The 144,179-nt window shown below is 39.8% G+C and overlaps 1 protein-coding gene across 3 annotated transcripts; it reads left to right on the top strand.

Annotated features, from left to right (window-relative positions):
• Positions 1 to 91,355: 91,355 nt before the first annotated feature.
• Positions 91,356 to 143,908, top strand: LOC149302937 (solute carrier family 12 member 2). Of its 3 annotated transcripts, none has more exons than XM_089481933.1 (27): positions 91,356 to 91,856; positions 114,858 to 114,977; positions 117,228 to 117,303; positions 118,764 to 118,859; positions 120,379 to 120,518; positions 121,678 to 121,788; positions 123,247 to 123,355; positions 123,790 to 123,917; positions 124,055 to 124,139; positions 124,343 to 124,494; positions 124,945 to 125,052; positions 126,463 to 126,586; positions 126,679 to 126,780; positions 127,073 to 127,228; positions 128,827 to 128,926; positions 129,233 to 129,344; positions 129,443 to 129,583; positions 129,730 to 129,836; positions 130,402 to 130,481; positions 134,932 to 135,063; positions 136,095 to 136,142; positions 138,089 to 138,211; positions 139,103 to 139,214; positions 140,335 to 140,421; positions 142,935 to 143,070; positions 143,506 to 143,573; positions 143,773 to 143,908. In XM_089481933.1, exons 3-27 carry the CDS (start codon positions 117,237 to 117,239, stop codon positions 143,906 to 143,908), a joined length of 2,760 nt encoding a protein of 919 aa, XP_089338059.1. In that variant the 5' UTR covers positions 91,356 to 91,856; positions 114,858 to 114,977; positions 117,228 to 117,236. The 3 variants fall into 3 exon arrangements, with proteins under 3 accessions (XP_089338059.1, XP_089338060.1, XP_089338061.1); XM_089481934.1 differs by having other exon boundaries at positions 91,383 to 91,856; positions 138,098 to 138,211; XM_089481935.1 differs by lacking the exon at positions 136,095 to 136,142 and having other exon boundaries at positions 91,383 to 91,856.
• The last annotated feature ends 271 nt before the right edge of the window (positions 143,909 to 144,179 follow it).

Genomic DNA, 144,179 nt, shown 5'->3' with positions numbered 1-144,179 from the left:
GTGAAATGGGCAGCCACAAGGAAACATTATCAATCAGTACGATAACAGGTCCCATTATGTGAAATGAAAGCAATCCACAGCTGTCTGCCAGACCCCATCTCAGTTTTCTGCCAGACCCAGTATTAGTCTCCTGCCAGACCCAATCTCCAATCTTGTGCCACCTGCCAGAATCCATTTCAGCCTCCTGTGATCTGCCACACTCAAACTCCATTTTGTGCCACCTGCCAGACCCTGCCTCAATCTCCCCTGGGTTCTAGAACCCATTTCAGTCTACCACCATCTTCAGATCCTGTATCAGTCTCCATTTTGTGCCATCTGCCAGATCCTCATCTCAGTCTCCTGTGTGTCCCCTGCCTAGCCTGCAGATAGCACCCCAAAAGAGTACAAAGGCTGTAGCAGATAGCTGTCTTTAATCAGGTGCTCCTGAATCTACTAGTCCCATGCAAGGACCTGACTGAGCACCTGTCCCTGCACAGACACTCCTGCCAGACCAGTGCCTGCAGTTGTGAACATATTAAACATTGCCTCACATTCCCAAACAGACATAAGCCCTACCAAATCCTACAATTTGAATGGGACCATGACCAAAACATTCATGGGCCCACCGAGCCAGTGAACTGCATGAGGATTTGTGTGTCCTAAATATTCTCTGAAGTGGGTAAACAATCCTTGGTATCATTGCTCATTTAATGTTTTTACTTACAAGCGTCATATAAGCAGTTAAAACTCAAAACATTTTTCCAAAAAATATTGACTGATTGAGATAAAAAACAAAGGTCAAAAGTATTTTTTTAATATTTTTTTCTAATATGTTTTTATAATTTAACTGAATTTCTACTACCCCTCAGGTTGTGTTTAATTTATCTTTTCTTAATATACCATCATCTATTTCTCTCTATATATATACATCTGGCTATGTTTATTGCAATTATGTGTGCAAATGGTAGATGGAAACAGAAAATCAATTTATGCACCTCTTTGAAACAAGTTGGCTTCTGTGATTGCTTATGGAAATAATTTTACAGAGTACAGTTTTGGCTCAAAACCACTACATTTTATGTATTTACTTTTCTTTTATTGTGTTTATTAAAAACAACACATTTCTTAAATTACATTGTGAAACAAAACACTTACCAATGCCATGTTGAGACACAGTACAAGTTGGTATTAGCAGGTTAGCACAGAACAACAGCAGGTCTTGCTGTGTTCCACCACTGGTCTTGTTTTGCTTCACAAGTGGATCCTACAGAACTTCAAAGGTTTTGGACTGGGAAATTATTTTTATTCTGTGCTGCACACACCAGTTCAGGAACAGGTTGAATTACAAAGCCCTATGCATGCACATCTTGTTCTTAGTAACTGCAAAAAAATTACATTTTGTTTGAGATCCTAGTATTACATGTATTGTTCAGTCTGATTAACCTAAGCTGATAAATGATTTGGAAATATATTTTTACAAGATGATTCTAATTTCATAGAAAAAAGATAATTTCTCGGCAAACATGTCAGACTCTAATACTTGCCTCTAAAAAAAACAACAAAAAAACAAACTAATATTACTTCATTTAAAAAAGGCTCTGCTAGAAGATGCAAAGACAATAGAAATTCAATGAACAGGATTTGTGCCACAAGTTTAAATTATTGGCAGAACCTAGCTAACATAACACTCAATCAATGTGAAATCCAGCATGCAGGCAGGGTTGGAGTAGCAATGGCGTGGTGGCCCTGGTACGCTACAGTTGGAAGCATGGCTTTGTCCAAAATGTCTTGGTTTGCTGAAGGAGACACTTACCAAGACATTTTGGTAAATAAAGTCATGGTTGGGTGGGTTTGGTGTGGAAAAACTTGACTGACCACATAGAGCCCTGACCTCAACCCCATCGAACATCTTTGGGATGAACTGGAACGCAGATTGCAAGCCAGGCCTTCTCGTCCAACATCAGTGCCTGACCTCACAAATGCTCTTCTGGATGAGCTAAAATTCCCACAGAAACACTCAAAAGTCTTGTGGAAAGCCTTTTCCAAAGAGTGGAAACTGTTATAGCTGCAAAGGGGGGATCAACTTCATATTAATCTCATAAAATTATGAGTCCCTGTTGGTGTAAGGTCAGGTGCCCCAATACTTTTGCCAATATGGCGTAAATTGTATTGATTTTTTAGTTGATGTTTTGTAATAGAGGGTCAGTGGTGTATTCTGGCCTAGGTTGACTACCCCTCAGGCAGCAGATTCTTTACCCATTACCTTGTGCATCCAGAAAAGTTGAGAGATCTCAGACCTACATGCACAGAATATATATAAAACGCAAAATAGATGCAGGAAAAGCATCCACTCATCGTGGAAATACTTTCTTACCCTTGGTGGCTATATGTACAATTGCTGTAATTAACTCTTCAGCTTCAGGTAGTAGCCCAACTGCCCCCTTCCAGCACAGCCAGTCAGCACTCAATATGGATAATGTGTGGCCATATGTGCGTATATAGTATCAGAAAAAAGCAAATCCTAAAACACCAATAAAGCAAAGATCCAATAAGTCAAAAAACTTCCTAGCCACAAGATGGCAGTCTAACTACTGCCTTGATCAACCTTCTTCATATGCCTAAGACATAATGTGTTTTTGGCCATTAATGGCGCCTACATTATTCTTAAAATATAGTTTAAAAATATTTTTTCCCCTGTAAACGGTTTCAAATGTTTTAATTAGTATGCTTAAATTATTTCCAGGAATTCAGCAAGGTTATTATATGTATCTGATTGATACCAGCTCGCAACCAACACCGATTTGATTTAGTTATACCAGAGAATGTCTGAAAATGATCTCTCTCCCCTTAAATCATCCATTACTAAACACTTTTGGGGAGTAACAGGGCAGATTTGGATTTTTCATTTTACTTAGATTTACTCTGAACTCACTGCAGTGAATAAACTCCAGTTCAGCATTCACATCATCCCTTATAGTAAATCTTTTTACAACCACAAGTTTTAGTAAGAAACTTTTGCTCTAATCTCTGTAGAAGCTGCTAGCTGTTTACACACTGTGTAATGGAAAACTGCATAATGAAATCTCTGTAATGACCTTGAATACAGTTAAACATAATAGTTATTTCACCGTCTTGAAATATTTATTCTAGAGAAAACAAACTTGCGTTGGAAGGTCCGTCACAAGTGTTTGTAATATGAAATAAATAAAAACGCATTGAAAAAAGACATATAACTATGGGTCTTTTTACATTTAAGAGCAAAGATACATAAAATCTTTTAAACCAAAGTTTTCTCATCTAATAAAAAGGCAACATAAATGTGCACATTTTAAGCCTTCACCCCTTTGGTAATATGGATCTATTAGATCAGTCAATGGTTGTTACACCTTAAATCTGGGTAAGATAGCATAGCTTCAGGACCTACTTCTGGCTCTGACCAGCTTGGCATGAGGGGAAGAGTGTGAATCAGAACAAACCCAGAAAAAAATTGCTCTGTTCTTGCAAATTCCCAATATATTTTCCAGTTGCAACAGGGTTCAGGATTTGAGCCTTTTGGCTCTAGTCCAGCACAATGACATAATTGCAGCAAGTAGGCTAATGACACTAAATAGTCAGGTCAAGGTCTATGTGATATATTCTACAGAGCAAGATGAGGCTTGGTGACCAATATCATTTATATTTATAGAATCATAAAAAAAAAAGACATTTTACTTTTATCACATAATCCTAAAATGTTAATGTAGTGAAGATATGTGTTACTCGTATTTGGGCTGCAGTGTGAAAGATTGCTTACAATTGTCAAATTAGACCATTAAAAGTTGACACCTATGGAGCGTTCATTCTGCATGGTGGTCTTTGACAAATGCAAGCCAATCATTAGACTTGGGCGCTGGCCAAAAAAACTTTTTTTCCACGAATAGTCCCCTTTTCTTGTGTTCTTTTCGGGCGAATATTCGTGTACGTTTTTGGTGTGCATTTTTCTCTTTGCTTCTGCCAGTTTTCTAGCAGGGTTATTATGAGGTTAACGCGCTAACAGTATGCAGCAGCTTTGGCACCAGAGTTTTAAAGGCCCGTAAGAGCGACTCTATTGATCTCCTGCAGGGGCCTCCTCTGGCATTAATCAATGAAGGGCAGCTGCTCTTCATTGGTTGATGTCAGACAAGTCCCCTGGCAGCAACCAATAGAGTCACTCTTTAACTCCTGACGCCGAAGCCAAGTTGCTCTGGCCAAGTTGCTCAGAGTGGTTTACTCAGACTCAGACAACCACTCTGAGCAACTTGGCTTAGGAAGAACGAGGATTTTCCAGGATTTGCCAGGGGGATTTTAGTTCCCCCTGGCAAAGAGCAGGGCAAGGTACACCTGTGAGCAACTTGGCCTGGGCAGACCCATGGCTTCGGCATCAGAATTTAAATTTTAAAGGTCCATAAGAGAGACCCTATTGGTCACCTGCAGAGGGCTCCTCTGGCATCAACCAATGAACGGCAGCTGCTTTGTTTGAACAATGAAAACACAACATTCGTGTTCGCTTTCATGTTCTCCCGAATACGAATGCACAAGTTTACTAAGCACCACGATAGAATAATGCCAGTGTAAGAATTCTATAGGGTAGGTTGCTTCAGTTCCCAAACACTGTCCAGCATCATGTAGAATAGCTAGGTTTTCACTTCTAAATAGCAGAGATTGGTAACTTTTTTTTTTACGAAAAATACTACCCAAAACGTTAACCGTTAGTGTTTTTTGTTACATATAATGACTTACATTTTATTTTAATTTTTCCATTAAACTCTGACCTTTTAGCCATACTGTGCTTCAGACTCAGAAGCACTCTGGCAATAAAAGCTTGTGTATGTTTGTCAAGGAAACATGATAATACCACTTAATTCTATGTTATGGGATTGCTGAATGTGTCTTAAAAAGCTTAATGTTTGATTAGTCTGTTTCATGTAATAATATTGCCCAGAGGGATCTTAAGTAAAGTGAAATCATTTGTTTATAATATAAATATATACAACTCAAAAGATAAAATGAACATGCCACTTGAATAATGTAATAGTACATTTGCAGAGCATAACAACTATCCTACCAAATTTAAATATAAATTAATTAATCAAAACACTTTCACCACTGTGTGCTGGGTGTCACAAAAAGAGTTATAATCTGAAAGTTCTGTTTTCCCTGTGTGATTTGCTTGCATGCGCTGTTACTACGGGTACATGCTTTTTTGTAACAAGTGGCTTGTGTAAGGATGTTTGACACCCTTTGCAGCATATTTACGCAATTATGGCGTGGCATGTGTGGCATGTGTAATGCTCCATTCTGTAAGAGGCTTCTAAGTCACTAGAGCTTAATTCACAAATAGCAAAAGTGTGGAAGGAAAATACTAATTATCGGCCATTTATTTTTTTAATTTGGTAGAACTACAAATTCTGCATTTCCTTTCATGTGAATTGAATCTGATTTTTTTGGGACACATCACCCGTTGTATATACCTCGGAACTTCTCAGGGTGGACCACCTGAAGCTCTTGGTCTTCTGGTGGAATGGTTTCAGACAGAGGAAGGGCTAGGCTTGTATGGCAAGGTTAGTCCAAGGCTGTCTTAGAAAGTAGGAGAGTAGTGTGAATAGCTGAATGTCACTCCCATGTCCAGAGAAAGGGGATAGTGAGAGTCAGGATATAACCCATGTATACCTATGTACATAAAAAGTAGACTTGAGCGTCGGCCAAGTCTTTGGGAAAAAAACACCTTTGTATTCCATGAATATTCACCCGTTCCCATGTTCTTTTCAGGTGAATATTCGTGTGCGTTCATAGTGTTCATTTTTCTCTTTGTTTTCTGCCAGTTTTCTAGCAGGGGTTAATACAGGGTTAGCGCGGTAACAGTAGCAGCGGCTATGGAGCCAGGATTTTTTGGAAAATCCATGGGTGGATTCTGCAGAATCCTTCCTTTCGCCACCCCAGCAGTGCCCTGCAGAGAAGCATTTGGCTGAATGCATCTCCCTGCATGTGATGTACTGGCCTCCAGTGTGCTCCAGCGCTGGCTCCGCTGCATGCAGCTTGCAGGAGTCTGTTTAGACACCAATAAAGTCTTCCGATTGATTTCATTCGGAACACTTTCCTGCCACTGCCGGCTTCTTAAACTGTGAATTAGCAACAGAAATACTCCTACTGATTTCATTGGAAGTACTTTACTACCACTGATTGACATCTTAAGCAGCCAATCAGTGACATGACATTAGCCTCAATCTTGTTTTATACCTCTACACATTTGCAAAAGCTCTGGAGATAAATATTCTTTTGAACTAGTAATGATTATTACAAGATATCCAAGATTTGTATGTACTTGTGTCAATAAATAGGATCTTAGTCCCCCTGAGTAATGTTTGTTTGGGTTCAACTAACTGCTGGAGTCTGCTCACTCAGGAAAGCTGTTCACCTTCAATCACAGTAGATGAAAACGGCATAAAACAATAGTTGGTTTTCTCAATGTGTTTTGGCCTGTTTAGTGTTAATTGATTGGTATGCTCTTATAAATGTCAAAGGTGTTTTTCTCCTCTTTTTACTTTCATTACAAAATACCTTTTTGAGAATGACAATGAAGTGCCTGGGAAAAAAATAATTTAACTTCTTGTTATACACCTGGGCTACTTTATTAAAATTGCACAGCCTGGAAAAAGGGACTAAGTTACAGTCCCTCTTGTGAATCCATACTAAGGTGGGCCATACATTCTACATATAAAGACATATAAAGTACTACACTGCAGTATGTGGAATATATGTTCAGAAAGGATTCAGCTGCTCAGTTTTTCATCCTATATATACCAGCCAACAGTCCCAAATTTCTCATTACCATCCCATTTTTTTGGTCCTGTCCCATCAAATTCAGGTCTGTCCCAGCATACAAATACTGCCTTTGTACAGTGCATTACACTGTGCACACGCAGCATTGTGTTTTAACTGTGTACATCTAATACGCACACAGCCTAAATGCTTCTAAATGAGCTCCAAACTACCTGGTTTCTGTACTGGTTAGCCTAGAGCTCAATGCTGCAGGGTCATGCAGAGTGCCTGGCCCACCCTCTTTAGACCCCATCCTGGGATCCAGGAAAAAAGAATGCCTAAATATTACAAATATCATTATTGCATAAAGAAGACCTGGAGTACACTAAAGCCAAGGAATTCAGATATGAGCCTCTAATATAGAAGGAATTTAAGCATGCATGGGAAAGGCATAAAGGTATCCTGAAGACATGACCAAGGACTGATTAGGGTCCGAGTCTTTATATCAGGAAAAATGTGCAAAACACTAGATGGGCGGAATGGTTATTTTCTAAAGCATAATCCTTTAATCCTATAATATATAAATGCATATAATCCTATATTGTGTCTAGTTCTTCTACAGATTTCGAAATCCTGGTGTTATGAGTTGACAGATTTGGCTTCACTTTCAGGTATACTGAGTGTTTATGTTTTGTGACATTGTAGTCACATATTTGAGTTGGCAGGGTATTTCATAAAACAATGGAATAATTTTATTTCTCTGAAATTCAGAGCCAAGGCTACCCACACCCACTTTTAATCTGACCTTCACAGTATCAGTTTTGTTGAAATGACAAAATATTGCAAATTACTGTTTTGTAGTAACTAACTTGGTGCTAATGAGCACAAGGAGAGATGTTCTTTGTATGCTCCTATGGTTAAATTCTATAGCGCTGGTTTTACTGGGGTGATCCAGAAGTATTTGATACTAATTAAGAGTCTATTCATGAAACTACAAGCTTACCTTACAGAGAGGGACCTTGGCATGTTTTCCCCAGTGGAGATGTCAAGTTGTCCATGTCTACTTGTTAATGAGTAGCCCAAGTGGAATATAGTCATTGATTGACTACCTGTCCATTTAGGTGGCTTCTTAAAGAAAACAAATCATAAAAATGTGTTTAAATAATAATAATACAATGGATTGATTTATTTAGAGCCATAATAATCCACAGGGCTGTAGAACTGGATTACAGTTTAACCCTTTAAGGGCCAGAGTTTACCAAAAGCAACCAGAGCTATTTTTATAAAAGATTATACATACCCAGTGCCAATGGAAAAACCAAAATGTATTTAAGTATTTCCATCTATTTTGGTAGTTTCATGGATTCAAGGAAAGGCTCCGGGTAGCCGGAGCCAAGAAGTTCCCAGGTATGCATATATATATATATATATATAAGTTGACAACCCAAAGAATTTTACCAGCATTTTAACAGTTTTTTGTAACCATTTCAGGGCCAATCCGTGCCAAAAAATTTGTTTTTCACTCATTACAGTATTCTAGTAGATTTCTTTCGAAGGATATGTACAAGTTCAAAAACAACCTGTGATTGGTATTAAGCACCACCCCCAGAGTTCAGCAATGGGTATGCCATGTTTTTTTAACGTTGTGGGATCAAAATTGGAACATTACAGTTTTTAAACTTGGGATTTTGAGAAATCGCTCTGATAAGTGATTAGTGAGTAATAATTATCTATTACCAAAAAAAAATGTTTTGTTTTTTTTATTCATCATTTGTTTTTTACCTTTGATGACCCCACTATGTCTCTAGGGCAGCTGTCACTGATAGGAGTGGTGCACCAGGGTGCCTAATAAATCCAACAGCCCCTGGTTTGTGGAGGGGGCTGCTGCCCTCCTGGACCTGCTGACCTCCTTCATATCAAGGAACTTCTCAGCGAAGGTGACCTGTAGCTCTCCATTCTTAGTGGGAATGGATTGATGAGAAGGCAGAGCTATCTATCTATAGAGCTGTAATGTAACTACAAGGGTCGAAACTGTGATAGGGCCCCAGGCGGCCCCTGTTCCTGTCTTTTCATGCCGGTTCAAAATTGTTCAGAAAAGGCCCTTTAAACCAGGGGTGTAAATAGAAATCACACTTTGGTCACACCTATTTCCACTTCTACTCCCTCTCCACTGAAGACTGGGGTTGGCCTTGGCACTATGTGTGACTAGCCCTGTCCCACACATGGCTAGCCCTTTCTCCATTGCAGGGATATAACTAGAAATCATGGAGCTCCATTGCAAAAATTGTCCACTTAGCAAACATTCAACACCAGGACTTTTTGTATTTTCTAAACAACACTTTTAAGAGTTAGGGCTATACTTTCATAATTTAACGTGTATTTAAAGAATGAGCAAATAACACAGTTTCATAGCTTCTTTAAAAAGTTACAGAAAATATTAATTTTACTGAATTTGTGTAGTGTTATAAAAAAGAATAAATTCTCTTCTCACCCCCATGGGTGGTATGTGTCTTCCTCATCCTCAGGCCTAGGAGTTTGTGGATTCCGCACAGTATCTTAGCAGTGTACTCATCTGCACTCATCTATTATCACCACCACTGTCTTCTGGTCCTTGTCTACCACCGCAATGTCAGGTTGATCTGGATTTGGTCCCACAGGATCTTAGCCTTGCTGTTCTCCACAACCTTCTGTGGAATCTCCCATTTGGACTTGGGAGGGTTCAGCCTGAACGTACACAAGCTTTCATGTAGATGTACCAGCTACTTAGTTGTGCCGTTCAGTGTGCACAGTTCCTGCAAGCACATTACACCCCTCCACTATGTGTTGGACTGTCTCAGAAGCCTCTCTAAATAGTCTGCACCATGGGTCCTGTCTGGTGCGGTAGATGCCTTTCTCTATGCATCTGGTGCTTAGTGCCTGCTTTTGTGCTGCCATTATAAGTACTGTCTTTGAGTCTAGCCCTGCCCAGCTACTGGTAGGGTTTCCCAATGCCACCACCTCGGCTATTTGTCGATGGTACATCCCATGCAGGGTCTTGGCTTGCCACGGTAGTCCCTCCACTAGCCCTTCCTTTCCATGTCTTGTGCTGGTTCAGGAATTTTCTCAGCCATCTTTGAGTGCCACCATACTGATGTACTCCCAGACTCTGCACACCTCCTTTCCGGCTGGTGTACAACCCAGAGACTGAGATATCCATATACCAAACTCACAACTCACCAAACTCACTCATCTACCTTTTCATTATGGTGAAAACCAACCCAACCAATGGTAATCATCATCTTGCTGACCTAAAACTGAGAACAAAAGGCAAAATGTACTTCAAAAAGAAGATACAAAACATAATGGTAAATTTAATGGTTTAATACGGTGCTATTTGCAAAATTAACACCGGTGAGGAAGTGAATATCCAGATGGTCTCGGGGTATGTCCTTCAAAATAATGCGAGATGCTTCCAGGTGATCTCATAAATCCACTTCCTAAAATGTAACCTATTGTGTTCTTCTCCAAATAAAAGGAAAAACCTTATGGTATTTTGGAATCGACTTATCTTATATTGTTTATTGTTGCCCCTGGGGAATTGATACCTTCTTTAGCCTAGTGACAAACATTAGCCTACCAACTGAACCTCTTGATACTAATTAAGCAGATGAATTCTGCAAGAAGGTGTCAGCACATGACCAGAATCTTCCCCTGTCTCATGGGGGTTATGAATTATATTTTCTTCATGTCTTCATATTACAGAAAAGTTAGGTAAGTAATTTAAAGGAAAAATTTTTTACAATCTTAAAGGATGCTGAATAGCTACACTGGTAGGCTTATATATTAAGGACAATTGTAGGGACGAAATAAAATTGACAAAATAAAAGGGATTTAAATTGGCATAATGGCAAGAAGACACTCTTACAAGCCATAGTGCCCCTTAACCGATTTGTCCAAGCAGTCACAGCATGTTGTATAAAAAATATACTGTTTATGTCTTTATTCACCTGCAAGAAACTGGATAACAAGCAGCTGTGCTAACAAATCTAATATTTGCAATACCAGCTTGACTGCAACCTTTACGGCATCAAAGTTCCCTTGAGAATAGGAATGGAATATATTATTCCTTTGTGTGTTGCAACATATTTTTATCTTCACTGAGAGTGTAGAAAAATGTGAACATTCACCTGGCTCCTATGAAGAATCAGGACTCCATTAATATAATTTGATTACATACAAAGCAGTGCATCAAGAGACATTCAGGTATATATTTAAATGTTATGAAACTTGATTCTTTAGTCATTTATTGCTGCAAGGAATTCTGTTTTTTTTTTGTTTTTTTTTAAAAAGCAGAGAGTGGCCGCTACCAGTTTATCCATTAAGTACACTAGGCACATGCCTATGGCTTTCCGAACTCTGACTCTAACCTAATTTGTCTTGTGTGCACATATGTATGTGTCAGCGTATGTGTGTAAGAGTGTACAGAGGGACCTAGGTTGGTCTTAACCTAGCTCTGAGAGCTGCCGAGAAACACACAAAAAAAATGTTAGCAACAAAAATACCTAATTTTAACACTTTTACTTCCAGCCTTTTGCTAAGCTATACAAATAAAAACACATACAAACGAACATGCACTTTTACAATGAATTTTAAGAGATTTTGTTTAAATTTGTTTTGTTCAACATACCTCTGCACAGATTTGCCATTTAAAAAAAAACAATTCATATGAATTGAAATGCATAAGTCTAGTGTATAGTGTTAGAGTATGTGAATGTGTATAGTGTTAGAGTATGTGAATGTGTATAGTGTTAGAGTATGTGAATGTGTATAGTGTATGTGTATGCTTGCATATGGTATTAGCATGTTTGAGCACATGGTGTTAGCAGGTGAGGACATGGTGGCAATGTGTGGTGTTAGCGTGTGTCAGTGTATGGTGTTAGGTGTGCTTAACAGAGTATGATGTTAAGGACGAATCTTAGGTTAGTGGCCCCTGCGAGAGAGTGTGTGTATGTGTTTTATTTACGGGGTTGGTGCACTGGAGAAAAACTGCAAATATGTGCCACTAACCCTGTACTCAACCTTGTTTTTGCCCCATGGCTTCACCATCACTACCCTTTAGAGAATACCATAGAGATTGAAAGGATTATTTTACACGTTGTGACAAGCAACAGGATATAAAATGTTTATATATATTGTATATACTCCTGCATACATCTCTTTTTATGTCAGCTTACTTATACTGTAAGAGTCATGATTTCTGCAAATTGTGAATTCTGAAACGGTGTGTTTTTTATTTGCTTGGTCATTTAGTTGTACTATTTGTTTTCTAAGAAATATGTCTCAATATTTGCCGTCTTGGAACTTGGCCTCATCTACCTTTGCTCCACTTAAAAACACGTTTCTAAAACCCTTGGTATTTGGGATAGCGGGTCTCCGTATGCTCCTGTGCAGTGATGGCCTTCGTAGCTGTCTTAAAACTATTAAAATATATATATTTTTTTATTACTCAAGGCATATTGCACTCTGTAAATGGCAATATCCAGGACAAACCAGAGTTAACTGAAAAATAGCTCTATTACACAAGAACTTGGCTTATCTTAATTGACACAAGATAGGTTTCCGACCTTGCATGTACAGTATCAAGCTTTCTGATGGAAGCAAAGCAAGGCACAAGTGTGAAGTTACAGTCTGCACATCATTAAGGCTGATAGGAAACAAGTAGTCAAAATACATGTTTTAATTAATGTTGTTCTGACCTTCCAACAACATTTAATCTGTGTAATCTTTATTCTGGAGAAGTAAAAAGCAAGCACCATATCAATACCAGCCAAGCATAAGTTGTTTACACTGGTTTAAATGTTAAACTCTCCCTTCCTTCTTGACTTGGAATTCAAGAATATGAAGTCTTAGAGTATGTTACTTACTGAGAGGTTAACAGAAAAGGCATTTTTAGTTATGTGGCTTGCATGAAATACATGCATTTTCTACTATGTTTTTCAAAGTTTTATTGGCATGGAAAAGTGTTGGAAGACATTCTCTCTGGGAGATTCACACTTAATCAGAAAACATACTGTATTCAGATAGGAACCACATCTACACTGATAATTCCCAGTGCTGGATTAATGACTGAACGGCACCTTTTGGGTGAAGGAGAATGAGAAATAAAACACTAAATTAAAACTGTGTCTTTTGTTGTGGCACTGGCTATTTATTAGCCTAGGGTACCCTAAACAGGGATTAAGGTAAATTTTCTTATGGAACCCTTCCTCTCTTACAGCAGAGAAGAAATGCTTACTTATGGGTAACATTTTAACGTGTGATCTTCAATTTATGGAAGCTTCTTTTTAGAACCGAGTCCCAAATGTCAAGTATTTTGTCATTTCTGTTTTTAGAGATGCAATTGTACCAGCAAGGTGCTGATTTATGGTATTTCTCACTCAGTTTCTAAATCTACTGCAGCCTTTTCATAACATACTGTTTTTTTCCAGCATACTGCTTAATACTAAGTTCATCAATCATTTCACACTGAAAAGAAAGCAAAAACTACATACCGACTGAAGCTGGGAATTTGATTTCAAATACAGTTAACTAAAACCAAAATCTGTATAAAGAGATAATTGGCCTAATTTTGGTACCCATGAAGTGGATACAATTCAGTACCAAAATATGTTAGTTTACAACCATGTTTTTTGCTGGTAAAGCTGTCATTTTAACTATTTTCACTGTTTAGTAAAAGAGTATAGCAAGTCACAAAGATCATTTGTCCAAAACATCATAAAACAGTATCATTAGTAACATAGTAACATAGTAACATAGTTCATAAGGTTGAAAAAAGACCAAAGTCCATCAAGTTCAACCTATATACATATTGTGTCCCTACTGTGTTGATCCAGAGGAAGGCAAAAAACCCTTATGAAGCAGATGCCAATTGCCCCATACCAGGGGGAAAATTCCTTCCCGACTCCAAATATGGCAATCAGAATAAATCCCTGGATCAACGTTCTGTCCCTATTAATCTAATATCCATAACTTGTAATATTATTGCTTTCAAGAAACACGTCCAGGCTCCTTTTGAACTCTTTTATTGAGTTTGCCATAACCACTTCCTCTGGCAGAGAGTTCCATAATCTCACCGCTCTTACTGTAAAGAACCCCCGTCTGTGCTGGTGTAGAAACCTTCTTTCCTCCAACCGTAGAGGATGTCCCCATTGTCCACATATACATGAGATACATCAGACACCGTGACCAGGTGCAGGTCATTTTGATTTACAGTATATAACCTCCCTTTTATTCATATTCCATCCATTACGCAATCAGAAAGGGCCAGTGTGAACCCCAATAGGAATATAAATTCTGGTCAGCTGGTCAGCTCTATTTGTTGCATTGTGGAAAAAGAAATTTTGTTCAGAACATGGAGGCAGATTTGTCAATAAACTAAAAATGTGTTATAGCATTAGGTTTAGTATTGATTAATATGGCCTTTAGTATCTATATGCTTAAGGGAATACATCTGAACATATACAGTGTGTGTATATATATATATATATATATATATATATATTTATTTATTTATTTGATACACCTTAGCATAATTTGTATAAATTCCAAAATTACAGCGTTGTCTGATCCCCCTATGGAAATCTTGCAGCATTCACTGAGCTCTTGTGTTTCTCAAATTGCTTGGTATATGAGATCACTCTTAATGAGCCAGTACTTAGCTTCACAATACAATAACCATGATTTAAGACTGGATCAGTCTGCATAACCTCTTCAGAATTGAACTGGAGTGTCAAGAAGCCATGGTTTGTAAATGTCATGTATATTGCCTTTTGAATATTGGCTCAGGGGTTGACAAACAAATCACACTGGAAATGAAAAAAATGTTGCTTTTTATGTTTTCATATACAGTGCTTTTGTGTTGATGGTTCACAAATTGGGACCATTTATTTAATTTGTAGGTGGCCATAAGGTTTAAGTGGCAATAACACCAAGTGCAGAGATTCCCAAAAATAATATGCTGATGCATTGTTGTCTTTTCATGACATCACTTCAAAGAGATCAAGTTTGTGGGGTTCCATTTTTGTTTCGAAAGAGTCAGGAAAACAAGGCTCCAGATGTTGCCGCTGCTATGTGTAGAAAATAAATAAATCCATGTGAAGTGTATTGTAGCATTTGGATGAGCAACAGTGTTTCTCGAGCAAGCAATATTATAATCCTCGGGACAACAGCTGAAGCACTATACCTGATTTTTAAAATGTAGCACCTTGCTTTTTTCAGTATTTTGTTATCTAACCAGATAACATTATTGATGAATAAGAGAAGCCGGAAAGGCACCTGTTTATCTATTGGTGGGTCAAGGGAACAGGGTGATCTTTCTGCTCAAACAGTAGACCACCAACATCTACAGTTCCTTGAGGATCAAAATGGAGTGGGGGAGGACTTATTTAAAATACTCAGGGGTCCAGGGTATAGATATTTCCCATTTTCTCAAATGACCCATGTGTCATTATGTATAAATACATATTGAAGGGCGGCTTTTAACTGAACTGCCTTTGGGTCCCATACGTTCTTATAGACTCTAATTTATTTTGGGCTAATACGGCTATAGCAATTGCACCTAACTTGGGGCCCCAGCATTAGTCACAAACTTTTCAATGCCAATACATATTTGGTACCATATTGCCCAGGGTGTCTGGGGTGTTGATATTTATTTTCTATAAAATAAATTATCCAATGATAAACTCTGAAAACGGTATACAAATTAATGGAAACTATTTTATTCAATTAGTAAACATCTACATAATATCTCATTATGTTATGCTTCATGACTATACATTAAATGTATTTTAATCAAATTATCGCACTCACTCTATGCAATTTCTAAACCATTTGGGCAAGTACATAAGTATGAGGAAGTATTGCCCCACTAAATTTATGAGGTAATTTATATGGAAGAAGTGACAGACGGTAAAATAACTATGCAAGTGTCACGCTACCGACAGGGAGATCCTCCGGTTCCCCCGGCCGGCAACGGCAGTCGCCTGCGGCCTAATTACTCCAATGACGGTGGGTCCTAACGCTAATCCCTGCTGACAGTGGTACGAAACAAACCAAACATGTAAACCAAACATGTAAACCAAACACATAGCACTGAGACATACCTTAGATTGCAGACTGAGACAAACAGAACACACAGGTGGGGCACACCTTATAAAGGAAACAGAGCTGAAGCAAAGAGCTGAAGCAGAAGCAAGGAATGGAAGATCAGAACAGAGCAAAAGGAACTCCAGGAATGGATCGAAGCAAAACAGGGAAACTGAAACAAGACAGATATGCAGCTCCGCAGCCTGGGCAGAACGTGACACAAGGTGGGATACATCATTTCTCTCCTTACGGATAAAGCCTTGGCATGGGCTTCACCGCTCTGGGAGAGAAACGCCTCTACGGTACGCTCCTATGCCGAATTTGTTTCCAGTCTACGTGCTGCTTTTGACACTCCGGGTAGGAGGACCACTGCTTCAACCTCCCTTTTTACCATCCGTCAGGGTTCCCGTCCACTCCTGGAGTATGCTATAGAGTTCCGGACCCTGATAGGGGAGGTGAACTGGACTAACTAGGCATTAGTGGCTGCCTTCCTAAATGGACTTTCCGAGACCCTCAAGGATGAGACTGCTGCCAGAGATTTACCCACGGACTTAGACTCGGTGATTTCTTATATTATATCCAAATTGATCTGCGTCTGCGTGAAAGACAAGCCCAGCGAGAGAGTTTGAAGTTACGTGACAGAGGTGGGAGACCTACTACACGTTTCATGCCACAGCTTTCTTCTGCTGCTACCTCCTATGAACCACCTGAGGAACCTATGCAGTTGGGAGCCACTTGGGTATCCGAACGAGAGAGGAACAGGCGGAGACGGGAGGGATTATGTTTCTATTGTGGACTCTCGGGTCACTTCATCGGACACTGTCCTAGCAGGCCGGGAAACGCCCGCACCTAGGTAGGCCAGGGGAACCTACCATAGGTGTAGTGAACTATTCCCCTAACGTGTTCACCACCCGCATGACTGTTCCGGTCCGTCTGGTCTGGGATTCTGGAATCGTTGACACTGAGGCTTTCCTGGATTCCGGCGCTGCCGGCAACTTTATTGATTCAGTTTTTTGTGAGCAGCAACTCATTCCCACCCTATCCCTGCCAGTACCGTTAGCTGTAGAGGCTATTGATGGCAGACCGCTTCGTCCTGATCAAATTTCTCTCTCTACAGCTCCACTCAACCTTGCCGTGGGGATTGTACACAATGAACGTTTGCAACTGCTCGTCATAATCCCGCTATTGATTGGACTACGACTCAGATCACAGCCTGGAGTGCATCCTGCAAGGCGCATTGCCTCATCCCCCCTAAAGCATGCCGTGGTTACAGCATCTTCTAATAAGACCTCTTCCCTGCCTGAACAGTACTAGGATTTCGCGGATGTGTTCGATAAGAAGGAGGCTGAGAAGCTACCACCACACAGGCCGTACGATTGCCCGATTGACCTGCTTCCTGGGACCATGCCACCCCGGGGGCGGGTTTACCCACTCTCCATTCCAGAGACCCAAGCTATGGAATCGTATATAGAGGAGAATCTTCGCCGAGGATTTATCCGCCGGTCTGTATCACCCACTGGTGCAGGCTTCTTCTTCGTGAAAAACAAGAACGGGGAGCTTCGTCCTTGCATCGACTATCGTGGTCTGAACAAGATTACCAGGCGCAACACTTACCCCATTCCACTAATTCCTGAACTTTTCGATAGACTACGTGGGGCCACTATTTACACCAAGCTGGATCTCTGGGGTGCGTACAATCTCGTCCGAATGCGCGCTGACGACGAATGGAAGACTGCCTTCAATACTCGTTCGGGACATTATGAATATACCGTTATGCCGTTTGGGCTGTGCAACGCACCGGCGGTCTTTCAAGAGTTCATTAATGACTGCCTCCGGGACTTTCTCCAACAGTTTGTAGTGGTGTACCTGGATGACATTTTGATATACTCTTCCGATTTGCAGTCTCACCGCACCCATGTTACTTGCGTTTTGTCCCAACTACGGCTCCATGGATTATATGCAAAACTCGAGAAATGTGCATTTGAGATCCAGAGGGTGATATTTCTAGGATACGTCATTACGCCCTCAGGCTTCGAGATGGACCCATCCAAGGTACAGGCCATTAAAGACTGGCCTCAACCACTGGGCCTGAAACCCCTGCAGCGTTTTTTGGGGTTTGCCAACTATTATAGACGTATCATCCGCGACTACTCTAAGGTCGCGGCTCCTCTAACGGCCCTTACTAAGAAAGGGGCTAACACCCTGGAATGGTCTCCTGAGGCCATTTCCGCTTTTTCCCGACTCAAGACCAAATTTACCACCGCTCCTGTGTTACGTCATCCTGACCCTCGGCTACCGTTTGTTCTGGAGGTCGAATCCGGAGTCGGGGCTGTCCTTTCGCAGAGGGCCTCCTACAGTGGTCCTCTCCATCCGTGCGGGTACTTCTCCAGGAGATTCTCCCCGGCAGAAAGGAACTATGATGTTGGGAACAAGGAACTTTTGGCTGTCATCCTTGCGCTGGAGGAGTGGCGTCATCTTCTGGAGGGTGTTCCGATTCCCACGCTGATTCTGACAGATCACAAGAATCTACAGTATATAGAGTCTGACAAGTGCCTGAACCCTCGACAGGCCAGATGAGCCTTGTTTCTCTCACGTTTCTCATTTGTATTGACTTATCGTCCGGGCTCCAAGAACGTCAAGGCGAACGCCCTCTCCCGAATGCATGTACTCCCCGAGGAGGAGGGTCGTGTGCCTGAGTCCGTTATACCTGCTGCCAAGGTCCTCGCTGCTCTACATACTCGTTGCCGAACTCCCTTACTTGACCGCATCTCTGGTTCACAAGCCCGAGCTCCAGCCTCCTTGCCGGCTGGGAAACTTTTTGTTCCTGCACACCTCCGTACCCGCGTGCTTCGCCTGTCCCATGGGTCCAGAACTGCAGGCCACCCAGGGCTAGCGCGCACCAAGGATCTTGTATCCAGGTCATTTTGGTGGCCACAATGGACTAAGGATACTTCCCTGTTCGTCCGCTCCTGTCTCAAGTGCGCTGCCAACAAGTCCTCCAGGAGGCACCCTGCTGGGCTGCTCCACCCATTGCCTCGTCCTTCAAGGCCCTGGACTCACATTGCCATGGACTTTATTGTGGACCTACCCAACTCCAAGGGGAATACCGTGATCCTGATGATCATTGATCGTTTTTCGAAGATGGCCCACATGATACCTTTGAGGAGACTTCCCACGGCATCGGTATTGCGGACATATTCTTGCGGGAGATCGTCCGCCTTCATGGAGTTCCCATCGTCTCCGACCGCGGTACCCAATTTATTGCAGGTTTTTGGTGCGAGTTCACGAGAGCATTGGGTGTCACATTAGCATTTTCATCAGCCTATCACCCACAGTCTAACGGTGCAGCAGAGAGGGCTAACCAACACCTTGAACAATATCTGCGCATCTTTATCAACCAACATCAGGAGGGTTGATTTGCTACCTTTGGCGGAGTTTGCTCGGAACAATGCGGTACAAGAGTCTACAGGAGAGTCCGCCTTCTATTGTGTTTACGGTCTTCATCCGCAACCCTTCCCTGGAGCCTTTCCGAATTCTCCTGATCCAGAGCTGGAAGAACGGCTGACTAATATCCAGTCCACCTGGGCTTCAGTGCAAAGGGCTCTGGAACTGGCTGGTAGACGACAGGAACTCCAAGCCAACAAGAGGTGTTCCGGTACTCCTGCATACTCTCCTGGGGATCGTGTCTGGTTGTCTACAAGATACCTGCGACTCCGAGTGCCCAGCATGAAGCTGGCGCCACGTTTCATCGGTCCCTTTTCGATTGTCCGTCGGGTGAATCCTGACGCCTATGAACTTTCTCTGCCAAGGACACTCCGTATTCCACGAGTCTTCCACGTCTCGCTATTGAAGCCACTGGTCTGCAACCATTTTTCTACTAGACCCTCTGCTTCGGAGACTTCGGGGCGTATCCCTCAAGCTGTCCTGGACTGTCGCAGACAACAAGGGAGTCTCCAATATCTTGTTCATTGGAGGGGACTCGGCCCAGAGGAGCGTTCCTGGGTTCCTGAAGCTCGTTTCCATGCCCCTCATCTCGTGCGTGCATTCCATGCTAGAGGGCTGCGTTATTCGGACATGGGTCGCCCTGAGGTCGCCCCTTTGAGGAGGGGTACTGTCACTCTACCGACAGGGAGATCCTCCGGTTCCCCCGGCCGGCAACGGCAGTCGCCGCGAGGTAGGGGGAGACCCCCCGCTTCAGCACGGCAACCACAGCCGCAGCCACCGCGCAGAAGGGGGAGACCCCCCGCTTCTGCACAGCAGACACAGCCGCCGTGGAGAAGGGGGAGACCCCCCGCTTCTGCACAGCAGACGCAGCCGCCGCGAGGAAGGGGGAGACCCCCCGCTTCTGCACAGCGGAGGCAGCCGCTGCAACCTGAAGGAGGACTTACCTCATCCACGCCGTGTTCCCAGCAGCTTCAGCCGGAGTACAGATCCGGCTCTGGTGTCCGGACACGTTCTTCTTTACGCCACCTAGTGGCGCCGGCAGAGACTACATCGACCTATATTGGGAGATTACGTGAACGCCACACACAAGATGGCCGCGCAGGAAGTGACGTATCGTGCCTAGACTAGTGCGTTCCTGTTGCTTCCTGTTATTTGACCTCGGCTTTTCCACGACTGTCTTGCTCTCCGGTATCCTGACCTTGGCTATTCCTACGACGATCCTGCTCTCCGGTATCCTGACCACGGCTCTCTGGACCATCCTTTGCCAGTCCTACCTGACTTCGGTGTCTCCTCTGTACGCTGTGCCGTGACAGCAAGAGGATGAGTTAAAATAAAGTAGTCCTTTAAAATAGCCTTAACCCCTTGATTTTGGTGTATGAATTCTTCTGATAATATTCAACATTAACATAATAACTGGATTTCATTGACAAATGTGTTTTGGCAGATTATAGGAAAATTAATAGGAAAATCTATAAGAAACTTGGCAAAGTGTGATTGGAATGAAATTCTTGCTTGTTGGCAAGAGTGTGGCATTTTATTAGCTGCACCCTTCTGGCTGAGAATTAGGGTAGATTTAATGATTCTTTTGGTCTAGCTACAGGGAGAAAAAAGTAAGCTTGGAAATATTTTGTCTATTGATCAAAAGTCTGACGTTGCACTTTGAAAATGAAGTCCGCCCTGTATATTGGATTTCTGAGCTCACCATGATTAAAAGGAATAAAATGAAATAAAAGATAAGCAAGAGAAGAGTACAGGCATAATGATATATGAGATAGTATCCACTAATGCACATAATAAGAATATTACAAGTCACTAAGCAGATTCATCATCAAATATTTATGAGTTCAAATGCTCTGTATTGATTTAGAATTATTCCTGGGAGAAAACATATTCCAAAGGAATACAAAAACAACTATCACTGAAAATGTTAGATTTTTATATCTTCTTTTTACTTTTACATTTTTGTATTTCTACATATAAACCAATCATTTGATGGGCATTCCATAATATGTTATTCTAGGCCAATAAGAATTTGAATGCATTTTACATGCAATAAGGCAGGTTTATGGGAGAATAAGTAACTAAAAGACTTTGATCTCACGCAATATAATTCTTAGAGCATCAGCAGTCTTTCTGTAGATTGCTACATAAATCTAGTTACTTCGAAATAATCCATAAGCAAATATTTGTTTTTACTTGTTTTATGTTTCTTTAAGACAAATATTTACTTTAATTCAGGGAGGTGTTGATAGTCCATTGACGTATTGCTGTCTTCAGTGATATCAACTGTAATTATATTTATATGTTTTGTATTGGAAGCTCCATTTCAATAATTTAGCAGTTTTCTGCCTATTCACTTTTTCAGAAGAGGAAATTTTAACAAAAAATGTGACCAAACTACATGACTCAATTATAGGATTTGATAGGTATAAAAAAAAACCCACAGGGAATTATTCACTAAGCTTTGAGTTGACATGAGATGAGCATTTCATCTTATCAGTTTAGCTGTGCATGATACATAACTAAAAGCCAGCGTGGACGTAAACCAGACTGTAGAGGGTCAAGCAGAGAGTTTGTGTAGAAAACCAAGTTAGTTGATTATAAGTTAGTCATTACAGCAGTTTGGATGCCAAGGGGAGAAGGGAAACTGGACGGAAGCTTGATGGAAATGTGAGATCAAGTGTAGGTTTCTTTAGGGATTAAAAATATTGGTTAGGGTTGTAGTAAAAACATAAGAAAAGGCTGGGGATGTGAGGGTACAGGGTCGAGGGGACAGGTGATGAGGTGGGAGGAGGAGAGGACCTCAGAAACTTCAGTGGGGGGCAACATTTTTCACTAGGGGCAGGATTGTTGGTTTTCATTTTGTCCCCATGCATAGATAAGTCAGTGAAGCAGTTAGACTCATCTAATGACCATTTAACGAGAAGCTAAAAACATTCACTGCTGTAAATTAGGGTGCAGATTTGGGAACATCCCAGAGTTGAGTGACCAGACCTCCCCCTCTTCAAGGGGGCACCAGTCGGCAGTGGGGCTATGTCGGGACAACCAGAGGTAGAGCCTAGGATGTAGATTGTAGAGAGGAACATTCACAGTGAAGCCAATGGTCTGTAACAGAGATTAAGATTAAACTGGTGCCTCAAATTGACACCATAGAGCCAAACAACTGGGTTTAAATGCAGTTCCCAAACTGCTGCCATTGCGTGGGTCATGAGCGCAGACATCTGTTGCATACTGCTATTGCAAATGTAAGGAAGAGCATAAAGCATGCTGTTTATAAACCAACCTGTCAAGTGGATGTAAGGTTTGGGTGATGATGACAGGCTAGTTGCACATATGAGTATAAGTGATTTTAATGTAACATTGCAGCATTACAATTTTTAAAAGGAGGACTGGTTAAAGCAACCATCTGGGCCTTATTGCAACCTAAATACTGATTCACTGTGCTCCCTCATGCCACAGCAACAGGAAAATAATTGCAAATGTATTACCTAATGTGTCTCAGGATTCACTACAATGCAAACACAAATGAGTTTACTAGGCAGGAGATCTCTTATTCATTGTATAGGTAAATACAATTCGTATACAACCTAGTGCAAATTAGGTTAATAGAAAGATAATTATTTCAGCACTTAAGAGGCAGTTAGAATAATCCCTGAATCAACCACATTTTAAATTAAAGCACACACCCATCCTTCAACCCTGCTTTCAACCAATTTGATCCGTCCTAATTTGACTCTAGTATTCAACTCCTCCACAGGCAGCGTGTTGCAGGTTTGCTGGCTTCACTGAAACTGCTTTACCTGAAATTCAAAAAATTGACATTTTGCTATGGACTCTCTGTCTAATGACTGGTGATCTCCCCTGATTTGGTCTCACCTTGACCTCAAATTATATGACTATATTAAGAACTGGTGATTACTTTTTTTTTAGCCATTTTTTATACACATTGTAATTTAAACACATAGTGAGAAATCACTCTGGATGATCTCCTGGCATGCAAGTCTGGTATTTTGACTATGAAGTTATACCCAATTCCACAACATGATAACATGTACATACATTGAATACATGGCCATTCTAATCTAATATTAATTTTTTTATTTTTTTTATTTATTATTTTATACCAAATCTTAGAATATTTATATAAATAAATACACACATATGTTCCTACATATTATAATTTCTATAATTTATTTGTATAGTGGACAGAAATTAGCAAATTAAGTGTGGCAAACACAAAATAAACAGATTCATACACGAAAAAGGTGCTGCAAGCAGATAATTGTAGCGATATACAGTAGTTAGATGCCCAAACTATATGTAAATGTATACATATTTACTCAGAATTGGAATAAAATAAATGTGTAGTAGTACAGTAGTTTAAAGGGACTCTATACTTATTTTGTTTAGTCATCATCACTAAGGTACAGACATCTTGGCAGAAGCTGTAATGGATTGTGATAGCATCTTGTAGTACACAATCTCTCATGAAACATAATAGGATTTAAAATACTGCAGGGAAAGCTGTACGAGCCAGAGATGTATTAAGATGAACATGCTCTTTTTATTTATTTTTTACTTGCTTTCTAGTTTCCTTGATGATATATTCACATTTTTAAATACTGAAATACAATATTGCTTTTAAAAAAAAATATTATTTTTGAACTGCTGTTCAGGGCATAAGGCCCCTGCCGGCGACCAATAGAGTTGCTTGTATGGACATTTAAAATCCTGGCACCAAAGCTGCTGCTGCGTAGTGCGTGCTGCATTAACCCTGTATTAACCCCTTCTACAAAAAAAACGACAAAAAAAAATGAACACGAACAATGTACCTTTTCTTGGGTTCATATTCAGGCAAATATTCGTGGAATACAAAGATCCCCCCACCCACAAAGACAAACACAAAGAGTTGGCCGACGCCCAAGTCTCCCAGTTACAAACATCTGTCATACATGTCCACTCCTATGAATGGTTGCTGTGAGGTTATAGATCTGCGTAGTAGTACTCCAGGGCTCCAGAGTTGACAAAGCTATACAAATCATTGGTTGGATGTGGGGGATATAACCAGTTTCAGCCATTCTACTTCATCTGCCTCTGCTCATGATCAGATCAAATTCTGGCCTGTTGGTAGACCTGAAGGCCTGATATTTTACACCCTTGTAATTAATGAAAAATACGTTATAAAAGATGGCCAATGTTTAATAGCTTTATTGTTTGCCTTTCAACGCCCCAATCCATTCTGAACACCTCTGCCAGACTAATATTCTTATCCCTTTCCTGTTCCATTTGCTGCATCACTGTGCCAGTCACACTACCTGCTCTCCATATCCTCCAGTATTGATTTAAAACTCTTGACCCTTTCCTACAGTGCCCTTTATAACACTTCACTCCACTATATCTCTGCTTTATCTCCAAATACTCTCATAATCATCCACCTTGCCAGCCTGTGACACATCTGCCCCTAAACAGCTCACCTGTGCCATCACTGCCCCTAAACAACCTGTCTGTGCCATCTTTGCCTCTAAACAGCCTGCCTGTTCACCTCTCCCCATTAAACAGCCTGCCTGAGGCACCTCTGCCCCTAAACAGCCTGTCTGTGCCACCTATGCCCCTTAAACAGTCTGCCTGTGACACATCTGCCCCTAAACAGCCTGCCTATGCCACCTCTGAACTCAGCAGGAACCTGGGCAGGAAAATAATTTCCTCCCATATTGTGCGAGCACCACAGTGGAATACTCACTTGAGCTTTAGCACTCATGGAAACCTCACCTCCTTAGAGAAGCATATAACCAATCCTCTTCATGCCCACAACTTGCATTTTACCAAATAAATCTTCTGTTTTCTCCTACTTTTAGACCTCTGGGCCACTGACTTCTCCATGAAATCATCATCATTGAAACAGTCCATCACCTCCTGTTTCACTTCCCATCAACCTCCTATCAGAATGTAAGTTCACAAGAACAAGGTGCTCTTCTCGTTTAGCACCAGTAAGTTTCTTGTCATTGTTGAATGTTGTTGTGAGTTTTAATGTTGGCACTGCAGAATCTGCTGCCACTCTATAAATAAACTATAATGACAATACTAAAATGTAACAATTAAAATATCAGGGGGAGTGAAAGAGCTCATTTTAAACTTACATTTTACATTCAATATAAAACTTTAGAGTGGAAGGCACTGAGAATTATTTGACTTCAGTAGCGCATTAAAATATGGACAATTTGTAAACTGCCCCAATGCCAGATGTTAAAATATTCAAAAAAAAATAAAAATACTTAAATCAGACTCACGCTACAAGAAAGTTTAAATTGCAGACATTTGCAGGAACACAGGAAACAAGTTGCTAAAACATCTTTAAAACACAAAGCCTATTGTTTAAGTGTCAGCTCTTGCTGTAGAATGAGGAGTCAGGAAGCAACTCCGTGAGGATGGGCCACAAATTATACAAAAATGTCATTTCCCCCATCAATCCATTGTAGTCTTGGGTGTGCAGAGAAGAAAAGGAGGAAAGGGACAAGCCCAAGTAAGCTGTCTCCTTTCTCTAGCATATGAACACATCCTGAGATGTACGATGATGAAAGACTAACACATAGTTTGGAATTAGATTCTTTTTTCTATTGTGCAGAAAATTGCGGCGCAGTCCGAATAGCTTATTATAAATCAGGTCATATTTGTAAAGTGCCTTCCTTTTACTGTGCCCAGGATTCCAATGCTGTTAACAGAAGCTGTGTTTACTGTGGAATTCCAGACCTAGACATTCACTATAAATATCACTGGCACTCAGCAGTTACTGAGCGAATGTAATCATTCTATCTAATGTCACTAAATAAACTGGGCCATTGTATCGTATCCGACACAAAGCTAGTTTTGCTATGGGCACAACGGGTACTTATTTAAAATTATTCTAAAATATGTTGCTGTATTTAGAGTCATAGAGCCTGGAGATCATATTGTACTAGTTTGGCATGGCATCCTAGCTTGAATATAGACACATCAAATAAACTTGAATTTTGTGCCATATGAACTGTTTGTGCCTCAATATCCAGGTTTGCAGTTGGATATTGCTGGATTCATAACACAGACCAAGCATATGCCATGGGCAGCATTACTTAAGAGTTATCACAGTGATTTTGGTTCTTCTAAAGTATGCGCCTCTATAAGCTCTCTTCCCTTCAGAGAGCTATATTAATACAATTTGATTACTTTGGTAATACACAATACCCACCATAACTTTTATTTCTCGTGCTCTCCCAAGCCTCAAGTATTCAGCCAGGATCACAACCTCATACTGACGAGTCCCATTAAGGACGAAACAGCTGCCCATGAGTGGTGATCTGGCTACGGCACCTCTTACCCAAGTTTTGTCTAAAGGCCGTCTTGTACAGCGGGCAATTACTTTCAAGGGTTCCATGTATAAAGTGGATATAGAGGCAAAAGGTGATCATTGTTGACCTTATTTGCATGCGCCTACCCAGAATCCCTTGTGGTTGGGGCAGCACCATGAGAGTTCTGAGGCAAAAACGAGTCTTTTGGTGCCTGTAGATGAGTGTTTAATACTTATTAATGCTTCTACTACCCCCTTAATTTTAAGTGGAAGGGTTTTCCATCACCTTTACTCACCATAACTTTTGTAGTAATACACAATCACACATACAAACTGATTTAACACTAAGCAGAAGGCACGCACGTACATAGAAAGGTGCAATGAAGCAAGAAAAGCAAGAATGTGCTTGTAAAAGCCTTTGTTGCATTGCAGTGTTCATGATGGCGCCTGTGACATAAAGAGCTCTGTTTGCATGTTACATGGTTAGAAGTCCATTGTCGTCACTAAAAGCACAGAGAAGGCATGACTCATCCTGGAATGCAGCCAACATGTTTCACAGAGAAGAGGCTTTCACATCCCTTGTGAAACCTCAAGATTCCTATGTTTTGTTTAAACTTAATGAATAAGAATTTCCATTTTTTATCTACATTTTGATAAAACTTTTGTTATCAAGAAACCTTATTTCAAATATTTTAGACAGGTACTTTAGAGAACTAATGGGGATAATTTATCTGTCCCGTCTCTGTTGGATGAAGTTTAAATGTATTTAAATGATTATGCAAATACTGATGGATTATGTAGATGCTCTCGGCAGTGATGTTGTAGTACTCTTGTAATCCATGAATCAAGCTCTGACCTTCCCATGCTTTCCCCCCTGCGTTTCCTCACAGAACCAAAGTTTAACCTACATCTAAAGGAGAAATGGATCTGGTCTCAACAACTCCCTTTTCATCTTTTTTATTCTTGATAACAAGATGTCTGTATGAAATTAAAAAAAGACAAGTACTGTCTTAAACCTCACCCCTGGATCTTAGATGGATCTTTGTATGTAGAAGATATGGGAATTTGTGATCTGTGCTCATGTTTGGTTATTGAATTTTATTGTTTTTCTTTCAGTGTTTTTCTTACTTGGTTATTGAATTTTATTGTTTTTCTTTCAGTGTTTTTCTTACTTTTATGTATTCATGTATATCCTGGAGTTGAGAATTATTACAGTGCTTAATTGTTACTCTGGAAACATCCTTTGATCGTATGTTAACTTAATTCTAAATGGTTATTACTGTTTTGACTGATTACCACAAATAAATAAAAACAGAAATCTAATTTTGTTGTCATCTCATCAATATGACGAATAGGGACAATACCTGAGTATCTCTAGATATTGTCATCAATAAGAGAATAAGTTAAATAATAGAAGAGAGCAAGATGGATGATTATTGCAGCTTTAGTCAATAAATATTACTTATATAAATGTTTATTAGATGACTGCAAAATAGGAATAGGGAAAGACCCCCCAAAAATAAGACTGTTTTTGTGTAATTTTCCCTTCACTAATAGCCATAATTCCTTTTTTTTTCAAATATATGAAGACAATGGACAATACAGAGCAAATATCCCTTACCAGTGGGTAGCTGAGCGAGGTCACACCAAAGCAACAGGTGTGGCACGTGCATCTGAAACATGACTCAGGCACTTCACTTGTAATTGGGGTGTATTCCATTGTCAACTTGCAAACATTGCACATTATAAAGATAGATGGGTTGTGAAATCTTATTTGAGCAATGTCTGCGATCAAACAAATACCCAAGTACGAGTAGTTGAGTCATATCTCTTCAGGTGGGCCTCAGGAGGTTCTAATCTTTAAATGGATGTTTTAGGTTTGAAATCATACGTACACCTCATTGGTAATTTTCTTTCGATTATTCCGTTTGTAGTAAATAGTAAAGTTATTTAATTCAACTTTTTTAGTGCCACTATACATTGATCAGCATTACATAAGTGTCAGCATTATATGGGAGTGGAAGGCTGTTGATATACTTCATTCAGAGTGGGAGGGAAGATCTGAGAAATTCTAAATTAAGAGATATACTGCCATAACATGTCTCCCTTGATTTTTTTAAAACAAGACAATCTAGTTTAGCTCTATTATTCCCGTCTTTTAATGCTCGATAGCTGTTTCAGAGTATGGATGCTTGCAATGACATTTCTGAAGTGGCGGACAAGCTTGGCTTAACTCATGCATGAGACAATGAACCAAACATGGGGTTAAGCTTGCACCAATTTTTTAATTCACCTGCAATTTTAACCCCTACAACCCACTCTAATGACCGAGCTCCACTAAACTTGATCAGTGAGAAAGAGTTCCATTAGAATGTTGTCTGATCTTCCATGTATGGATTGGGAAATGTCCCTACTGGTGCAAAATCCTTTGGGCATACTACTTCATCCTAATCATTGTTTGTACAATGTTCGTTAAGGAGTTAATAATATCACAATCCCATTAGGCTACCTCTATGTGTCAGAGCTCGGGAAAGGATGTTCCAGATTATTCACTTGGGAATGTTGTCAATGGATCTTTTGGCCGTTTTCTGTGGATTTGTTTCTGAGCAGGTGGCCTCAAGGGCTGCAGGTGACTTGCCCCTGCCTAATCATTGAGTAGCAACTGTGACCCAGTAAGCTGGATGTTTTCTAGATTTTGCAGCAGACAGGTCAGAAAAGCATTGCACATACTAGCAAATCTGGCAGCATTCCACAAAGTATCATCATAGCCCATGTTCCCTGTTTATGTAAAGTGGAATAATAATAATTCTAGTAACCAGTGTTCTAAAAGCAACAGACCTTCTGTATGTATTTGCCAAAATCTTTACGGACTTTTTACATTTGGATTCCGAGCAGCATTGTTTTTAGACAGTGTATAAGTAGGTATCCGATGTCGAAGTTATTGCATAGGTGATGATCATTACATTACAAAAGCGGGTTAATCAGTGCTTATCCACATAACACATTCTGGAAACCTGCCAGTTTTGGCTCTTCTTAATAAATAACTCTCCCTCTAGTGTATAAACCCCAATATACCGTAATATTCCAGTGTCAGGGCATACAGCAATGGGAACCAGGGATCATCTCTACTGGTTATTACAGAATACAGAATCATTTTAATGACACATAACAGAATTGGTCAGTTAATGATCTGTCCAAAATACAGTACTATAATTAGGCTGGTAGCTATTATGAACTAGATTGTAAGCTCATTTGAAGGGCTCCCTAATGTTTTTGCTTCTGTATTATGTAAAGTACTACCTTTTATGTCAAATATAAATCAATGAATGATAATAATAATAATAATAATAATAATAAACTAATAATAATAGACAGCATACCAACCTACTATTAATCCAGTGTGTATTTGTGATGTTCTGCCCAGGCTGCGGAGCTGCATATCTGTCTTGCTTCACTTTCCCTGTTTTGCTTCGATCCATTCCTGGATTTCCTTTTGCTCTGTTCTGATCTTCCATTCCTTGCTTCTGCTTCAGCTCTTTGCTTCAGCTCTGTTTCCTTTATAAGGTGTGCCCCACCTGTGTGTTCTGTTTGTCTCAGTCTGCAGTCTAAGGTATGTCTCAGTGCTATGTGTTTTGATTACATGTTTCGTTTGTTTCGTACCACTGTCAGCAAGGATTAGCGTTAGGAGCCACCGTCCTTAGGCCGCAGGCGAACGTGCTTTGGCGTAGTGGTGGGCTAAGCATACTATGGCCATATGATGTGACGGAATCTCCAATTGTTATCATATAGTTCTAGGCTAGTTCCTGTATTCATGTTTGTTTATCTCTGATGTACCTTTGCCCTTCTTCCTTGTATTATCTGAGGATTCTGGTTCCTCTCTCCTCTCCCTTTGTCCTAGTCAATATGGCCTATCCTTGCTTAAAGGAGACGCGTCCGAGGATTCCGGCTCCTCCCTCCTTCCCCTGTGTTCCTTGCCTTGTTCCCTGTCCTTTGTTGTGCCCTGTATCATGTATATCTTGTCTAGTAATGTTTATTCCTTGTCTGGTTCACTGTAGTGCCCTGTAACATGTATATCTTGTCTGGTTATGTTTCGTGCCTGGTCTCCCTGTCCCTTGCTTGTTATGTTTCTGCTATATCCTTTGCTTAGCTTCCATACTCCCAGCCTGCAGCATCCTGCACGTGATTCCAGTGATATGTTTCATGCCTGCTCCAGGGTAGCCTGCAGGATATCACTTCGTTTCGTTCTGGACTTCATCCGCTGCTATATCAGGGCACTGGTGTTTGGCTGCACAACCCTAGGTGCTCAACACCTGGGTGAGTGTGGTCGCCCTGCAACCAGGCCCTGTCTAACTCCACTACTGCACTGTGACTCCTGCACACAATCTTTGGGCGCGCTGGGTCCTTTCAGTCATCTGTTTGGACCCAGTCAGTGACATATGGCCGCAGGCAAACGGCCAGGAGTTCGCGGAGTGGAGTCTGCAGCATTCCAGCCCGGCCAGAGGGCTACCTATCATGCACCCCACCAAAAGGGGTTTCCTGTCGTGTGCACCCCACCAAAAGGGGTTTCCTGTTGTGTGCGCCCCACCAAAAGGGGCTTCCTGCGAGCGTGCCCGATCCAGAGGGCTTCCTGCTGAGCTTGCCCCACCAAGGGGGGTTTCCTGAGTTGCGGCCAGCGCCCCACTAGAGGACTCCCAAGTTGAGTTCCCTGCATCGCGACTCCCAGGATGAGTGCCTGCATCCGGGCTACCCTGGTTGAGTGTCCTGCAAGTGGGCAACCTGCCGTGTGCCCTGAAAGGGGGTTACCTGTCGTCTGCCCAGCAAGGGGGTTACCTGTCGTCTGCCCAGCAAGGGGGTTACCTGTCGTCTGCCCAGCAAGGGGGTTACCTGTCGTCTGCCCAGCAAGTGGGTTACCTGTCGTGTCTGCCCAGCAAGTGGGTTACCTGTCGTGTCTGCCCAGCAAGTGGGTTACCTGTCGTGTCTGCCCAGCAAGTGGGTTACCTGTCGTGTTGGCCCTGTCAAGTGGGCTTATCTGCCTTGCCTTCGTCTGGACCTAAAAGTCCGCTAGAGACAACTTCCTCATTCCTGTTCAGATATTCTGATTCCTGTTTTGGAGGAGATTGGTCTGCTAAGTGGCAGTGCTGGTCATCGAAGGACTCCTAAGTTTTTCAGACTCCGTATGCTGGTTCCTGGGTTGACTTGTTTCTTCAGTTCTCCCGTCAGAGAGCGGGCCTTCCTTCTATTGATCTTTCTGTTCACGTCCGGAGGCCGCTCATTCGGAGGGGGATACTGTCACGTTCTGCCCAGGCTGCGGAGCTGCATATCTGTCTTGCTTCAGTTTCCCTGTTTTGTTTCGATCCATTCCTGGATTTCCTTTTGCTCTGTTCTGATCTTCCATTCCTTGCTTCTGCTTCAGCTCTTTGCTTCAGCTCTGTTTCCTTTATAAGGTGTGCCCTACCTGTGTGTTCTGTTTCTCAGTCTGCAGTCTAAGGTATGTCTCAGTGCTATGTGTTTTGATTACATGTTTGGTTTGTTTCGTACCACTGTCAGCAGGGATTAGCGTTAGGAGCCACCGTCATTGGAGTACTTTGGCGTAGTGGTGGGCTAAGCATACTATGGCCATATGATGTGACGGAATCTCCAATTGTTATCATATAGTTCTAGGCTAGTTCCTGTATTCATGTTTGTTTGTCTCTTATGTACCTTTGCCCTTCTTCCTTGTATCATCTGAGGATTCTGGTTCCTCTCTCCTCTCCCTTTGTCCTAGTCAATATGGCCTATCCTTGCTTAAAGGAGAAGCGTCCGAGGATTCCGGCTCCTCACTCCTTCCCCTGTGTTCCTTGCCTTGTTCCCTGTCCTTTGTTGTGTCCTGTATCATGTATATCTTGTCTAGTAATGTTTATTCCTTGTCTGGTTCACTGTAGTGCCCTGTAACATGTATATCTTGTCTGGTTATGTTTCGTGCCTGGTCTCCCTGTCCCTTGCTTGTTAGGTTTCTGCTATATCCTTTGCTTAGCTTCCATACTCCCAGCCTGCAGCATCCTGCATGTGATTCTAGTGATATGTTTCATGCCTGCTCCAGGGTGCCTGCAGGATATCACTTTGTTTAGTTCTGGACTTCATCCGCTGCTATATCAGGGCGCTGGTGTTTGGCTGCACAACCCTAGGTGCTCAACACCTGGGTGAGTGTGGTCGCCCTGTCTAACTCCACTACTGCACTGTGACTCCTGCACACAATCTTTGGGTGCGCTGGGTCCTTTCAGTCATCTGTTTGGACCCAGTCCGTGACAGTATTATAGTGTAATGTCATTTTTTATTTGTATCTTGTCTTTATCCATTCTACTGCAATGTATAAAGCATGTTATAGTCCCAGAAAATAAGCAAGGGTCAGGGGTACCCAGGGAAAAATGTGATATCAGACATGTAGCAGGGGTGTTTACAGAAACACAGAAATGGCTACATGATAGTATGATCAGAGATGGCAGAACGGACGCCTCACTTCCGCAAACAGTAAGAAGATCCTTTTGCAGTAACATATTGTGGTCAGTAAATGTGGAAGCTGCATGGCTTTCTGGTCATAAGAAAAAAGCAAGGCTCAGGTTTAAGTGGTGTGAAGGGCTACCTCTGGCAGTTCTTCTAGCAAGCGGGGCTGATATAGAAATGTATATAGTGTATAGGTGAATCTGTGCAGTTACTTTCTGGTTCAATAGCAGTTTATAAGCTCTTCTTGCCAATAAGCCAATAAGCCAAGTAAGTAGTCCATAAATACCGTAAATGCTCTGAAAAATACCCCTCGTCTTATAATCGGGGTCGTCTTATAATCACACCTCAAATAGGTCTGACTATGAGACGACTAAGATCCAGATCCCCGCAGCTGCAGGGGACCTGGATCCTCCTGTCTCCCCGCCCGCCCCACTTACCGGTACTTCTGAGCTCCCATTACTCATTATGCCTTAAACCTCCCTATATGCCACTCTTCTCCATAATATGCCTTTTAACCCTCTAAATGCCAGAGTGGCATATAGGGGTATAAGGCATTTCTGGAGGCAGAGTGGCACATAGGGGGTCAAAAGGCATATCATGGGGTACAGTGGCATATAGGGTTAAAAGGCATATCATGGGGCACAGTGGCATTTAGAGGGTTAAAAGGCATATCAGGGGGCACAGTGGCATATAAGGGGTATAAGGCATTTCTGGGGCAGATGTGCATAACTGGGGGGCAGGTTGGAAAATAGAAGGAAATAAAACCAAAATATTTTTCTCAATCATAGCTTTTATTAAAAAAAAAATAGTTTAGATGAATTAACATTTACTGGTAAAACTTTTTTCCTATAGGGCTTATATTCAGGCTTTTTCTTTTTTTCCTAAATTAATATTCAGATTTGGGGGGTCGTCTTATAATCAGGGTCATCTTATAATCGAGCAAATACGGTACATCAATGGAGTTGTCATTTTTTTATACCAAGGTTAACTAAAACTTCTGGCCTACCTGTTGTCACGGTGCATTCATGGTTAAGACTACATATGACTTTTGGTGTGGGCGACAATAGGACACAATGTGAATTCATGCCATGTTATTGTATTTCACAACCTACAAAGTTCATTGATTTTATTTCCATTGTTTATTAATGTTCACCATACTGTACATTGCCTGGGGGTCAGAATGTATGCAATCCCACTTTACCTTACCTTATATACACTCCATGCTTTACACAAAAACAATGGCAAAGTGGCACCACAATTCAAGAACAATCGCTGAAGTGGCAAAACGTGTTCTGTGCTGTGTATTACTCACTTTGCACACCTTTTCCTGAACTGTACACCTGACACCATACATATTATATGCTAATGACACTTTGTAAGTATTTTGATTGCAACACAGCGTGTTTTTATAAGATCATTACAAGCCTGGTCTGCGTGCGTCACTTCTCTGGGTCAAAACACTCCTTAAGTGTTGAAAAGAGGAATAGTACCAGTAGCCGAATGTACAAAAATGCTTTTTTTCTTAATTTTGCTTTCCATGTTTTGCATTGCTAATTAAACATCCATATTTTGCAGGACAAGAAAAAAAAAACAAATAATTCACTATGCAGTATGGTTACCCAGCGCTTATTTCAATATTGAGATGGAAAGTATCATATATTTAATGGAAACTTCTGTCTTCACAAATACGAGGGTTCTTGTTTTTGTTAACAGTTAAAAGTTTTACTAAGAGACATGAGACTCAATTCACAGCCGACCGTGTGATGCTTCTACCGCCTAACCACTGTGCATCTAATTACATCGAAAGAAAAAGCTCATTACAGCTAATCATAGGAGATGAGACTTTCAATAAATGAAAGTTGCCAGGGTAGTTTGTAGTAAAGTCATGATTTTAATTCTTACATCTCAGTTCAGACCCTGTCAAGTTCCTAGGGTTCACATAATGTAGAGTGAAATCAACTAGGTAATACACAACTCTCCCACAAGCTCTCCTGTTGAAAATGCATTGTAATTAAATATTTGACATACATTCTGCGACATCATCTAGGATTATAAATTACATTTTTCTTTCAATGTTGTTACAACTGTCCAGGTTACTTTGGCTCTCAAGGCTGGATGCGAGCAGCAGGAAGCTCAGCACCTGCACTTTAAGGCCAGTGACCGATCAATTACATGTGTGCGGCTACCTCCTGGAAATATGTGGCCACACACTACATTCTTACATCATCATTATTATTGCAGCATGTATGCAGATGCACATAGACTAAAGCACTGGATCGGCAGCACAATCTCTACGTGAGAGACACAAAGATCATTCGCTTACTAGGTATTTGTTTAATATGCCCAATGAGTCCAGGCTGGGGTGCGGCTAATGAGTAATGGGAGCTAGAGGCAAACTAGTGCAACACGTACAGTTAAATCAATAAGATTTCATCAGTCTCCTCAACCATTAAATTATACATTATAGAGGGTCAGCTAAACAACAACCCTCCTTCGAACTGTCCTGCCAACTCTTCCATTAGTGAATAAACCACTCTGAGCTGTTCTATTTGGGCAAAATCTATAGAAGTTATTTCCTCGGACACTAACTTAGATCTGACTCAGGGCAGTGTCCCGACTTGTCTGCTCTGCAGCTGCTGTCTTTACTGATATCATAACCCAGTGCCCCATCTTTTAAGGACATGCAATGGAAGTGCAACTGGCCTATTGAGTAGCAGAGCACCAGGGAGCTTAATCTAAACAGTGTGATCTACCCCAGTTTTATGGTAGACTGACTGCCCCACCCCGATCTTGCTGCCCTAGTTGTAGTAGACCTCAGCCAACATCTATACAGAAACTTTTATGAGGACTTCTCAGTTTCTATGACAACAACCTATCAGTGCTTAATTTTGAGTTACATAAAATTAGGTTATCCTGACAAAATTATGACTGAGGTATCATTTTATATGATTATAGAGAATTATTTCTCTGAAAAGGTTTGGACATTCATTTATACTAAGAATGATTTTTTTATAATGCTGCATTTAGTTTCAAAATTATTAAATTCGTCAAAGTAAGGCTGGCAGCATTTCCATGCAGACACAAAAAAAAATTCCCAGGCGCTCGACACTAACATATACACCGCCAGACACTAACCCTAACATGCACACACTAACATACTCAGACACACACATAAGCATACACAAACACTAACATACCCAGACACACACAGATACACCTAAGCAGACACACAAACTAACACATCCAGATATGCACAGTCTCCACACTAAGATACCTAGGCGCGCACACAGTCAAACACAACTCACTTACCATGGTTAAACCACAGCCTGTCCTTTAAGCGAGATATGATGCTACTTCCGTAGCATGCTGCCTCCTTTCTCAGTGGGGGCAATTGCCTTGTTGTGCCCCCACCGTATCCGCCCAAGCTGTAAATATAAAAATATAATATAACATCCCCATTGAAAGGGAGATCTTACCACAAGACTGTCTATTGTCACACCAAGTATTTCACGTTATACGCGTCTTGTCATCTTTCCACAATGCTTAAAAAATGCCATGGGAATGCAGGTACTAATAGATGAACAGCAAACCTCCTCCTAGTTTGGTAATAATAAAGATTACTTTCATGGGTTTTAGGCTTTGCTATATATATATATATATATATATATATATATATATATATATATCTATATCGCAGCTTGCACAATTTGTCTGAAGGAGGGGTATTGGGGTTGTGTGTGTGTGTATATATGTGTGTATATAATATATATATATATATATGTGTGTGTGTGTGTGTATATATATATATATATATACCGTATTGGCTCGAATATAGGCCGCACTTTTTTCCCCCACTTTAAGTCTTTAAAGTGGGGGTGCGGCCTATATTCGGGGTCTAGCGCCCGACGCCCAGGACATGCAGTCCCGGGCGCCGGGCAGGGTTAGGTTACAGATCCCCCGCAGCGGTGCAGGGGACCTGCATCCTACTCCCCGATACGCTCAGACAGCCTCCCCTGCCAGCACTTTCCACGGGGGGGGTGCCGGTACGGGAGGTTGTCTAAGCTTTACCTCTGCCCCCAAGACTTACCAGAGGAGACTCCTGGGTGTCTTGCGGGGCCGGCGGGGGACATCTACGCAATACGTGTACACAACTTCCGGTGCCGGCACATCAGCTGAGTGCCGGCACCGGAAGTTGTGTACGCGTATTGCGTAGATGTCCCCCGCCAGCCCCGCAAGACACCCGGGAGTCTCCTCTGGTAAGTTGGGGGGGGGGGCAGAGTGGCAGCATATCTCGGAGGGGGGGGGACAGTGGCAGCATATCTCGAGGGGGGAGGAGGACAGTGGCAGCATATCTGGGGGGGGGGAGAGACAGAGTGGCAGCATATCTCGGGGGGGGGAGACAGTGGCAGCATGTTTTTTTGGTTGAAAAAAGCACCAAACTTTTAGGGTGCGGCCTATATACGGGGGCGGCCTATATCCGAGCCAATACGGTATATATACTTCCACTACTGACATTGACAAAGTAAACTGATGAAACATAAATACACATAAAACTATACATTAATACAAAAACGTAGATCCCTAATACTCAAAATGCCAAATGTTCCCAAATATATTGCATATTAGCTCCAGAAATAATTTATTAATCACTTACCTCCCAAGTGCCCTTCTTTTGGACCCAGAGTCATCTGTCCCTCTTTCCTCTCCTGATGTCTATCCCTGCAATATGTTTATAACCTACATAAATATGGTTATATATTAAATAGTACACAAAAACACATTTGGTGGCAATGGCACTGAAAAAGTTGTGATAAACCCTTACTCCTTAGCGAATATTCTCTATTCAAACTCTCTAAAGAAAAAGTAAATAGTTATAAAATGCACCACTTTTTCTGATGATAGCAAAATTATTTTTCCATGTTTTTTATAATTATATTGTATTTTGAATTAAGGGGCAGGTCAAACCAATAAATTGGCTGCATTGGGCTTTCTGTAGGTTATGTTGCTCTTTCCTGTTGACTGTGATGTGTTGGGACACTTATGCTGCTTCTTGATTTTTCATTAAGGTCTTTAGTTCCTAATATAATAAAAGTCTATCTATAACACTCTTACAGATTCCCTTACCCTTCCTAGAACTGTTGAATGCCCAAACCCTTTCCAGAAAAAAAATCATCAATCAAGTAAAAAATGCCTCATTCATAAATTGTTGCTATATGACACAAAAGCGGGCACTAATATGTTGTTGCCAAAGAAACTGAAAAAGCTTCTTAAAAATTACTGTATTACTTTGAGAGTAAACATTGAGAGGACAGAATGTAACGACAGAGCTAGAGCTTATTTTCATAGCAACTGTAAGGCTTTTTTGTAGGTGGAATCACACTTAAAACCTTAAATATTTTGTTAAATTCCTAGAAATGGCAAAAAAAATCAGGGGACAGACATTTTCTAAAAAAACAAAAAAAAAAATTTCACACTTATGTAAGACCAGGGTACCAATGATCGTATTTACAGGATTAGTCTTGGTGTGACTATGTTTGTTTCTACATTCTGTACCAGATTTTATTTGTTTCATTTTATTTATTTATATATATATATTTATTTTTTTTTTACTAAATGTGAAGCTAGGTAGGATAGAGAAAATAAAAATATAAAATATTTTTTTATAGTTAGGTAATATTGCTAGAACAAGATGTTCTGCTTGTTTTCAGGACATTCCACACCTGGACATTTACTAATGCCAGGGTTTGTTTTTATAGTTTGCAGTGCCCAGCGGTTCAGCACATTTCATACATTTGGAAACACAAATTTGATCAGTTTTTTATTTGTTGAAAACTACAGGTTAAGAGGAAAATATTTTTTCAGAAAGTGTTTGCCATTTCACGTATTAACAATATTGTTACCATAGAAAACTCCGAAGTTGTGGACATTTTCAAAAATTGTCTGAATTTGAAGCACATAAAATGTTAAAGTTAGGGAAAAAGCAGACGGGCGATTATTGTGTAAGTTTTCAATAGGAAAATGTTTGTACCAAGAACTCTAATGCAAGCACTTGCTTGGTAACATAGTAAAGAACTTCACATTGTTGCCTCCTACTAGCTCAGCACCTTAATGGGCCATCTCATTTTCTTTATTCTGTGGGGCCAGCCATGACACTGACTATTAATCATGTAGAGATCGGTCTATTGATCTAATGCAGGGGTGTCCAAGTTTTTTCTGCAGTGGGCCACTTCATCAGAATTGTATACGTGCGCGGGCCGCACTCATTTTTCACTGAGAGAAAATATGGCCTTTAATAAAATATGCAGATTAAAATAAAGTAAATGACACAAAACCTTTACTTTTCCTCTCACTGATTTCTGGGATTTCTGGGCCTACAAATTCAGGATTCTGGATAAGTAAAAATAAAATAGTTCTATTTATTTTAGGGATGCACTAAAATGAAAATTCTGGACCAAAACCGAAAATTCAGGGTTCACTTAGCCGAAACTGAAAATGACCCCCCCCACACACACTTTTAATAAAAGTAAGTTACACACCAAAATTGTACAAAAAAATTATATATTATGATTGTTAACAGCAATCTCAGGCATACCCAGATTCCAGCATGTACTGGTTGGCTAGGCATTGTATTTTTTGTCCAATTTTAGTGTGTAACCACACTTTTATTAAAAGTAACACAACAATATGACTTGGCATGATAGGAGTGTGATTGCTAACAGCAAACACACTCTTTTTATACCCAGGCAACCAGTGAATGCTGGAACCTAGGCATGATGGGACTGTGATTGCTGTTAGCAATCACACTCCTATCATCCCAAGTCAGCCAATACATGCTGGTACAGGGTGGCTGTAAGTGCAGACCCCATACTGCTGGCAGCATCAATACACAAGGGGGGCAGCTAGCCAGGTTTCAGCATGTACTGGTTGACTTGGCATGATAGGAGTGTGATTGCTAACAGCAATCACAGGCCCATCATGCCTAGGTTCCAGCACTTACACATCCATGCTATCACACACACATAAATTCATTCATTCACAGATTCATTCCCTCAATCAGACATACTCATTCACACAACCTCCCCCACCCCCTTACCTGCTCTACAGCTCTCAATGCCGATCACAGATTTCAGCAGGGGGCGCGGCCTCCCTCATTCTCCCCACAGAGGAAGCAGAACTGGAGCAGAGAATAGCCCCTCCCACAAGTAAGCAGCAGGGCTCTTGTGATCCTGGCTGCTGATCTCCGTGGGCCGCATGTTGGACGCCCCTGATCTAATGGCATGAATTTACCGTTTGTGGCAGCATCAGAATAAAACTTGCGTTCAATTAAAAGCATAATATCTACCTGCATGTAACCCAGTTCCGATGGTTTTGTGTTTATATTTATTATAACTTTTATGTCTAAGGGGCATGTTGCTATCTACAAAAAGAGCTGGGGTGGATGAAGATCAAGAGGGGCCCTTGGGCAGCACTGTTACAACGGACCCCCTCCCCAGAATAATTTATGTGCATATATACACATACACACACATACACAAAACAAAGCAAGAGATCCGTGCACACCCAGCAAACACTATTTAAAAGCACCTATCTGAGGCATAAATGTTGGGGATACCATCACACTATATTGCCATTTATTGCTTAGCCCGCAACTACATCAAAGTACTAGCCATGGGAACACAGTAGTGATGAGAGTGATAAAGGGCCTATGAAGATATTAATATCCATTAACATTAACAATGTCTACACTGTATTTGTGATGCATTTCATGTTTGTTATCTTAATGGACACATTAAGTGACCCTAAACAGTATTGTAGATTATATATGCACACAATGTGCATCAGAAAGCCAATGGCTGCTCAGTGTAACTCAATTACTCCATTGCCTTTCTACAGTTCTCTTACTATTCAGCCATAAGGACAGGAAGGGCCATAGTCAACATTTTAGGGGGCATCCATCATTCACAAAAACTGCATGACTGTTAACTGAATATCTGCAAGCAGCTATAAGGCAAGACAGTCTAAAAATAAATCTTTACATATGCCATGCAAGCTGCTTCTGTCCTACACTGATATACAAAAGCATACAATGGAATAAAGCACATATACTGTATATATATAAATACACATAGAAGAACATGAATTTTATTGTTTTAGATAGTGCCATCATAGTCCGTAGTGCTGTACAATGGATAAACAACACAAAAAAAGCAGTGCATAACTTAACAGTTTAACTTATGGTAACAAGACGTACCATAAACAAAATGTCATGCTTCCCTTCAGAGATATCTACACACACACACACGCACACACACACACACACACACCTATATACACACTGATCCCAGCTCCTACTCGCAGAGTATCTCTGTTCCTGTAGCTGCAGTCGGATGGCTGGGGGATCCTCACGCCTTTTCCTTACAAAGAGCAGTGCAGCTTCTTCTTACCGACTGCAACACGCTTTTCACAGGCTGATCCTGGGACCTGATATTAAGTAGGAAGCTGACTCTGCCATCACTGATGACCAGGAAATAGACCTCCCACCAAATGGGCCCCATCTGGTCTCCACCATCACCCAGCACAAGAAGTACAGCTGTGCAGTGTAAACACATACATAAATTACACTGCGGCAACTTAGCTGCAGTGGTGGCTCCACAAGGGACCCTGGAGCAATTGCCCCATTGTTAATCAGCCTCTGAAAGGGAGGGGTTATATCAATTAACTTTAAATACCAAATCTGTAATTTTTGTTATATTTGCAATGCTGAAATAGTATGGGGCTTTATTACAGTCAGTCTAACCAGATTCAAATAATATGCTCTCTGTTTTATGCACCCTCTTATCATTAACAAGTTCATGCTTTCATCGTTTTTGGCATACGTGGGGCCAATATGCAGACATAACCTTAAACTGCATACTATTGGACCCGCTTCTCTATCTCTGGAACATTAGTGCATTTCCTTTGTGGATTTCAGTATAAAAGCACCATTAAATTACCATTACAAAGACATTATGATACTTCTTAGATAGTAATAGTGTGTTTTCAGAAACAAAAGCAAAAATAATAGTCCCCCAGATCTCAATGGTAGTGTTCAGAAGATAATTAAAATGACTCATCCTCTAGTGTTCATCAATACAGTACACCTACTGAAACCCCACTATTCATAGAATTTTGTGATATGGCTGGCTAGAATACAAAAGCATTACTGTTTCCAGAAAACCCATGACCTACAACAGAATCACTTATGGTACAGCTCATCTACAAAAATAGGCCAGATAATATAGTTAAGGACTGTACAATATTAGTGATATATATTTTTTAGAGCAATGTGGATAATTAGGCTAAATTAGTGAGTGACAGTAAAAGTGTTTGTGTGTATCATAGATGTATCATTGATTTGGGGAAAGGCAAAGATGGCACAAGCAGAGTTTTTGAGCCTTGGGGACCAAGATGGCACAGGCAGGGTGTTTATGGGACAAAGATGGCACAGGCCGGGCTGTTTGGGGACAAAGCTGGCAAGTCCTATGCGTGTAATTTGGGTGATGGTCAGGATCTTTGTGGGCAATGTGGATGCCAGGGCTGGCCTTTGGGGTGTGCAACCTGTGATCTATGTCTGTAATTTAGGGGGTTTTATTTATACCTTTAATGCTGAGTTTTATTGTTTATTCCAATTGATCTATACCTGCAATGCTGGGGTTATGTGTTCTGTTGATCTATACCTGCAATGCCATGTTTCCATACATTATTATTGTATACCTGCAAATACAGAATTTATATGTCTGATTCAGTGCAGGAAAAGGGAGTGATTGCATGCTAGGGAGAGTGGAAGAGGACTCCAGTGGCAACCTGTGAAGCTCTGGTGAACTCCATGCCCAAGAGGGTTAAGGCGGTGCTGGAAAATAATGGTGGCCACACAAAATATTGACACTTTGGGCCCAATTAGGACATTTCCACTGTCCTCATTTTTGTTGCCAAGGTTTAGACATTAATGGCTGTGTGTTGAGTTATTTTTAGGGGACAGCAAATTTACACTGTTAGACAGGCTGTACACTCACTACTTTGCAAAGTAGCAGAGTGTAATTTCTTCAGTGTTGTCAGATGAAAAGATATAATAAAATATTTACAAACGTGAGGGCTGTACTCACTTTTGTGAGATACTGTATATAGGCAGCAGGGGCTAATATTAAAGTATGAAAACTAACTGCCAGTTCAGCTGTTGTTTAATCACGGTCTTTACTCCAAAGAGATAAGTACATATTACCGTATTTGCTCGATTATAAGACGAGGTTTTTTTCAGAGCAAATGCTCTTCTAATCGGGGTCATCTTCTAATCAGACCTCAAATAGAGGTCTGATTATGAGACTAAGATCCAGATCCCCCGCACCGCTGCAGGGGACCTGGATCCTCCTGTCTCCCCCCCCCATTTAACACCCTCCCATACACACTTACCAGTGCTTCCTGCTGTATTGCCGGGGCAGCGGGTTGACGCCTACGCGATCCGCGTAGACAACGTCCGCTGCAGCCGGAAGGAGGTGTGGCTAGCAGCGGGGGTTGTCTGCGTCCGTCGCGCATACCTTCCCCGACTGTCAGAGATCAGAGTTCCCCTCACCGATGCGGCACCGGTGCGGGGAACTCTGATCTCTGACAGCCGAGGAAGATATGCGCGACGGACACAGACAAACCCCCGCTGCCAACTCCACCTCCTTCCGGCTGCAGCGGAAGGAGACGTCAACCCACTGCCCCGGCAATACAGCAGGAAATTGGAAGCACCGGTAAGTGTGTGTGTGTGTGTGTGTGTGCGTGTGTGTGTGTTAAATGGGGGCATAGGGCATTTCTGGAATGCCTTATACCCCTATATGCCACTCTGGCACTTAGGGGGTTAAAAGGCATATTATGGGGCAGAGTGGCATATAGGGAGGTATAAGGCATTTCAGGAGGCAGAGTGGCGTTAAGGGGGCATTTAATAGAGCACTCTGCCTCCTGAAATGCCTTATACCTCCCTATATGCCACTCTGTCCCATGATATGCCTTTTAACCCCCTAAATGCCAGAGTGGCATATAGGGGTATAAGGCATTTCTGGAGGCAGAGTGCTCTATACAATGCCTTTTAACTCCCTTAATGCCACTCTGCCTCCTGGAATGCCTTGTACCTCCCTATATGCCACTCTGCCCCATAATATGCATTTTAACCCCCTAAATGCCAGAATGGGATATAGGGGTATAAGGCATTTCTGGAGGCAGAGTGGCACATAGGGGGTCAAAAGGCATACCATGGGGCACAGTGGCATATAGAGGGTTAAAAGGCATATCATGGGCCACAGTGCCATATTGGTGTGGCAAGCCTGGGGGCAGATGTGCGTAACTGGGGGACAGGTTGGAAAATACAAGGAAATAAAAACAATATTCAGGCTTTTTCTTTTTTTCCTAAGTTAATATTCAGATTTTGGGGGGTCGTCTTATAATCAGGGTCGTCTTATAATCGAGCAATGTATGTAGTTAAAAATGCATATATATATATATATATACCTATGTCTGTAATCTCATAGTGTGTCCCTGAATGGCAGAGAAATTAAATGTGGGACCTCTAGGCACAGGCCTAGTTACACCAGTGGCTCATACTGATGTTTTTTAACATATGTAACTTTCCTCTAATAAAAAAAGTTTGAAAAGAAAAACTCATCCTCAACCAAGCGCTCCTCTTTAAGCAGTCCTCTCACCTGCCCCTCAACCACCAAATAGATTGTAGGCTCACAAAACTAGGACCCTCTTCTCCTTCGGTACCAATATGTTTTAACATGTGTTCATGATGTCATTTTAAATTGTCAATTAGCTGAATTCTTTGGTTGAATTTATCTGAATTTACCTCCCTTCCACCACCATTAAGGGTATCTGAACCATAATCAGTCAACTTGAACAATAGTCAAGAAAATATAATAGGAGAGAGATAACGGAATGGGGACAGACTACTCATGAAGTTCCTGAGAACAGGAAGTTAACATCTATCTCATATATCTTTACAGATAAATGTTATGTTGTAAAATTAAGTTTTTGAATTGCTAATGAGCATATTGATATTTGTAGATAATTCTATATAATTTGTTAATAATAATTTTTGTTAAGAATATAGGTTCCTTTTTTCTCTATATTCCATAAACAATATGCATTGTGGGCAAAATCAAAACAAAATGGCACACGGACCTTTGTCTAATAGTTTGATAATAAATGTACAAAACCTATTAAATATACAAATTATAAGCGGAAACCCTTTAGTAACATACAAATGCATTTGGTTTTATTAATTTGTAAGAATACTTCATTCTTTTTTAAAGGGATCTGTTACCTTTCCCAAATTGTTCATATTATAGCTGTGTACGCTATTTAGTGGTTTAGATAAAAAAAACCCCAATGTATAAAATGTAGATATATATATATATATATATATTGTAATATTACTATACCATGGGAGCAGCCATCTTAACCTGTTCCCAGGAAACATCAACTAAATGCCTCTAAGAAAAATGCCTCGCACCAATGTATAACTGAAAAAGTAAGTTAATTTTTAACAAATTAATTTTAGTTATGCTAAAAGCTGTGGGGGCGACTTAAATTATATATGAATTGAACACTAAAAGGTTAAATTCAAATGAACCACATTCTACCTCCAAAATGATTTCATTTCAGTGTGAATAAAGAAAGGCATTGAATACAAGCAGATAACGAAATATCCTGGTATGGCATGATTATTATCCGATTAACCCAAGGGACACAGTGTTAATGGGCTATTGTTATTATCATTCAAAATGACATAGAAAAACACACACAGCCTTTGTGAACAGTGAAGCCTGTGTCTGTGTCACGATGTAAGGCCTTTTGTTTTATTGCTTGTGTATTTGCACAAAACTGAATAACTATTGTACAAACAATGCCAAAGGATTTTATACACAGCACAACGTATTTTTTTTTAATTAAAAATCTAATTAAAAGGACTGTTATTAAATTGTAAAGTTTGTTCAAGCAATTTGTGAAACCACATTTTTTTTCCTCTATCAATTTATCTTTTTTTTTAGTTTAACAGTGCTTGCATCTACTTCACTGTCAAAATTATTAATTTCTAAGTGGAAACAGTAACAGTTATGGCTTGTGAACAAGCCATAAGCAAACATCGGAGGAAATAAAAGGTTCCCACGGCCTTGTGGTAGGGCACTTCCATTCTTGACATATTTTGTACACAAGTAAAACAATATTTTGAATGATGTGCATATACTGCTATTTATTTAAGCTCCCAATAACATTACTAAGTCATGATGGACAATGCAACCCCTCAACAATTTAGCCTTTCTGGCCTGGACTGTCCATTGGTAGACCAGATGGTGGGCCAGTGACCAACAGTGCTTCCAACTTAACTTTCCCCACACATGCGCTATCCAGGAGCCAAAAGTGCACTCCAAAACGGAGGTGTGCAGCCCCATGCAGATGATTTGTTGGCCATTGACCTTAAAGCGCCAGGGCTAATTTTACTTTGCCAGTCTGGTACTGCGTCCCCAATTGCTTACAGGGGTCAATCAACTAATAAGCAATAATGGAGTTATTTAAAAGGATCGTTTCGGGGCGAAGGTTTACAAAAGGTTTTATCGTCGTAGTAACCAATTTGTTCTGTTGATTCCTGTGGTGAATAGGTCACTTTTAAGACTTTACACCAGTGCTGTAATGTGTTTATGTTTAAAATATTGCGTTCAATCATTTTATGAATCGTTTAAATATTCTATAAATACTTTTTTAATGAAATAATTCAAATGATTCGCGTCTGTGCCTCCACTCAGGAATTGGATGCCAGTGGGTATATTTATTAAAGTGGCAGTGCTTTAACCATTGCAAAGGCTTGACGTGTTTTGCCCCCAACTGGGGCTTACACTTGTATTCAGCATATGAGTATGTACCAGTTGGGGAGCAAAACGCGTTAAACCTTTGCCTTCTTTAAGGCACTGGCACTTTAGTAAATACACCCACTTGCATCCAATTCCTGTGTGCGAGATCTTTGTTTATTTCTGCAAATAACTTTATTGCACGTTGTCAGCTTCCTACCTCGATGTACCTTAACAGCATCCTGGTCCCACCTTTGCATTTCCTACATGTGTGTGCACATTTATGTTTGGTGTTATGGGTTCTCAGGCCATCGATATCGCTGCAATGTCTTGGACATAGACAGCATTTTTCACCTTGGTAGCTGGGTTAAAAAAACGCCAACTGTAAATATTCGCCTGTGCAGTGAGCCTTGTAGGTTAAGCTTTGGCCAACTTCAGTTCCTTTATTCAGGCACCGGCATTCATTTTCTTCTTATTTTTATTAAAGCTACATTTTTCTAATTTATTTTTTTGTACATAAAACGTAAGGTTGTATCCTGGTAATCTGAGTAAGAAATATGTATCAGCCTTCATTTAACTATATTCTACTGTGTACACACGAGTAAAAAAGACCATTAATAAAAAAAAAATCCCTCATTAATAGATCATACAAAAAAACTTTTTTATTACATGTTTTAAATGATGTTATAATAGACTAATCTTTTACATACAAATCCAATTTTTCTATATCACTATGTACATCTATATGTTGAAAAATTCATTAATTCTTTTAGAATAGAATAGAATAGACTTTAGAAACAAACAATGATAGATGGCACCAAAGAGGCCTCCAAACTAATCTATTTCTGTTAAAGTTCCAGATTTTTTTATTCTTGCACTAAAATAGGATTGGTAAGGTTATCTTGTTTAAAGATTTCAAAAATGCTTTGGATAAAAATTAGAGACAGCATATATAAGTTCGTATTATGTCTCAGAGTCAGCGAAGGACAATCAAATGCCAACTTGTTTTTTAACGGAGGTCATTAAAATGTTAGAGTACAGAACATTGATTACACTTTAATAGTTAAGATAAACTAACCAATCTCACATGTTCTTAGAACTATGAATGCATTTTAATTTTGCAACAACAGCTATAAAATGAGAATTTTCATGTGAAAAAGAATTTGGGAATTTTATCTGAAATGTGGGTGGAATAAAGATTGTTATACAATATGTATTGAAAGCAAGCAAAGTTCATCATCAGTCAACACTGAGCTGATGCCACTATTTCTTCCATGATGTATATCTTGTCTTGGGTACAAAGGTAAAAAATAATGTTTTAATTCTGTCTTGAGAATATTCTGGCGAATGCAACAAAAAGGGACAAAACCGCAAATGGCAGAAAAGTCGACAAATCCAATCCACTGTGTTTCTAGACTGGTAAAAAAACTCTATTACTCTACTTCTAAATTATAAATATATATCTATAGGTCACATGTATGCAAGACTTTTCAAGTGTTTTACTGTGAGTAATATGTCCCTTATAGTGTGCAAAAGGGAGTCAGTGGGATTTATTCACTAAAGCAAGTTGTGGTTTCAACTGCCTAAACTGCAGAATAATAAAGACAGATTCGCTGACAAAAAGAAGCATTTTTTGCACTGCTCTTACTCCGGGAACCTATCTGCATTATTCTGAACTCCCAGTGCCCTTCCGCAAAAGGGCGAATGGGGGGGCAGCCTCTCCCCATTCCTCCAATCAGGGGAGAGGATGTGTCAGAGGCTCTACCCTTTTGTGGAAGTTCACCAGAAGCAGACGAAGAGAGAAGACAAAAGGACAAAAAGAGTCCAGAAAAGAAGCTGAGCTGCAGGGAAGGACACAGGGACAAGGAAGCAGCAGGTAGAGAAGGTGGCAAGACATTGGGAGAGAACATGAAAGAGCGTGTGAGGTTTAGGAGGATGTGGAGTCCAGTATGCACGATAGCAACAGCTTGAGAGAAGACTATTTGCAGGGAGGCGTAATAAACTTTCCCCAGGAATAACGGAGGTCATAAAGAATAACCAGGGTCATGTTCACAGAAGTCAGCAAGGTCAATAGCAATAGCAGGGGTCATGATCACAGAAGTCAGCAAGGTCAATAGGGAATCAAACGTAGCAAATGCAAGCTCAATATAGCACAATAACTGAGCACCAAGTGATACTCAGTGCTGTGTTTTAAACTTGCCGTTCGTGGAAGCTCCCCCTGTGCGCGTGACATCATCTGGTGCGTTCCCCATTGCCTCCACTCGGGAACGAATAAAGTTGGTTGAGAGCACACACGCGCATCTGTTCGGGAAGAAGCAGGGTCGCTGGTGAGTGACTCCGTTGGGGTCTCTGACAGAGCGTGAGTAAGAGTGAGTGAGAGTAAAAAGAAAAGAAACAAAATTAAAATGAAAATTCAGAGCTCTTTGGTTTTTTTGTTTCAATTGGGGTCCCTTCAGAGACTCATACAAATTGGCAAAAAAAGGAAATATTTGGTTAAAACTGGAATTTGTACAGATCCAAATGCACAAATCTAGTGTAGCGTAATTCTGCACTCCATAGAACGTTTCCACTACTCCAGAGAACATGTTTCCACTACTCCAGAGAACATGTTTCCACTACTCCAGAGAACATGTTTCCACTACTCCAGAGTCGAGTGGCAGTGTGCGTTACACCACTCTAGCCATTGCTTGGTATTGTGCAGAGTAATCTTGGTGTTGTGTGCAGCTGCTCAGCCATGAAAACGAGTTTTAGGAAGATTCCGATGCACAGTGCTTGTGCTCATGTTGCTTCCAGAGCCAGTTTGGAGCTCTGTAGGAAGTGATACTACAAAGAACAAGCAATGTTTATGTGCTACATGCTTCAGCACTCAGCAGCAACAACATGTATCCTAATTCAAATAGCAGTTCATTCTGAAAGTCTTCATCAAAGACCTCTTACACATTGAATTATACAGGGTCAACTAAGCCCTTCTTGCTGGAGAAACTTGCCTGTGTTGTGCCTTTATAATATATAGTGAACTGAGGGACCTGAAACCACATCTCTCCTCTAAACCCTCTCTTTAGTGAATAAACTCCTTTGTCCAACTATGTACTAAATTAAACTTTGATTCACTGTGTGTAACACCACAGTATAGAATTGCTTATGCAATGGTGCTATACCCTTGTAAAATGATAGGTAAAATATATTCATTTAAGGCACTGGTGCTGAGAGGTATTAATCATTCTTAATCTCAGATAGACATAAAAATGTTGTGTCATTAGCTTCAATTTTAACATTCCAAAAAAGGAACATTCATCACAAACATCCCAACATTCCACCACATTTTGCTATATATTACATGATTTGCTATAGATTAGGCATCATGGGAAAACACCAGTACTTTTCGTTTAGAGGACATGGAGTCAACAAAATATTTAAATACAAGGGTAACTCCCATATCCACCATATCTTTTGTAAGTAGTAAGGCGCATAATGCATGTATGAACATTAGCACAGCAAATATGTACATATGTTAGACATACACACCAGGAAAGTATATAATCTAATCTAAATATTAGATTTCATAGGTAGTGTCCATGACTTAGGCATTTTCTCTTGCGCTAATTCCTAAAAATGTAATGGGTGACCTAGAGAGTATTTACATTTTAGTTACCGATTTGCCCTTAAAACATGTTTATCTTAAAAATCCAGATCTGCCACCAATGCACTGCCCATATTGTACTTCTTTTTGTAAAGAGAATAATGGAGACTGAGTGTATAATGTGTAAAAATACAAAAGTTCAAACTATAGTGTTCTATTATCACCAGCTTGCAATGTTTTAAGTATGTTCCTGTGCTTTCTACCATGTGCAAAGATGTAGCATGAAATGTAACATTGCTAGTGGCTTGTTACAATTGTGAAAAAAAATTATATTCTTGCAGATAATATTTAAAAATTTTTTATTTTTTTTTAATATTTATGTAGTGTTGTTTTAAAGTATGTCTAATTTATTGCACACTTTTTAAAAGCAGACTATATATTATGGACTGATCAAGAAGACTCGCCAAACTATACAAAATTAATATCATTTACCAATAGTAGACAATAAAAAGTTAGCATTTAATAATAATAAAAAACCCAAAGTGAGAAAGATAGACAGGTCTAAAAGATTAGGCAGAAAGAGGCAAAGCAAGCTATAAGAGCTTCCAAAGCACACACACACAGAAGGAAAAACAGCCCAGTCAGTAAAAACACTTTTTAGATACATAAATTACAAAAGGAAGGCTTAAAACTAATAGACTAGCTGACTGCCTCAATTAATATTTTTGTTCAGTTTTTATGGATTCAAATGAAAGAAAAGGGACCTCAGGAAAAAAAAGACAAATTAGTCATTTGATACAAATGAGTTTATCGAAGAAGAGGTTCTACTTTCTCCTGATGGGATAAACCCAAAGTTATTAAAAGAGCTTCATGGTGTCCTAGCAAAACTGTTAACGGATTAATCTAACCAATCATTAACGGCAGTTGTCCCAGAAAATTAGCAAATGTTGTACCCATTCACAAAAAAAGGCAATAGGGAGGAGTCGGCCAACTGCAAGCCAGTAAGTCTTATATCGGTAGTGGGGAAATTAATGGAAACTATGTTAAAGGATAGGATTCTTGAACATTTAAAGTCACATGGGTTTTAAGATCAAAAACAACATGGGTTTACCTCAGGAAGAATAATAATGAATAATCTTATTCATTTTTTGGATTGGATTTAGATCCTAATATTGTTTAATGGATCAGGCAGTGGCTGGGTGACAGACAATGTTGTAGTCAATGGCGTATATACAGAGCAAGGTCTTGTTTCCAGTGCTGTACCTCGGGGATCTGTACTTGGACCCATGCTCTTCAATATTTTTATTAGTGATATTTCAGAAGGTCTTGATAGGAAGGTATGTCTTTTTTGCTGATGACCCCAACATTTGCACAGGGTTGATGTTCCGGGAGAGATAAGTTGAATGGCAACTGATTTAGGTAAACTGTAAAAATGGGCAGAGCTGTGACAACTGACATTTAATGTGGACAAATGCAAAGTAATGCATCTAGGGCAAAAAAACTCAAGGGCAGAGTATAGATCATCATTAATGAGTCCTTCTCAATAGTGATATATATATATATATCACTATTGAGAAGGACTCATTAATAGTGATTATATATATATATATATATATATATATATATATATATATATATATATATATATATATATATATATATATATATATATATATATAATGTATGTAATACTGGTTTAAAATGAGAGATCACTTGAACTATTTGTGAACCCCACACCTAAATGAACAAGAACCTGAATGTGAGAAACCAGTGCTGGTAGCCTTGTGAGCCTTTTTTTATCAATGGGCAACAAAGATTTTGATAGTAGCGGTAGGGTTTTTGCTGTGTTTTGGCCACTTTTATTCTCATCTGTGCCATAGCATTAAACTGATGCATTTGTTCAAGGCTTAGAAATCTGCCGACTGACCCCCCTCCCCGAGTGCTTTATAATGTGTGCCTGCAAAGTCCGGTATCTCAGATTTCAGAAACTGGAACGTAGATGCATAATCTGACATTGTCACATTGTTTGATTTAAAGGAGGAATATTGTTTTAATAATTTGGTCTTTCAACACCACTAATCCTGTATTAATAGATCTGAAAGCGGATATTCAGTCTTAAATGCCCTCTTTGCTAATATATGATGCTTTAGAAATTGCGTTTACATAGGCACAATGCATCAGGAAGAAAGTGAGCTCCAGGATGTCACATGGATATGCTATATCACATGTATTGTCACTTGTTCTTTATAAGAAAGTAGCTGGATTTGTACCTTGATAGGAATGCAAGGGATAAATCAGTTTAGTAATCCTTACAGAGGTCACCTTCCCAAATCCAACATTTTGAAATTCGCTAGACTTAAAGAGCAAGTTCCATGGACTAAAATATTTATCTCCATGAGCTAAAAACAGTTGTATATACAGTAATATAGGTTAGCATTGACAAAAATCTGCTTTTATTTCATTTTGTGCCAATAAACTTTCTGAAGGCGGTCATTGGAGTGTCCCTGCTCAAACACCACACTGAGCTGATTCTTTATGGTAATGCTAATGAAGTCAGTTCCTACATAAAAGTTAATTAGTCTGAGTGGCTGGGTGATTAAGACTGAGCCAGTATAATATGTACCACAAGCAGTATGATAAGGAGTCAGAGCATTTGTGTAAGACAGCAGAGCTAAGAACAATTGTTTAATATGCAGCTACCTGAAAACATTATATTATATTATATTATAAAAATATATTTTTTTAGTTTGATGTCAGTTTGAAGAGGGACCATCAGCTTAAATGCTTTTACGTAAATAGGTTATTGGTAGCTATCTGTAGTTTGTAATTTGTTGGTGTTCATGTGTGTAATTGTTATAAAAATATTAAATTTAAATGGTTAATTCATGAAATCCGAGAGTGGTGATAGCCTGTGGCAGAGGCAGACTTGTCAAATCAATTTTGCGTTCTGCCTGAGCCAATTAACAACAATCAGTAATTTAATAACATGGGTGGTATACAGTAAGTTAATGTAGAGGCATGACCATGTAGAACACAATAAAATGAGATATGATTCACTATGGCATACATATACAATGTGGTTTTTAAAAACCTTTATACATATATACTGCTAGTTATATGCAATAGCGTACCTAAGATGACTTTGCAGCCCGTCCTAATGTGGGCCCGCAGCTTTCCCTGGGAGGGAAAAGAGAGTTTCCTCATACAGTGCGCGGGCGCCACAGTGGTGAGCCCTGTGCCTGCATTAGGCGGTCGAGGCACACAGACATCTGCTGCTCGACCGGCCCCCAGACCAGTGAAAACTGCAGGAGAGGTAAGGGGGTGCGGGAGGCTGAATGGGTGAATTAATGAGTTTTTAGGAGCAGATATGGGACAGGGAGGCTGTTTAGGGGGGCAGAGGTGGCACAGGCAGGCTGTTTAGGGGTTAAAGGTGGCACAGATAGGCTGTTTAGGGGGCAGCAATGGCACTACAATGGTCTACCATGCCATGGCTGGTTTAGTATGTAACCAGAATGAGGAATCTGCACGCTCCAAGGGAACCCAGGTGCTTAACTGTGCCAGGAAGGGCCAACTCAATAAATAAAAAAGATAGATAAAGGCTCCTCGTTGTGAGGTCGAAACGTTGTCTTTTTCTTCCTTCAATAAATCTGCCTGATGCTGGAACCCTTGAGTGCCTGGAGCCTTTATCTATCTTTTTGGCTTAGTATGTAGTGATGGGGCTTATGTTGTACCACCATAAATGTCTGGCTCAGTGTAAAGTATAGTGATGGGAGTTATGCTGTACCATATATTTTATATATATTTTTGGTGTGTGTCTTTACATTATAAATCCACATACAGGATCCACCCCATGTGCCAAATACTCTAGGTACGCCCCTGGTTGTATATTAACACCATTACAATGTTTACTTAGTTCGAAACTCTTAAAATGTAGGATATTTGAACAGTGGCAGATGTTATTTTTATTTTGCATGTAATATTAGCTATAGTAAAACCATAGCTCACACCTAACGTATTCTTTAATAGTAAAGGTCATTTTTTGTTTTTGCATGATTATTCTTTCACATACTTTCCCTCGGGTGAATGCTATTGTTGAGTTTATTAAGTTAAAGTAAAAATGACAAAAGCAGTTCAAGGAAACGCAGAACTGTCATTAGAAATCAGGGTTGGTTCTTAACCTATTGAAAAAAAAGCTTGTGTAATTTCATTGACTATGCCAGTTATATTTGGCTTGCCAAACACAGAGATGTATTACAAAACCTGGAACAACCAGAAGTGGTGTGGAAAAAACATATACCGTATTGGCTCGGATATAGGCCGCCCCCGTATATAGGCCGCACCCTAAAAGTTTGGTGCTTTTTTAAAGAAAACGTTTTTTTCTTTAAAAAAGCACCAAAAAAACATGCTGCCACTCTGTCTCCCCCCCCCCCGAGATATGCTGCCACTCTGTCTCTCCCCCCCCGAGATGCTGCCACTGTCCTCCCCCCCGAGATATGCTGCCACTGTCCTCCCTTCCCCCTCGAGATATGCTGCCACTGTCCTCCTCCTCCCCCCCGAGATATGCTGCCACTCTGCCCCCCCCCGACTTACCAGAGGAGACTCCCGGGTGTCTTGCGGGGCCGGCGGGGGACATCTACGCAATACGCGTACACAACTTCCGGTGCCGGCACTCAGCTGATGTGCCGGCACCGGAAGTTGTATACGCGTATTGCGTAGATGTCCCCCGCCGGCCCCGCAAGACACCGGGGAGTCTCCTCTGGTAAGTCTTGGGGGCAGAGGTAAAACGCATCGTGCGGACGGTCACCGGCTGCGGCGATGCGGGTAAACAACCTCCGCAGCCGGTGACTGTCCGCACGATGCGCTTAGACAACCTCCCGTGCCGGCACCCCCCCCCCCCCGCGTGGAAAGTGCTGGGAGGGGAGGCTGTCTAAGCGTATCGGGGAGTAGGATGCAGGTCCCCTGCACCGCTGCGGGGGGGATCTGTATCCTAACCCTGCCCGGCGCCCGGGAATATAGGCCGCACCCCCACTTTAAAGACTTAAAGTGGGGGGAAAAAGTGTGGCCTATATTCGAGCCAATACAGTAATACATTAAAGTACCAACCATACCCGTTTTAGTGTTTGTAGTATTTGCTGGAGCTCTATAAGCTTTAGTAAATATAGGAAGGTTCAAAATAGCATTACTCTTCCTTTAAACATGTCAGACATACAGAAATCAACCTTGAAGAACACATATGTAATGTTTACATATATTACAATACAAGTAGAAAAGCTTTGAAAGGGATAATTGACAAACTTCCTGAGACTTTAATCTATTACGTGGGAGAGGGAAAGGCACCATGTCAGCCAGACCAATAGACAATGACCATATTATGCCCTGAGATCTTGCAACATACTAAGTTACAGCTAGCTATTAAATGTATCATCTTTCATTCATATCATTTTTATAAAAAATTACTCGTGTTCAACTGTCCTTATAAACACAATAAATTAAAAATCCATTGGAAGTAATGATTACGGTACATTATCTAAAAATATTCAAAATGAATAGTTATTTAACATAATAGATTGTTTCCATATGTTGTAACATAGTAATTGTATTGGTAGGGGTTGCAAGGTGCTGATAATGCCTGTTGTATGGTATAGCCTGGTGTCCAATAACCTTTTGAGCCACCCTGGTGGCTAGTGTAACACTGTGGATAGGCTAGAGGTTAATGCAGGTTTCAATTTGCTGATTGCTAGGCAATGTTTGTGTGCAAATTAGAGAAAAAAGTGTTAGCCAGGGATGGATGTAAAAATGGTCCATATATTCTCTTGTGATGAATTAACTTTGGATAACTGAACATTGGCTATATTGTTGTATTAAGCAATGCCCTTTTGTATGAGCCTAGCAACATCTCTTCCTTCATTATAACCATAATTTCCCATGCGTGAACAGGACGTTATAACAAAATCAGCAGAGCAGAGGTTAAGACATCTCCATATTGTATAAGATCATACATTTCCGCTATATTATACCTGGCATGTATTTGTTTTAAGTTTTACTGTGAGTTCACTTTCCACCAGGAAGCACTAGATTTTAAGCAACAAGAACAAGGTTCCTGTATGTTCCTGTATCGAGGTAATTGTATGCATCTTCCTGCTATGGTTTCTAGCTGTTCTTGGTATTTTGCAATCTTTAAGAAATGGTTGGCAAGATTTTATTTCATCATGGTTTTTCATCTACTTTAAAATGGTCTAAGCATGTCAGTAAAGTTGGTGGCATTTTCAGTGCATGCAAGTTCCACGAATAAACTAATTTTAGTAAAAGTGCCATTAAAAATTAAACTGTCACCAACTAGTCATAGGGCAGGCTAATGTAGAAAAAAACAACAAAAAGAGATAAGAAAAGGGTATGTGTATCTATGGTACTCTTGGCTTCTGCTGCCATGAGAGCTTGGCAGGCCCTGAATAATGCATAATTAAATCCATGAGATGTATTGAGTCACCTCAACTCTCCTGTAAACTACCCTGCCTACTCCTGCTCTGATTAATAAGCACTCTCTCTAAAACCCACATTTTATACATTTCCTGGGCTTCTTTGAAATCCCCATCTCGAAAAGAATTACAAATATGCAATGTCTACAACTAAGTTAAAGCCAATTAGAGTAGCTATTGTTTTATTACTGCCCCACTGAACAATATACCTTCTTTATTGCTGTTGACTGTGATCAGTAGTTTTTTTGTTATTTCAATAAAAAAGTTTTATTTTAATTGTTAACAAATATGTTGTATGTGTTTTCCCCTAAATATGTCCTGCTTGTTCCCTTAATTCAGCAAAATGTGTTTCTATACAGTGTATGTGTATATGTATGTATGTGTATATGTATGTATGTGTGTATATATATATATATATATATATATATATATATATATATGTGTGTGTGTGTGTGTGTGTACATATATACATACATTACAGAATGATGCGGGGCTGTTGTGCTTGCAGATAATTGCCATAAGATGGTATCACACCAGACTCGTTTTATGGGCCTAATTCATTGTGTAGTGGGTTATTTTAGACACTATAATGAATAGGCTCATAAAATAACATACCATGAGATCAAATATTGTAACACTCTTTGTAATAGTTTACATTAAACTTCAGCATAGAGCTGTTAACAGCAATAAAATTAACCATTGCATTCACTAAAAGTAGGCACCAAAGGCCAGGCTTATAAACCCCTGATAAGCAGGCACTTTGGGGTTAAATGCCACTAGGCACCTAACCCCAGAGGACAGAATAAATGCTGTGCATAAAATCTTTAAATGCTAGGTGTCACACAGATAATTGGGGGGGGGGGGGGTAGCTGATGAGTGATCCTTCCCCTAATAGGCCTTGTGGGTCAAGTGAGGAGGTGGGAGGACCTGCTTCATCTAAACCCACTCAAGCTGTGTTTAGGGTAACTAATAAGCTGAGGGATGTGCTACCATAGCGTATTATGTAATACACAGGACAGTATTTTCCTTTTTTGCTTTGTTCATTTAGTTATGCATTCACAGCACAGATGATAAGTGGGGTAAGACCAGGGGAACTGTGTAGACATCCAGAGTTTGGTTTGAACATTATCTCCCACAAAACCCAGGACAGGGAAAGGATTTTATTTCATTGGGGATGGTTGGTATAGCCAGGCCTGTCTTTATACCAAATGAGCCCCTGTCCAGTGTCACCTGGGGAGGAGGTGGCGGTTATGCAGGCCACAAGGAAGCATTAGTGGAGAGGTATTTGCTGGTGGGTACTCCATACTATGGTGCTTGTTTCAGTAGCAAAAATGATATGCTGTGGGGCCCCTATTTTAAGATAGTAATGGGTATAGCTATTGATCCCATGTCCCCTGCTGTACATTTTTCTACAAACTCCTATTTTAGTAGGTCGCATTAAATGGATCCCCAAGTACTTTCCTAAATTAAAAAAAAAGATTAAAACATTTTCAAGGATTACCTTTTTCCATCTGTGTCAAAGCACCATGCCATCTACCCTACTGTGCCTTGGTTTGAAGCCATACATTGTTCTAACAAGAGGGTGGAAGCTCTTAAAGCATGTGGTAGTCTTATGCATTATTAGTTTTTTTAGCAATTGAGTAACACAGTAAAATTACTAAGTAATTAGTAGACCATGTATTAAAAGAATTATCTTGCCTAGCAATTAAGACACAGGGAGTAACCATTTCCCACATAACACTGAGATTACCAGATTTTAAGCCCTCTCCAACAGTGCAGAAAAGAATATTAAGCCTTGCCTGGAAAGCCAAACAATAATGTATGTTAAGGCATCAAAGCACCAATACCAGTAGCATACTGTATTTGTACATAGGCATTAACACCACAGATATAAAGTACATTAACATTTACATGATCACTATTTCTATGATCACTTGAATTTCATTGACTGAATCTTTTTGAAGAATTACATTGGCAGGTTGACCGCATTTCTCGTGTTTGTTTCTTGTTAGTTACATATAGTCATTAAGGCTATGTAGTCCTCACTGCAAATAATCTAAGAGAACAAATTGAAATAAATTAATTACATGCTCCCAGGCATTAATATTGGAGAACAAAAGCTTGAGATCAAAAAAGCCGTTTATTCTTTATCAAAGCACATTGGAGCATGGTGACATCAACTCGTAGGTAACCAGACAGCACATGAAGTGATAATGCAAGGTTGAAATGGAAAAGTATAGCTGCAACATGTGATTTTAATCATTACTGTTTATTTATAAATTCCAATGTATTCCATGATAATTAAATTATGTGACTTTTATAAATGTATCTAGTCAAATGTTGTTTTTAATATAAAAAATATACATGAACTTGAATCAATGTGAAAAATATCATACAATCCATATCATAAATTTTTTTTTCTAAATCCACACACACTACATTGTAACTAGTAGAAACAATGTCTACTCCACAAGACATATCTAAGGTAATTTAACACACCATAGAAAGCTGAAATAAACACTATGCACATGTGTTTAGAGCCAATAAAAAACACAGTATACAGTATGCCTGTGACAATTTAATATGTCCGATGCCAAAATGTAGCATAAAATGTTATGAAAATAATAATAGTTTGATAATTTAATTACCATATTTTCCGGCGTATAAGACGACTTTTTAACCCGTGAAAATCAAAAGTCGGGGGTCGTCTTATACACCGGAAAATACGGTATGTTATTTTTCAACCTTCTTAGCTGCAAAAGCAAATCGATATATTCCTGTAACTCAGGGGTAAAGAAACATTAAAACAAAAATCAAAAGTACTTGACACGACACTCTGTAACACAATGGCTGTAATGAGCTTCTGCTGTGGCAACAACCTAAAATGGTATCAAAAAGAAGTTTACCTGTGGTTTTATTAGGCTCACAGAGCTTTAGATGTGTAATCAATGGTCAATGTACTGGGATTATTACCGTGTTTCCCCGAAAATAAGACACTGTCTTATATTTATTTTTCCCTCAAGAAGACACACTATGGCTTATTTTCAGGGGATGTCTTATTTTCATTAAGTATGGTACAACAATCTACATTTATTCAAATATACTCATCTTGTCTGGGGGTACAGATACTCAGGAAAAGCAGAGATAGGCCAGCAAAGATGATGTGTAAGGGCTGGCTTATTTATCAGGGATCCAGTGAGAACTGGGTCCAATCTGCACAGTGGAGCTGAGATGATCTCTCTGGGCTCAGTAGCAGACTGCTTGCTGAAGCTTTTCCCCTATCCCCTGGTGTTTGCATGGGGTGAGAGGGTTGCTGGTCAGTGCTGGGAAGCAGCAGCTTTACTGGTGTTTGGGGGGCGAGAGAGACCCACAGACTGTTGCTGGTTGGTGCTGGGGGACAGAAACCCACAGTGCTGAGTAAAATGGCAGCCTCAGCTTTACTTCTTCCCCTTGCTCCTTACTTCACTTATGTCTTATTTTCGGGAAAACACGGTAGTCAAGCCTCTACTCTACCACGAAACCTACCAACCTTCTATGTGCATTTTGCAGTTATACACATATGTTGCCTGGTGTTTCCTTCTCCTTCACATTTTTTACTCTTTTACTACTTCTACTTTGATTTCAGCATCCAAATTTATATCACACAACAACAATCAAGAAACCATTTTGTTATCAAATCCATATCCACAAACAAATAGAGTGGGTCTTAACAAACAAAATATATTTGTGGCATTTATATTAACATGCCACTCCTTGTTTTATTGACTATAGAATTTAGCATAACAAACTACTATATATTGTATTAATACTACATTATGTTTTTTTCAGATATTTGTTCTTATATTGTGTATATAGATCCTGTGTCTCAGCATTCAATTGCCCTTACAGTCAAATGTAATTAGGTTACAGTAATTTTGTCTGTACACATCTCTGATCCATACTGTTTTCCGATGTTCTCTTCTGTTCTCCGAACTGAATTTCTAATTGAAAAAGTTAAAGCTGCTTGGTAGTCCCAATTTGTTAAATGTGTATTAGCATACTGGGGAACTCCATTGGTTTGACCTGAGTCTCCAGGTAAAGTGCTACTTCCCTGGATCTCAGGGACCCTCACCTGTTTCTTTGAGGCAGGTGAATTGTGCTTAACCATGGCTACTATTCCAATGGCCACCATTTTAATGCTATTTGGTCTAGCCTTAACCCTGTCTTTAGGTAGCCTAGGTCAATTATGGTGCCACTCACTCACTCAGAAGATAGAGAGCTGCAGTTAGCCAACCCTGGGAAGTTTCCAGGTGTGCATATAGGTACATTTTTATGCATTTAACTACATTTAAGTAAGCTTTCTTTTTATAGGAGTAAAAAAATGACTACAGCATGCAGTATTGTTTAAAATGTTAGGTGAAGATGAAATGTAAAATTTAATGAAGAATATCTTTTTTTTTTAATTAGTGCTATGTCTGGTTTAAAGTGAAGGCTGTTAGGATTATAAAGTCTTGCATTGGCATTATTATAGAAATCCTGTACAGAGTCAAAGTTACTAATAGTATTGAAGTTCTGACTAAGACTTTACATTAAAGGCTGAGAGATTAAAATTTACAATAAACTGAAGTGTTCTCTGTGAGCTGAAAATTAAAGTATTCATATTTACAGAAACACATGGGATTCATTAAAGCTTCACATACTTTCACAGGTCAGTGAAGCGCAGTATTTCTGATTAAGGTTGAAAAAATATAAATATGGAAAAATTGTTTCAGGACATCATGGATTTTAATCTTCTTTCTGCAACACTCCCATAGAATGTGATTTTTTTATTATAAGACTAGAAGAGGAGGGGGATAGAATAAATCTAACAAAATATGATTAATATAATATTATAATAATAATTCCTTTTGTAATTTGCTGGCAAAATTATACCAGAAATGCTTTAATATTATTTTTACTCTAAAATTAGTTTTTAACTGAATTCTGCACTTTAGATATTTGTCTTTGATAGATAGCTTGAACTATCCATACAATGGTGTTCCAGAACTTATTGGAACATACACTGACAGCCATAATATTATAGGTCCCCCTTTCGCGGCCACAACAGCCCTGACTTGTTGGCATGGTTTCCACTAGACTTCTGAAGCTGTGCTGGGGTATCTGGCGCCAATATGTTAGCTGCAGATCCTTTAAGTACTGCAAGTTGTGAGGTGGGGCCTCCATGGATGCTTCCTGTTGCCATGTGTTCTCCAGGTGACGCACATGTACCCGGCCATCCACGTGATGTAAAAGAAAATGTGATTCATCAGACCAGACCACCTTCTTCCACTGCTCCGTGGTCCAGTTTTTAAGCTCACGTGCCCGTTGCTGGCGCTTTCGGAAGTAGACAGGGGTCAGCATGGGCACCCTGACTGGTCTGAAGCTACGCAGCTCCATACACAAGGTGTTCTGACACCTTTCTATCCAAATCAGCATTCACTTTCAGTACTTTAAGCTACGGTAGCTCGTATGTTGGATTTGACCACACGGGCCAGCCTTCGCCCCCCACGTGCATCAACAGCCTTGGCCGCCCATGACCCTGTCACTGTTTAACCGCTTTTCCTTCCTTGGACCGCTTTTGAGCTGTAGTTTTGGAGATGTTCTGACCCAGCCTTGTCAAAGTTGCTCAGATCCTTACGGTTGCCCATTTTTCCTGCTTATAACACATCAACTTGCTGCCTAATATATCCCACCCACTGACAGGTGCCATGATTATTAGTGTTATTCACTTCATTCATGCTCTTCCTAGAGAAAAATGAAAAGTTTCACTTACCCAGTGGCTGTCTCATGACATCTGTCAATTGGCATTGCTGGGTCTCTGCATACGTATATTCACACACTCCTTGCATATTTTCACGTATTCACTGGTTTAAGGATTGAATCCAGCTGAACACAAAATTTACGGCACATCTAATGTGTGTGTTTAATTTATTGTTCGTGTGGGTAGATTTCCTGAGCCTGCATTATGCAGGTTCAGACAGTTCATCTTGCAGGAGGAGAACACTTAGACTGGTCTTATTAATGTGAATTAAAATGTTCAAGTCTCCTGCAAGCTCCCTAGTTTGTTTGCATTACTGGTCTGACAAACTGTACAAGCGTTAAATGTCACCAATCTGTGTGATTCTAGTAATGTACACACCAGTAATTAAAGACACATATGTGCAAAGAACTGATGGAGTGCCGTTGTAAAATCTAACATGTACAGTAGGAAGAATAATTAGTGACAGATTTGACACAGTACCTGCCTGCTCCGGTTAAGAAATGTGGCAATTATCTATTATGGAATTACCATCCTCTTTATGAATAAAGCAGCAACATGCCAAAGTGAATTAGACAATTAGACTCAGAATAGGTAAATACAAGATAATCTTGTCAGAATCTAAGATATTGCAGTGAAGGCAAAATAAAAATGCATACTTTTTTATTAACCTAAAAATAAAATAAAAAATTTTTTCTTTCAGCAAATAATACAGTGCTAGGTAGGTGTAAATCTGCATAGACTAAAAGTAAGGTTTCTTTTATTTTGTTCCAATAAACTTCTTTTATTTTCAGACATGTAGGACAACATTGTAGGCAGTCATTTGATATTCTGGGTGACTTTTCCAGCTCCAACACCACACTGAGCTGATCCTTTATCGAAATGCTAATTCCCTTCACAGACAGTCATGAGTCAGAGGGCCCTTCAAGTTGCTTTAGACTGAGCTGTTCTATTGTTTACTGCAATCCAGCATCGTAAGGAGCAACATGTGTAGCACACACAACATAAATTGTGGTGGGATAAGGGTGATGGTTGTGGTGGTTGCAGTTTACTGTTTCACCACACTGGCACTTACCGCGGAAGTTTTTCTACCCAAAGTACTACTGCTGAAGGAGAAGCCCCCGGCGGCAGCACCCCAGGATTTAGATGATCCCAACAGTAAGGAGGCCAGATAGAGGTAGGTAATATTGGAACGGAGTTGGATCAACAAGGTACTGGATAAGCATAGAAGGATCTGGTAAAGGATCCCGCAGGGTGAAGACGATGCCAAAAACAATAGTCAGGAAAGGCGGGTCGGTGCACCAAAATCGGGTAGTCATACAAGCCGTGGTCAAAATCCAGAGAGGGTAGTCGTACAAGCTGGGGTCAAAATCCAGAGAGGGTAGTCAGACGAGCCAAATCGGTAGCCAAATCGGAGAAGGTAGCGGTACAAAATCAGCAGGCAGGAGAGACGTCAGGCAAGCAAAGGGTCAAAATACTCAGGAGACTAAACAGCACGGTAGATACAGCAAAGACCACAACAGGGTAACTGGGGAGAGGATTTCTGGATTTTTAAATCCGGCGCCAGACCTAAGCCCTGCCCACAGGATGACATCACTGCTGCAGCTCCAGCCGGCCATCAAAACCGCGCCTCCAGCTATGCGGTGATGACACGCCCCCTTCTTCAAGACAGGAACCATGGATGCGCCTGGATCGGGTATGTACTTGTCTTCGGGGGTCTCCACCTTGCCGAGCAGCCTGCTGCCGCGGGGTAGACCGACCCCGAGAAACCCTCGCCTCTCTGACCTCCGCGAACGGTCACCCGATCGCCGACCTTGGAGGCGCGAGACACCGCTCGTGATGCCCGTCGCGCACGGGCATTAGCTTGCCCGTGCCGACCGGGACCCGGAGAAGCAACACCAGTCCCTGATGCCCGTGCTTGCCGGGACCCGGGACCGTGACACTGTCTAGTATAGAGTACATTTGCTCCAAGGGGTCCATGTATAAAGTGGATATAGAGTGAAAAAGGTGATTATTGTTAACCTAATTTGCACACACCTACCCAGAATCCCTTCCGGTAGTTCTACTACAAGAAAATTTCTGTTGCAGATTAATGTTTAATAATGATGATAATCCCTAATGTTTAATAATGATGATAATACTCCCTGATGTATCATAGATCCCATGACTGGGCTTGATAACCCCTAGCTTTGGGTGAGCAACAACTGGGACCCAGTGAGGCACCCTTTACCTTTATTGTTACAGATTTATGTTAAGTAGTTAAAATAGTCTTATTTTTTTTAAGTTTATCTGATCTACTAACACAGATGTGTGGGTGCTGTCTGGGTATACGATAGTTTTGCAGAGGACCGATCAAACAAATGCAAGAGCAGTTAATGATTTGGAAAGATCATTATCGTAGTAATTGATGAAATCATTTTGGCATAGTGTATAATAAAAGCTATTAAATCACTTCTTCTTATCTGGTCCTGCAAGAACAGTTTGGTTAGACTCAAAAAGAAAAATTGGCAGTGCATTTAAATTAGGGAAGTATATATATATTTCTGTATTGGTCCAAGATAAGGTCTTAAAGGTGATACACTTTATTGCGCCAATATTATAAGAAGGCCCCTCTTCAATTCCAGCAGTGCTGTGGATAAACGTCTCCGAGTGAGACTAAAACATAGACGTACTTGTAAATAAACAAGTGAATTTTCCAAAAATGCCAAGGGTGCTTATTTCTCTTCAATAGTTTATGTGACTGTGACGGATCGTCCTGTGCCCCAGACTGGACACATCCGCCCTTCAGCTCCTTCCCTCTCCCAGTAAGCGGACACGCTGTGGCTGTCCGAAGAAAGCAGTCACAGACCAGCACTTCCCTCAATCATGAGACAGGACTTCGTGCTTTGAGGTTAAAACAGAACTCTCTTTATTACAAACACACAGAACTTATATACAATCTCCATTCACTGTGCACCGAACCCAACCCCCAATCCTATCAGCCACATCCCATCACAAATCCCATCAGCCACATCCCCTCACAAATCCCATCGGTATACAGTGGATGTATCAGGTGAGGGGATTAAGGGATACAATGGGTTCCCCCTCCTGTGTTATCCCCCCTGTAGTGCGGGTGCCGTCTGGGCAGACAGGGCTGTGCTGGCTGATTAAGAGCCCCAGCCAGATTATAGGATCGTCTCTTTGAAGGCCGGAGCTGCAGCCACATTCAAACAGGGTACACATAAATATAATAATAATAATAACAGTGAACATCAGACATGGTTCTTCACAGTGACGCTACAGCACCGGGGTAACAAATTGTTTTATGAGTGCAGAAGATAAGGCACTATACATATTATATATGCTCCGTGGATATCACCATGGCATCAGTGGTAAACTCTAATTACAAGAGAGGTATCCCCAGGGAAGAAAGATCCAAGGATATCACTGCTCTCTGATGAAAGGAGTACAGAAAATGTTGAAAAGTTAAAAAAAAATAAAAAAATAATTATGTATATACATAGATGCATTGACATACACATTTTAAAAAATAGAAAAAATTCACACTTGTACCCTTCCTAGTAGAAATACAAAATGTATTAAAAAGAACAGGTTCACTAACATAAAAGTATTTCAAATTTTAATAAAAATAGCATATACAGCTGGTCCCTGCCTCCACGTGGCACACTATTATTTGCCACGATTGTTTGTAACCTTGCTTTGATGACCCCCAACCCTGACTGCTAGAGACCTGCTTCAGGTTCACCTACATCCATCTACTGTGAGTGTTCTCTTCTAGAAAACGAACCCACTAGCTACCTTCGCTTATTTAACGGGACAATTTTATCCTAGAAGATCACTGGAACTAAGGTGCAATCCTGGCTGCTGTCCAACCTAAATATTATGATGCTTAATAAGCGAATAAAAAATATCATAAATGGCAGGTCCATATCTGCTAGGACGGAAAAGAAGAAAGCAAGCAAACACAAACTCTGATTTTTGTTTTTATGCAAATATTTTATGTCAAAAGAAGGATCAATAATACAAGCATTCTGTGAATAGAAGAAACCGATATGCAATAGCAGGAAATCCTTAATAACAATTCTGTCCCTTGCACCATACAATGCCCCTTCTCTTAAGTTTCTTGGACATTCTAGATGCATGTGCACAATAAAAGAGCCCATTCATATTTTTATCACTAGCCAGGGCAAAACTAGGATCGCTCTCCTTAAGTGGCTATATTTCTTGTAATTAGGAACTCCCTTATAGGTAGACAAAAAACTTATACAGCCAAAGGTAAACAGATATCCGTTTGCTTAATATTACGTTATGTCATAAGGATAATGTAACGCTCCAGAAGCAATGCGATTCAGAGCCAATATGTGTTATACATATAAAGGAATAATATATATATATATATATATAAAGTGAAGGTTACTGAAATTAAAGTTACATTATTACCATTTGTTACTATGAACTTTGGCTTCCAGGTGGTTGATGTCCTAGTTTTTCGTAGAAATATATTTAGATTTATCGAAACTAATATGTATGTATATGACACTACAATCCATCACCTGTTACCAAGAAACACTACAGATCCACTTATAGTTATAGCTAAGCCCTGCCTGAAGAGAAAATTACAGATAATAGGAGAGTAGTTAAGTACTCATTAGGACAGACTCTGTGGGCCAGATGTGAGCTCTTTTTTTATTGTGTGGAGGTGCAAAAAAAAAAAGATTTTTCTTAAATCATATACACTGTATATATAAGTGTGTGTACAAATGAGTAATAATTTAAAATGTATTTATGATTTCTAGAGTCGGATTGAGTATATGGCCGGTCTAGTCCCCTCACATAGATCTTGACACACTATTTCTGTATAGACTTTGGGCACAAACAGGAAACAGCCTTTCCCAAACTGTTGCCACAAATTTGGAAGCACAACTTTTTTAGAATGTTATTGTATGCTGGAATTAAAGAGTCTGGCTGAATTCATAAAAACCAACCAAACACACCATTATGCTTTCTTTGCCAACCTTTGCCACTATGTAGTCAATCAGGCATCGATCTACTGGTCCCCCTAATTCCAGGTGGTGAAGCATTATTCATTACTTAAGAAAATGTGTTTCCACAGCTTTACACTCCCTCTTGTGTATGGCTAGGTCACGGAAAGCCATTCCATAAATCATAACACAGAATTTACAGCAGATAAGAACAAGTCTAATCAGAAGCCTCCAAAGCCCTCCTTGTGCTGATATAACTTCCAGCGACAGTTTGGTAACTATTGGCAACTATTATATACTACGGACTTCAGCACTCATTGGTACCTTTCTGTGAGCTTGTGAAGCCTACCTCTTCATGACTGAACTACTGTTGCTCCTAGACATTTAACAACTACAGCATTTACAGTCGACTGGGGCAGCTCTAAAAGAGCAGCCATTTCACGATCTCACTTGTTGGAAAGGTGGCATTGTATGGGTTACCATATTCATCATAGTTAATAGTTCAAAAACTACTGGAGGTTTTCCAGTAATTTATGAAAACATGTTTTCATTCCAGTACCTGAGAGTTTGTCTAGAGTTTTTTTTTCTCCTGTAATGAACAGTGTGCAGACTTGTTTATGCATTTAATACTCAGAGGGTTAAAAACTACTTTTCTCTTGCTCTGCTTGGGATTTGCTTGAATGGAGGTGAATGCCGCTATTATTCAGAAATCACACGAGTGAAAGATTTTATTTTTCAATATTGGTCCAAGTGCTTGACTCTCCCAGGTTCTTCTGGCTCTGTCTAGTTTTGGTGAATAATGACAGCTTTCTGGAGCCGGTTACAAGAGAATGGAAATTGTCTCTGTTGTGAGCTTAAGCCTTGGTGTAGCAAAAAATTATAGTGCAGGTTAACAAAACAATCAAAGTAAATGGTAGGGTTTTGTTGTTTTTCTTGTTTTGGTTTTTAAATGTGCAATTTGGATGAACTCTCCGTTATAATGGGTGCTTTAACTATATGCTGCGTTAAATAATCTCTGTACTCAATGTTTGTGGCAACCCGCACAATTTGACTATTAAGCCTTTGTGATAAAAAAAACACTGTCTCTTATACCAGAGAAATTATCAATGTTAAGGTACAAAAGCTTTAAACCAAAAGTAAATACATGTATATATTAACTGGGGCCAACTATTATTGTCTGGTCTGGTTGGGTGTTTGTGATATGTAGTGAGGGGTTTGGTTTTATATCGTAACTCTGGGGTCAGTAGCAAGGACCAGGGTTAATTTATGCAAAGGTAATTTATTTAATTTAGTATAAAAGTGGCATGCACAAAATACATAACTGCTTGTAAGTATTACCTTTAGATAAGAGTGAACCAGATCTACCAGGTATCCCTGTTTAGGAATTATAGTCTCTCTTTGGGACCGAAGTGCCTCTTTCCTTCCTGTGTACAACATTTTCCTAGAACCACAATAGTGCACACAGCAATATGTTTACAAGTTAAAATGCATAAATAAAGTACATTATTCTTCATTATTGACAGCTGTCACAGAAAACTCCTCACAAATCCACACCATGAATCCAATGCCCCCTAAAATCTACAGTCTCCCTCTTTGAGAGATGGAGACTATAACTACAATTTGGCAATGGAATACTTTGTACAAGGCATTACAATTACTTGCTTTCCACAATTTCTAGTACTATAGGTATGTACTAACCGTTTGGTCTCAAGAGTCTCTCAGCAAGTAGCTAAGTGTCTCTCAAGGGACCAGAGGACCAACTGGCCCATTCAGCAGAGCACCAGGAAGCCACAACTGGACCCCCAACACAGCCAAATGATGTAGTGGCCAACAGTAAATGGCTCTAGAGAGCTGTCTCTGTCCCTTTATCTATAGCTATATAGCTAAAAGATAAATGAAAACATTGAAAAGATGTAAATTTCATCACATAGTTAGTAAAGTTACTAGAAATATTATTTCTATCTACCCGGGATAACATGTGATGGCAAAATTACATAGAACTAAAGAAATGCAGCCCACGATTTATGATTTGGTTATTAGAATTAGGCTGTGTGTTTTCTGCAGCTTTCTCATTCTAAATTATGGAATTTACCTTGCTGTGACATTTGCTTCCAAGTTAAGTTGTGACACTAAATGCTGGATGGGAAGTGAATATAAAAATGGAAAGGATCCCAGAAGGAAGGCCGTACACCGTGGGCTTAATGATCTGTTTGTTGGATCAGGTCCTTTTGATGGAAAAATCGTTTCTTCCTCAAATGAGTATGAAAGCCTCACACTGCTGCAAATGATTTGACGGCTCATTCCCTTTTTACTGTCTGTGGGACTAAACAACATATTAAGCTGATTGCTTATAAAGCTTTTTTTTTTTATTTATTTAATGCGCTTATATAAGCACCGTACTTAAGAAATCAGAGGTAATGTGTGCTGTGTACACTTAATCACCTAGGATGCTATTTTTCCAAACAAAGTGAATCATGCCTAACACTCCCTAAAGTAAGCAAACACTGATGTCCATCTTTTTTGTTTTATACTTGTACTCCAGCCTTTTGTAAATACATTTTTGTTTGTGTTATATTTAATCAGATGCGTTTTATGGCACTGGAATTATGGCGCCTATACATTTATCATGTCCATAAATCTATATGCAAGGTATGGTTCTGGATGATATGTATGTTGGACCTAGAATCCAACAGGTCCTTCCCTGGATAGTTGGCAAGTACAGCTTATGACAGGGGCGTCCAACATGCGGCCCGCGTGAACTCGAGGTGCGGCCCGCGTGAGATCGGCAGCCAGAATCACAAGCCCTGCCGCTTACTTGTGGGAGGGTCTATTCTCTGCTCCAGTCCTGCCTCCTCTGTGGGAGAACGAGGGAGGCCGCGCCCCCTGCTGAAGTCTGTGAGCGGCATCGAGAGCTGTAGTAGGTAAGGGGGTGGGGGAGGTTGTTTGAATGAGTATGCCTGTGAGGGAATGAATGTGTGAATGAATGAGTATATGAATGAATGAATGAATGAGTGTGTGTGTGTGTAATAGCATAGATGTGTAAGTGCTGGAACCTAGGCATGATGGGACTGTGATTGCTGTTAGCAATCACACTCCTATCATGCTAAGTCAGCCAGTACATGCTGAAACCTGGCTAGCTGCCCCCCTTGTGTATTGATGCTGCCAGCAGTATGGGGTCTGCACTTACAGCCACCCTGTACCAGCATGTACTGGCTGACTTGGCATTATAGGAGTGTGATTGCTAACAGCAATCTGCTAACAGCAATCAAAGTCCCATCATGCCTAGGTTCCAGCATTTACTGGTTGCCTGGGTATGAAAAGAGTGTGTTTGCTGTTAGCAATCACACTCCTATCATGCCAAGTCATATTGTTGATTTTTTTTGTCCAATTGTGGTGTGTTACCTTTAATAAAAGTGTGGTTACACACTAAAATTGGACAAAAAATACCGGTACAATGCCCAGCCAACCAGTACATGCTGGAATCTGGGTATGCCTGAGATTGCTGTTAACAATCATAATATATAAAAATTTTGGTGTGCAACTTACTTTTATTAAAAGTAGTTGGGGGACATTTTCAGTTTTGGCTAAGTGAACCCTGAATTTTCCGTTTTGGTCCAGAATTTTCATTTTAGTGCATCCCTAAAATAAATAAAACTATTTTTTTTTACTTATCCAGAATCCTGAATTTGTAGGCCCAGAAATCAGTGAGAGGAAAAGTAAAGGTTTTGTGTCATTTACTTTATTTTAATCTGCATATTTTATTAAAGGCCATATTTTCACACAGGGAAAAATCAGTGCGGCCCTCGCACGTATACAATTCTGATGAAGTGGCCCACTGCAGAAAAAACTTGGACACCCCTGGCTTATGATGAGCTGTAGGTGGACTAATTTGTATAGTATTTTGTGTCTCTGGAGTAGAGTAGTGGAAGTGGTCCTCCATCCCACTACCAGGGTTCAGCCCCGATCTTCAAAGGGCTGAGGTTTGATTACTGTTGATTGTAGCCACTCATGGTCTGTTAAAGGAGCATGCTGGGCACTATTATGTCTATTTGGTGGTTGGTAATCATATAAGAACCTCAGCTGTAAACAGTTGTTCAGAAAGTGTTCAGCTCCAGACTGTTTAACCCCTTAGACATGCAAGCAGTTTCAGCGATTTTGCCAATTCTTCGTACAAACCCTGCATTATCTCTGTTTTGCTGACTGCTTCCCATAGTGACGGTGCTGACCCCACAGGAAGAGAATATCCAAATTTATCTCTGTTATATCTGTGGTCCTTTTATGACAAAGAGGCACAATAAATAGATACTTGGGTTTCGGTCAATACTGAAGTTCCCTGAATCTTGTTAAAATAAAATCTGCCACATAGATTTTTGGGCTTCAGTAGAAAGAATTGCCTGCCTGGATTTACCTGTGGACTATTTATTAATGGATCTTCTGACAATGGCATTGGTGCTTTTGTTAAGGTTTTTTCCTTTAAGCTGAATGTTGAGATCAATAAATGGAAATAAAGATATACAAACCCACAATTAGCTCAACCATAAAACAGAGTTATAAACTGCTTGCAGATCTAACATGTTAAGGGTGGAGATTTATAGACGTTGGACGACAAGTTTGACCTATGTCATTATAAGTGTGGCCCATGTTTACTACATAATGTTACTAAACTAGGATTCCTTAGTTAACAGCCAACAGAACATACAGTATATTCATGAATATATTATAAAATGTTTGTATGATTATCCATTAATTTGTTTATACTTTTACTGGGGGCAGTGTCATGTTCTTCATTTAGGTGACTAGGTCTTGGGCAGCTGGTCCAGAAGAAAGACAGACTCTGTTGTATAACAGGGGCAGATCCCGCCGTTAAGAAATCAAGGGGCCCCTCTGTGCCCCACTACCTATGAGACACTTGAGAAAATAATATCCTGGCACTCATTATAGAGGAAGGTGGGCAATACTCCACTGATTAAGGCTCTGTTTTTTTTTCTGGGTTCAAGTCCTGAGCTGAGTTTGCAAACAGGGGATCGGCTTCATATCATTTAGTTAACACTAGACCAGCTCATCTATGGGCAAATTTAGTGAGTACTCCAACTGCATAGGCATAGATTTTGCTTAGCTTTGGGGACAGACTGTGTTAACTTTAGCAGCATTACCATGACATAGGGCCTGTCACATCATATAAATACTTTACATACACAATAAGTGCTTACTTTAATCAGATTTTTAGGATAAGTAAGTGTAACAAACAGAATTTGCCCATATGGCATATTAAGCATAATGGATTATGAAATACATGTTTATCGCTACATTAAAGGTGAATAATATTTCTCAATTTTACTTGGATCTGGTTAAAAAAAATAGGTAACCAGTATAACATATTGTCTATTTTTTCCGATGGTGATGCATAATATTCTTTTAGCTACGGAGATGATCTTATGATATTTAGACAGTTTATAGAATAAAAATCTTCCATGAATTGGTTTTGTAGTGACCTTTCACATATTTACATACAGTAATATCTCCTTAAACAAACCTAATGTAAGCAAACCGAATCTTGCTTTGAAACATAAAACCTTTTCTCTTTTTCGGATTTTAGTGTCCTTGTTTAAACTTGGTTTAGCTTTGTGACATATAAAAGCATATTTTTACAGAGGATTGTCATGAAAAGGGGATTTGTGATGTTTTACCCAGCAGGGATCGTTGACTGGGCATTAGATGGCTCTTGGAGGAGATTGTCAACTTGTTACTTTCTTAGCTTCTTTTTTTTACTGTTAAGTACAGTTACTTAAACTTGAGTTTGAAGATTAAAATAATTAGACTTGGAAACTCATGGTCGTTTTCAGACTAAATTCGTCCAACATTTTCATTTTCGGAAATCTTATTTGTAAGGTTAAGGATAGTAGTGGACTGTTAAATGATCACAATTTTTAATAGGTGTTATTAATTAAATAAAATCAATTCTTTAAAGCTCAAAACTTGAGAGAGTCTTAGAGAAATTGCAGGCTGAAGCACACTAAGTCTCACACAGAAGAATCTAATTTTGTAAAATGCTCAGATGCAGCACAGCAGTGTCACATAAAGCAGTCACAGTGTAACGAATGGTTCCCCTGCCTGCTCTGCTCTTATATAGGCTCTCTTTATTACTAGTCTGCTTTTTGTTCTTTGAAAGATGCAGCACAGCCATTGCACAAGCCTTCAGCAAGATGCGGCAGGAGTGAGCTGATTGGACAAACGAAGATCACTCATGGTCCCTCCTTTTAGGCAAGATGGCAAGATTCTCCTCCTCTTAGTGTAGTTGAAGTGGTGGCCTCGGAGCAAATGAACTATGATTTTCCTCGGCGCACATTCACTTATTTTGTCCAAAACTGCATTTGTTCATTTTTTTATATGGGCGAATAGACGAAATAGGAAAATTTGGCACAAAAACACATTTGTATGAAAACGAATGCACAAATCTAAAAATTCATAACAAGGGTATAAAAATCTAACTCGTGTATCTAACAGCAAGCAGTCATCAACATTTTGTGTCTAATTTTTATTCCACAATAAATTATTCCTCCTCTTTATGAAAATATATTGGTTTTGGCAGCCCCAGAGAGTAAAGAGGTAAACAAGAAAAGAGAAGGTTTTGCCACAGATATCTAATTAAGTACAGTAAATAGTGACATTTAGAGCAAACATCTGCCAAACAAGTATACAGAGAGAAAAAAAACAGGTTTGTGCAATAGGTTTGATTTAGCAAAGTAAGCAATCTCATCACCTTATTGTCATCAACAATGCTCACCAAAATGTGCAGCCCAAAATCTCAGAAGATACTTTGCAAAGTGTTCCAAAATACTTGTGAGAGCCATGGAGTCCAATCTCATTCACTTTGGATTTTTACTACCCGCCAATTGTACTGCCAAACTCTAATTAATTGACTGTTATTTGGAAACCAGATAGTGCTCTGCCTACCTTATGTTATCTGACAATGTACAAGAGATGTCATTCTAAATTGCAATATAAGCTTCAGCCAGTAAACATTTTAAGAAACATTTTAAGAAACATGTCCTAGCACTTTATCTGCTATTCAGTGGATCCCAGTTATGTGTGTTCTAATTGAGAACATCATTCGAGTGACATTGTTCTTACTATTTCCCTTACTACAGATTGACAATGCACACCTGCTAGAAGGGGACTGGTCTGTCTCACAGTTGGGAGCAAGCCGGCTGACACAATCCCGGCTGACTTCTCATCTGCTTCCGGAAGCACAATGATGAATAGAGACATTGCTGCCAGGTAGCTCAAGTGCGTCCTTCACCTTGTGGCATATGGACAGCTGCTGCACTTGCCTTATGGCCCTGTCTAGTGACTTATATCTGACTGATGTAAATATAGGTGGAATTATAAGAGGTAACTACTTCTTGGCTCACCATGAGCTGGTATGAGCCTGCTTAAAAGATCTTTATCAAATTATAAAGTACCAATGTTCAAAGAAAATATTTATTTTTCCATGGGTCTTTCTCCTTAATAATGTTTCCTTATCTTTAATTAAGGCTGACATTAATCAAAAATCAACCCTGGCATTATCTGTACGGTCTAATGTAATATGGGTAACTGATGATGGATACTAGGCTGCAGTGTATAAATTAAGACCAGTAATGATATATGATTGATGCTTTAAAGAAGATAAGAAAATAAGCAAACTTCTGGGGACATGGGTTATCATGTTCTGCCATATAATTTGCCTGTGAATAATGCTTTACTTGTTAAATTGAGATACCGCAGCCATATTATGTAAAGCTTTAGGTGCTGAGCACAAGGATACAGAATCCTTGGAAATAAAAATCAGTAATATAGCCATTGCTGGGATAAGTATAATAAAGGGCCGAACCAGTGAGCTTCTGCAGACCATGGTTGGTCCTGTACAATGAATTGTTAAATCCGTAACAGAGACTCTTTGTCATGTTTTATTTGGAATGCTTTCATTTATGTATTAAATACAGTAGGACTTTGTGCTTAATCTTAACTTGTGTATTTATAACCATTTTAACATTTTAATCTGTAATTTGTGAAAAGGCATCTTGTAAACTGTTACAGGGTCACCGTACCCAAGGCTGGGTACCCCTGTTTGAGGACTGAGGAATCACCAGTCAGTCCCTCATACGGATAGCACTCAGCTATCCACGGATCATCCAGACCACCATTCGTAGTAAACCAAGAAGAACTCTCTTTATTACAAACACACAGAATTTATATACAATCTCAATGCAATGTGTACCGAACCCAACCCCCAATCCCATCAGCCACATCCCATCACAAATCCCATCAGTATACAGGGGATGTATCAGGTGAGGGGATTACAGAATACAATGGGTTCCCCCACCAGTGTTATCCCCCCTGTAGTGCGGGTGCCGTCTGGGCAGACAGGGCTGTGTTGGCTGATTAAGAGCCCCAGCCAGATTATAGGATCGTCTCTTTGAAGGCTGGAGCTGCAGCCACATTCAGTCTCTGGGCCGGTTACACAATAATACACAATATAAAATATTACCGGGTCACGGTATACGGAACCGGACAGAAAAGTGCTCCGTGACCCGGCTAAACTTCATATGACACATGAGCTAGCTAGCCTGGCAATGTCACATAAACATTTTTGATTTTTTTTATTATCACATTTATTCGCAATATATTTTGTCAGTATTTTCTATACCCAAACATTTGTAGTACGATGTATCAAATGAGCACTGATTTTTGTCATGGAGCTCAGGGAAAAAAAGAGTAATGTCATCAAGTCAGACTTTTCTCAGTCATCAGGATACCTCGGAAGTCTATGAGTTTAACTATGAAGTTTCCAGGGGAAGCCCTACTTCTTCATCTATACACAAACTGAAGAGTGCTCTCACCATTGCTTGATCAGGCAATCATAGGTATATGCCTGCAATAAAACTAAGAAATGATTGTTGTTAAAGAGAGAGCAGCCTTTATAGACCGTGCTGGATTAAGGCCAACCAGGGACCCATTTTGTAGGCCTGCTCAGGTCATAAACTAGAGTTTGTACCTCTATCCACTCATGTTTATTCTGCACCCATTTTTAAGCTTTGGCATTAAAGCATTTTGTGCTAGCTGAGAATGAGCCTTGCATATATGCCATGAGGAATTGAATTTTCATAGTGAGCTCATCTAGTGAAAGTAGTTCATCTGTGGTTTTACAGTCCTATGCAGTCATCCTTATTTTATACATAGTATTTTCCTACTCATCTAAACTGCCAATCTGCTTTATAGAGCCTTTGCAATCTGCCACATGAAACGATGGCTTAAATCACTGGCTAATTTTTTTTTTTATTATTATTCTTTAATTTTTTCCATTCTCTTGTTACTGATTTGTAATTTGGAGCCATCTGTGTCATTAGGAAACTCATCAACTGCTAGCCAACGTATTGGAAACTTGTAATTTGCTTGTATGAAGTATTAGAGATTCATATACAACAAGCAATAATCACAAAAATTCCAATAGGAAATTGCATATATGACTACATAACTTTGTTTGATTGAGTACCTTCTGTATACTCACAGAGACACATTTCATATACAGCGGCAAGAAAAAGAAAGTGAACCTTTGGGAATTACCAGAATTTAAAAATGTTGTCTTAAATTATGTTATGCGCTGAATCTAAGTTACAATAATGAACAAACACAATCAGTTTTAACTAAAAATACAGAAATGATTGCATTGTTCTTGTCCATATTGAACACTCTGGATCAAACAAAGAAAGTTCCCAGGTATGCAACTTGATGTTCAATAAATAAACTATATATATATATATATATATATATAGCACTGTGCAAAAGTTTAGGCAGGTGTGAAAAAAATGCTGTAAGATAAGAATGCTTTAACAATAGACATGTAAATAGCTTATTTGTAAAATTTAACAAAATGCTAAGTGAGTGAACAGAAGAAAAAATCTAAATCAAATAATATTGGGTGTGACCAAAACGCCATAGACAAGACATTCCATAGACATTCATTGGGTCGCTAGAAGTTCCAATAATTTTCCAATGTCCTGCTGTTTTTTAAATGATGATGGCATGTCATTCATTTTCTCAAATTGATATTTTTACATCACTAATCAGCAGGCTCATCCCATGAACTCCCCCCCCCCCAAGTTCATTAACAGATGTCAGTCAAACAAGATACAGTATAAAGTTGTCTTTGATCAACTACTTTGTGTGAATTGGAGAAAATAATTTCTCCATGTAGCCTCAACAGTTGAGAACCATCAGCCTGATTTCCTGTTGACACTACAACACAAAACCTTTTTACTCATGTAAACGTGTTATTGCACTGAGCACAGTATACAAGTGAGCCAAATAAGTATGTTTATTTTATTGTATATCTAGATCTGCTACTTGCTTATTAACAATCAGTAAAGTTTCAGTTGTTCTTGCACAAAAGTCATTTGGAAGTTGGGAAAAGCAGATTTGTGGCAAAATCCAGAAGTTCTGATGAAATTGACCATCTCTATTGATCTTAAAATATCTATTGTAAATGTATATAGTCATCAATGTACATATGCATATTTACATAGAATCTTTAGCCCTGATAAATAGTTAATATTGTTTTCACTAAGCTAAGCTTTGGATTTGTCTGCTGGCCCCAAACTTGCATAAGCCTTTTTTTCACAGGGTTTGGGCCGGTATCCAATAAATACCTTTTTTTGATAAACAGTTCAGACTTTATAAAAACTTTTAAGAGCTCCACTTGCTTGTGTAAAACAAATATATCAATCAAGGTAGCAATTTAAGAATCGGCACAGCCAGTTGGAGAGAACGGGAAAGAAAAATAAACATAGCCATAAACAATGAGAACATAGTTATAAAAATGATCAAGTGTGTTAATAATCGAATGTCCATGTATATACTTCTGTGCTAGAGATAATAATCACACTAAGTATGCAGATTATTTATTGAATGTTATTGAAATTCCTTTTAAGGTTCTTGATTTTAAAGTTTGTATTTTGAGTGGTCCATAAATATCGATTTATGTACCTATCTACATTGTTGATGATAGTCGTGTTAGTCTGGCGGTAGGAATGCAAGTCCGAAGGAGTACCTCAAACCCCTTCTCACACATTACTGTGACCTGTGTCAGCTGTGCACTGGTTCCAGGACATCATTTGATCTTTATGTGCCAGGGTTTGGTTCTACCTACACCCACCCACTATTCCATCCATTTCACGTATATTTGGGGATAGGGCTAGACTGGCAATGTTGAGTTGGCTCTAGTACTGCAAGACCAGGGTCCGCCTGATGATGTAAGTGTGGCCAAAGGCTGGATATGCGTGGCCAACCCGCTACGTTTTTATGCTCATGGGCATAACCAGCCACTGTCTATACGTTGCAGCACTGGAGGCGCACTGAGGTGTCACATGGCCAGTTCGAGCCTGTTTGGGGACTGTATCCAGCTATAATGGGGGAGGGTGTTATTAAATTAAAATGTGTGTAAACAAAATTAATTACATATTTTTCAAAAATGTCAATGTAATGACATAAAATGTATACCATCAATTATAGCAATACAAATCGTATCACACATTTTAAATATGCTTTTCCATCTAACAACCCACTGTTTTATTTATATATATATATGAAAACCCCTAATTGGAGAGGGACACAATTTTTCTCCATGACTAATCTGGTATAGCTCCTAACCTGGCCCTTTATAAATTGGACTTCTCTGCATTTCTCTCTCTCATATTATATATATATATATATATATATATATATATATATATATATATATATATATATATATATATATATATATATATATATACATACATAACATCCAAAAATAGTTACCGGCACTCCAGGGACTTCTTTAAATAATCACTCCAGAAACTGCAGTTTCCTAATCAACGTTTCAGTCTGTTTATTAGACTTTCATCAGTCTAATAAACAGACTGAAACGTTGATTAGGAAACTGCAGTTTCTGGAGTGATTATTTAAAGAAGTCCCTGGAGTGCCGGTAACTATTTTTGGATGTTATATGATTTGCTGTTGCAGCTACTTGGCACCGGGCTAAAAAAGTGGTGATTGGTGTGCAATTGTTGATTTTGGACTTTATATATATACACATATACACATATATATACATATACACATATATATATATATCAGGGGCGTGCTGGGCTGGGGGGCAGGGGGGCAATTGCCCCCCAGGCCGCCCTGAATCCGGGCTGGCCGGGTGGCCGGCAGACGAACATTCATGGCATAGTTAAAAACTAAGCGGCTGCCACCGGGACTGTCCGCCGTCCAAAAATGATGCGCGCGGCAACTGTGGCTGTGCGTCGGGACTTGATGTAAAATCCCGGCGCACAACACTGAAGCCACGCCCACCGTCTTACGCGCTCTCTGCACCGGAAGGACGGGACACAGAAGAAGAAGAAGAAGAAGAGGAAGAATGAAGAGGAGGAGGAAAAGTGACAGTGCCAGAGGAAAGGTAGGAAAATATTAGTAAGTGTGTGAGAGTGAATGAGGGTTTGAGATTGCATGGAAGTGTGGGGGGATACCATGGCATCGGGAGGCTGTCTAGGCATGATAGGAGTGTGATTGCTGTTATCAATTTTTTTTTTTTTGTCCAACTGTGGTGTGTTAACAACACTTTTATTAAAAGTAAATTACATACCAAAATTGGACAGAAAAATTCAATAACAGTATTAATATATATATATATATATATATATATATATGATTGCAAACAGCAATCACACGCCTATCATGCTAAGTCAGCCAGTACATGCTAGAACCTGGGCATGATAGGATTGTGATTGCTGTTAATTATATATATATATGTATATATATAGGTGTATATATATATATTAATATTGTTATTGATTTTTTTTTTGTCTAATTTTGGTGTGTTACTTTTAATAAAGTATTTTAAAAGTTTTTGGCCAAATGAATGCAGAATTTTCATTTTGGTGCATCCCTACTATGTACTAAGCCAGTCACTGAAGTGTTAGGCCTACACCACATCAATGTTTGGCTTAGTATATAGTGATAGGGGTTGTACTGCAGTATTGTCAGTGTCTGGCTCAAAGTATAGGCACACATTGACGGTGGTACAGCGTAATCCCTAAGTATATAATGATAACAGTTATGCTGTCCACCGTCAATGTGTGCCTCAGTATATAATGATAAAAATTTTGCTGTACCCCTGTCAATGTTTGCCTAACCATAGAAACTATTCAGTTTGAAAGTGTGTATGTGTGTGGGTGGGGGTGCCACATACAGGATCTGCCACAGGTGCCAAATACTCTAGGTACGCCCTTGCGTCGTGCGGCAGTCAGGCCCAATGGCCATTCCTCAGCTCTTCGTCCCACGTCTTAAAAGGGGTGGGATAAAGAGCTGAGGCACGGCTATTGGGCGGCGCGGTGCGTGCACGCCGGCCGCTTTAATTTCATTAGGCGCCGGTGGAGTGACTGCCACACAACGGCCGCTTTCAATGTCGCTAACAGCCGCTTTGGTGGCGCAATGGGCCACTTGACTAGACTTGCCCCCCAGGCCTTAGGCTGCCAGCCCTCCCCTGATATACATATACATGTATATATACATATACACATATATATATACATACATATCCATATATATATATATAGTAGAAGCATTATTAAACACTCTTCCACATCTACCAGAAAAGCCAGAATGCTTTTTGTTTTCCAGAAATCCCATGGTGCTGCCACAAGGAATTCTGGGTAGGCTAATGCAAATAAGGTCAACAATACATATATTTATAAGGTAATTTTAACATAGTAAAAAATATTTATGACTTGAATTATTTTGTTTAAAGCAGGGGTGTTTTGGCAAAGGCTTCTGGAGAAACGGAGGAGTAGTGTTTTTCTTACATATTTAACTTGGCTTATTGCAACTTCTTGTGGTCGCCAAGGTGTTTCTGTGGGTGTTGAGGATACGGTAGGTTAGGTGTCAGTTCGTAGGTATTTGTTGTTGTTAGGCCAGCTGTCCCACGTCTTATTGGAACTTAATTTTAACTGCACATGAAAGTTATCTAAATACGACATCCAGTATAACTGGATACTTAATTAATCGCTTTAGTTTTTCTCTCTGTGGGGTGAAAAAAAAGGTACTGCACTCGCAATTTGTGTTTATAAGCTTGATAGATGAGTGCTTCCTGATCTGTATTTTGAAGTTTTCAAAACTTTTAACATAGACTTATTTTAAATGTTTGTCACAAGCATTTTATTGTATATAAAAACTTTGAAGGTAGTTATAGCTACAGATTCCCTTTAAAGCAAAATAAGAGCCCCTTTTATAAATCAGAAACAGATAGCATGAGAGTTTAATATTTGTGAGCTTTGAACATTAGTGTTTGCTTTAAAATGACACTTATGCCTTAATTGGTTATGTGAGAATGTCTGTTCTAAGCAGAAGCTAAATTTCACTCAGTGGTGAGAAAGTGACATGATTAACTTGTAAATGCCATCTGTTTCGCAGAAAAGTAGAAACTTTCAAATAAATGAATAAGTATACACAACAGCAGCGTGTGTTATTTTTTTTTTTTAAGAACCTGGTAAAAGTGAAAAAGGCCTTTTCTACTGATGTTTATAACCAGTAAACCTGTCCAATGGCAGCATATAACTTTTGGAATCAAACTTACCATAACAACAATACCTTTACTTGCAATGGAAAATTATTGTGAATGTGATGTCAGTATATTGGCATGGAAAGTACTAACCAAGACCTGGCATTTGAAAAACCCTAAGAAAGAGTATTTTGATGACGTAAATATATTCTCCACCCAGTCTGCTCTTTTTCTTCCTATTTTCCATTGTTAACCCCTCTAGTTCCAGAAGCACACAGGCTACCCTCCTAATACCCACAGCCTGCATCCTGAAAGAATCTATCTACCCCCTCCACCTTCAAGATCTTCACGCCACTTACTCTTACGTCTCTACATCATGCTTGCTACAATCAAAGCTTTCTCATCTTAGTAGCCCCTTTTCCATATTTTTGAGCAACTTGTTTTAAAGTTAAACCACCAACCACACCATGGAATTGAAAGTATCAACATATATTTACAAGTTAACTAGCTCCTTACATGGTGATCAAGTCTAAATATATTTGCATATATACGCTATTTGGACAACAGTATTGGTATACACTCCTTAATGATTGAATTCAAACATTTATGAAGAACATGGGTCGTTCTGAAGAGCTCAGTGAATTGAAGTGTGGTATTGTAATAGGATGCCAACTTAGCAATAAGTCAGTTTGTGAAATTTCATCCCTGCTAGATATTCCACGGCCAACTCTAAGTGGTATCATAGGAAAGTGGAAGCGTTTAGAATAGCAGCAACTCAGCCACAAAGCAAAGACCACATAAGTCACAGAGCGGGGTCACAGAGTGCCGAGGCCCATGCATAAAAGTCACCAACGCTGTGCTTATAATAGCTGAAGAGGTCCAAACTTCCACTGGCATTAATATCCGCACAAAAACGATGCTGCGGGAGCTTCATGGCATAGATTTCCATGGCCGAGCAGCCATGTGTCGGATTGAGTGGTGTAAAGCACGCTGCCACTGTACGTGTTCTGTGGAGTGGCGTTTGATGGGTGAGTCTGGGTTTGGCGGATGCCAGGAGAACGTTACCTGCCTGACTGCATTGTGTCAACTGTAACATTTGGTGGAAGAGGGATAATGGTATGCGGCTGTTTTTCACGGGTTGGGCCCCTTTGAGTAAAATGAAATCTTAATGCTTCAGCATACCAAGACATTTGAGACAAAGCTATGTTTCAACTTTGTGGGAAGAGTTTGGGAAAGGTCCTTTTCTATTTCAGCATGACTGTCCTAGCAAGGTCTATAAAGCCATGGCTGGATGGGTTTGGTGTGGAATAACTTGACTGGCCCACTCAGAGCAATCACCTCAGCCACATCAAACCCCTTTGGGATGAACTGGAACGGAGATTGCAAACCAAGCCTTCTTATCCAACATCAATACCTGACCTCGCAAATGCTCTACTGGATGTAAAAATTCCCACAGAAAAACTCCAAAATCTTGTGGAAAGCCTTCCCAGAAGAGTGGAAGTTGTTATACCTGCAGATAAGACCAACTACATATTAATGCCTATTTATTTGGAATTGAATGTTATAAAAGTCCCTGTTGGTGTACTTTTATAACATTTGTCTATATAGTGTATATATACTGTATCACTTATGTTTTTTGAAAGCTTAAGCAGCAATGCTTATTAAATAGTCTTTTGTCAATTAACATTATGTTTAACCCCTTCGCGACCTTTGCCGGTTCAGGACCGTCATAACAAGAAGGTCACTAAATGACCTTTGACGGTCCTGAACCGTCAAAAAATTAAATAAGCTTAGAAAGTGATCAAGGATCACTTTCTTCGCTTAAACGGCCTTGCTGCAATGCCTCGATGTCGAGGCATTCAGCAAGGCCGAGATCGGCATCGGGGGCCATGTCTGGCCCCTCCCCGGGGCGTCAACAGCCGCCATACATTGTATGGCGGCGGACGCCCGTTTTAAAAGCGTTTAGGAGGCGATCAACGATCGCCTCCTAAACTTAAATGGTGTCGCTGGAATGCCTCGATCAGGAGGCATCCAGCGACACCAAACACTTACCTCTGGGTGGGCTGTGACCGCTCCGGAGAGTGGTCACAGCCGCCGCTGCCGGTGATCTTCGCCATCAAGCAAGATGGCGGCGGCCCGGGAAATAAAACAATAAAGACGAAAAAGTTCGCTAGAGGGTCTCCAGACCCTCTAGAGAACTGGCTCCACTTGCTGGTTGAATACAGGTACTGCATTCAACCATGCAAGTCAATGGAGCCCAGCTTTCTAATCACTATGTGATTAGTAAAATATAAAAAAAAAATAAAAATAAATAAAAAATGGAAAAAAAAATAAAAAAAAAATGTGCTAACATTTAAAAATAATTATGCAGTGATGTCACTAGATGAACCATCCAGTACCAGCAAAATGTGTAAAAAAAAATATAAAAAAAGTATTAAAAAAATAAAATAAAATTAAAAAATAAAGTTTATTATTTTGAGCAAGTGCTAAAAATTCTCAAAAATCTCAACAAAGAGTTAAAATAAAAGCACTTCAAATACCCAAGGGGTGTCTAATATATAAAAAAATGGCTGATGGGGTAAATTGGAGTGGCCTAGCTCAAATATAGGGCATAGGTACAGACTGACCAAAATGGAGAAAATAAGCGCACTTCCCAAATGTGGCATTTTAAATCTGAAACAACCCGACAAACCCATGCATGTCGGGTATCACTGCACTCAGGAGATGTTCCTGAACACACATTGGCGTGTTGTTTGACAGTGGCATATACCAGGACCTGTATATCTATAACTAAAGTACAATTTGTGTGAAAAAAAAAATTAAAAAATTACTATTACAAAGTTTGACAAAGTGTAGTTCTATAATTGGTGCATGGAAAGGGTTAAAATAACAGCATTTGGAATACCCTGGGGTGTCTAGTTTTCAAAAATATATGGTTTGAATGGGTTAAATTGAGTTAACCGGCTTCAAAGATATTCCAAAGAGGAGAGGGAGGCACAATGACCAAATGACCACCTGAATTACGCATGCCCCAAAAGTAGCCTTTTACCAGCCAAACAATCTGACAAACCCATGCATGTCGGGTATCGCTGTACTCAGGAGATGTTGCTGAACACATATTGGGGTGTTGTTTGACAGTGACATATACCAGCACCTGTATATCTATAACTAAAGTACAATTTGTGTGGAAAAAAAAATTAAAAAAATTACTATTACAAAGTTTGACAAAGTGTAGTTGTATAATTGGTGCATGGAAAGGGTTAAAATAACAGCATTTGGAATACCCTGGGGTGTCTAGTTTTCAAAAATATATGGTTTGAATGGGTTAAATTGAGTTAACCGGCTTCAAAGATGTTCCAAAGAGGAGATGGAGGCAGACTGACCAGATTTGTTAAAAAAGATTTGGAAATCATAAAACGCTGCTTGTACTTATTGCCCTATAACTTACAAAAAACAGCAAAAAAACATAAAAACATTGGGTATTTCTAAACTCAGGACAAGTAGTAGAATCTATTTAGCTAGTTTTTTTACTTGCTTTTTTAGGTGAGTAAAAGATTTTTCAAATAAAAGTCATAAAATGTGTTTTTTTTTCAATTTTTCACCATGTTTTTTTTATTTTTTTTTATAGTAAATAAGATGATACGATCAAAATAATGGTATCTGAAGAAAGCCCATCTTGTCCTGAAAAAAACAATATATAACTTATGTGGGTACACTAAATGGGTGAGGAGAAAATTACAGCTGAACACAAGCACCACAAAAGTGTCAAAACAGCCTCGGTCCCACAGGGTACAAAACGAAAAATGAGCCCGGTCCTTAAGGGGTTAATATTATTATTAGTTCAAACATTACAGGTTATGAAATCTCACTGCCAAAATGATATTTTTACTTTCAGCAAAATTTACATATTTGAGAGTTGATTGTATTGACACTGGCAATTTTCACTGGTTTATGTGTAACTAATAAAGTGTTTAAAATAATATATTTAAAATATATTCCTAAAACACATGGCAGGACACTTTTAAATTAATATAGGGTGTGGTATTAGTCACAGCTAAAACAAGAAAAGAATTTTGGCACTGGTAAAGGCTGTTAACATTGCTTTGCCAGATAGGATAGAATTACCTTTGAGGTTCATTCTTATTTAAAATAATGTATTATCTTAAAATATGATACAACTTCAAAGCCTTTCCTAAGGACAAAATTGTATATGTTGAATTTCTTAGACAGGACAAATTAGCAGTATAGGAAACTATGTTCTATTCTGGCTGCTTTCATATTGGGACAACGCCTTTGTGTAAATGGATATTTCTGGGAAAAGGTACATATTGGCTGCATAACCAGCCCAATTACCCCACACAATTCATAGATGTGAGGGTAAAAATATACATGATGATGAAAACCTCGCTTCACCTGCTGTGAAAAAGGATTTCTGGGTTACAGAACCACTTCATTATGGTGTTTTTTTCAGGAGAGCCTTTCATGCCATTTTTATAGTAACTAAAAGTAGGTTTCATTTCACTAATTGATTGAAGTCCATAAATGCTACATAGCATCATCTTAATTTTGGAGGGATTCCATGAAAAGCCTCGATAGAAGTTATGATTAAAATGCCACTAAACTTTGAGAAAGCAGGTCATACCACAAGGCACTCTGATCTACCAGCAATGTCTGCTTGCAGAGTTAGGTCCGGTCAACGATAGTCACCAGGCGCAGTGCTTTAAGTGAGGAGTAGGGGCCATAGATGGATGGGTCACGGCAGGGCTTCCCAGCTTTTGTCACAACCTGGTTGGGAAGGATCCTCACTGCAGGGGATACAATGGACTTTGTCTCACGATGTATGACAAATGAATTAAAGGTACAGACAGGGGTGGATGATATATAGACAGAGCTGGATACTACAGGCTGGCCGGTTGGTTGGTACAGGCAATGTTGGATGGTACCAATAGGACTTGTTAGTACAAACAGGTCAAAGCACTAAGAAAAGGCTGCGCACCAAGGCAGGCTGCGGCTATGACACAGACAGGCAGAACAGACTGGAAGATCACGGATAGGGTGCTTGGCAGCATAGCCTGAGGACATGAAAACAGCCAAACAGGAAGGCATCTCAAGCAGGTCACAACCACAAGGCATAAACCCAATACAAAGACCCCATTTGCAATAAGCAGCAGGTATTAAAAGATCAGGGCTGCACATGATAACGAGGCCAGCTGACACCATCAGAGTGGAGCAAGAATTCCAAACTATGTAGAGTGGCCACTACAGGCTGAAATGGAAATAGCACCTAAACCGTCAGGAGCCTGACAAGCAGGGTGGAACCCTGACAGATTTCGAGCATCATTAGGTGGCCTTGTGGAAGCTGTGATGTCGGTCCGTTCTGCAATACCACACTCCACCATTGATTTAAAGCTCCCTGAGCCAGTTTAGGGAGATCAGACATAATAAGTAGCCTATGATCCTCACAAAAACAAGACGGTTTGGAGGTATGCAATAGAGAGGATCCCAAATAGATTACCAATTTACAGTGAAAATTGGCATCTCTTATAGTAGGTATTTACCTCTGGCCTAAGCCTGACCCACAGCAGCTCCCCAGCCGCCCCATCCTAGGCCACCATCCTCACTGTGAAGCATCGGGACATGATGTCCTATCCCAACAATGGATGCAGACTATGGAGGCCTGCACCCCAGAATACGTCGCTGTGAAACCATTTTTTTCCCATTCCCCTCACACTGAAGTCTGTGCTGATAGCATCACCATGTGCCTCGAACTGATCTGCAGTGAGAAACCACTTTTCCTAAAATTCCTGTGGCATATTAAAAATAAATTCGGCTTCTTCTAGAGAAACCAGATTTATAGTTACATTTTAATGTTACTACTCATCAACCTCAAAATTTAGATGATTTTTTTTACATCATTTCAGTGGCACGTGGATATTCAGTTTTTTTTTACCTGCATATCAAGACAGCTGTGAATAAAAAAATGTCTTCTAATTTATTCCACATAAGTGGTCTTGGGATCGATAGTATCCAAAACCATTCTGATGCTCAATTCTTGTTGAGCTTGTGGTCATATAATATGCTGTCAACTTAGCATATTCCATTTTTTAAATTAAACATTGCATAGTTGACTTTAACCATCAAAAAAGAGAGGAGAAAAACCCCCAAAATTTATGGAAATTTCTACAGTTCTTGTGTTGCTCAATGGAAAAAACAGGAAAGATAAACCTCAAATAAATTAGCACATTCTTTGTGGACTAATATAGGGGCTGGAAGGTTTGCACTTAATATTTAGTATGTTGGACTTGGCTAACACTATTTTCCTCAATAGATGTCAATAGGTCACTATCAATGGGTTTTATAGGCACCCACTTACTTTACTATCAGGTAAATGCTGCCATTCATAGGAGTTGTTCATTTACTTCTTTGATTGGGTACTATGTAAACTTTAAGCTAGTTAGGTTAACCCACATCCATGTGGTTGTAACAGTGACAAGCTGTTTGGGGGCAGTGACAAACTGTTTGGGGCACAAAGATAGTACAGAAAAGCCGAATGGGGCACAAAGATAGCACAGACAAGCTGTTTGGGCGCAAAGGACGAGTAGACTAACTACGGATATGATTAAATATTGTTTTTTATTTGACATATTTTATAGTATGATATCCATCAGATATCTGGTCTAAAGCTTACTTTTCTTTCTATTCAAATAGCAGTTTGTATTTTTTTTTTTCTTATGTTTTATTTAGTTTTAAATCGCTCAAACTCTGCAGTATATTATGCCTGCTTGGAGCAGCCAATCAACAGTGGGACTATGAAGGAGCAAAGCAGCTGTAGAGCTGCACCTTCTTCCTGATTTTCGTGCCGTATTTATTTATTTAGGCATTTTTGAAGAATGCACATTAAAGTATTCACATCGTTTAATGTGCATTTTTCTCCAGCGGGGCTGTCGGTGAGTTGAGGTCATCTGAAGCATTTCGTCATATGAACTCACTGATGCATCACGATGACACCTTATCTGAAACACTTGGACCGGCCCTCCCGGCGTCATCTCTCTCCCGCTTCCCCACATCACTGTTTGGGTAATAACCCCCCACCGGAGCGTCACCCTGTAATATTCCAGTGCCACTTATTCCTTCCCTCACCATTGGAGATGATGAATTCGCGCCCATTTCTTTTTTTGTTGTCGCCCCCGCCCGCACTCGGCATTCATTCAGCCTGATACCCTGTGATGACTAACGGCAGGGGAAGAGCAGCCTATAGGAGCGGGCGCCCTGTGATCCAGATCACACTGATGTAATACGTCCCGCGGCGCCCGCATCGCATTCAGGAAAGCGTATTATGTCTCTATAGCGCTCGCTCATGCACAGAAAGCCCCGGGGAGTTCGGAACGCGCCTTCTTTTTTTTTTCTCTCTCTGTGAGGCGTGTTTTTCCGCGCGCTGGTTCGTCTTCTAGCTCGGGGCTGTAACTCGGATCCTACTATCCATCTGTGCCGTGGTGGGAAGGGAGTAGCCTGGAGCGCATGCGCCTCGCTTCTCAGGCAGTGAGTGCTGTGGGAGCCGGAGACTGGCTGGGGATCGGGCGGCAGAGGCAGCCGGGCTCCCTGCACAGACAGACATCAGCAGCTGCTCCTCTCCTCAGTATTATCATTACCCCGGAACAGGGAGCGCTCTCTACTGCGGACACCGCGGGATATACGCCCAGGGGCGGCGGAGCAGGTAACAAATGTCAGGGCAAATACCCGGGGCAGCTCGCTGTATCTCGGGGGCTGAGGAAGCCACGGGTTAGCGCTGGCTTCCCCATCCCGACTAGATGATGTCTGTGCGGGGAGGCAGAAGTAGCGCACATGGCACGGGCTGGGGGAGGGGTGTTGCAGCACTTGGATGAGCTCTGACATGCAGCACATGGGGGTGGATTTTCACTCATCCGCAGGGTTCATAACTTTAACAATGAGGGGCTAAAGGGGATTCACCTCCTAGGCATCTACCCAGCCCTGGGGGTAATATAGAGGGGGCAGGATGGGTAGCCTCTGCTCTGTCAGGGGGTATAGCTTGGAAATGATGACTATTGGTAAGATGTTCTACAGTTCAGCTGTTGGTGGACTATAACTCCCAGCATCCTTCAACAGCTGAAGGGCCCCAGCCTACCCAGCAATAATACTATGTCCTAGTGTCTGTGTATTCTGGAGTATCAAACTGCCTGATACCCTGCGAGAATCTAATGCTCGGGTACCACTTACTGGAAATTAATCATGTTGAGGAATGTGACAGGTTAACATCCCAAGGTCACAGAGAGAGACGGCATCGGCTTTCGAGAGACCGGTGTCTGTGTCTCGCACGCAGTATGCCATTCCCCCAGTAACAGCATGTTAAGGGCTCTCTAGTAATCTGCATTCCGGCTAGTGAGCGGTGGTAGAATTCCAGATGCTGTTCTCTGTACTGCGTGAGGATTCCGCCTGTTGTCTTATTTCCATTGATGTATTGCTTTTATTTGGGATCAGGAGCACATAGAGCATATACTGTCCCTTGATGGAAGTGAAGAGGCGTCTATCCCCGCCCGATCTCCTCCCCTTTCCCCTCACAATAGTTACATTCATCATTCCTTAGCACTGGAGAGGTGGTCGGGAGGGATGGCTTTATGACTAGGTGTATCATACATTATGAGGAGGAGGAGGAGGCGGCAGATCTGTGACATACCAAAGTAGTCTCCGCTGTGCTGTTATTGCAGTTTCTCTCAGAGCAAGAGAGGACCCAGACAGGAGTCTTAAGGACGTTTGATTTATTTAATGACATTGTAGCTTTCTTGTTACTTTCAGAAACTGAATTGTTGGCCTCGTCTTTGACTGGTCGTGATATATGGAGAAGAAAGCTAAAATACACTCAGCCCAAGCTGAGCAAGGAAAGCCTCCGAAATCCCCTCCACTATATCGTGGATCACGATCGTCCCCTCCTCCTCCTCCGCTGTCGGCTGAGGACGCGGAAGACCTGCAAGTTGATGATGCACTCTTGGGAAGACCTCTGGGACCCACCCCAAGCCAGAGCCGCTTTCAGGTGGATCTGGTCAGTGAGGGAGCTCGGGAGGCAGCTGCTGCAGGGCATGAAGAAGCACAGCCTGCAGGAGAAGGCATCACCCACCGGGGAAGAGGAGGTTCAGGTGGAGAGGAGGCTAAAGGCCGCTTCAGGGTGAATTTTGTGGATCCGGCAGATCCTGAAGGTAGTTCGCCAGAGGGGGCCGGTGGCGAAGGTGGCGGTGGAGTGAGCTTCCAAAACGGGGATACTGTGTTGAGTGAAGGTAGCCTGCACTCTGGTGGAGCTGGACATCACTACCACTATGATACCCATACCAATACATATTATTTGCGTACCTTCGGGCATAACACAATTGATGCTGTGCCCAGGATAGACTATTACCGGCACACAGCCGCTGACCTTGGGGAGAAACTGCTGAGACCAAGTTTGGCAGAGTTGCATGATGAGCTAGACAAGGTAAGAAAACTACTGTTCCTTTGTGTTGTGACCCAGTGTGCAGAATAATTTCGTGATTTTTATGTAAAAAAAAGTGGTTTTCACATTTTATGAATACTGTTGTTTTTTAACCCAAGATGGTATATGTTGTCTTTGGGGAAATTATACATCCATCCCTGTGTGGCAAAAACCCCAGTAATATTAGTAGTAGTAATATTGTAGCTGTTATTGTCATCATCAAACTATACCTCTCCCCACGACCTAAAGAGCTCTTGGTGGTGGGGGGGGGGGCGTAGCGACAAGAGCGTCTGTTTTGTTCTGGAAACACAATGTGTTTCAAAAGTTACCAGTTTGAACCTTTTGTGCAGGAATCCTTATTCTTTAATTAAGGGGGCACATTTCTGTGTGTTGATCTAAACTAGGTTGCCATACAGTAAACTGCTTGCACAGGCAATTTACATATCACACACAGGTGGCAATCTATCTACATCTCAAAAGACTTCAGCAGTGAGAACCCAAATGGTATATGTTGTTTTGAGGGAAATTATGTATGCGTCCCTATATGGCAAAAACACCAGTAATAGTAATATCGGTGGTAGTAGTAATATTGTAGCTCTTAATATCATCTACAAACTACACCTCTCCCCATCTAAAGAGCTCTTGGGGGTGGAGGGGTTTTAGTGACCGTCCTTCAAGAGGGTCTAAGCTTGTTTTGGAACACTGTTCCAGTCGGGCCACCTACAGGCCACCTAGAAAACAATGTGTTTCAAAAGTTACCAGTTTGAACCTTTCGTGCAGAAATCCTTATACTTTATTATACTTTACATTTCTGTGTGTTGATCTAAACTAGGTTGCCATACTAGGTTGCGCAGGCAATTTACATGTCACACATAGGTGGCATTGTATCTACATCTCAAAAGACTTGAGCAGTGAGAAGATAAATCAGGAATGTCCTCTTAGTTGCCACCGTTGTGATTAAAGACAAGATAAACATCTGTGGAAATGCGATCCTGTCAATGCTGCATAATGGCGGAAAAGCCTGTTGATTTTCTTTTTGTTCTCTTCTGGAGTAAATGGTAAACTGTGGAGGATGTTTGTTGTTGAGAGAGTCTATCCTGTTACACGTTTGAAACGTTACATCATATATCTTTATTGTTTAAATGTTCTTGTCCCCTAAAACAAACCAGACATTAATCAACAGAGCGTACAAAACTGGCCATAACATTTTAAGATTAATATCTTGGCACACCTATAGCTTTTTTATTTACTCTCACGCTTTCTCTTCCGAAGAGAAGATAGAGATATATAATTATATATAATCTTCTCCGTCTTACTATTTTTGATTGTCTACTACCTTAAAAACGTTTGACATATCTAACATATTTGATTCCAGGAAATGGGAATAGAATTTCATCTCATGTTTAACATAGATGAGTTAATAACTTTTAATGTGTCCTTTTGAACAATTATAGTGAAACTATATTACAGAACGGTAAACTAATGTATGCAGAATTCAAAAGCCAGCTGTGTTTTTTGTTTTTTTTCTCCGAGCTAAGAAGTTATATATAATATGATTATAATATGTCCAGCGTGTCTCCTTCTCTGGGGATTTTTATTTTATATTTCTAGAGCAAGAGGTGCAAGGTGTTTGGGCACTCTGATGCTTTTATGTTTTTTAAATCTCTTTAAAGAGAGATTAAAAGAAGTTTAGGATCTCTCTTGTAACTAGGCAGTAGCCCTGATGATAATTTAAGTTTATTGTTTTAGTCTTTTTAAGAAAAAAAACAAAACAGATGTTGGCGGCCTCTGAACAGATCGTCGGGTTGTTACCACCTGAAACTCCGATCAGAGGAGTATGAGCATTGACGCAACTAAAAGCAACTGCCTGGGCTGGAACTGGTTATTGACCAAACACAAAATAGCTGGGGAAGGGGCAAACGCATATGGGGGACACAAGGGAGACACAAATATAAAGGGACCTCGCAGCTGTCATATGCATTAAAGAATCGCATTACTAGTCTGGTGACATCATGTGATCCATCTGCTGAAATTGCCCATCTGCACTGCTTTTATCTTCGTGAGTTCATAAAGGAACCCCTTTTAAAGGTTTCTGCAATAAGCACTCAAAGGAAATTGAGCCGACATGAAATATCTTCAAATCTGTAAAAATGACGTTACATGACTTATTCCGAAAGGTTCCATGACTCTCCATATGTTTGTTGTGCCATAGAGAGCTGGCGCACATAATTAGTTCTAGGTTGATGTTAACACATCACCCGGTTTGTTTGATCTTTTAATACAATAACATATAACTAATATTTTATGATTAAAACAGCTTGTGACGACTTACTGAGGCAGGTGGGGATCATGTTTGAAGTTCACAAGCTTTACAATAGCACACATCTCTTGTTCAAACACGCTTATCGGTCAAGAGCAAAAACGTTAGTCATGGTAAAGGTATCGGCAGCTGGGTCTGACGAGGTCCGCGGTGAAGCGCGGCTGTGAATATCAGAGCGTTGAGGATGTTTGATCTTAAAATACCTTCGTCTTTAAGATTGTCATCTAGTCTTTCAGATTTCCTTAAACTTTGGCAATGGATTTCTTTGCACCTAGAAGAAGGAAATCTGGCTTCCTTCTGGCTGAGTCACCCTTGTCTGGAGGATTGGAGGTTTAACCCCTTGTGTCGCTTGTAGCCACACATACTATAAAGTCTGCTCATGGACAGCCATAGTGCTGAAAGTGTGAGCAGTGCTCTGGGAATTTACCCAGCCCGTTAAACGGGTAATTCAACTTGCCCCAGGTTACAGAGAAACCCCTTCCCGGTAGAATACAAACTTTCCGTGAAAAGATAGGAATGAGAGAGCAACCCTATGGGGGGGCCGAGCTGGCCCTTTAAATTCAAAAGGGAATAACCTTGTTTTTGAAAAGGATAATTCCTTCTCATTTGCCTTCACAAAAAATGTAAATGCGTACAGCTGAGGACCTCAATTTCCTGACCTTAAAGGCTCTGACTTGTCTTCCGCTATTAGAGCTTGCGGAAGTTTTCTGTCTTCCGGACGTGTTTTACAAACACCCACAAAAAAGGAACCTGCTACTTTTTCTTAAAAAAAAAAAAAAAAAAAAGATTTTCTGCTGCCTAATTGTGGCTGGTTTTAAAGGATAAACATAAACCTCATGTTAATATGTAATTCACGCAAGGCATAGAAACCAGTCATCTTCCAACGTTCCCCAAATTGATCATCAATCTTAACAAGCCATCAGTAGATTTGTTTCATAATAAAATAAGGGGAAAAAAAACAGGGTAGATGCATTGAGGGAGGTCACAGCGCTCTGTTTCTGTGTTGATGAGGTGTCATTGGCTTCTTAACCAGTACGTAACATGCATGACCTTGAGTTCCAGATTACGCAAGCTTTAGCGTTGCCATGTTACACGTGGAAGTCTAATTCACCAGGGTTTAACATATATTTTACTCATGCAAATAGAGAAACCCACAGTGGATGCAAATCACATCGGATTACTTTTTACAGTTTATTATTGCACGCGTAAAACGACGAGTTGCACTTAAAATTGGATATCTAGATCTATAAGCTTGTACAGCATCGCTGTTTTGCGTACAATCTGTGGTCCTCATCAGAATTTTCTTACTGAAGGATCTTGAACCCTCTCTCCGGAGAATGTAGACAAGTGAATCTCCTTTTTACAGTGTGCCAAAGAAAAGAGGCTTTTTTTGTACGTAAAAGTGGTATTCTTCTTATCCCTAACGGTTGTGACACATAATAGCAGGTGCTTTATCTTAGAATCCCAAAAAATTTAGTTATTCAGTTAAGATGTGAATCCATAAAATAAGTGGGCAGAGTTTCAGACTGGTTTGCTTTGAAAGGCACATCGTGGGAGCCTTCTTCATTTTCTACTCTTCAACCTTCACATGCGTTTTACAAAGCCTTCTGTTTTGATTAAAATTTGAATGTTCCTGGGTCCTTCACGGAGTCAACAGGTATAATGGCTCAAGCAGACTTTTAGACAAACCTGCTTTTGTGATTTCCCCTTCACTTCTATAATCCATTTGTTTGGGGGGGGGGTAGTGAAGTTTTCCTGTGGGTATAAATGGTATTTGGTCTGCAAAAATATGACCATGGAGTGTAGAAATTGCCAGGTAATATTAGATATCGGAAAGACTAGAAGGATCAAATGGTTCTTATCTGCCCTTTTTTTTTGGTTTCTGTAATATTAAACGTTGGTCTTAATTTTGACCTGCATTAGCATTATAGTTTTTTCTTCTAGGGCACAATGATAGACTTCTGATACTTACGTATTTTTTTGTTATTGACCTGGGGTTGTGTGGGACATGAGTGCCATATAAGTAGAAGCGAAGTAATATATTTCTATTGCTTTTGTGATTACTTACCACATTTGTAAAGTTTTTATTGTGACCTGGACTCCTCTTGGACGTCGGAACCTGGTTGTGTTACATGCGACGTGGTGTGCGGAGTAAACCTGTAACTGCGTTACATAGAAATCTGGCACCTACAGACTATTTTCTCAGCGTATTCCGTCATTTTGCGTTCTGTCTTAAGTGCTTATAGTAGCCATATATTGCCTTAAAAATAGCAAAATGATTTCTGTTTGCACCAATAATTTGGTGTCATGTATGATGTTTCTGACTTAGTGTCTGGCTAGGAAAGTTGCCACGCAGCTGGAGCAAAACCTTATCTTCTAGAAGCCCTAGGACGGGCTTGTCCTTTCCATTACGTAAAAAAAAAACCAGTCTATGATTTGCAGGTGGAATGTATAACGAACATTGTACGCTAGGCAGTAATAGAGTATTCCCATCCTGAAATATTCTGGTCCAGACTATGTAGTCTCCAGGGCTCCGGCTGTTGTGCTTTGTGATTCCAAGATGGTCAGACCGCCAGGTGGCATTATAGTGTGTTTTTTTTTTTTTTTTTTTTTTGTTTTGTTTTTTAAATTATAGTACAATTACTTTTATTTTGTCGGTATAGTGGCTCACCGCGAAGTTAGTACCCGTTGGCTTTGGACTCGAGTCCATTCACTGGCACATCCGGCTCAGAGTTACTGAATGCAAATACAAAAGTGTCTCCTCCGTTACCTGCATGATTTATGATGTACCTGCACACAAAGAACAGAAAAATATAAATTTCCCGGGACCTTGACTTCATTATACTGTATAACAAATATATTTAAACAAAAATAAACACTCATTCTCAAAATCCCAGGAGCCGGGAACAATGACTCCCGATTAGTCAGAGGGTCCTGCAGGACACCCACTTGTATGATAAGGACATGGTACCGTATGTTTATCTAGTAGTTTGCTCTATAGTATCAACATTTTGGGTTTTGTGAAATGATCATTGCTTTAAAACAGAAAAAAAAAAAAACATAGCTGGAAAACATCCGGGGATGAATCCACTAAGTCCTTACTTATATTAACCGTGTAGTATAACTGAGTTTGTTGCTTTAAGCCAATAAAGAATTGTTCCCAGCTCTGTGACAAATGTATCCACAATAAATGCCTGTAGTAGCTTTTATAGGTTTTTGTCTTTAATATGAAGCCCGGTTCGCCAACTTTATGTGGCAACTTCCTCCGTTTTCAAAAACAAGTGAAGAAGCAGAAGCACTTTGCGATAAAGGAAGAGTACATACTGTGTCCGTATCTAAACTTTCACAACTAAAGAATTGCCAATGGTTTCCTGCTGCTCAGAGGCTGTGTTAATTTAACAATATTTTGGTTTGCGGTGTAATGTGTTTTAGATGTGCTGGTGGCCGTGGTGCGCACGTACCCACGGAGAAGAGAATTGCGTTGTGGGAATGCGTGCATACCTTTCAACATCAGTTGATTGAAAACTAATAGCTTTACACCTATTTTGAGCTATACATTTGCTAGCACTGTGGCTAGCACTGGGTATAGATTAAAGAGCATGTTTTAGACTGGCGCCTTTGGTGGTGGGAGAGAAGCCATTGGAGAGTCTGATGCGCAAATAACTCCCGTTGCGTGACACAGGCATCTAAAAGCCGAAGGATAAAGAAAATGGTTTTTTTCTTTTAATTTTTTTTGTTAAGCCTCAGTATTGAAATATTTTTAACGAAGAGACATACTACTGTCTGTTCCTATTGAATAAAGACACCTATTCTGTTCCCGAATTAAAGAAGAAAAAAAATATGACCTTTCTGATGTTACCGTGACATCTGCGATGTTGCTCCATGATAATGCGTTCGAAGTACATTAAACAAGCAGAATATTGTCGGCGGTAGGAACTTTAGACGCCGGACTGCAGCCAGGGAACCAGCGCTTGATCTTTTCTAGATGCTGAGGGTACACGCTGACCAAACGAGAGGTAAAATAAAGCTGAAACCCACCACTAATATATTCTTATATTAATGGGTTTGTATATGTTGGTGCTACCTTTTTAGATGGTCAATACATTTATAGAATAGGATGTAAAGCAGCACCTCTGAGGTGTTGAGAGTTTGTGTGCCGACGTTCTGTAATGAAAGATGATCCACTACAAGGCGTTGCCAATCTCTGTAGACTACGTTCTCTGGGACCAGCACTGTGGGCCATGATAGAATGGAGATACCTGGATAGGCTATATAATAATTATTTTACTAGCTTTAAGATTGCGCCTGTGGAGAGTAGTCTTTTACTACGCACAGCGGGGGAATTACTTAGTCATATGTGTAAGTATTTTGCCTAGCAGAAAATGTAGAGATCATTCATCATTTTCATGTGCAGTTGAGAGGTCTTATCTGTCGTACACTTTAGAACCCCTCCCCAGTGACTTAACCAAGTGACAAGGTTGGGTTTCAGTTCAGCTCATTTGGCGGCTTTCCGTACAGGGGTTCGAGAAGGAAATTCTGAAGTGTTTGTGGAGAACAAAGATATGCACATCTTCTAATGATCTGCAGTTACCCTAAAAATGTGTTTAACCCCTTCGTGACAAAGGCTGATTTTACTTTTTGTACCCTTCGTGGCAATGGGCGTTTTAACATTTCTGCGCTGCTCGTGTTTAGCTGTAATTTTCTTCTTTCCCGTTTACTGAACCCACACACATTAGATATTGTTTTTTTCAGGACAAGAAGGGCTTTCTTTAGATGACATTGTTTTGATTGTATCATATTATTTACTATTAAAAAAAGTATAAAATATGGTGAAAAATTTAGAAAAAAATGACTGTTTCTAACTTTTAGTTGAAAAATCTTTTACTCATCTATAAAAGGTAATAAAAAAACCTGCTAAATTCTACTATTTGTCCTGAGTTTAGAAATACCCAATTTTTTTGTTTTTTTGCTTTTTTCTGCACGTTATGGAGCAATAAGTACAGGTAGCGTTTTGCTATTTCAAAGCCATTTTTTCCAAATCTGGTAATTCTTCCCCCCATGTGCCATTTCGGGTATCTTTGAAGCCGGCCAATGCAATTTACCCCATCAAATCATATATTTTTGAAAACTAGACAGCCCAAGTGCTAGTATTTTAACCCTTTCCAAGCACTTATTCTACCATCAGCCTTTGTCAAACTTTATGGTAGTAATTTTTTTGCATTTGTTTTTTCACACACATTTTACTTTAGGTATGAATAAACAGGTTCTGGTATATGTCACTATCACAACACCCCAATATGTGTTTAGCAACATCTCCTGAGTACAGCGATACCTCACATGAATGATTTTGCCTGGCTGTTTGGAGGCAAAAGGGCCACATTTGGGACATGCGCATTTTTCAATGTTGAACTTTGGCATTTGGGGATCCACTGCCCATGCCCTATTTGGTACATCTTTGAGCCGGGCCATTTCAGTGTGCCCAATAAAGCCATATATTTTTGAAAACTAGACACCCCAGGGTATTTCAAATGCTAGTATTTTAACTCTTTCCATGCACCATATCTACCACCAGTCTTTGTCAAACTTTGTGGTAGTCATTTTTTTGCATTTGTTTTGTCACACACATTTTACTTCAGGTATGAATTAAAAAATTCTCGTATATGTCACTATCACAAAACACCCCAATATGTGTTCAGCAACATCTCCTGAGCGCAGTGATACCCCACATGAATGATTTTGCCTGGCTGTTCGGGGGCAAAAGGGCCACATTTGGGGAATGCACATTTTTCAATGTTGAACTTTGGCATTTGGGGATCCACTGCCCATCCCCTATTTGGTACATCTTTGAGCCGGGCCATTTCAGTGTGCCCAACAAAACCATATATATATGCTGGTATTTTAACTCTTTGCATGCACACATTTTACCACCAGCATTTTTTCAAAGTTTGCAGTAGTATTTTTGTGTGTGTATTTTTCCCACACACATCTACTTTATGTATGAATTTACAGCTCCTGGTATATGCCGCTGTCACACGACACCCCAATATGTGTTCAGCAACATTTCCTGAGTACAGTGATACCCCACATGCATGGGTTTGTCATTTTTGGGGGAACTAAAAGGCCACATTTGGTACTTGTGCATTTTTCTAATTGGAAATGAGATGTGTGGCCATCCTTCCCCCCGTGTTAATTGGGACCTTGTTGAACCCGGCCAATTCAATTTACCCCATCAAATCATACATTTTTTAAAAGTAGACACCCCATGGGCATTTAATATGCCAGTATTTTAACTCTTTCCATGCGAGAATTGTTTTAAGCTAATATGCTAATTTTAGGACTTGCTCACAAAAATATATATTTTTATATATATATATATATATATATATATATATATATATATATATATATATATATATATATTTTTTTTTTTTTTATTTTTTTTGCCTATTTTTTTTTTTTTTTTTTTAACATTTTTTTTTCAACTTGAAGGTTCCCCTGATAGTGACATCAGTGGGAAATTATTTTTACATTTTATGATCATTTTATTGATACTAGACTAGTGAGGCTCCGTACTTGTTGGGTACTGGTGCTATTAACTTACGTACTTAGAAAATGGAAGCAGCATTACTCTGTCACAACGCCATCCTACCTGAACCGACATCAGGAGCCGTGCTCTATGATTCGCTGAAGCGTGTGAGCGGTCGGGGGGGACATGATACGCCAGGTGTACAATGCTGAATGATCCTCCTTTCACCGCGCTCAGCATTTGTGACTGGTTACATTGTAAATCACAAGGGCCGGCTATCCCGTTTTTTATTTGTAGCTCTGGTGAATTGAGCTTTGCATTAATGCCGTGGATATTAATAGAGCATTGTTAACATGAGACAGATCAGATTTCTGTAAAACAATACTTTGTTTTGAAAGCTTAGGCTGGTGGTTTGGGACCTGCAAAAGAATTCAGCAACCCCCATGGCACAGATAGGAAGTGTAGGGTGCAGTTGTTGACATCATTACCCCGAGCACTCTCTACCTTATTTTCTTAATTTTTTATTGATTAAAATATATTCTAAATTTGTTTGCGACATTTGAACTACTTAATAACACCCATTGACTTTGGACTTTTAGATTTAATAGCAGCCAGCGTGTAAAAAACAAAATACGTTTTGTTTTTTTTTGTTTTTCTTTTCTAGATTTAAACCTTTGCACTTGTATCGAAATTAGGTGTTGAGAAATTAAAGGTTATTTGTACGCTGTTCTTTGTTTCGTAGCTATTGGAGGTCGGAATGTTCTTGTAGCTTTGTTTAATAGGGCTAGTGTTTTCTTTTTGTTTAATCCAGAACATATACTATTAATGGGCCACTGATGCCAAGAATATTGTTTTCTGCACTCCGAGCAGCATTTCTCTGCAGTAACCTTTTCTTATTCACCCGCTGATGTCGATAAGACTGCAGTGCATGTGCTGCAGGAATGTACAGTGGATATAAAAAGTCTACACACCCCTGTTAAAATTCCATGCTGTTGTGATGGTAAAGAATGAGAGAAAGATAAATCATGTCAGAACCTTTTCCGCCTTTAATGTGAACAATTCAATTGCAAAACAAACTGAAATCTTTCAGGGGGGGGGGGCTTTAATGCTGGTTCAAACTACCCCTTTGGGTGCCTTGACGTGACCAGTAAGTTTGCATGTGTTTTTTTGTTTTTTTTAACTAAAGCGGCATTTATTAGCACTTTTTTTTTAAAAAAAATGTTATTTCACATATGACTTCACAGCCAATTTGTAATTATTCTATAACTCCTTAAACGAATCCTTAACACTTTTTTTTTGTTTTGTTTTATCTTTGTCCCATGTGTAAAATACAGTGTTTATTGCGCAAGCACAGTATGCCCACGGAAACAAAATAATTTGTGCTGCTTGAAAGAAATCACATAAGGAAGCATCCGGTCTAAGCATGTCATCTAGATACCGAGGGAACATGAGGACAACGTAAAAAAGTATTTCTCTTAATAGTTAGTTATTTTTTCCTGTTTTGTTCATGATTTCATGTCTCCTCAGAAGCAGTCTAGTAAATGAATATTCATATGCATACCAATGATTTGAAAGGAGAATGACTGGAATTTCTTGAGGTTTTTTTTTTTTTTGGATAATGGATAAAAAAAATATTTCAACGATGACAAGTTATGTGATGTTAAAAATAAATTGCACATGTTACGTGCCATTGTTAAAAATAACCCATACTTTTTTTTGTGGTGCATGGCATTTAAGGAAACTTTTTATGTAGTAGGGGCAACACTGAAAAATAAATAAATTCCAGTAACCGAAAGAAATTGTCCGTCTCATAAAAGTATTTTCTCTTTTGTTATACAGTAAGGGAATTTAAACATACATGGCATAGACGATTGTCTGTCCCGAATCAGACCAATGACTTAGATGGACCGAATGGTTCTAATCTGCCGACATTCGATTTTTTTATTATGTTTTTAATTCATTTTTTTTATATTTTTATTGTGGCTGCAATGCAGTAAAATACATTCCCTAATGTTGCCTCTTTGTGCGTGGCTGGCAGTCTCTTTCCATTCCACGAAGCATCCCGGCAGTGCTTTTGATGGAGCGCAGGAATCAATTCAGATTGTTCAACAAAATGCGTTGACCTGTGAGCTCTCTTCCAACGTCCAATAGGAAGCTGCAGTGTTATCAGGGCATGCCTTTGCAGCTTCCTATTGGCTGACCTTTGTAGCCAGCATCCTTTTTTGTATTTGCTTTATGACTAAAATTATCTTTAATACTAGCGATTTGCCATATAATGGAGATAGAGTTAATCCGAGAAGAAGGGAAAATGTATTGTTTTTAGATTAATTCTGTGTGTCGGTAGAGTATGGTTTATATGTGTGGTTATATCTCTATTCCTTATTGGAGGTAAAATGTGTACGTATATTTTTGTGCATATATACAGTAGTTATTCCTATACAACTGGAGATTCAATGCAACATATATTTTTGGCATACTTTGGGTACTGTATATAAATTTGTGATTTTGTACCCGATTTATTCAAAATGTGCTGCGCTGGTCACCAGTTCACACCGAAGAGCATTTTCAAAGAAATTTGTCCTCAAGTCTTTGATGTCTTTGATACTCCAAATTATGTTTCTGGATGTTGTTTTCATTAAATCCTTGTTCTGTATGTAGAATGAGAAGAACAACAAATCTGAGTCTCCAAGTACTCAGTCTCTGAAGAGAGGTGCCCTTCTCTCCGACGTCTGGAGCGTGTGATCTAATGCAATAAAGGAATCGTCTTTCCTAAATGTGCCTATGGTATACTGAATAACGCATTGAGAAAAAGTTCAAAAGATATGTAAATGTGAGATTTCTCTGCATTTTTCTTGTGAAAAGCCCCGCAGGAGGAGTTGAAGTCATGGTCATTGACGATAAAGTGCACACATGTGGGGGATGCTTCCTTGTCTCATATGACCTGGAGTGATAACTTGAAATACCCAAAGTAATACTGCCATTAATGGATCCTATTGTATTAATACGTGACTTGGCCTCTCATTACTCGTTTAATATGTTTTGGGACTTTTGTCTAGAAATCTTCTGAATGAAAATGATGGTTCCGGATTAAATGTTAGTCTACCAAAGCTAAGAAATTAAGTTACACTTTGAGAACCTGCCATGATTATAGTATACATAGTTCTGTTTTCAGGAGCCAGGATACCTTACTAGAAATTAGTTTTTAACCTCTAGGTGAAATAAAACAGATCACAGAAGGTTAATTTAAAGTGCTAGAGAGTGGAACAGCAGTTTTAACAATGGAGGTGACAGAATTTATAGAGATGCAGAGAATCATGCAGATTCTTTGGTATACATGTTTTAATTAGTATCCATCTTTACTTCTTCAATTGTTGGTAGTTACATATATATACATATGTAGCTTTATCTGTGTCCCGTAGTACTTGGCTCTACTCTGGTCCATTTCACTCCCTGATTTATAAAGGTACCGTTAGACATGTTATACCTCAATGACCCATACCATGGTCTCTGTCCAACACCGATGGCCTATTACCTCTCCATGTAGCTGGAAAAGGGACCAAAGCCGATAGTGTAACTGAAATCATTACAACTGGTGGCATTCAAGATTTATCTAATGCCTTTAATCAGTGGAACCGTATCATTATAATGCATGTCGGCCTGTAATAACTCATCTTTCAGAAGATTATAGAGAAATAAAACCTTGACGTAGAGGATGAAAACCACAATGAGCTATTCAGAATTTTTTTAGATCACATAGAGCAGAGATAAAAGCTCTAAAAATAGGTTCCTTGATAGCTGCTAAAAAGCTAGACGTACTTTGAGAATTGTGGCCACGCTTGAAATATACCTACCTATTTTCACAAGAAAAAGGTACGGAAGGAGGTGGCTTTAATAAAGTACATATCCGGGTAATGGATTCCATACACTTTACAAATCTGTGTTCTATTGTAAAAGCTTTCATAATTCTTTAACGTTCACCAAACATATAGTGACATGTTTTTAATATGCCTACTAAACAGCCAGGAACCTGCGTCATCGTTTATATTTACATAGCTTCCGCACGAAGCAAGGCCCTGCGGGGATGTCTGATGGTCTTTGTGTTCCTACTGGCTGGAAATGATCGTTTTTCAGAAGCAAATTGGTTCTGTTTTAAACAGCTTGCGATAAATATATCTATTTCATATACGGAGTCCTGAAACCATGTTTAGTTTAACAGCACTGGTGCCTGTAATGGTAATCAGACTATAGCCTGATAGCCCTTTTTCATCAGCTCGGCTGAGTTCCCGCGTGTTACTCGTGCGAGTTTATACTAAGCTGTCACCAAAAACAAACACTCGAGGGCTGAGAAAGACCTGACAGGGCTGAAACGTTGCCTGTTTAAAAGATGCCGACTCCTGGTGAAAGCGGGTTGAGCTTAGTTGCTCGTATATTCCTGGTTTATAAATCCGCAGGGCCACCACTAATTCATCACTGGCGTCATCAGCAAGTGTGTTTCCCGTGTGCAAATCGGGACTTGTTGGTAATAACCCCGTTGTATGTATAAACTGCTTTCTTATCAGAAGCTATTCAAGTTATTCGTAAAAAGAATAAACGCTTCAGCATTTCAGGTGTGAGACTCTGGGCATTCGTACAAAGTTTTTACTTTTGGCAGAATGTGGAGGGGAAGAAAGGTTTCAAAGCTTTGGAAAGCTACCAAATGAGCAGCCCATCAGCAAGGGAAGATCCAGTGCATGAAGGTTATACGGCATCTTTTTTTTAAAATTGACAGGAAATATTTATTCATACTCCCAGAGGCTCGAGAGACCGCTTGCCTCCCTCGTCGTGTGAAAGAGGTGCTCCAGAAAGGGTAGGACCCCTCAGTAGAGACCAGATCCATTCTTCCTCTTGGGCTGCACTCCTGGCGTGGGATATGGAGCCCCCTCGGGCGACAAGAAATTCATCGTCCAGCTCTGTTCGTTTAGCAGCGCCAGACATTGTAACAGAAGCTTGGCATTCCAACCCCGTGTTTCAGTAATGCTAATATTTCTCTCCCCGAAGAGCTCCACCACGCTGACTGTAGTGAGCAGATTTCCTGCTTGGCATGGCTGGAATTATCATCATAGCCAAATCATGGTGTTTCCAGGTGTATTAGGGATTTATATACATTTTCAGAATGTGAATTATAAAAACCTTTGCGTATTTAACTTATGTACATAATGTGTGAGTGAAGTGGATTTTTATTATTTTTCACTCTTCTCCGATTGTATAATGGTTTGTGTGCTTAGCCTCCATCCTACGTTTTATAAATAGGCGTCCTTCTGCACTTTCCCGAGGGATCCCAGCGGTTTAACTCACACCTGTGCTCTGCTATACGTAGGGAGGCTTGAAACCTGCCACGTGTGTATCTAGCATCTCCAGTCCAATTATATAAATTAAAGATTTCGTTTTTGTCATTTTTCATCTTTTTAATGTTTGGGACATATTAAAAATAGTATATATATATATATATATATATATATAATTTAAAAAAATATAGCAATACATGCCTTAGTTTAAGGAAAAAAGGGCATTCTTTAGGTAGAGAAAATAAATGTCAGATATATTACATTATCTGCTTTCATTTCAATAATCGGAAAGTGTTCATGACTCACCCCTCTGTGTGAACCTCTGTAGGGTTCCATTTTTGTTCTTGGTCACTATGTTTAAGTGGATATTTCCCATTGTCACAGCCACATATAAAGGACTTACCTGAAGTAGAAGCTGCAGCTGTCCTTGTCCATGGTCCAATGATTTTTAACCCTGATTGGCTGCTTGGAGCAGCCAGTGAGTGGCAAGAAAGCCACCCCCTTAAAATCAATGGGAGCGTTTGCGTCACACTAAAAGAATTTCAAGCAACCGTGCAGCTGTCATACACATTAAAGTGCATATAATGGCTCGTGTGCCCCTTTAAAGTCAACTATCGCATCCCTACGCTTACCTTTATGCTAGAAAATCAAGCGAGATGGAATGTTGCTATATAATATAAAGCTGGCTTTCTAGTATCCCTTTCATTTCTTCCTTTTAGGATTCCCTATGACATCTGATACGCTTTTCAGTCCGTTTTTTCTTTTTATTGTTTGTTTTTTGTTTTCTGTTTTCAAGTACAGTTCGGTTTTGGAGAGTCCGTATGAACCGCAGCTTTTATATTCTATAATCCTCCTGAAGCTGCATAATCTTTACGGCCAACTCTGAAGAGGCTTGATCTCGTTTCCTGCAAATAAGTGGTTTAATTCATAGGTGTTTTCAGGCTTGTTGGCGAATACCGGTACTTTTTTGTTATTCAAATGCCTTGTATCATAAACTACCTTTAGCCTGAGTGCTTATTATAATACGCATACATAAAGGCGTGAATAATAGGAAATAATTCCTTTGTATTAAATTCCTACAGTTCTGTGTCTGGATCTAGAATTAAAAAAGGGTTTATTATTTTGCCTAATGTAATGTGAACACAAAAACACAAACCTTTGGCACGCACCTTGCCGACTGCTTTGCCCACACAAATTCCTTGGATTTTACTTCTCGCGATATAACAAGAGCTTTCATATTCCGGCATCGAGTTAAATTTCATCGTGCAAACATTTACAATTTTTTTTTTTCCCATTAATCCAGAATTTTTTTACATATTTTTTTTGCCACCTTGCCATTTGATGTAGCATTTTAATAATGTTGACTATCCAAAACATGTTACTGATTGCACTGGGTTTTTTTTCTTTCCGGTTAACTCTTGCTACACTTCTATGGAAGTGCATGATTTATTACATGGGCGGCCGAGTTTTTTCTGCAGCGGGCCACTCCCTCAGAATTGTACGTGTGCGCGCGCCGCACTCCTTTTTCATTGAGAAAAAAACATCACACAGCAATCATATTCACAGTAATGTGCGGTGTGTGAGAGATCAACTGACCATCACATGCAAAGCCTGCGTTGAAGGTATAGATCAATTGAGCAACATACAAGTTAACTGAAATGCATATAAGTTTTTTTTCATAAATATAACAAGATCTACAACCTCAATAATAAAAATGATACGTACGTGTACAGTGTTTGGAGAGCCTGTGCATGCATGTATGTGTAAGTATATGGTGTTGGGGTGGCTTTTTGTATATGTGTAGAGCTGCCCCAGACCCATATTCAAACCTACCATCATTATATTCATGTCCTGTCCCCCAACCACCATACTCGTACCTCTCATCATCATCATTCCTCCTCACTATAATTTCCATTCCCTATGATTATCACCCATTATTGTCCTGAAATCATCCCCCTCAATCTCTTCACCCAACATTATTTACCCTTCATACCCTCCCCTAGGATTCCCCGATTCATATTTTTGGGTTTGTGTTAATCCACTTACCTCGTTGTCTCCGGCCGCTGAGTTTTGTAAGTCTGCCCGTAGGTCTGTGGTGCGGTAGACGTCTGCACGATGCTCGCTGACAACCTCTGCTGCTGCCCGGTACTACTTCCGGGGCTTCTATGATGGAGCGCCGGTGTGACATGACCTTCCACGCTCTATCATAGAAGCCCCAGAAGTGCCGGGCAGCAGCAGAGGTTGTCTACGTTCATCGCGCAGACGTCTACCAGCTGTCCCGCTAGACACCAGGGGCTCTGGAGCTTGTGGGACAAGTCTGGGGATGCATTGGTAAGTCGGGGGGGGGGGGCGAATGGCAAGCCTGTGGGCAGATTTGCATAACGGGGAGGGGGTAAATAAAAGAAAATAAAAACAAGAAATGCATTTTTCTCAATCATAGTTTTTATTACATATGAAAAAATAGTTTACGTGTGAATTAATATTTACTAGTAAAACTACAGTCTTATATTCAGGCTATCTCTTTTTTCCTAAATTAAAAATCAAATTTTGAGGAATATGCTTTGCGTTCCTTTTATCACAATTCAGTTTCACTTTCTGTAGTTCTGCACTTTCCCTTCTATGTGACTGTATTCACTTTGCCTAAGCAGAATCCTACTGCATGCTGTTGACATATAAAATGCTGACACCTCTTGCGTAGCTAAGCACTATTTAGTCTCGATTTAAAGGGATATACCAACCAAAATGTTTTATTTCCTGCCGGAGTGCTTAACAATACAATATAAACAGCGCAGAATAGAGGGAAAATGCACTGAACAACGTGCCATCATCTCGAAATCCTATAGATATGTGTGTGTGCAAATATATGTATTACAAAACCCCAATGTGTGTATTATGGGGAAAATGATCTATGTACCTTTTTTATAAGGGTCTGCATGATAATTCATGTTGCAAGCAGCCTCTGTAAGGTGCGTGACAAGAAAAGCTATAACTTAAGGAGAGCAACGCTTCAATTACCCCTGAAGGAAACATTCCTTTTTTTATAGGTAGTCGTTTAAGGCAAGTCTACCCTGGCTTCTTTTGGGTGTTGGGACCCTTTTAAAGTCTACCAGTTGACAAAGGAGAAGATTTCCCATTGTAGCGGCCACACACACTCATACTATACATACACACACATGCACACCTACTCTGACACTATAGTACACACACATTCAAATGTACTACTCCCTCTGTCACCTTGTGGAGGCCAGCCACGTTGCTGCATATCTTCTGTCATCGTGAATCCGGCACCCTATGCTTTCCCGCGGGCCGCCGTAAGGCTAGTGCCGTGCATTACTTGGCCCCGCGCTGGAAGCCTCAGGCACCCTCTTCACCGTGCCCCCGGGGAAAAACATAGGGTGCCGGATTCATGGTGGCAGCCCTGCGAAACCCTGGGCGCCCGGAAGTGGTTTCTCGAGCCCTGCTGTAGTGACAATTTGACACATAACGAGGAACGATTATTGTATACTAAATGTTTTAGCGACAGTGTGTAGACTTTATCACTGTAATTACTGTGCGGCAAGTTCAAGCAAGCTATCTCCCTCGCAAGCAAATCCTGCCTCTACAGAGCTCAAGCTGAGACAAGTCCATGATCAGATCATATATAGTCTGTAACACCTGCCCACATTATACCCGTGTGAAATGTCCTACTTGGCGAGAAAAAAATATCAGGCTTTCTAACAGCTGTGATCATAAAAAAAAATAAAAAAAGTCAGTCATCGGGGAAAAACAGAAACTTCCCCAGCATTTATTTTTGACAAGGGCATAAATACATTTTGAGGCCACTGGCGCATTAGATAAGAAGATTGTGGCTTCCGAAATGTTTAATTTTTTTTTTTTTCTTCAGCGTTTTATATTTTTCCCAGGTGGTATTTTGGTCTGTCCAGAATAATTGGCGAGTGGACTTACACGGCAACATTCAGAGGTCTGTTAAGTAAATAGAGAATCGACAGGAGAGGTGCGGTTGTAACGCTCGCCCTTCACTGCTCATTAGGAAGGGTAGACTTTGTTTCCCAGCAGGAAGAGCTGAACAAGCCCCGCATAGTGCATAATTCAATGGATAAGGAGAATTGGTATGTGGTGTTATTGTGAGTGTGTGTGTGTGTCGAGAGTGAGCCTAGGGTTAGCGGCACCTGGGAGGTGGAGATAAGGAGCAGAAGTCTCCGTGACGCATGTGTGCTGCACTGGGTCACGGGAAACGTTTACTATGCAGTCCTGTCCAGAAACATATATAATATCTGCCAAAAAGATCCAGTCATTTTTTTGTAAAATGCATTTTTAATTCCCAAATACATTATGTGAGATCCTTCTCACCTGCCTATATGTTTTGAATTTTAAATATAGCTTTTGTGCATCAGGGTCGCACCCTCCATTAATACAATGCATGCTTAAAAGGCTGACATTAATGTAGAGGTATATGAGGTCACGGGGTGGAGAAAGTATCTTCATGTATTGGAAAGCTGAAAATTTCCCTTTTTGTGTTTTGCTATGTATTCTGTGAATGAATATATGGATGAGACTAGTAGCTCAGTAGTAATAAAGCCAGTGGAGTATACCGCTCGGTGTTACCGTAACGTTTGCTTATCTCTGAACAACCCATGTTGGGCATTAAAGAGGATCTGTTCATTGTAGTGAATAGGAGAGTTTTCCAGGCATGCGCACAGGAGTATTACGGACCCCTGGCCGCAATGTTTGCCGAGCCGGCACTGGAGATGAGTGCTGTTTTCCTGCATGGACAGAAGCTGGGTGGCGATGAGGAAAGAATCAAATCCGTATCGGGAGGGGGGGGGGACTTCACAGAATATCCCCAATGCACTTGCAAAGGGGGCAAATTATTTATAACGGTGACACCCACTGTAAGGCTGCTAAGGGCGTTTTATTTCCCTAATCCAGCACATTATCCTGTATTGGGTAGTAGGTATACTATGTAATCTATAATACATGTTTGTTATACTTCCCACCCAGTATATAAGCGTCTTGGTGTCTGTTAATATAAGTACCGCAATCATGAAGATAGGGTTTGCTCGCTATTCTCGTAAAGGTTTTTTTAATAGATATTGTACATACCTGCACACTCTACAGGTGTAACTTGGAGTCTCCGGGTGAAGCATTGCTTCTCTGTGTCTCCCTCCCCATTAATCTCCCTCCCCATTAATCTCCCATTCCTAAACGTTTTATCGTGTTGGGAGCTCTGGGTATCCTGCCCTGGGACGTTCCCAGGTGTGAAAATGTCTTTCTTGATGTTCCCCCTTTCGGCCGGATGGCACATCTGCATGTTCGGCAAGCTAGAATGCCAATGGCCCAGACGACGTGCCCCGCCACGACGACGGAAGCATTGGGAGCAAAGCCTTTGCGTGGACGCGCATGTGCAGAAGATACAGCCGCGCACTTCAGTGATTTCTTAAAGGGGCTTTATACTGGAATATTTTTTTTTTAGTTGTCTGAGTGACGGGTAGAATTAGAGTGCTTTCTTGTAAGTGATGTTATGTTGATGCTTTGATTATGCCTTTATTATATATTTATTTTGTTTTTCTGTGTTTTCCCAAACGCGGCGAGAAATGCTTGAATTGGTCGTTGAGAATAATTTTTTGACTGGCTGTGATAATTATACTTTAGTTTATATTGAGATTTAAGATACAGATTGAATAGTTATTCCTTCCTGTTGGAAAACAGCTGCTTTTCTCTACTGTTCAATCAACAGTCTCCAGACACACAAAACAAACAAACCCCGCTCTGCCGGGGAGGTGGCGATCATGTTGGTTCAGAGCTCTTTGCACTGAAAGGGGGGGGGGGATTGTTTTGTTGTTTAGTTTACATGCGCCTTAACCATATTTAGTTGACTGGTCTTTTTGATCTCTGATTGGATGGACGGTGACCCTCTGGTCAGCATTTGCACTTTAATACATATAGCCTCAACGGAATCCCCTCGCACGATGAATTTACCTGAAACTTAATCTTTCTAAAACTGAACTCATTATCTTCCCTCCCTCCATCTCCACTCCACTACCCGAATTCTCTATCACCATTAACAACACGACTATCTCTCCTACTAACCAGGCCCGATGCCTTGGGGTCATCCTTGACTCAAACCTCTCCTTCATCCCTCACATTCAGTCCCTCGCCAGATCCTGCCGCTTGCACCTAAAAAACGTCTCTCGTATCCGCCCATTCCTCACCCAAGAATCCACAAAAACCCTGGTTCATTCCCTTATCATTTCCCGTCTTGACTACTGCAACATTCTTCTGGTTGGCACTCCACTGTCTCGACTCTCTCCTCTACAGTCTATCCTAAATGCCGCTGCTAGGCTCATCTTCCTTGCACGTCGCTCCTCTTCTGCTTCCCCCCTCTGTGAAACCCTCCACTGGCTCCCAATTACCTTTAGAATTAAATTTAAGATCCTGGTACTGACATATAAGGCCATCCATAATACTGCTCCTCCGTACATTTCTGACCTCATTAGCAAATACTCTCCTACTCGATCCCTACGTTCCTCCCATGGGCTAAGGCTCTCCTCCTCACTCATCACCTCTTCCTTTTCCCGTCTACAAGATTTCACTCGAGCTGCCCCATATCTCTGGAATCTACTCCCAAGGAACCTTCAGCATTCTCCCTCCCTCCCAACTTTCAAGAAACATCTAAAAACCCACTTCTTCAGAGAAGCCGCGCTGCTAGAACTTCCTTGTCATCGATACAACCCCCACAATACCTCTCACCCTTTCTCTATGCCTTATGTTTGTCACCCCATTTCCCTCTAGATTGTAAGCTTGCGAGCAGGGCTCTCTCCACCAAATGTATCGGTTTGTCTTAGTCTGTCAATTCTTGTCTTGTCATACCCCTTGAATTTATGTATTGTATTAAGCGCTGCGTAAACTGTTGGCGCTATATAAATAAAGGATAATAATAATAATAATTTACACTGCCCCCCCCCCGCGTGGTGCAGTTGGTCAAACCAGTATGCATACGTGATATACTCACCACCAGTGAGCTCCATCGCTTTAACAAGCGTGAAGGCAAAAAATATATCACCAAGTCTCTCGTCTGTGATCAAGTCTTTGTTTTACGTGTTGAAGGAACAGTTGATGTTTTTAATAGTTTATGTAAAATACCAGTAAAAGGTATTTTTAGTACTTAAAAGCATTAAAGGACAGGATAGCAAGTTATAAATGGCGGCTGAGTTTTGATTTCTTTCAATATAAAACCTAATCCTTAAAGCAGCCTCGTGAGAGAGAAAACTGCATCAAATGGTTAATTTATTTCATCTTGAATCTGATATATTACATACACACGTCATCTATTTATGTGTTTTATCTGCGTTCATAACTTCTTGGAGCCGAGTGAACCGGATGTTTATATTCTTGGGGGGTTCCACTTTTTTTTTTTTTTTTTTCCTATGAAATGTTCTACACATCCTATTAATACCCATTCTTAAAAACAATAATAATAATAAAAAAATATATTTATACAACTGAATATGGACAGTAGTACTGTCACAATGGAAGGTTTATTGGACCTTTCATCACAAAGCTGACACCGACTGAAGCCTTTCCCATGGGAAAGCGATACAGAGACATCTTCTGCATGTCATCGCTGAAATGTGTTGTAACGTCACTAGAGTTAAAGCTATAGTGTCCGATCTGTTCCCTGCCGCTTTATTATTGTGGTGGTGGTGGTAATTGTGAATATTCTCGGCAGCGCACATAATCATATTGGATTCCATTAATATGCGTTTATATCTATGGCAATTTATAAATAGACCGTGATGATCAAGCAAAAAGGGTAGCATCTATATCAAATTAGTATTGAATGGGCCCAAAATTTAAGAGCCAGTAGTACTTTTTTTAAACTGCCCAGTTCATGGGATCTTTTCAGTCCCATTCATATACATTTCCTTATAAATGACATAAGATGAACCAGAGGCCTGTCTGTCATGTTAACGGGCCATTTACAAGGTTGACCAGATATCCCCATCTGGCCCATAAAGCTGCAGCCCATGTAGAAGAAGACACGGGCCAGGTGCCTTCAGGAGCTGCCAACCTAAGACTAGTCGGCCTCGGCCAGAACACGCCACTGCTTCTACTCTCTGCCACGGGGCAGTAAGGAACGCGTTTGCACCGTTATTCTGCTGCAAAGTGTAAAAACAATTAGCCTCAACAAATAATAAACCATTTTTACAAGATAATACACCACTTAAGTCCTCTCATAGTGGTAATTGTCTAATCTTTTGCGTAAATACCTTCTGTGAATATAAATATGCAGGTTTTTGTTGATATGAAGCTGCTCAGACTTTATTCTTGGGCTTCTAAACCTCTGGAGTTTTTGCATCGTTTTTCAAAACATTGGGCAAGTTCGGAAATGAAGTGGTAAGGGGACAGGACTCCTGAGGTTGCACGTCTACATTTTACTGCCTGCTTTTCTGTTTAAATACAATAGAAGTAATAATAACCTTGATTTACTCCATAAGCACTTGATTCAAGCAATCATTAAACAGTTCCAAGCCTTTGTTATTCCTTGATGTGACTCAATCATAAAGCTTTATAAAGTGGTGTATAAGGAATTTGGAAGTTTGATGCATATTCACTTACCAATATCCTTAACATCTACCCTTTTGATCTAGACTTTAACGGTTTCTATTAAGGCAGTTTCACGTAGACCAGTCTGTCCTGTGTGTGATATATATATATATATATATATATATATATATATATATATATATATATATATATATATATATATATATATATAATATAGCTTTTACCGTCCCATTTAGTAAGTCTGATTTTCTCTACCTATATTTTAGGAACCCTTTGAAGATGGCTTCGCAAATGGAGAAGAAGGCACTCCAACCGGTGACACGGTCACCAATCATGTTGCAGAGAGTAAAGGCGTAGTGAAGTTTGGCTGGATTAAAGGTGTACTGGTAAGCATGTTTAGTTTACATTTTTTAGAATGGCTTTCTTCGGAAGTGTTTTGATTCCTTTAAAACGCTATCATTGCATTTATGAAAAAGAATTTCAGCTCACCTTAAAGAGTTAAAGGCACTAGTTTCCCTGGCACTCCGGGGTCTAAGTAGACCCCTTCGAGTGTTCGGCAGAGCCAGTGCTGGATGTGACTGGAGGTACTTTTGGCCGAATGCATCTGGTGCAGGGCTTTCGGCTGGAGGTGGCAAAAGGGGCAAATGCATGTAGGGGGATTCTGCAGAAGCCCCCAGGCATTTGCAAAACCGACCACGCAAAAATGTGCATATGACGTCCGGAGAGTCCCTTTAATGATTTCAGTAATGTTATCCTCTCTTGTTGACGTCACTTACCGTCAACATGGATTTGTGAAGGCGCCTTTCAGTTATAATAATTGCATGATGCAGAATATCACCAAGATCTGGTTTGGAGCTTTATTCAAATTGTAAGCTCTCCCATATGAGCCAGATCCAAGGTATAAAAAGAGAATGTAACCAAAAAAAAACAAAAAACCACTTAAAGGAAATTCTTCTGTCTATATTCTTGTTTACATTTTTTGTCATGTGACGTTTAAGTGTTTCCGGCAAAAATAATGAATGAGAATCATTTCTTGTGAAGGGTTTGGTTATGCCGCAGTACTAGGGATGCTGCTGTATTTAGCTGTGAAACTGTTCGGCAGAGCAGGCGGAACAGCCCTTTAATGATGAATGATTGTTTCAAAGCATGTAACGTATTGCTTTTCCAGTTTTAAGTTATTTGAAAGACAGTTTTAATAATGTTGTTATATTCGTGTTAGATGCTGTTGTAGTCCGGCCACGCATTTCCCCACAGGAGACTCATTGACTTTTTCCATTAAGGGAAATTGGCAAGAAGTTTAGTTTTCCATATCTACGTAGAAAGAATCGTTCTTGTAGTAAGCTGACTTTATTATTGTGCAAACATACTTAAAAGCCGCATTGGCACTAGAGTCCATTTCACGCTTTTTCACAAGAGGAAATCACCCCTTTAACCCGGATTATTCCTTTTTAAAACGGTTTGTAAGTATTGTCCTTCAATAACTTCATGTAAGGGCATTAATAACCGGCTAGGATATGTCCTAGAATATCTTTTTTCATTAAAGATTAGAGGAATTTTAAGCAAATTGGACGGGATCATGGATTAGGGGAGGAGGCCCAGGATTATATAGTGTGATTATACAGATTATTAGTGAGCCATTGTGAGAAAATCTTGTGGTGTGTAGCCGGTCGTGATCAGATAATGGTTTAGGATGTGGTTGGTTTAAAGTGCATTTCCAGTAGCAGGCTGGCCCAGGGGTTAGAAGGGTAATTGGTGTCCTGGCCGGCCTTATGAGGCAGACTGGAGGCAGATGCCTGGTCTGGTAACCTCATCCGGTGTGTTGGTGAAACTGATGCACCCTCCGAGCAACGAGAAGGACATAGGTCAGAGACTCGTTGATGATCATCCATCTCTAGTCATTTAGAAGGTAGAAAAGCCCTTTTATATTTAAAGTATCCTCCTTTGACCATCTCTGGAAGACAGTCTTTCACGGTTTGCTTCAGCCTTTTTTTTAATGCAAGTAAAGTATACATTTTAATTTGTGTACGTTCACCAATTATAAATCAAGCGTCTGCGGTGGAAGCTCATTGCAAAATGTGTTTTATATTATTTGCAACAATGTTGAAAGGTTTTTGTGTTTTTTTTTTTCCTTCTCGGATGCTTGCCATTCTCACACGCTGGATCTGTTGCTCTCACTACTCATTTAAATACATAAATCTGTGATACTTTGATGTTTTCCCGTTACTATGACACAAATTCTTTCTTCTTTGCTAAGTAGCGATGTGTGAGCGGTAATGACGGGGGTTAATTAAAGATCGCCTGATAAACGAACCTTGTCTTTGTCACAAACGTAAGCGTCATATGCGTGCATGGTAGCCGTGTGGCCCCTTTAGTGGGACCCCAGTGCACATGTGTGGAAAGGGCTCCCATTGGTTTTAAAGGGCCGTGTCTGCTTTATGGGCCACTGTACTGTGATGCTTTATGGGACACTAGACCAAAAATCTCTTATTTACCACACATCAAAAATGTTAAATCCATACTTCTGTACAACCATTTTCAGTGCAATCTCTGTAGTAAGTGTCCATTACGCCCACTGGTCTTTCATCTGTTTGTACTAATATTTTGTTTGTACTTTTTTGCTCTTTTTCTCTGCCTAGGTGAGATGCATGCTAAATATATGGGGTGTGATGCTCTTTATCCGGTTATCATGGATTGTTGGCCAGGCTGGCATTGGTAGGTGTCTGGCCATTTTTTCTTTTATCTCCAGAACTTATGATGAAGGTAGAACACATTTCTGAACGTTTTAGAAACCTGCTCCCAAGAACCGTTGCCTTGTTTCAAGCATAGGCCAGGTAGCCATGGTCCCTAAACTTATATTATTGGTGCCCAACGATCTGCAGCATGTCCTAAAAACAAACAAAAAAACAAGCAAAAAAACTAATCTGTATCAAATAGTGGATTTTTGGTATTCACATGGTTAACAGTAAGTCAGCTTCTGAGTGCATATCTAGTCTTCTGTATAACCTGCTTGTGAAATTCCAGGCAGGCCAAAGGAATGGAAAAAGTAATATTCACCAAAGTGCTGTAAAGGCGGCTTTGATGTCTTCCTGAGAGATGAATTCGCGTTTTGTAATGTTCCATGGAGTGCACTTGAAATCTCTCTTCCAAGTGGTGCGGACTGTCAGGCTAGAAATACAGTACCGCTCAAAAGTTTGGGGTCACTTAGATGTTCTCATGGGAAATGAGCAAATTTCTAGCTGTGCTATAATTGCAAAATGGTTTTTCTTAGTGATCAATTAACCTTTTAAACGTAAACCTAGATTAGCAAACACAACCCACCATTGGAACACAGGAGCGATGGTTGCTGATAAAGGGCCTCTTTACACCTATGACGATATTCCATTAAAAATTAGCCATTTGCAACTACAATAACCATTTCATGTTGGATGGAATTTGCGTTTCTGTTCTGAGTGACCCCAAACTTTTGAGTGGTGGTGTTTGAGGCTACCTCAGCTCTCATGGAATAGCATTTCTGAACTCCAGCAAATGTTGGTTTCATTAAACTCCTAGCCAATTCAAAATGTTGATAATTTAGAAACTATGGTAGACACGGTAACGATGTCCTGCAGGAACTTCATAAAAAATGCCTCTTTATAAGACGGAGTCTCTGTCGGTGATTTTCCAGGCAGTGAGACTTTATGAAGTGAAGAAGACCTGTTTCTGAATTTCATACTCCAAGGGTGCCAGGTTTAGATTTGTTTTTGTGACTACCAGTCAAGGCGTTTCCAGCTCTTTTGGCTTCAAGTACCAATTATTTTCGCTGTCGCCAAACCTTAGAACTCAAAATAATTCTGTATAGAAGAGCTGTAAAGCACACTTAATGTTTTTTCCCAGCAATACTAAAAGCAATGTCTCCCAACACATGTAAGTGGACCCCTGGGTGTTGTAGGTTCATACCAGGGGGATCCTGAGCCTCCCAAGATTGCTTAAGTGCGTCATGGGCACATACTTCATGAAGCATTCTTATGTTAGCAGTCTTGGCCTTAGTTATTCAGCTGAAACAGAGGTTCATTCTGCTACTTTGAGTGATACAACATGTCGTTTAGTTAAGTTTACTTTTGTTTGTGTTTCTTTATTGGTTTTGATGGGCCTAATTTGACACTATCAGTATGTTGTTTTTTTTCTCCTGACAGGTTTAACTCTAGTCGTAATCCTAATGGCCACTGTTGTGACCACCATCACAGGACTGTCTACATCGGCTATTGCTACCAATGGTTTTGTGAGAGGGGGTAAGTCAGTCTGGGTGCTATTGGAGTATCTTAGTGAAACAATGTATTCTACCACGGACAACCACGTTTTTTGCTGAAGTAGACATTGACATTTAGCATGTCTTGCCATTTTATTTCAAGTTTGCATCTACCGGACAGAAAAATAATGGTCTGCACGTGTATGAAACTGTTTAATCTAGTTTTCTCGAACTCTTTTGGTATAGTAGAGATTACATAGTTTATTTTAATCGAAGATATTCAGACCCATAAAACAATGTTTGTGTGCATTGTGTCACCCATATCCTTCCCGTTTATGCATATGTTCCCAGAACTTTAAAGGGATGAAACCCTGATATACATTGTAAATATAGGTCATTGAAAGTCATTTTTGCATTGTAATAGCAGAATTACAAGTTGTCGATGAAGAAGAATAATATTAATTTCCTCTGTTCCATATTAATTAAATTGCTATGTGATGTCATATGCAAATTGATTCTTAATTATTACATGTAAAACATTGCTATATGGTGTCACATTGTGATGCAAGATTACCGCGCAGCTCTTACGTGACATGGCCATCTATAGGAGATTTTTATGATCTACGTTTACACTTTAAACGCGGTTTCCATGACTTTTCATTTTTTGTTTAATACGAACTATGCAAACCTGAAATTTCCAGATTGTCGCCTCCCCCATCGTTTTTGTGTGGTTTTTTTTTTTTTGCTTGTCATTTTTGCCTTTAAATGAATCAGGGCCACTTTAGAACGGTATTGCTTTAGACCAACTCATACATTATATATTTGGATCTTAAGAATAACTCTCTTCAGTGCCATTTAAAACTTCCTGTCTTTCAAAAAGCACTTAGTTTCCAAGAAAAGAACATATCAGCAATTTCTGGTCTTCGGTATCGGGCTGGAGCCAAAATGTCACATCTTCACCCTTCTTGTTTGCTTCCGTTATGCATTTACTTATTATTTCGATACTTGGCTATTTATAAAGTGCCAACATATCCTGCTTTACCATGCGTTCCTATGTAGGGAGTAACTTAGGCAAACCTCTCAATACATTTTTATGTATTCCCCTCGTATGTTGCAAACCTGCCAGGCAAGTAGCTTTTTTTGTTTTATTTTTATTTTGAATGGGCAGCGTACTTATTGCCGGCCAGCTCCAGCACTGGCTCACAAGAGATTTCCAGGGGGGCCTAAGACATGAATAATGGAGCACAGAGGGACCCACTTCACCGGATGGCTTTGAAGTGATGCTGTAGTATAAACATATGTTATGTAATTGGTGTTTCCAGTAGATGTCTAGAATTCACATCATGGTGACCATACCTGAAAGATTTACATATATTTAAGTTGGAACTCGCATAGGCTGTCCCTATAAAGGTAGGTGCTGCTCCACCAAGGGAAACATGGCCGATAGTTGAGATCTGGTCAGAAGGCCACTGGCGCCCAGCTGTTCTTGTAGCGTTGTAACTATGAAAGGTTGTATGTCACATTCATATTTCAGCTTTAATTGTTTAACATTCTGTGTGCAGGAGGTGCTTACTACTTAATCTCACGGAGCTTGGGACCTGAATTCGGAGGTGCGATCGGGCTGATCTTTGCCTTCGCCAATGCTGTAGCTGTTGCTATGTATGTGGTGGGCTTTTCCGAGACTGTGGTTGAATTACTCGAGGTAAATACAATAATCTCTAGTTGACTGAACTTTGCAGTATTTTACGTACATAACACTTTGAAGTGACTGTATATTATAACAAACTTTAGGAGAGAGAGAGAGAGAATCGTTGTTGTAAAATAAAACATTTCAGCGTAGCTATGGTAGAGTTGATTAGTTTATGGTCATTTTGGAGTCTCGTCTAACCACTTTACTTCTTGCTTTCTGCATCAGTTATATATGTATATCAGTATGTATCAGCATGCAATTATCCACTGCGGCATGATTGACATAGGATTTTCTCTATTTATATAACAAGGTGAGATGCCACAAGCGGTTCTAATATGGTAGGAAATGTATTACTGGAAAATAACTGGATTTTCTTCTTTAAAAATATTTTTAATAGTGAGTAACACATAATAGGGAGTACCAGAGACTTAATCATTAACAATTTCATGGATACCTTCTTTTATGTCTTGTACACCGGGCCCCAAGGATTGGAAAGTTGAGTACCCTTGATGAAATGAGTTGCATTCCCTTGTCTCATAAATAGCTTTTTTTGGTATACATGTACTCCTCAACTTACATACGGACCCATCATAAGTTGAATATATCATAGCTTGACTTCACATGTATTGTACCTGTATCATCTTTGGGTAATCAAGTACATGAACTAGATATGCATCGCTACCACGTCATGGTAAAGTGAGGAGCTATCCCAAAACCTGCAATGCAGTGTTTATTATTATATTATGAGAAGTGTGCCTGTAGAAGAACTTTCCTGTTGCCCTTCGTCTCTTTCCATGGACACCTGATGAAGGCCATAACTCTAATACATAGTAGTAGGATAATCCATATCTGCACTTTTGTCAGTAATGGTATGGTGGCTGAAAATGACATTTTTTTTGCATTATTATTTGCCAACCCTGGTATGTTCCTCCTTCAAGATTGGCTGAGCAGGCCATGCATAATGCATAGTTCAATCATTTCAAGCAATGCTACTTATTTAACAATGTATTACACACGACCAACCAAGATAATCTTTCAGGAGGAGTTCATGGGTTCTTTAAGGATAAACCACACATTATTTTGATCATTAATAGATTGCTACTCCTTTTTATTGGAGTCTTGAAACGGCAGAATGCTATGTTTATTTACTCCCTGTTTATCCGTTTGATAGGAACATGGTGCCATTATGGTGGATGAAATAAATGATACCCGAATTATAGGGGCGATCACGATAGTACTATTATTGGGCATCTCAGTCGCTGGGATGGAATGGGAAGCAAAAGTAAGTTACTCATTTGGATTTGATCAGTGACGGTGAAGGAACTTTTTAAAATGTATACGTTTTTATAAATGAAAAAATATCAACTGTATTCCAAAACTAAATGAAGGTTTACTTTGCAATTTTCTTTTTTTTTTATCAAATGTCTGTCAAAGAACATTCAATAGTTGGGATTCTTCCTTTTTCCTGTGTAGTGATTGTCATATCATGTGTGTCGCATCATATATTTAAGCCAAATATATCTGTTCTCCATCTCAATTGAGCCATGTTCATATCCACAACTCAATCAAGGTGGTCCTTTTTTTTTTTTTTTTTTTTTTGCTTTTTTTTATTTTATTTATTTTTTAATATTGATATAGGTTTAATATTTTCTTTAGTTTAACTGCAATGTTTGAGCAACGATCAAGACTTCTGTAAATAGGGCAGCCTCCCCCGTGACATTGATTAGTGCTCTGCAATGTAATTAAATGATGCAAAAGAGGTTACGGGGACGCTCGAGCGCAATGTCGTCAATATCTGCCATGTGAGAGCACTTAACTAGAATTCTGTTTTGTTGCCAAAATGCTTGAGCTCATTAGTGGTTTTAATTTGTTCCCATTTAAATCAATCTCGTGTTGCGTTCCTGTACCAAAAAAATAAATATTCAAACCTGGAAACCAGTAAACAATAATAAGTGTGTATGTTTTGATCAAAACCGTTATGTTATAGAGACATTTTCATAAAAATTAAAATGTTTGTTGCCTGCGAGATTGCAATTCAACTTTTAAAGCAAGGACTTCATTGGCTTCTTTAATATTAGACCATAATATTCATTTTCCGTAATATTAAACCATCTCCTGGACCAACTCGGTTGAGTTTAATGCAAATACACCGGGCTATGGAGTTTAGATGGTGAGATTAGTACTTTAGAGCAATCTGCTCTTAACTTGAAAACCTTCTGCAAATGTGCCTAGTATTGCAGACCAACAGAGATCCCCAGCTAAGACCCTTTGATCAAAAAAACAGATGCTCCAGTACTATCATAATGGGTCATTTCCCATTATCTTTCTTTTATGTCTAATCATTTTACGGAATATTCACATTTTTGCGACATGCAGTAGGTTTTACAATCTCTTCCCTCATAATGGCTTAATTATACCCATATATATATAATATATACATCGCTTTTAGTTGCAGACACACAAAATCTTGAAATTCTTACATTAACATAAGATGCCATTTATATACTTGCAGATCCTAGACTGGTTTATTATCACAATTATAAGTTGATTGTCAGATCTAATAGTAAAATGAGTTATAATGTTGCTCACGTTCTGTTACTGTGTATGTATTAGATTGTTCCTCTTTTTATTGCTGTGGTGAAAGGAATATTGGCCAGTGTGTGTGTATTTGTTGGCTCAGTTGGCCAGTGTGTGATAATCCATATTAATCCGTGTACTCATGTGCCCTCCTTCCTCATAGGCACAGATCGTGCTGCTGATAATTTTGCTTCTGGCCATCGTAGACTTTTTCATCGGATCGGTCATTCCCATGGAGGACAAGAAATCTAAAGGCTTCTTTGGTTATAAAGGTAAATGGGCGAGTGTAAACACCACCACGGGATTATGCAGGAGTAACATAGAATTTCACGGCGGATGAGAACCATTCAGTCCATCTAGTCTGCCCATTTCTCCTGATGTAAAACTCAAGACTTAATCAGCCCTTGGTCTTGTTTATAACATGCATGGAATAGGCATAAAGCTAAATCAAAATCCCTGGTTCTTATTATTCTTAAACGATGTTAAAGTGTCAATATAAAATATTCTTTACAATGCATTTTCATCCAGGACTCGGTTATCCGGTAGATCTAAACCGCAATTTCAATTACATTCATTTTATTTTTTTGCTTATTGGTGGTCCCACCAAAGTCATGTAAGTGAAGCCAAATGGTTATGTACTAATGGATACATTTATCCAGCCCCGCCACCACAGTAATAACTCTCTCTCTCTCTCTTACTATGGCAGCTGAAATTTTCAGTGAGAACTTCGGGCCAAACTTCCGGAAGGAGGAAACCTTTTTCACCGTCTTTGCAATTTTTTTCCCTGCCGCAACCGGCATCCTGGCAGGAGCTAATATCTCAGGTGATCTAGCGGTGAGTGTGTTCTGTTGTTGTTTTTGCCTTTTTTTTTTTTTATGTTTTTATGAACTTTACTGGTGCTAGCAGTTGATTCTGAAACTATTTTTTTTTTTTTTTTATCAATAAGTATATGTTTGGTTGTTTTAATTCAGGATCCTCAACAAGCCATACCTAAAGGAACCTTGTTAGCCATCCTTATCACAACTGTGGTCTACATGGGCGTTGCTGTATCTGTAGGTAAGAAAATATTACGTTATCTGTCGTCCTGTGGTATTTTGGGGGTTGTGTAAAGAATGAACTTGCATGATGCTTTGTTTTGTATCGCTGTGTGTTGTTCATTCTTCCCCTTGCGTTCACCAATACTGATGGTTATATATTGTTAATGTGGAGTCTTTTTTTTTTTTTTTTTGTCAATCACCTGCTTATGTTATCTCGTCTAGGTTCGTGTGTTGTCCGTGATGCCACCGGGAACGTTAATGACACCCTCTCCACGATGTTTTCAAACTGCACGGAGGCAGCTTGTAAACTCAATTATGACTTTTCCGAGTGCAATTCTGGCAGTTGTAAATATGGCCTGATGAACAACTTCCAGGTAAAAGGTTTTGCTTTTTCTTTATTCAGAAAAAAAGTGGTTTAGAGACATGTACACTTCTGTTACTATACAGTTGGATGTCTCTTATTATTAAAGGTATGGTAACATGTTGGAGAGGTTCCTCTTTTGTTCATCATGTTTATTCCGCGCACAGGTAATCACCTAGTGGATTTCTCCGCAGGGGTAAATGAGGCAGCGATCCAATTGCTTATGTTTTGTGATTCTTGTGAGGCTAGAGTGCAAAAATACCAGTTATTTTTTTCCCTGTAAATCCCTTGTCTGGCTTGAGATGTTTATGCAATTTCTGGCTCCTTTCCCTGTGCTGGTAAAGGCGACACGTTGGCAGTAAAATATTACAGTTAAAATGTGTTTGCGGAGGATGCTTGGGCAGAGTATGGTTTGCGGCACGTTACACCCATTGTTTACCTTTTTTTATTCCATCTTTCACAGGTAATGAGTATGGTGTCTGGGTTCGCTCCCCTCATCACTGCTGGGATCTTCTCTGCTACTCTTTCATCTGCGCTTGCATCTTTGGTCAGTGCGCCAAAGATTTTCCAGGTATGTATATACACATCCAACCTGACAGCAGATACCACTTTGTTTATAATCTATATATTTTATATCTTTATGACTTTATGTCAGAAGGACCATCCTATTGGTTGACAACTCTGCTTTCCAAATATTGGGTTAGAATCACATTTTTAGACATTGTACCCCATTGTATAATTAACAAAATAAATAATATCCTACGTTGCTTTTGGCAAATCTCTGTTTCCACCCATGAAACGATAAAGTGTTTATATTAAGTAGCGTAAATGCTCCACAAAAACACAACTGCATGTAGTAAAAATCTAGGTAAACATCAGGACTGCCCTAAGGGAAAAGGGTGGGCACCACAAAATCAATAATAAAACAAGAATTATGCATAAAATAAGAAGCACAGTATTTGAGTCCACAAATCTTGGTTTAAAATGTGTGTGACCACTGTAAGAAAGTATGGCGCGTATATATCTATAAAAAGTTGAACTCGCCATAAAGTAGAATTGTACTGTGTGACTGTCTGGGTGCTGGGCAAACCTGCTTGCTAACTCAGATTGCCTTCTGTCCCATACATGATTGCTGCATGTGCCAAGGCTTGTAGTTTTTAGCGCATTGGCAGCTTAAGGCCAACATAGAAGTAATGGGAAGAAATTTAAGGTTCATCCATACATTTTATAGCCAACTGGCTAGTGCATTATTGTATAGCTGAAAAGTTGCCACCTGCAAAATAACACCTTGTTTTTCAAGTTTAGTTTTGTAATCTATATCACCATAGCATGTCTCACTCCCCCCCCCCCCCCCCCGTATCGGGTCCTAAGCAGCAGCATAATAGACTTTACGCCACCCCTGCAGTTAAAGTACGCTCTGAAGTCAACCGATAGCTCTGCCCTGTCAGCCGTTGTGGCGTCTGCTCAATTTCTGCCTTGTGAAGCTCGCTTCGTTTCCTTCCTGGATTGCATATGGTCTGCTGTGGATCAATTTCTCTCGAGTTACATCTGTTCTTCTAAGCTGCTGTCTTGACAGCTTTTGTCTCTTGGCTTGATCCTTCTCCAGGGATGTTACCCAATTCCAGAGGCGGCTCTCGTCGATTGAGCCAAAAGAGTGAGAATGGCTCAAAAAAAACATCAGAATCTCCATATTTTTCACACCAAAAAAAATCTGTATAGTGATAAGCAGTTATTTGTTGAGTCTTCCGTCTGATATTTTGACAAGTACACACCTGTATGTCTCAAAAATAAATATCTGAAAACCCGTAACTAAAATGTCATGCCGGGACACGCTTAGGAGGCCCACCTTTTTTTATTTCCCCGAATATTGGTTCAGGTTCTTTCATGCATTCATTTATGGCTTTTACTTTAACCTTTCCCTAAACGGTCCGCCATCAGCTGGAAATAATGGAGTCAAACAAATGTATTGATTCTTTTCCAGGCCCTGTGTAAAGACAACATTTATCCTGGTCTTATGATGTTTGCTAAAGGATACGGGAAAAACAACGAACCCCTCCGTGGTTATCTCCTCACCTTCATAATTGCCCTGGGATTCATTTTAATTGGTTAGTCTTTATACCCTACTACGTTCCTTTTTGTATGTTTTATTTTTTACATTTTATTCTCAATGCTTACCTGTTTTGTCTTCCATTGCTAGCTGAACTCAACACAATTGCACCCATCATCTCCAACTTTTTCCTGGCGTCATATGCCTTAATAAACTTCTCCGTTTTTCACGCGTCTTTGGCCAAATCTCCGGGTAAGCTGTTAAATTGAATATTTTGTACTCTTATGGTCATGAAAAGTGTAGTCCAAAAATTAAAATACAATTTGTTCAAGAACTGCCCCAATATCCACAGAAATGTTTTACAATGAAACGATGATGCCCTGGCATACTTTTTAATACTAATTCTCATTGAATTGGATCCGGTTTACAAATATACGTCAAGAAGCTGAATCCGATCACACAGCCTATAACCTTTTGGCGTCGGGATTCATTGCCGTAGTCCGTAGCTTTGCAGTTAGGCTCACGATGTGCTTTACGTTGACAGGATGGCGCCCGGCGTTCAGGTACTACAACATGTGGGTGTCACTCGTGGGAGCTCTTCTCTGCTGCGGAGTCATGTTTGTCATTAACTGGTCGGCAGCCCTTTTGACTTATGTTATAGTCATTGGATTATATATATATGTCACCTACAAGAAGCCAGGTGAGTGTTTGTTGGAAAAGGAGGTCCCAAAAGCATACGTGACACTGCACCATTTTCTTTCTTGGCCCAATAAAGATATCAGTTTTAAACCCATTTTCCACTTTTGTTAGATATATTAGTGTATTAAGTATGTGTGTGTGTATGTGTAATATATATATATATATATATATATATATATATATATATATATATATTAGATTATAAATACAGGTTGCTGTTTGCTCTGCTTAGTCATTTATACGTTTTATCAGTGGGAAATAAATTACAGATAACCATGATGGATAGCATATCTATAGTTTTCTAGGAGCTTAGAGAGCAGATCAATATTGCTGTTAGTTCGCCTGCTTTGTGACTCATTTAATTGTATCTGCTCTCTGGAGATTTGCAAAGCTGTGGCGGAATACAAGAGCGCTTAAGCTATTCTATAAAGCCTTGTTTCCGAGATAAAGAAAAAGTTCAGTTCGATTTGACCACCTCTAATTGAAAGCTACATAGAAACAATTTAGAGTGAGTATAAGCGTGTGTGTGTGTGTGTACATTTTTTATGTATGTGCAATATGCATGTTTTGTTTACATATTGCAAGTGTAGCTATTGAACAATCTTTATGTATAATGTGTGTGGAGAAGTCCTGGCTACTGTCAATCTAACCTGTAACATAAAACAGACAAAATATGTTAGAGGAATAGATTTGTGGTCAAGTTTTGTCACTGACTGTAGAATGTCAAGCCGCTCAGCAGTTTACAGAATGCTCCATTCGCTCCAGATCATTCCTTGCTGTGATGCTTTTTCCTTTTATATATATATATATATATATATATATATATATATATATATATATATATATATATATATATATATATATATATAAATTATAATATAAAAAAAAAAGCATTCTATATATATATATATAATCTCTTTTCAGATTTTGGTCCCCGATCGCTGTTGCTTACAAAGAAAGCAGCGAAGTTGTTTAAATAGTTCTATAAAGGCAAACACATTTTTCATGGGCTATTGTCTGTGTTCTTGCCTAGCAGGGTACATTGCATTGTATTGATAAACAGCTAAGTGAATGCACAGCTGTGGGGGAGGAGAAGGGCGTTCATCATATTGTAGACCGGTATTTGTGAACGGGCCCAAGCAGCAGCGGGTTTAACACGACGTGTGCTGGAGGGTACTCTAAAGTTAATGAGGTTTTGAAAAATATAACCTCTAGCTTTCTAAACCACCATAAGAAAAGAAACATTTAATTGGATTGGATTATAAAACTGTTAGCCGTTGTGTGGTGGGGTATTCTATGGATGCCGATGAGGATCACAAAGAGAAAAAATAATAATGCTTACAATTGGGTTTACAAATAAAGGTCCGTGTCATTTTACAGAGCATACCTCTGTACGGTTATGTAAAAAAATAATCAATCATCGTTTGCGTCCTCGGCTTACCTAATAAACATTTCATCTGTTGAATGTCAGACCATTTCCACTCGAAATAATTCCACGTTTACTGGCACCGAACTGTTTCTGCACAATATCGTTAAAAAAAAATACCAATAAAACCTTCCTATTTCACTATAATAACAATGCAACCAAAAACCTTTCAGATGTGAACTGGGGATCCTCAACGCAAGCCTTGACATATCTGAATGCGTTGCAACACACTATCCGCCTCGCTGGAGTGGAAGATCACGTTAAAAATTTCAGGTAATTAAAATGGAGGCTATATGTGTTTGTGTGGTGTAGGGGCTGGTGTGCTTTTACCTATATTCTGAATTGATAGAGATCTTTTGACCCAGTAATAAGCATGTAGAGACATTTGTTCCCCAATGCGCCTGTCCTGTTGATTCACACACATTGTACTGGTCGGGGTATCTTGTCTCGTCGCCTTCACGCTGGGGCCGACTGTGTGGAGTAGTTTGACCTTGAGGGTATCGTTTAAGAAAACCTTAGGAAATATTGACCTGTTTTGCATGTTTGACACTTACTATGTGTGTTTTGTTCCCGTTGTAGGCCGCAATGCCTTGTCTTAATAGGTGCACCAAATTCTCGGCCCGCTCTCCTTAACCTCGTACATGCCTTCACGAAGAACGTTGGCCTGATGATCTGTGGGCACGTACATATGGTAAGGAAGTAGTGTCTGGCAACGGAAATGCAACATTTGATCGAGTCTATTAATTGTGTGCCTGATAAAAATATTGCATTGTATTTATTTTTTGAAAGGGACCTCGAAGACAGGCTATGAAAGAAATGCTCACAGATCAGGCCAAATACCAACGGTGGCTTATTAAGCACAAAACGAAAGCCTTCTATGCACCTGTGCTTGCCGAAGATTTACGTGACGGGGCACAGTATCTTATGCAGGTGAAGTCTATGTGATGTGCAAGCGCCATTATCGCCCATTTATAACCATGGCAAAACTAGAACAAATGGACCACCACTTAAAGGGTGAAAGAGATGTTACCTATGTAACTTTTTAATTTAATTCTTGTGTGTTTCTTATGACCCAGGCTGCTGGTTTAGGACGGATGAGACCAAATACGCTGGTGGTTGGCTTTAAAAACAACTGGCTTCAGGGTGATATGAAGGAAGTGGATACTTACGTTAACCTATTTCAGTAAGTCGAGGTTTCATAGGCCGTAAGAAAAGTAGCTGAAATGTTTGCATGTGTGTACCAGCGTCCAGTGATGATTGGGCATGAATCTGAGATCTAGTGTGGAATTTCTCAAAAAATTCTTGGCTTTTGTGCCAAATCTGGAGATGATATAGTAAATTGTCACGTCGCCAATAATCAGCCTAGTTCTTGAATGGAAGTATGACATGGTCAGCAACCCCGTGAAGGGAATGTTAAAGGGACACTCCAGCGCCATTTGCAAGCTATATATTGCAATAGATGTGTTTTGCCCAAACTCATCTCGTGTGCAGGCTTACCGCCAGATGTGAAAAAGAAGCTTCAGCATTACTTTAATATGGATTCTTTCAAAGTGGTGCTGTGTGGGACGTTTAATTGGTAAAGGATCAAAATAAAATTTTATAGTCTTCTGCGACGGCTAATATATACTCCCATATAGTCTGATGTGTTTGATGTAAAAACCTAAATATTTTATAATTTCCATGTTCCGTTTAATTTTGAAGCTGCAATTTAATAAAACTTTTTTTTCCCATTTTTCTTTTCTTTCCAGTGACGCTTTTGACTGCCAGTATGGCGTGGTTGTCATTAGATTGAGAGAAGGGTTAGACATTTCCCATCTCCAAGGACAAGGTAAAAAAACAAACAAAAAAAAAAAACACCTGATGTGAATGATTAATGAAAGCATCCCTGGGTAGTTCATACCACTGTATGAATTGAATTCTTTCTCTGTGCCATTGTTAGTTTTGTAGCTGTATAGTGCAGTGATATCTGACTTTGATGGATGTTTTGTTAAGGTGACGTTAGGTTTTTTCCCCCAAATCTTAAACTGCTCCTTATGTGTTTACAATTTGTCAGCTAAACACAGACACAAATGCTCTGGAGATAAATAGATCGCTGGTAAGTCTTCCGGCAGGGTTCCATAAACTTCCCCTTCCGTGTAACTTTTCTGAATATACCGGCTCCTAATCCGGCTCCCAAATGCTGCTGATGTCAGAATGTTTTTTTTTTATTATTATTTATTTTTTTGAGATTTTGGATTTCACATTGGATGTCGTCTTATACATGTGTTTTCAGTCTTGTGTTCCCTGGGCGATCTTTAAGGGCAAATAAATTTTTGCCTGTATGCTCGCGTGTCACAAATTATCAGGGGTTATATTCTTAACCTAAATCTGCTATTGGTAATTTCCGCCCGCTACGTCTTGTTATAAGCCCTTTGTTCAGGGAATTGTTGCTTCTCCAAGCAGGAATCACCTGCCAACGATCAGTTTAGCGCGTTGGTTTTTGCAGAAAAAAATAGAATTAACTAAAAACTTCCCAAAATAAGTTGCAGTAAGTCGTTCTTCAAGACGCAGATGCTGAAAGGCTAAGAAAAGCCATTGCAGGAGTTGTGTGCGTCAGAGTAAACTATTTGAGGGCTGCTCTTTTTCATAGCCATTCAAAGGATTTTACAGCTTTCATCAAACAAAAGGAAACCGAGACCGGGTCAAAATAGCTGAAAAGATCTAATTGCATGGGTGGGTGAAGTTGGTCGACAATTTTGCTGACTGATAGCACATGTTGGAATATGTCTGTCCTCCTGTACTGTAAGCAGCCTGGCTTTGTGTGACAATAGAAAGAATGTACGGCGTAGCACAGGAGGGTGTTGAACCCCTTCATTACCAAAGTTGATTGTACGTTGTAGAAGGATTCTCGGAATTTAATAAAAAAAAAAAAAGCAGATATACATTTAATGGTCCTGTTCTCACGTTCAGCATTGTTTCAAAGAAACCATTTACTTTAACAAGCAGGTAACCTCAGTTTTGGACCTCCTTCTATAATGAGTATTACAGCAGGCAGGAGTTGCCCCTGGCCAGTAGTGACAGTAACAAGTTCTGAATGTTTAGCGCATGGGAAATCTATGTAACCCTTTTACTTTGACCCCTTTACTAAATAAGTGGTGGTCAGACGAATCTCGCTGATAGCTGCCTTCTCTTTTGAAGTTGAAATGTTGCGGTTTCTTCTAGATTGTAGGCTGCAGTAGTAGGTTGAGGGTTCTGCTTATAGCCCAGCCTATAATGTTCAGGATTTGGTAGACTATGGTGGATCTCCATAACGCAGCAATGCAGAATATCTTGGCATTTGAAAGTACAATAAGTGTAATAAAGTGACACACTTTGGTGCAGAACATTTTTGTTTTGGTAATGCCGGTAGCTTAAGCCTCCAAGTGTAATCGCACGCTATGGCGTGGTATTTTATGTTTGGGATTTGCAAATAAATGGTAAAATTAATTAAACAGTGCTGTCCATGCTGTTTACTTGATCGTAGTAATGTATAAGCAAGCTTTAAAATGTCTAGGCTATATGCAGATTTATGAAGGATTTTGGAGCAAGGTAACCAATTTTGGAAGTCCTGCTTGATTTGCTTCATAAAGTAGCCTGGAGCTTCGCTGGTTGGGCATAACCTTAATGGACCCTCCTATAGACACTTATATGCCCCTGGTGTTGATGGAATACAGCCCGCCAGATTTAATAGCTGGATGAACGTTTCACAATCTTTTTTTTTTTTTCTTTTCTAGAAAAAACGTTTTCTTTCTAGTCCCCCCCCCATATATTCCTCGTATCTCCCACCTATAAAAAAAAAAAAAAAAAAAAAAAAGCAATATTGCTTTGAAGCCGTAAGAAAGAGTTCCTTCTTGAAATGCTTTTGTTTTGGAATCTGTTTGGCATTGTCCCTCCTCATTCTGTGGAGACGGTTCCCCAGAGGGACATCTCCCTATCAACGGCTGCATCATTGACTTATTTATAGAGTGAGCCTACTATTACGGGAAGGGCTTCTTTCCGCTAAAGAAAAAAAATCTATTGTTTTTGATTTTTAAGGAAAGGAAAATATTCTTTTGTCGAAAGGAAAATATCTGACGGCATACGAATGTAGTTCTGCAAATGTTTTAGTACTCCACCTGCATTTTCCCCGTCGCCGTCTAGTCAAAGATGCTTAGGGGAATTTTTATTTATTATATATATATATATATATATATATAACAGTAAGTATAAAAATGAAGTCAGTGTTTGATTTTCATTACAATAGTATATTTTATTTTTCTTGGCTGTACTATGTAACCCTGTCAAAATACGTTATTTCCTCTTGCGCCACCTAAAATCAATTTATATATTTTTTTCCACATTTTTGTCAGACTTACGTTAGCATACCTTAAATTTCAATAACCATTTTCTGTTTATCGTTTTTATCCCGTTGAAGCCGAGAAGTATTTAAACCACTTTTGCTTGAGTGCAGGTTTCTTCACTCCTTCTTCGCGTCACTCCTATTATCCCTTCAGACTCCTTAAGATCCCTCTCTAGTCCCTGCCTCTAAATCACCTTTAAACCTCTTTCTGTTAGTCATTGTAGTGTTAAGTGCAGCTATTCACAGATCCTTTATTTTTAGAATGTACAGAAGTGTTTGAGTTGAGTTCTTTCCACGTCAGCGGATTATTTACATTTTATATTAATGGCCTTTAAATTGCATCCCAGACAAAGGAATTTCCTGGTGGTTAGCGCGGTATATTGTCTGCTCGACAGTTCTGTAGGGATTTGCTGTTCAGAAAGCCGTTGCTGACTTTCAAATAGGTTTTAATTCAGTTTTTATTACTTTTCAGCGCAATTACTCCTATAATAGACAAGGCAGGGCTATGTCATCGTAATACGCACTTAATCACTAAAGCGTGAAAATGTAATACTACTTCAAGGCATTTTTTCTTTTTACGGGTTTTGGGCCATTTACTTTAGAAGAGCTGATATTTATTTGCCGTGCTAATATAATCGTAGTACCAAAGAATAGAATGAAAAGCTGAGATTTGTTTTTGTATAAGTTTTTTTTTTTTTTTTTTCCATGATTTTATTCTTGAAAGGACCGATATCTTCCTCAGTGCAAATTCAATTCTTACCCAAGAATAAATCTGTTTAAAAGTGAGTTATTAATTTGGGCTCACCTTCTGCATTAATATTATATGTTTATGTGCATGTATTAGAAGTCCACTTTGGATCTATTAACTCTGGATCTTCTGGGTTACACCTCCCACATGACTGATGGTTGATTGGTTCTTGTAGTACTTATAAGGTCAGGGAGGGAGAGAACTCCAGACAGAAATTGATATGATAGTTTCACCAGTTTTGCCACATTTTGGCTCTCCATTTAAATATAAATCAAGGCAATTACACAATAAGCTTTAGGTACATTTGGGCATTTTTGGTGATGCTAAAACCCATGGAAGTGACAAATCCCCTTTTAACATTATTCAGCATTCGTTGTTGTTGTTCGTTGAACACGTCAGTGCGCTCTGATTAAGTCACAGACCATTTTAATTAAACTCTTAATGTGCAAATTCCATTGCATTGTGGAAATCAGAGGATCAATAAAGCTGTCAATAGCTGCCCAAGTGCGTAGATGTCAGGGACACGTTCAAACCCAGTGGCCCAGATTTCCATTGCTGCAGAAGTAAGGCAGAGCAGCCGCTTTCCGTGCTCGTCCCGAGTGTGTCATTGTTTATTGCAATGAGTTGGTATAACATAGAGTTCCTGTTCCTTGTTCTGGCCTTATAATGCGTTACGCGCACTCACTTTGTTACATTGCTTGATGCATCGTTTACTGATGATAAATTAAAACAATACATTAATAACAATAATCCTGTTAACTGGAGAACGTCTGTCGGTTTGTCGTTGAAATGTGTGTTTGTCACTGCTGTGTCTGGGCTGATCGTTGGGCCGTGCGCAGACCCCAGCAATATGCATAACATCTTACGGTCCAAACTTCACACTGACGCTCGGCTTCACCAACGCTAAATGAAACACAAATGCCCACTCAACACTGCTAGCAAACACTCAAGCCGCGCTGACACTAACTCACACTGGCCAAATGATGTGCGTTCAGCCGCACTCCTCACGGTCCGCTTACAGTCGATTTATTATCTCTTCCTTACTGGTTCGCGTTCGAAAAAAAGGTTTTAGGGGTTTTATGTTGTTTTTCTTCTATTTTTTGTCACTCTGTTATGTCTATCGTAGCACCTGCTTCAGTGAATAACATTTATTTATTTTGTTTTCCCCCCCAGAAGAGCTGCTGTCATCGCAAGAGAAATCTCCTGCTACCAAAGATGTTGTAGTAAATGTAGACTACAGCAAAAGCGCTGAAGCAGAGTCGTCGAAGCCCTTTTCCAGTGACAGCAGTCCTATGACAAGAAAAGGTAACGTCTGTGCCGACAGCCGAGCTTGGGGCTGTAGGTGTGTCGCAGAGGTTTTAGAAATGACCTTTGCACATGCCAGATCAGCCAAATGTCTATCCATTATTTGTATTCGCTTTCATTCATAAGGTGTCCCAAGCCTTCAAAAAGAAAAAAAAAAAAAGAACATTTTTGTGAAGGCAGAAGTATCTCATAATTAATGACGCATAGATTTTCACAATACCATTGTTGGTAAAATATACTTCAGAGGTATATGTATTAGTTTGGAGTATGATTAAGTGTTATCCACATAAAAAACAAAAAACGTACAGATGTTTTGATCTTCAGGGAAGTAGTAAGGAGCCGTTGTCACAACAACCATAATCATCCGTAACCACGTTTTCATTTTGAGAGATGATTGCTGTGCCATATTGTCTCCTGCTCACCATACCTGGGAACTTCCGGGCCTCCGGCTACCCGGAGCCTTCCCTTGCGGGACGCGGCCAGGGCTTTGTCGGTGGGCGGTCCCGCTGATGTCGGTGGGCGGTCCCGCTGATGTCGGTGGGCGGTCCCGCTGATGTCGGTGGGCGGTCCCGCTGATGTCGGTGGGAAACACCCCTCTTTAAAGTAAAAATTGGCGGGGAGCAGGGCGTGTCAAGACCCCGCTCCCCAGAGCATTTGGGTTGTGACCCAAAGAAGCAGTGCTCACTCGACAATCTCCGGGTCAAACCCGGAGAGTTCCCAGGTATGCTACTCGCTCACGTGTTTTGCTCTCTCCAGGCAATCTGGGTTCACTATGTGGCCAAAATATGGCTACTGGGTGTTGAATTCTAATGGCGTTATATATGCAGTATTTTATTTGTGGGGAGCAGAGAGTGTTCCCTGTTTCAGTGACCCAGCTTTGGGTGCACAGTGGGCTGAGAAGTGATCTGGAAAGCAATCATCTCTAGATTTCCTTGTACTTTTGTTTTTATTTCTTTTTTTGGTGGCTTATATTATCATTACTAAATAATTTTAACATTATTTTTCTTTTTTATAAAAACATTATAATACAGATGAGGAAGACGATGGCAAGACTCCAACACAACCACTATTGAAAAAAGGCAGGCATTATCATATTGTCATTTTTAATTCTTTCCTACTACTTTTCCTTTTTTCATCCTTCTGTTTCCGTGTTCTGTTTTTGTGTACTATGTGTCCTTTTTTCCAACTCGATGAAACCCATACATTTCATAGAAACTTTAGTTACAAATCTTGTGTGTTGTCAATTCCAACTACGTTTCTGGAGTATCCAATCTAAACTTTTTGTTTTCAAGTATTTAACAATCAATTTTCTACTTTGTGGAGTTGTATTCAGAATAGCAGAAATGTCAGGGGATGTATGCGTCTCCTGTTTTCTCCGTTACCTATTGACATAATGGAAACAAATAGAAAATCCTTATTGAAAGGAATTTGACTTATGGTTTGGATAGGGCACCACTGGATTTCAATTTTAAACAAGAAATCTAGATATTACTGAGTTTATTTTGTCAATGGAATCTTTGGTATAGCTTTGACTGCTCCTAAGGATGGAAAAACCACCTTTCATAACAACACTTTGAAGGAATTCCTGGCAGAATAGTTTTAATTTAGCCACATAGGTTATCTGAGCATTAACTGCCACTTTAAGGGCACATCATCCCAATTGGATTCAAGTCTGGACTTTGACTAGGCCACTCCAAAACCTGCAGCATAACCCTAGAGCTTTAGGTCATGAACTGATGGCCAGAAGTTCTCCTTCAGGATTGTCTGGTAGAGAGCAGGAGTCACGGTTCCATCAGTAATGGCAAGTTGCCCAGGCCCTGAAGCAGCAAAGGAGCCCCTGGACCATCGTACTACCACCCACGTTTGGCTGTTGGTATGATCTTATTGTGAAATGCTGTTAGGTTTATGCCAGATGTAACGGGACCGATGTCTTTGAAAAAGCTCCACTCATCAGTCCACAGAATATTATCTCAAAAGTCTTAGGGTCATCAAGATGTTTTTGGCAAATGTGAGAGGAGCCTTTGTGTTCTTTTAGATCAGCAGCTGTTTTCACCTTGCAGCCTTCCCATGGATATCATTTTTGAACAGTCTTTCTTGTGGAAACATGACCACCGACCTTAAGTGAGGCCTGTGGTTTGTTACATGTTAGTGTAGGTTCTTTAGTGACCTCCTGGACCCGAAGTTGTCGGTGTACTCTTGGAGGTATTTTGGTAGGTGGCCACTCCTGGGAAGGTTCACCGCGGTTTCATCTTTTCTCCATTTGTAGACAGTGGTTCACTGGTGTCCCAGAGCCTTAGAAATAGCTTGGTAAATCTTTCTAGACTGATAGAAGAGACTTTTTGAGATCTTTCAGCCTACTTCACTTTGCTAGACAGGTTCTTTTTAATTATTGTTTAGATTCAACAGGGCTGGCAGTAATCATGCCTGGGTGTGTCTGGTGAAATTGAACCCAATTATCAATTATATTTGCTTAATTGGTGATGTTAACTAAGGGAATAACTTTTTCACATAGGGCCAGATTGGGTTATCATTTAAAACTGCATTTTGTATTAACTCACATTATTTTTTTGTCTAATATTAGTTAGTTTGTTGATCTGAAACATTTAAGTGTGACAAATATGCGAAACAAAAAAAGTGAGATACTTTCACAGCACTAGATTCTTTAGAAGTTTGCGATCCCTTTGAATGGGATATCAAATAATATATAACTTACAAGACCTCAGATTTATCTTTTTGGAAGTCTTAGGTCTTTAGTTTGTGATTACATCTGAAGAAGTGACTTCTGTAGCCTTTCAGCCTTTGTATGTGACTATATCATATGAACATGCTTTATTTTCAGATCGATCAAACATTGAAGGACACATGTTTTTCCTCCTTTGGGATAGGGATATTGTATTTATTCTGTATGTAGCAATTTAGTTTTTCCACTGTGTTTCTTATTCTGCATCTGAAAAACTGTCCATTCAGAGTAAGAATTTTGTGGAACAAATACGTTTATTAAAATTATTTTTCCCCCCAATTGTAGATTCCAAAGACCCGGGTATTACGCTAAACACGGCAGACCAAAGACTCATGGATGCTAGTGTGCAATTCCAGCGGAAGCAAGGGAAAGGAACCATCGATGTATGGTGGCTTTTTGATGATGGCGGTAAGCGAGTCTTGGTCATGTTGCTGAGTATGTGTGACTAAGCTGGGTTTGAGTTCGAGACCTAATTGATGTCACTTTATGGTAATATTCAATTGTGAGCAGTAATTCTTGAATAGAATACACATTTTTTGTTTGATTTATTCACTAAATGGAGTGTTGATAGTGTTTGCAAGAGAGATGCTTCTCAACCCATTCTCTTCATTATGAACTACGAATGCTAGCAGGTCTGTCCAGTATGAAGGCCTGAGCTGACCCTGTATAATTCAATATATAAGGAGAGCTTGCAGACAACTCATTGATGTAACTATACCTTATGGTTGGCCAGCCATACTCTTCCTGCAGCAGAACCTATTTTGATGCCAAAAAATTAGTGAACCCGTGAAAACGTATGCATTTATAAGATAGAATTAGTAAGTACATCTGCATGCAACTATGCAGAAAAGCTCTGCTCGTATTATGATAACGTTTTATTGTAAGAGACCGTGCCGGCCGCGAAGCCCCTCGTTCTCGCGGGTTACGATGACACAGGCTGCCATAATACTCAGCAGGCGTTGTGGTGTTTGGATTCACAACAAATGTATAACTGTAGTCAAACAGAGTAGTTATCCTCTGAACTCTTATTTAGATTAAAAACAGTCAGCGGCTCCATGTTTCTGCCCGCATAGTAAATGTTTACACTACTTAAAAAAAAAAAATGACAGCTGGAAGAAATCAAATGCTTTTCCAGGTGATTGAAAATACTAAAGTACTAAACTTTGACAATAGTGATGTATTTATTGAATTAACCCATAGTTATCACTGCAGCAGCAGACAAATCCTGATATAAGTAGCTTCAGAGGTGTTGTTAATGGCAGATTCCATTTATTTCATTTTGTTGTCGTCTTTGTAAAGGTCTGACGTTGCTAATACCATATCTACTGACGACAAAGAGGAAATGGAAGGACTGCAAGATCAGAGTGTTCATCGGAGGAAAAATTAACAGGATAGACCATGACAGGAGGGCGTACGTGTATTTTTTTTGCACCTTTCTGAACTTTTAAGCCTTTTATTAACGTGTAATGAGTATTTCTTGTTCAAAGTTGTTTTAAGTGAAGTTTGTCGAGTTTTATGTGAAACTACAGAGGCAGAAAGCGGACAAGCGGCTTTTTAAACTGAATCGCTGCTCAAACTTCATTGAAAGCGTTCAGTGAACTAATCAAACCTTGTTAGCTTCGCTGATCCCCCCCCCCCATTGGCTCCTAAACTGTCTGGAAAGTCGGTGACTGCATGCAGACTTTTCATCTTTATATGAAGAAAAAGGAACTCCTACCATGTTTTTGATATCCTATAGTTATTGTCTTAATCTAGTCACTATCTTCTGCTGTTTGTGTGGCTAGCGACCTCCAAGCCTTTATATCAATATGCCACATACAGAAAACATGGTGGCAGTTACCCCTGATATTCTTCAGATTTGTTGGTTATGCAGCATTCACATCCCAGAGATAAGGAATTATTGTTCAGGATCACCATTGAGTTAAAAAAGGAAAAAACATTTATATATAACCATAAATAAATAGGACCCGTAAATGGAGGGGGTCGGGGCAGATATGATTGAAGACTTTACAGCAGCTTAGCCTAATAGATAACTCCGTATCACTATTTGTCAATCAGTTTAAGTGTTGAAGTTGCAATTATCACCATTAGCAGGAGGAGTGTGAGAAAATGTCTACTGTTGCTCAAAGTGCCTCTCAACTTGCTTAGGGCAAAAAAAAAAAAACCCCCCAAAAAAACGCTTGCACCTAATTCCCTGCCAATTGAAAACATAAAAAAATTCTGATACCCACCCACACCTTCGTTATTTGTTCTAGGATTTTGTAGAATGGAAGCATGCTTTCTTAGAATAGATGGTTTATAGGGGATGCTGTCAGCACATTGGAACCTGAATTGAATAGTATTAAGTAAGCTTTGATTCTAAATCCACGTGAGCGGTGCTAATGGAAACTGCGGCAATGGTTAGAACCCAAATCACAAATGGAGCTGGAAACAGGATTATCCCGTTTTCATTGGTTTGGTCGGAATGCTTAGTAGTAAGTAATGGAGGTATACAAATCTGTGTAAGAAATATATTTTATATGTCTTTTCAGGATGGCAACCTTACTCAGCAAGTTCAGGATTGATTTCTCGGATATTATGGTGCTTGGAGACATCAATACAAAACCAAAAAAAGAAAAGTAAGTTATTCATTTTTGGTATCTCAGTATTTTTTTTCCATGCCACGTGTTTCAGTTGCTTGACAGGCTTTCGGTTAACCCTTATTGCGTGTTGGCAGTCTGCGGTTTCCTCCCAGACATCCCCCGCCGCTCGGTGTTATTTCATTACGTGGGTGTGTTGAGACATTCGTTCTGCAAGTACACGCACGTTCATAAAACCAAAAATGAGGGGAGTGTGCAGATCGAGGCTCGTTTTGTGTGTCTCCTTTTTCATTTCACAGTTTTTAAGTATTGAACCTGCGTCCAGGTTTTCCACTTTATTAGCAGAATCTGTAAATAGATTACGTTTTAGTGAACCCTCGCAGCTTTGTACAAAATATATAAGAAATGATGAAGTCCATAGACTGGCAAAGACTACCAGGCAGCTTATCTACCACCTCCCTCAAGAAATGATCAGAGTACTTTTCTGGACAATTACATTTGCAGTCTTTTAACCCCTAAAGGTCCGGGCTGTTTTTTCCATTTTGTACCCTATGTGGCCAAGGCTATTTTAACACTTTTGCCGTGCTCTGGTTTAGCTGTCATTTTCTTTTCTCTCATTTAGTGTACCCACAAAAAGTATATATTTTTTCAAAACAAGAGTGGCTTTCTTTCTTGATCATCTAATCTCCTATAATTTCGTATAAAAAAATTGATGACACTCCAGAGAGGGGCCACAGGGGGTCCCTGAAGCAGATTTAGTTGTTGCCGAATGCCTCAAAAGAGACTTTTGCCATGACGTTCCGGGCACGTCATCAGTGGTTAACTGACAGTTTTCCGTCGCCTGCCTGGTGGTCGTTAAAAGGGTTATAGAAGTAAAATTGAGAGAACAGTAAAGGTTAAGGAGGGAATAGAATACGAAAAAGTAGTCTGAAGAAAACTAAATGCATATTGGATATAAAAAAAAAAAAAAAAAAAAGGGTTATAGTCTCGGCTAGTAACCAGTGACTTATAAAGCACCGGGATTTATAATTTGTGACAATTTAGACTTGTAATAATATTATTAACAAAAGCGTCACATTTGACAGCGACACGTTTCATCTAGCGTAGGTATCTTTCCACGCGTGATCGTTATATAAAGTCTTTGAGATGAGTGCATTGCTACATCACATTTTTGTAAGATCACTCTTGGCAGATCTGGGATTTAGCACTTCAATGAGCTCATTCCCCTGAAAAATGACTCCCTTATGTTTTCCTGGAGCTTGAAGTTATCAAGTTGATTTTATTTCAAAGCAAATCTGTCTGGGAATTGAGAAATTCCCATGAATGCGAACTAACATAAATGCTCTTTTAGTCTTAATTCTATTTAAAAAAAAAAAAAAAAAGTGATTAGTATATCCATGATTAAAATATCTTAAATATAGTAGCGTAACAACCAACTGACGGTATAATTCTTATCGACAGAAGTAACGTTGATTTAAACAGCCTCTAAATATTTTTTTTTTTTTTTTTTTTTTACTGAATGATTGTTAGATCACATAAATTGATTTAATTGGGCGGGCATCCTTTAAAACCACTGCTGTAAGAATGTTATATGATCCAAGCCCATAAAATAATCCAATAGGGTTTTCTGGATTATAAAATGAATACTGTTTGCCCCTCCAGTTTTAGCATAATAATTATTGCTAACACAATGTAATTAAATAAATAAAAAAAAAACAGTCCTACCCTAGAGTAGATGTGTGCTGTGGTATATCTGTGTTGATGGGTTCTGTGTGTTTTTTCCAATGACACCCCCCCCCCCCTCGCACTGCCTTCTCCCACTCCTCAGAGTGCCCTAGGCCATCTGAGCTAAATGAGGTTCAATAGTTTACATGCCCATGGGTTCAGATGCATGAGTTCACATCAATGCAGTCTGCAGGGACTTTGGGGTTTGTGTCACAGCTGCTGCCCCAACGCAATCCCTATTGTTTCATCTCTGTAAAGAAGGGTATCTATAAAAAGTAGTTCTGTTTGCACTAACCTATAAGGCCCTCCATTACACTGCTCCTCCAAACATTTCTGCCCTCATAAAAAAAAAAAAATACTCCCCTACTGTTCTTCCCATGGGCTAAGGTTCTCCTCCTTTCACTCGCGCTGCCCCTGGAATCTACTCCCAAGGAACCTTCAGCATTCTCCCTCCCTCCCAACTTTCAAGAAACATCTAAAAACCCACTTCTTCAGAGAAGCCGCGCTGCTAGAACTTCCATGTCATCGATACAACCCCCCACAATACCTCTCACCCTTTCTCTATGCCTTATGTTTGTCACCCCATTTCCCTCTAGATTGTAAGCTTGCGAGCCGGGCTCTCTCCACCAAATGTATCGGTTTGTCTTAGTCTGTCAGTTCTAGTCTTGTCATACCCCTTGAATATAGGTATTGTATTAAGCGGTGCGTAAACTGTTGGTGCTATATAAATAAATAAAAGATAATAATAATAAGTTTGCATTCATTGTATGTATGTGTATGGGTTTATGCTGGATGCGTCTGTATAAGTGATTTTGTTTCCATTTCAGCGTTGCAGCGTTTGAACAGATGATCGAACCATTCAGGCTCCGTGAAGATGAGAGAGAGCAGGATGTAGCCGATCAAATGAAAGAAGAAGAACCGTGGAGGATCACAGATAACGAGCTAGAACTTTATAAGACAAAGGTAACCATGTTTCCCCCCCCCCCCCCTCGTTCTCCATTTCCCATCAGCTGTTGGCTAATTAAAACAAATATCTTATTTACGAAGAATAAACTGTTTAACTACGAGCTTTGCTTAAATGCCATGTGGTGTGGGATTTCATTACATCATTGGGCTTTTAATGCACAAGTAAATGGAGTTCCAATGCAGGTTATCTGGTTATAATATGTTTGGTATACAATTTCAGACAAAATACTCTCAAATACCATACTAAGAAATGGGAGTATTTAGATTTTATTATTTATCATCAAATGTGTAAATATGCAGATGGCGTGGATGCGTTTTATTATCGCACAGTGTTTTGCGTATAGTTGACTTTGTATACTTTTAAGAATGGTGTAAAATGACTCTTGGCGTCTGTGTATACTTACTCATTTTTTTTTTTCTCTTTGCGTTTAGACACATCGTCAAATCCGGTTAAACGAGTTGCTGAAGGAGCATTCAAACACTGCTAATCTTATTGTTATGTAAGTTTAAAACAGGACCTCGCCGACTAGTTTACTAACTATACGTGCTTTAGAATACTGTGTCATTTCAGTTGCATCTCTGCACAAATCGAGCTCAGTGTACATCTGCTCCACCGTTTCACAATCTAATTATTATATACACAGGTTTTGGTTTTGTTTTTTTTTTTTTTTTTAATTTCTGTTTTGTTTTTTTTTGCAGGAGCTTTCCCGTTGCAAGGAAAGGGGCTGTGTCTAGTGCACTTTATATGGCTTGGATAGAGGCGCTCTCTAAAGATCTCCCCCCCGTCCTTCTGGTCCGCGGAAACCATCAGAGTGTTCTTACCTTTTACTCGTAGGCACTCTCAGCCACGCCGCCCTGAGAAAACGGTACTTCAGCGGCTGGAGTGCAAGCGGCATCGCATACTCTGCATCCCAGTTTGGCAGAACTTGACTCTTTTTTTGTTCTTTTCTTTCATGATTCCACAGACTTGAAAGCACACAAAGAAAAGTTTTGTTGTATTTCCACAGTATTGGAAATCCACAGTGTGTACGACATCTGTTACATAACCGGTGGATCCTAGCTTCATAAGGGAGATTCCGATGTATGGGACTCGGATACATGGAAAT

This window comes from Sceloporus occidentalis, unplaced genomic scaffold, assembly GCF_023333645.1.
Source record: "Sceloporus occidentalis isolate IW3139 unplaced genomic scaffold, rSceOcc1.0.p SCAF_16, whole genome shotgun sequence".
NCBI lineage: Eukaryota > Metazoa > Chordata > Lepidosauria > Squamata > Phrynosomatidae > Sceloporus > Sceloporus occidentalis.
The sequence above is the reverse complement of the archived record's forward strand: the minus strand, read 5'-3'. Positions and strand labels throughout refer to the sequence as shown.

What these genes read in the sequence shown, in the direction of transcription:
- LOC149302937 (XM_089481933.1), top strand. Translation starts at nt 117,237, where the DNA reads ATGCTAAATATATGGGGTGTGATGCTCTTTATCCGGTTATCATGGATT. An exon ending in GGGCACAGTATCTTATGCAG is followed by an intron (nt 129,584 to 129,729) that starts GTGAAGTCTATG and finishes CTTATGACCCAG; the next exon opens with GCTGCTGGTTTAGGACGGAT. An exon ending in ACAACCACTATTGAAAAAAG is followed by an intron (nt 136,143 to 138,088) that starts GCAGGCATTATC and finishes CCCCAATTGTAG; the next exon opens with ATTCCAAAGACCCGGGTATT.